General features: G+C 46.5%; 5 protein-coding genes across 7 annotated transcripts in view; 3 read left to right on the top strand and 2 right to left on the bottom strand.

Moving 5' to 3' along the window:
• Positions 1-21972: 21972 nt before the first annotated feature.
• LOC134393622 (gap junction gamma-1 protein-like) lies at positions 21973-33500 on the top strand. Its single transcript, XM_063118681.1, has 3 exons — positions 21973-22038; positions 30386-31546; positions 32657-33500. Exons 2-3 carry the CDS (start codon positions 30403-30405, stop codon positions 32662-32664), a joined length of 1152 nt encoding a protein of 383 aa, XP_062974751.1. The 5' UTR covers positions 21973-22038; positions 30386-30402; the 3' UTR covers positions 32665-33500.
• A 3597-nt stretch (positions 33501-37097) lies between these two features.
• INHA (inhibin subunit alpha) lies at positions 37098-41741 on the bottom strand. The gene is made up of 2 exons (XM_063118680.1): positions 41355-41741; positions 37098-38016 (listed from the first exon to the last, which is right to left on the bottom strand). The coding sequence occupies exons 1-2, from the start codon at positions 41650-41652 to the stop codon at positions 37256-37258; spliced, it is 1059 nt and encodes a 352-aa protein (XP_062974750.1). The 5' UTR covers positions 41653-41741; the 3' UTR covers positions 37098-37255.
• An 8592-nt stretch (positions 41742-50333) lies between these two features.
• On the top strand, positions 50334-111829 carry OBSL1 (obscurin like cytoskeletal adaptor 1). 2 transcript variants are annotated; one of them, XM_063116828.1, is made up of 28 exons: positions 50334-51389; positions 56992-57261; positions 57379-57639; positions 60294-60599; positions 61355-61642; positions 62452-62730; positions 63360-63632; positions 68025-68297; positions 69994-70266; positions 71188-71460; positions 75799-76077; positions 77589-77861; positions 80441-80716; positions 90403-90678; positions 92604-92879; positions 94987-95259; positions 96753-97028; positions 99378-99644; positions 100168-100437; positions 101134-101400; positions 101845-102111; positions 103361-103473; positions 103754-103907; positions 106387-106548; positions 108074-108178; positions 109767-110033; positions 110649-110918; positions 111618-111829. In XM_063116828.1, the coding sequence occupies exons 1-28, from the start codon at positions 50366-50368 to the stop codon at positions 111623-111625; spliced, it is 7599 nt and encodes a 2532-aa protein (XP_062972898.1). In that variant the 5' UTR covers positions 50334-50365; the 3' UTR covers positions 111626-111829. The 2 variants fall into 2 exon arrangements, with proteins under 2 accessions (XP_062972898.1, XP_062972899.1); XM_063116829.1 differs by lacking the exon at positions 90403-90678.
• Positions 111830-113644: 1815 nt separating this feature from the next.
• TMEM198 (transmembrane protein 198) lies at positions 113645-128216 on the bottom strand. Of its 2 annotated transcripts, XM_063116806.1 has the most exons (5): positions 128169-128216; positions 119947-120197; positions 118386-118961; positions 116012-116202; positions 113645-114499 (listed from the first exon to the last, which is right to left on the bottom strand). In XM_063116806.1, the coding sequence occupies exons 2-5, from the start codon at positions 120107-120109 to the stop codon at positions 114353-114355; spliced, it is 1077 nt and encodes a 358-aa protein (XP_062972876.1). In that variant the 5' UTR covers positions 120110-120197; positions 128169-128216; the 3' UTR covers positions 113645-114352. The 2 variants fall into 2 exon arrangements, with proteins under 2 accessions (XP_062972876.1, XP_062972877.1); XM_063116807.1 differs by lacking the exon at positions 128169-128216 and having other exon boundaries at positions 119947-120219.
• A 9598-nt stretch (positions 128217-137814) lies between these two features.
• CHPF (chondroitin polymerizing factor) overlaps positions 137815-142750 on the top strand; it is a 17260-nt gene continuing 12324 nt past the window's right edge. The window contains exon 1 of the mRNA XM_063116805.1: positions 137815-138142. Coding sequence (XP_062972875.1) covers positions 137838-138142 — 305 coding nt within the window. The 5' untranslated portion in view covers positions 137815-137837. The remainder of the gene's footprint in view (positions 138143-142750) is intronic.

Below are 142750 nucleotides of genomic sequence, written 5' to 3'. Positions count from 1 at the left end.
TTAGCTTTTAAAGTGTCACAAGGCTCTTTGTTGTTTTGCTGCAGTAGACTAAGGCAGCTACCCCTCTGGGATTTTTAAAATAATAACGCTGGCCATGTGTAAACTGATGTCCTAAATCACACCGCTTTCTCAAACCTCACTTCTTCCCTTACTCCTACTGTTGTTTCAAAAATATTTTCAATTCTGTTGCCCCTTCCAAGCCTTGGTTAACTCTTAGGGCTCCCAACCAAGTGCCAGCGCTAATCATCTGTGCCAATAGGTGAATGTTCAGAGATCCTTCCACACAATCGTGTGCACACAATCTGTATATGAAGATCTGTGGACTGGGGGAGTTATCTCACATCGGCTTTAGAAGAGGAATAGAACAGGATTTCTCTTTGTCTCTCCAAAAGCCACAGATTGGGAAGGAGTATAGCAGCAGGTCTTTGTCAAATGATTTCTTCCCAAATCACATTGGGTGGATGGACCAGTCAGGGTGCAGCTCCCCCGCAAATCCAAGGCTCAGCTATTAGAGCATACTTAGGCTACCCATGACTTTCAAGGTGGGGGAGGAAGGGCACCATTTGCCTTGGAATTCTATCCTTCCCTGGGATTTAAAGTTTCCTCCCACACCAAGGGAGCCCCACGGTTTGTCTTACTCCCTAGAATTATTTGACTTTAGGCAGATTAGATTTCCCTGTGGGTAGTGGTCCTGTGGTAGCTATGGGCTGAAGCATCCCTCTCGACTAAATATTTTCAAAACGGCCTGTGCAGAACAATCACAATAAAGAATAGTAATCAGTCAGAGGGTACTCCGTTACAAATTGTACGTTAAACAATATCTTGGTTTCTTTTTCTTGACTCTTGGAGGGTTTGCTGCTGGGAAGGGGCAACGGGGCAGTAGAAAATACATCTGCCCCCTTTCCTTTAATCTTCCCCCATACTTGAGCTGTTGTGTGCATATGGGTTTCTGTGTAAGCCAAGCATGACTGTATTAGCAGCAACCAAGCCTGGCTGGCTCTTAGATACCATTTGGAGACAGTTCTAGGAAGAACTAGAAAACATGTTCTGTCCTAGGAAGAAATTAAAGAGGACTACACTGCCTGCCTGGCCTCCTAATGGATGGATTTGCCATGGGCAGAGGCCGATGACGAACATAAGGCTACCCCTCCTCCAGGTTTTAAGATCACGCCTGTGTGACCTTTGCTAGCCCATCTGCCTCTTCAGCTTTGAGAGTTCATTATGCTTCCTTAACCAGGACTTGTGCTGGGTGAAAACTAGTAACTTTCCATAGGCTGGATCAACCGAGACGGGGCTTTTCTAGATGATCTATGGATGCATGCAGCAACCCAAATCTTTGTGGGCCTTGTTCAGAGATATGAATGTATTAACCTATATGGTTTGGAGAGCAAGGGATTAGCCTTATTTACAAAGGGAATAAGAGTCTGGTAGATATATACTCTGGCGGTAAGATCCTAATGTTTGCAAAGCCTAAATGAAGTTTCTCTCACTGGAGTTATAATGGGATGTGCTTTGTTGAAATTGTAGGTGGGAATGTGTAAAGGCAGAAGCTCCAAAGCTAAGCCTCCAGGATTCTGGGAAATTGACATGCAGTTAAACAGACAAGGAGCCTGCAAATGTTGGTGAATGATTGTTATAAAACAGAATTCCATGTGTATAAATGGACAACTATCCTGGCAAAGATCCCCTGCTCTAGTCAACACATCAGAGCATGGTGTTTCTGAAAGCATGTGTCTTTCTGTACCTTCTGTGTATCCAACATCTAAACTTTATAGGCAGGAAAATTATCCTAGTTTCAGATAAAGCTCTAGTTTGCCTCTTCCAATCTAGTTTCACGGGGACAACATTCAAAGAGTTTTATGAGTAGCAGTTATGAGATAGGTTTTTATTTCAGCTTCCCAGTTTCCCACATACTACAACAAAAAGGTGGCAGTCTCCTCCCTGCCCCCCCCCACTCCCCAGCAACTGGTTTTCCACTGGTCAATGCTGTTGTAGTAGGCCTCACATGTGGTCTGGTATTGTGATGGTGTAAATGTCTCTACACCTGTTGAACGTCCATTGGGAGATGAGAAAAGGGTTCATAATGTATAATACATAGTAGCTGCAACTGATTGGCTCTGGAGAGCTGAGGCTCATTAGGAATTTGTGAGGAGTACCTGAGAGAGAGTGCTATTCTATTTCATGCTAGCTCCCCATAATAATCTGTGTTTAGTGAGTCACCTATTAGAGGACATGGTTTAGTAATTAGGGCCAAAACTCATGGTGGCAAACACTATATTCCAATGTAACTCAATAGTGCCCCCTAGAGTGGCTGGTAAGTTGGCAACCTGTTGGGAGGCCCAAATAAACATTTATCCTGTGTTTTGTCTCTGAATATGCACCAAAGACGTACACTCTTTTGCATAATGCTTTGTCCAGCTGGAACTGGCTAGTTCTTTTTTAGTGAAGTTTGAGGTTGTTAAGAAGGGGATGCAGCAGTTAGGCGATTTTCTGTTTTGCTGGTTAGATTGTTGATATCAGAAACTGCAGTGGTACCACACTATTGGACAAAACACTTACTGATCTCAGATTCTCATAGGTGTGTGAAGCTTCATTCTCAGTTTGTCTTCCTAACTACATCTAGTCAGGAGGCTGAATAAGCTCTCTCTCAGACCATCCTCTCTTCAAGCAATTCTGTGTATGCTCAGAAACCCAAGATTCTATGCAAGTAAGTAACATGTAACAAGATAAGTTAGTTTGCATCTTCCTGCCATGTGCCCCAGTTCTCACCCAGAAAGGAAAAAGTCATGAATGTTTGGCCAGCAGCAGAGAGGAGCGTTTGGCATTCACCAACAAAAGTGGCTGTACTCGTGCATGGAGTTCATCTGGGTTTACACAGCGCATACTGATCCTGTGTCATCTTGTGAAAGAAGCTGCTACAACTTGTTGAATAATGAAGAGCTCTGAAGCTAGTTTGGATGGGAGTAATGAGGTTTTTTAGTGCTGGTAATGGAACTGGGAAGAGATGAAGACAATCCCCCATGCTGTGGGAACAACCTCCCTAGAGAAGCTTGCCTGGCGCTCCTTTACAAACTTTTCTATCCCAGGCAAAAATGTTTTGACCTTTTACGAGTTTAATTTGTACTGCTTTTACTCATTGTTTTGGGGTATCTGCATTATGATTTATTTGTTGTTCAGTGCCCTGAAATCCAGAGGAGAGTACCATAGCTGATGGCATTTGCCTGGATATGTCAGCTGGTGCTGTGTTGGTGATTGCTACGGAGTTAGTCCAGCCTCCTTTAACCTGGGGCCCTCCAGATATTTTGGACTTGGGGAAGGCTGGACTGTCTCTCAGGATTCCTGCTCATTGGCCATGCTGGCTGGGGCTTTTGGGAGTTGAAATTGAAAACATCTGCACAGTGCCAGGTTGAGTTAATTTGTATCCCATCCTCCAGGGCTGGGGTGAGCAATAGTCGATCGTTTTCAGCCTCCTATGGCAATGTATTTCCTTGCACCAGCTATTTGGCTGTAGTAACTTTTTGCTGGCAGGGAACTGATGGGTGGGTCTTCTTCGTGTAGAGGGAGGATAGGATATTGACCATGCTGGTGTTCCATTGCTGCTTCCAAGCTCCTTCCTTCTTCCGCCAACATAGTACTTTTTTTGTACATAGTACAAACATGGAGTTATACCAATGTTAGGGGACAGTGACAATCTTAACCTAGTCCATTTGGCAAAACTATATTCATTTATTTATCCCGTCCTTCCTCTAAGGAGCTCCCGGTGGTATGTGTTTCCCCCTCCCAGCTTCCCCCATTTTATCACAACAGCCCTGTGAGGTGTGTTAGACAGAGAGGAAGTGACTGCCCAAGATCACCCAGTGAACTTTATGGCAGGATGGGGATTCTAACCTGGGGCTCCCCAGTCCTAGTCAAACATTTTAACCACTACACTGCCTCTGGAATAGGGTTGTACTGTTCAATGGCCTTTTTCTATCCCACTGCAATTCTATATAATATGCAGTTTAAAATTGAAGACTTTTGTATGTTGCATTTTTAAAGCTTTAGCTTTAACTTCCAGATATATCTTGTTGCATTCTATAAGTTTATGTTTCAAGTTTGGCATCCATCTCATAATTTTTATATCTTGTTTTGGGGGAAAGGGGAATGAGTCAAACTGAGAAATTCAAAAACAGATATATATTTTTTGTGAGTTCAAAGTTATTGTACTAGCCAAAGACCATGACAAATACATCAAAAGAAAATATTTATACATATATACAGTAATATAAATATTTCAAACAGTAGAAAATTATACAGATAACTTAGTATTTATCGTAACTAAAACTCAGCTTTCACTCAGCAGTCTGAATCTCCATGACAGTTTATGGCAATTTTGTTTAGTTCTCTCTTCCTAATCTTTTTTGCTGCCAGAGCAAACAAAGCCACTTTATGTGTCACGTAACTGTTGGTATCACTCAGAAGGAAAAGAACGGTTTCTGCAAGGGCATTCCTATATCCACGTGTTAACAAGGGTTTCAGGAATCTCCCTCTTGGGGTCCTGTACAGAGGGCAAATTAACATGTAGTGGACAATGTCTTCCACTTGATGTTGGCCACAGATGCATAGTCTGCATTCAAATGGCACCTTGTGATAGCGTCCATCCAGAACTGCAGTTGGCATAACTTGGAATCTCAGTTCGATAAAAGCATTTCTTAGGGAAAGTGGCCTCAGTTTGAACAAATAGCTAGCTCTGAAATATTGTTTTCAAAAGAGGGAACCACCGGGAGAATTTAGAGTTTTTAATTAGTTGCAAATCCCTCCTAGAATCTATCCAAAATAGCCAATCCCTTAGTTGCTTCTTATCCATATCAAGGATGGGCTTCAGCTCAGGAAAGTAATAGCTGTGCGGGAGCTTTTGGAGTATTGCCATCCAATAACAATTTTTGTTCATTTCCAGGTAACATATAGCTGGAAGACGTTCATTTGGCAAGGTGGCAATTCTTTTAAAATGTTTTCACTGAGGACTCTCTATTCTTGTCCTAATTGATGGCCATCCAGATTCTGTACGCAAAAAAGCTGCAGGGGTTCCGGTTGGGAGAGAGAAGAGTTTTCAAAGAAAATTGTTCTGCACAATTTCCAGGGCATTAATGATAGTGTTGTCAAGCCCCCAAATTTCAGAAAGGTGACAGAACTAATAGGAAATGGCTTCTATAGAAGTTTTTTAAAAAACTTTTCATACTGAGTGTTCATAAAAAATGAAAATAAAACCGATTGTGTGTTAAAACTTTGGTGTTCCTTTTTTTCCATAGGAAAATGGAAAATGCATAATTCAGTGTACAAAGGTAACAGAATTGTTTGGGAGGGAAGGGAAAACGTCCTCTTCCAGCTGTTTAATGGTTTTGCCTCTGTTCTCCTGTGACTGGAGTTGCTTCCTGGTATTGTACTTCTTGTACCGGTGGGAGAAGCTGCTTTAGCTTGTTATAAATAAGGTGGCCACTTTCACGTTGCCAGAAAAGAGGATAGAGATTTGAATACAATTTACATGTTACTTTATATTGAGAAATAATTACATAAAATTTACATCTCATTGTGTAGGAGACTGTCAGCATTTGACCTGTGTGACAGTTCATTCTGCTCTCCAGGTGCACACTGTTGAAGGACAACTTCAAGGCATCTCTACTCCCTTCTTCAAATACTTTGGCTGCGTTCGGACAACACAATAGTCAATGGTGGGGTAATAATCAACTCAACAATTATTTATCTAGGGGGTAGTCCCCACACAATATGATAACAATCAACCGTAGTGTGGATTAGGATCAGCATTGAATTGACTATTAGTCCATGCTGAATTGACTCACTCATCCCCTGCCCTCTTTCCCCCCTCAGTCCTCCCACTAGTATCCCATCAGCCATAGACAACATGGAGACAAGATCTCCAAGTGTGTTGAACTTTAACTCCCAGGAGCTTTAATAACACCCACCTGTTCAGCTCCTCTTTATAACTAGCATGAATGACATACATAGGGTTGAATTGGGAACCTCTGACCTTCCAGATGTTGTTGGACTACAGTTCTTATCATCCCTAACCATGCTGGCTGAAGCTGATGGGAGCTGGAGTTCAATATCTGGAAGGCCACAGGTTCCCCACCCCTTTGTCAAAAATGTTTTACTTGGGTGATTTTACATGAGATACAGATAGCACAAACTAGCATATTCTTGATCATTTTGTGCAGCCTTCCCCAGTCTGGAGCCCTCCAGATGTATTGCCAGGCTGGCTTGGGGGCGCTGGGAGTTGTAGTCCCACACATCTGGAGGGTACCAGGTTGGAGAAGACTGTCTCAGTAGATGTCGCTGCTGGGTAAGAAAGACAGTAAAATGGGGAACATATTTGATATAAAGTCTTTGTGTTACAAAGTGCTGGCACTTGGTAGCAGCCATTCCATCAGGCTGCAGTGAGGGAGGAAGAAGTGGGAATAGGGCCAACATCAGCTCTGCTGAGAGACCGGAAATGTTTGGCTCGTCTTCTCTTTGAACTGCTTTCCATTCCAAATGGAAAATAATTCCATGATTCTTGCAGTGGTTCCCTGTATGTTTCCAAATCCAATTCAAGTTGTTGGTTTTGACCTATAAAGCCTTCTAGGGCTCAGGACCTCAATACCTGATGGAGCGCCTCTCCTGACATGAGCCAACCCATACACTGTGTTCATCATCTAAGGTCCTCCTCCAGATGCCTCCCTTGGCAACAAGGGAGAGGGCCTTCTCAGTGGTAGCCTCACAATTGTGAAATGATCTCCCTAACAATACCTGTCTAGCATGAACATTGTTATCTTTTCAGTGACAGGTAAAACTGTCCTTTTTTCTCAGGCATTTGGCATCACATAATGAGTTTTAATCAGGTCCTGGATTGTCTTTGGTTGTTGGTTTCAAATTGTTTTTAGATATATGTTGTGTGTCTGTCTGTGCTGTCTGTTTATATGTTTTTATGTAAATGGTTTTACTCTTTGTATAACATATATTTAATGGTTTTTAATCTTGGTGAACCACCGAGAAAGAACTTAGTGTTACAAGTTTGATTTTTCTCTTCCTCCCTCCCATTAGATTAAATTCTTTTAGGCCCAACTGTAGTCTGTTTTGTTCATATGCAAGCTGCTCTGGGAGTCTTTTCTGGCTTAAGAGAAGCATGAAATAAATAAATAAATGTGATCCCTTGACCTGACTGCTCTAAGCCAGAAGCCTGCTTATTCAAAGAATGATGCAATCTTTTTCTCTTTCTTTCTTTTTTTGTCAGTCTATTTAATCAAAATCTATTGTTTAATCAAGGCTAGAGGTTGCATCACACAAACAAGATTTTACTGTCTGTTGAAGAGCAATTGTTGGAGGTGTTCTACATTTCTTTTGGTTGATCAGGGGCTGCATGAATTGAGGTTTCTATTTTGTTTTAACTTTGGAACTGGGATTGAATTTTAAAATAGATTGGTCAACACTTTAAGTACTTTTTAAAGGAAAAATATACACAAGGAAAATGCAAATGAACTATAAAAAACTCATTTCCTCTCAAACGTTCTATTAAACCAGGGGGAAGGAAAATAACGAAGTCCGTAGTTCAGTAAAATGAAATGACTTGTAACATCTGAAGAGTTTGTCACTTGGCCCAGAGACTTTGATCTAGGGTGGCCACATATCCTCGTTTACCTAAGACAGTTCTCTACTTGAAGGCGTCCTTTATTTATTTATTTCATTTATATCCCGCCTTTTCTCCTCCAAGGAACCCAAGGCAGCGTACAGAATCTTCCTTCTCTCCATTTTATCCTCACAACAGCAACCCTGTGAGGTAGGTTGGGCTGAGAGTCTTTGACTGGCCCAAAGTCACCCAGTGGGTTTCCATGCCTGAGTGGGGACTAGAACCCGGATCTTCTGACTTCCAGTCCAACACCTTAGCCACTACACCACCCTGGCTCCTTTATTTGAAGGACTGTCCTGTTCATAAGGACTACTGCCCATTAACAGGAAACACCTTGCCAGTAGGCACAGCAGCCACAGTCTTATGCTGAGATGTACTAGATTTCTAATAAAATCACATTAACGATTTCTAAATGTGTATCTATACATATAAATTAGCAGATGCACATTTTATGCAAATCAGTGCCATCTTTTGTCCTCTTCTGGGTCGATTTATAAGCGGCCACCCTACCATGATTGGCTCACATGACACTCCTTTAGACTAACTCCCTACAACCGCTTGCCTGTACTTTTGCTTCCTTAACTATCTTAATAAAACTAAACCTGTATTTGTTCTCCTTCAGGAACTGTTACGTTGCAGAGCTCCGGCTCCGAGCAGCATATCCTCTTACCCTGGATCTAGATGTTAAAGAGAAACTCCATTTGTTTCCCATTAGCTTATTGACCCCGGGTATAATTTCCTTTTTATCTTAGATTAACAGTTGGGGCTCTCAACGAACTGGGAATGAAGGAAGGCTTTTTTGGGCAGGAAACAGAATTCTGTCTAGGAAAGCATGTCACACAAAACAGGGCTATTGCTCTTGTTCCATAACCAAAGAAAATGCAAACTTATTTTACACTTGTTTAATGGGACTATTGTGGGTGAGGGTCTTCTCTCTTTTTCACTGTTTTTATTTTTTCAAGAACAAACAAATCAATTTACTTGTATAATAATAAAATGAGGGGAATGGCAGTAGTTTAGCTCATTTCAAGATAATATGGATTCATCATATATCTGGTGAATAACAAGTTCATTTTGATGGTGCCTTTCTATAACAATCCATTTGTATCAAGAAGCTTCAAAGCATATCTCTGCCAACATATTGATGATACACTGCTGTATATTCCCTGTATTAATAATACAGGGAAAAGGTACTGTCTGTGAATAATGTTTAGTGTATTTTCTCTCATCCTAAATGACCAAACCAAGCCTGTAGGGTGAGTTATATTCCACGTAGCTTCCCATTGCTTCACTTCTATACTACCCCCATGTCTTTTTCCTAACAGCTTTGAGATCATGTAATTTTCCATTAGATTTTTTCCAGTAATACTTTGAAATTTATAACACTATTCTTTTTGTTTTATTTTTTGAAAGTGGGCTTAGGCTCTGAAATTTTTTAAGTGATAGGACTGCCTGGATCTTTAACTTTAGGATTCATACTGAAATGCCTCAGCTGGTGTATTTGCAGCTAGGTTGCCTTCATATCGCCTCATTGTGTTTTTAGTTGATCTCATGTTTTGTGATTTACCCCCATATGTAGATATTTTACTCCTTTTGTTCCCATGATTTATATTGTTTAAATTTATCTTGATTATAGAAGCATGGTGGGATAAAAAGGGAATAAGAGGGGAGGTTGGAGAATATATTTTTAATACCATTTCCTCCCATAAGGAAAGTGTGAGAGGCGCATCCCATTTTTTCAGCTATAAAATTATGTACCCCAAGCAACCAAAGAGCAGCTTCAAATGTAGGGTCTGAGGTGAAATGGGAACCTGCATAACTGGAAAGATGTGGGTATATGGCTAGACTAAAGAATAATTAGCTTTGTGCTGTTTTTCCAAAAGCTTTGCGTATGTGTTCTTGCCCTGTTAGTGTTAACCACAGGATTTTCTGGGAAATAGTAATCCGTTATCAGTGCTTAGTCACATAGCTGAACACTGGAGACTTCCTCCAGATGAGGACTTTTTTTTAATGTATACTATTTTAAGCTTCAAGTTGTTTGTTTGGGGTTAGTTATCCTGCGTATGAGGAAATGGCACTCAAAATTAATGAACTGCAATTAAAAAAAGGGAGCTTAACAAAGATAAACCGCCCAGAAAGCTTCGGCTATGGGGCAGTATATAAATGTAATAAATAAATAAATAAATGGAGAACAATTACTCACTTTACTTGCTCAAAGAAGATCTTGCAGCTGCACTCCCGCCCTCCTAGCAAGTCTGATGTTTTGTCATAAAAGCTTCCTGTATCCATACACTATTGCTTAAGAGAATATAGTGGGGATCCTGAATGATGACACACTGAATCAGCACCATGTCGTCACAAGGGTGGAAATGTCTCAGCAGCATTAACTATATTAGGGGCCTTTCCACACGTCGTACCGAGGCCGCTTCTAAGCGACCCCAGTGCGATCCCAAACCGATCGTCTAGCTTACCTTTGGAAGAGACGAAGAAGAGGCGTCCTTGCCGCTGGCGGCAAGGATGCCTCTTCTTCGTCTCTTCCAAAGGTAAGCTAGACGATCGGTTTGGGGTCGCACTGGGGTCGCTTAGAAGCGGCCTCGGTACGACGTGTGGAAAGGCCCTAGGTTCTTTTCCCCCCTTTTTCTTTATTTACAAAAATACTAGTGGAACCATGAACTAGATTGTACACCTGGTAAACTTGCATCCATTTTGGAGAGGAAATGCCAGCAAATTAGATTTGCCCCAAATGAAAATTCAATTAAGACAAATGGACAAGAGACATTAATGCACAAGTGTGGGACAGACACACTAATGTGCATGCCCATGGGACAAAGATTTACTGCAATCTGGGACCATCTGGGGATCTAGCTCTGAGACACCTAACGTTAAAGTTATAGTTATTTAACTATAGTTCAGAACTTCTTAAATCACCCCAAATTTTAATCCCTACCTTCTAGTAGAATGAACAACATGCCCACCCCATTAATGGAACACTTTAAAGCAAATCAATCACTATTTAGCAATATAAATTGGAGGTGCGGGCCCTCAAGTCAAGATCAGGATCATAGTACAGGCCTCGGGAGTATTCCCCACACTAGGCTCCTAGCCTGGATTGGGACCCTTGTGCTTACTTTAAAGGAAAAACAAACAACGGGATCAGCACTCCTTGATTCGATTCTGACCAATACAAAAGGATGAGTTGATTAGGTGAAAATAGCAGGAACTTTGAGGGAAAGTGAACATGTAATGCTCAAGTTCTTGATTTTAAGGAAAACTAAAGCTGTGTAGTTACAGCTTGGGCTTCAGGAAAGCTGATAAACAGAGCAATGATAAGTAGGATTCCATGGCAAGAAAACGTAACAGCGAGAGGAGTTCAAGAGAGATGGGAATTCCTTAAACTGTGGTTAGGAATGGCTCATACAACGTGCTAAGCCATAATGTTTAGCTCAATATGTTTAACCACCATTACTTAGTGTTTCATCTGAACAGGGTCACTGAAGATGGAAGGAGGGACAAATCACTAAGGACGTGTATAGGCGGATAGCCTGGAATTGCAGAGATGGTGTCAGGAAAGCTAAAGCTCAGAATGAGCTGTTGCTGGCAAGGGATGCTAAGAATAACAAGGAGGCTTCTTCAGAAAATAAAAGTAAAAGATTCAAAGTAAAAGGAAGACAATAGTAATAATACAGCAGCTGCTGAGGGAAGATGGTAAAGTGTTGACAGGTGACAAAGAAAGGGCAGAACTGCTCAACTCGTATTTTGGCTCAGTCTTCTCCCAAAAGATGATCTGTGTTCGATCAGGCATATGTACAAACAGGCTGAAGAGATAGGACTGCAGCTTGAGGTTGACAGAGAAATTATCCCTGAATATCTATGCACCTCTAATAAATTCAAGTCCCCAGATCCAGACAAGTTGCATCTGAGGGTGCTGAAGGAGCTAGCACATGGACTCTCGGAACCTCTGTCTTTGAGAAATCCTGGAAAGAGGTAAATTACAAGAAGCCTGGAGGAGGGTAAATGTCCCTATCTTCAAAAAGGGCAAAGAGGAAGATCTGGAGAATTATAGTTTAGTCAGTCTGAAATCAATACCAGAAAAACTCTAGAGCAGTTTATAATACACTTGATCTGTAGGCACCTTGACACTAATACAGTGATGACTGGAAGCCAGCAAGAATTTGTCAACTACCAGTTGTTATACTCAAGCAACAATAAGGCTGCTAACACCAAGAAAACAGGAGTGGATCTGTGTGTGAGAGAATTATGAATTCAGTTATGGTACTGTAAACAAAAATGAGTTTGGGGGGCATCTTATAGACTAACAAATTTATCCTGCATAAGCTTTTGTTCACTTAGAACATAATTTATGTCACACAGTTGTAAAGCAGGAATGGCATGAGGTGATTTTTAAAGTCAAGGTGAAGCAGACAGGAGAATAGATGCTGAATCCTTTGCTGGCCTGCTGCTTTTGTCCCTGAAACACAGCCTCAAATCTATCCTACTTCTCCCCACAGGATGTATTTCCAGTTTCACCTCAAGGAGGTTTGTGGCTGGGAGTGCAAAGCTATGAGTGTGTGGGGGCAAATGTGGCAGGCAGAGAAATGATTTGGCATTCCTTTCGCCACTGCTGCTCCTCCTCAGCTTTAAATTCTTCCTTGCTTCACACCTCTGTGGTAGACCTGCCTTCTAACACATGGGTCTGCCACCATTATATTTAGGCAGGGTGTGAGTATTACGTTTAGGCAGGGGGATACTTGGCTCAGCAATACTACAAACGAGAAGGATCTTGGAATTGTTGTAGATCGCAAGCTGAATATGAGTCAACAGTGTGATATGGCTGCAAGAAAGGCAAATGCTATTTTGGGCTGCGTTAATAGAAGTATAGCTTCCAAATCACGTGAGGTACTGGTTCCTCTCTATTCCGCCCTTGTTAGGCCTCATCTAGAGTACTGCGTCCAGTTCTGGGCTCCACAATTCAAGAAGGATGCAGACAAGCTGGAGCATTTTCAGAGGAGGGCAACCAGGATGATCAGGGATCTGGAAACAAAGCCCTATGAAGAGAGACTGAAAGAACTGGGCATGTTTAGCTTGGAGAAGAGAAGATTGAGGGGAGACATGATAGCACTCTTCAAATACTTAAAAGGTTGTCACACAGAGGAGGGCCAGAATCTCTTCTTGATCCTCCCAGAGTGCAGGACACAGAATAACGGGCTCAAGTTAAAGGAAGCCAGATTCCCACTGGACATCAGGAAAAACTTCCTGACTGTTAGAGCAGTACGACAATGGAATCAGTTACTTAGGGAGGTTGTGGGCTCTCCCACACTAGAGGCCTTCAAGAGGCAGCTGGACAACCATCTGTCAGGGATGCTTTAGGGTGGATTCCTGCATTGAGCAGGGGGTTGGACTCGATGGCCTTGTAGGCCCCTTCCAACTCTGCTATTCTATGATTCTATGATTCTATGTGGTCTGTATCCAATGTTAGTCCTACTTAAATAGATCCATTCAAATGAATGGGACACAGATTACACTAACATTGGATACTACCCTATGTGTACATGAAAGCAAGGTACTGCAACTGACCAACCATAGACAGTGACAAAGTAATTTCCTCTTTCTGCTTGTGACATGTTTCACCGCCCCCACCCCCTGCTCCTGCCCTACTCCCTTTATTGCACAGCTCTCTCCTCTGTCAGGACAGGCCCATCATTCTTTCCATTCCTGTTTCTCCTTCCCCAAACCCCAAGAGGGGAGCCAAAAAGCCAGCCCTGCTTCCTCTGCTCTAGCCCCATAGAAGAGGTTGGGTGGAGAGGTTTCCTTCCTCAACACTTTGCCTATTCAGCAACAGCACAAATTTTACTGGTGTTGAATCACGGGTCTCGCATTGGCATTTGTAACTGACCATAGTGGTTGCCAAATTTTACCAGGAAGCAAACGTTCTGAACTTGTGCTTTGCCAAAAAGCAGTCCCATGATTTTCTAGATAATATCAACTCTTCCTCCTTCCCAGGTTGCACTATGTACAGCAACTGGAAAACAAACACTCCCTTGCTTCCTCAGAAAGTGCTACGTTTCAGCACACCATGCCGGAAGAAGATTTCCGTGTGGTCTTTCTTTGTACAGTGGTTGCTGTTGAAGCCCAATGGGCCTCTTTTGCTTTCTAAAGTGAAAGATGACGTGAGGCCCCTGGTTGGCCAGAGACCTTGTGAGAACGCGACAATCCTTGTGAATCTCCAAGTGCTAATCTCTCTCCATAGTTGCTGAGAGCTCCAGGTGGGAGTCCTGATTTGGGCTTCATGCCATAGCTCTTAAACTGGGGAATCCAAGTCCTTTCTAAAGGGGGGTGGGGAGGCGGCGGCAAAGTTGGCTATAGATAAAATTGTGCCTATGGCAGGTCACTGCAGGGCCTCAGCTTCCAATGTTGAACAGCTGACGACAGCTGTTGAACAGCTGACGGAAACTAAGGTTTTGTTGCGAACAACAGTGAGGGGCGCCACAATGCAAGCACAGGAAACGAGGGATGGACACACAGCATCACTTGCTCTCTCCTGAGGTTACAATCCTGATGTTTTTATACGGACAATGCTTGCCAGAATGACTGGGCAACAGGCCTATGGCTGAAACGTTGACAGGAGGTGGGTGGGGATTGGGTTTGTTTTCAGGATTTCGAAAGCTACTTGTGCCTTTACAGAAATAAGTATTTTTGTTGTGTTCAGGAAATGCTCTATAGTTGTAACATTGTAGAAATGTGAATCCCACCCCCAGCTTGTACAGCTTGTGCAGGGGAGTATGAACGCCATCCAACACCTCTTTCCTGCATGTCTATCCAATGAGGTAAAACATCATTTTCCTATATCTGTCAGAAAATTGCACTTTTGTGTCATCTGGAATGTTGATAGCATGAGTGTCAACACTGTGGAGTGGTGTCTTAGAGATATCACTGTTGGCAATTCCTCGTAGCCTAACTCAGAGAACCTCTCCCACCCTGGTGCTCTCCAGAAGTGTCAGATTACAACTCCCGTAATCTCCAGACAGCCTGTTGGATGGGAATGAGGGGAGCTGCAGTCTATCACATCTGGAGAACACCAGTTTGGGAAAGGCTGAAGAGGATTACGGTGAATAGTTCCCATTGAACTCAAGGAGATTTACTTCTGAGTACATATGTATACAGGGCCAGCCCTACCATTAATCAAATTGAGGTGTTTGCCTCAGGCTGCAGATCCTGAGAGGTGGCAGCAAGGTGCTGGAGGAGAGAATTGTGTGCCATGTGGCCTTCCCTACACCCCCTAAACTACTCTGCTGCCCTCAGGTGTGGTGTCCCATTGACAATGTTAAGTTAAAGAAAGATGTTCAGTCTTGGAGAAAGACTTATTTACATGGAATGGGAGGGGGGCATTTTGTTCTTAGCCTCAGGCAGCAAAATGTCTTGGGACCAGCCCTGCATGAGTAGGAGTTAAACCTTCTTTTCTTTTCAAAGAAAGAATAAATAACGTTGCAATCTCTCCCCTCCAACCCTGCAGAAACTTTTCCTTCTGCAATACAAAATACAGAGAATGCTAATTTAGCTCATAAGTAAGAGTTCTCCATAATCACCCTCCGTTTGGAGAACCATTTTATGTTTTATCTATTTGTACTGGTTGTGTTCCCCCTTTTCAGTTCTGAGGTGGTTAATTTAATAAAAGTGATGTTAATTTAGTAGAGATTAATTCAGTGGTGTTAATTTCATAGAAGTGCATGCAAGTTGCCTGTCACTGCCCCACCATACCTTCCAGAGCTACGGAGGCTTCTCCCCATTTCCTTCATTGAGCTCTTGTTCCTTTCAGCCATCTTGTAAATACCCACTGTGAAGCTCTGAAGGTCTCAATCCCATGCATGTTTAGACAGGGAAAAAAGTCCTACAACTCCCAGCATTCCCCAGCCAGCATGCATAGCATTGTGCCCCAAGATGCTTCCTTTTAAGGAATTGTTTTTAAAATTCTTTATTTTGTTACAGTGGCAGGATCTGTACTACTGCTTTAAAAAGGTTTATAACAGTATTGACAACTGTTGGGGCCCAGGGGCTGATCTACACCAAGCAGGATATAACACTTTAAAAATGGTATGAAAACGGTATATGTAATGTGTCCTGGGCCTGAACAGTTGTCATAATCATTATAAACCATTATAAGCAGTAGTGTAGATCCTGCCCAGGACACACTTTTCAAACAGTTAAATCTTGCTTGATGTAGATCTGGCCTTAGTTTAAAATAAAATAAAATACAACAGATCTTAATGGGATTAGATAAATGATCTGTACAGCCTAATCTCCAGTTTCTGATAGTAATCAGTTCCAGTGTTATTCTACTTCTGTAAAGTGTTTATATATCCTTTTCAGGGGGGGAGTGTGACGGTGAGAACTGTACTCAGCATTCAAAATATTATTCATTTTTATTCATCCCCCTTCTATTCTGCCGTTTCTCCAAGGAACATAGGGCAATGTAGAGCAAGGTCTTTCTTGCCACCCCCATTTTATCTTGACAATAACCCTGCAAACTAATTTGGGCTTACAGTGAATGACCAGCACAAGGTCACCCAGTGGAGAAGGACCTGGAGGCTCAGTAACAGAACATCTGCTCTGCATGCAAAAGGTACCCAAGCTGAACACACACCCCTACCATTTCCCAATAGTCCTGGAATAGATCCCTGTCTGAATCCTTGCAGCGCTGCTGCCAGCCAGTGTGCAGACAATACTGAGTTAGACCAATAGTCTGTCAATGTTACGGCAGCTTCCTCTCCTTCATTCACTGGATTTCTCAGTCTGTCTCTAGCCCTTTGGTGTGATGGGGCTTATAGGGATGCAACACCGGCACTTTTTGATTAACACCACCCCCACCCTCCTCTAAATTCTCTGTATCCTCTGAGCTGAGTTGAAGGGAAATTACTTTCCCCCCTCAACAATATATTGTGCCTTGTTGTAATACAAAGGATTTTGGGATGGCATGTGTCATGCCCCCACTGGAGAAATCCTCCTCCTCCTCAGAAGAGCCAGAGCTCCCAGAAACAGAGGGCATGCAGAGTAGTCACTGTCACCAAAGCAGGAGGAGCTGGGGCCCTTAAGGGCGATGGCTGCAAGTTCATCCTTGTCAAGGAGAGGGGACTCCACCTCTAAGGCAATGGCTGAGCAACCCCCTGGTCCCCAAGAGCATTGTTGCCTCAAGCAACAGGTTGGCAGGGCTCCTGTGAGGAGTGTTTTCTTGGAAGGAAGAATTCCTCAGGTGAAAGTGACTAAGTGACTCTTCCTGAGTAGGGCTCAGACCAGAGAACTGTAATGTACTGCAGCTGAGCCTTGGGTGGGGCAGCAGGCTTTGGTGTTAAAAGCCTTCAGTGTCTGCTTAGTGTTGGAAATAGCAGTGTCTTTCCAGTGCGTTTTGCCTTTCCTCCTGGACCTTGCCCAGTGATTGATGCTCTGTGTACTGTTTCCTTGGACTCCTTCTTGACTGTGTAATGTATCTGACTGCCTTACTGAGTATTGATCTCTGCCTGCTATCTTGACCTCTCCTGCCTAGACTTAACCCCACTGGACTGAAGCCTGTGTGTTTGAACATTTGCTGTCTTTATTGCTTTTCTTTTTCGTTAGCCCTACGCTTAAGGGTCTGCTGTAGTCAAGGCAGGACAGCTTGGTCTTGAATGGACAACTTTACCAAACATCATTATGGTTCTAATATGCTCCTAGTAACCATTTCGGAAGTGATTCTGACATCTATCTTGAATAGGAATAGCTAATTTCCATTCTCACATATAGGAGAGATTGGGAACTGTGGCCCTCCGGATAATGCTGGATTCTTATCAGCCCAGCCAGTATGACTAGAAATCAGGGATGATGGGAGTTGTAATCCAATATCTGGAGGGCCATAGGTTTCACACTCCTGGCATATAGACTTCAAATAAAGTTATGATTCTAAATTCCAATAAGCTGACTTTACCCATTAATAGATGTTGAGATGATCTATTATTACAAGTATTTTAAGTTGAGATGATCTATTATTACAAGTATTTTAAGCAATCAGAAATGGAACTTGACTCAAATGAATGAAAATATTCCAACTATGAGACTGAAGCTAGAGGAAAATGTAACAATCCTGCTTCTAGGAAACTTAAGAATACATGAACTGTAATGTCACAAAAATAATTAAGAATTGGGCTAGAGTGTGTGGTTCCACAACTTTGTTCTCTTTTTTTAAGGATGTCTTAGCTGTGTTCTTGTTAAGAGTACTTTAGGGAGCAATCCTATGCATGTTTAGACACAAAAAAGACCAACTCCCAGCATGTCTGGCTGGAGGGATACTGGGAGTTGTAAAAAAAAAAATTCTGACTAAACAACATGCGTAGGATTGCATACTTAACTACTCCTGTAGAATTTATGAGCACAGATTTAGCAAATGAGATTATGAGTGCATACTGTGAGAGTGATGGTACATTGGCCTCTGGAAAGATTGTGATCAGATTTGCTTGTACTAGTTGTTACGAAACAGAAGGAAGTTGTTTTAAAACTGAGTGGACCTAGCCAATGTGGGGTGGAGGGTTCATTTGCATTATAGTTGCAGGAAATGCAAAAAGCTCAGGACACAAAATGTTGCTGTATGCATTAGAAAGGAGATGAGATTCTACAAATCCTTTACAGACAATAGGCTTATTTGATTTTCACTGCTTATGAATGAATGATTCAGAATCCTACGCATATTTACTCAGAAGTGGGTGGATGGGATTGCTGCCTCCAGTTTTAGAAAATCTCAAGAGTGCAAATAACTACAAATTGGTTTAGAACTCCAAATTGGGATGGGCAACATCAAGTTCACAAGAAAGTCTTCTGCAATAAAATATGCCTGTATCAGTGCAAGCATTCAAACATCACTGTCAGGGAAAATGAGCTGTGGCCATTTTATTGTTGTTTGCTGAGTGTCTACAAGAACAGGAGACCTTACAATGATAATATAAAAACCGGTCCCTACCCCTGGCATTGCAATCTAAATAGTGTGAAACACAAATAGATGGAAAAGGAAGAAGAGTCTAGCCATTATCAAAGGAGAAATCAAACTGCCTCAAAAGTGCTAAAAAAACACCCTGTTGAATGAATTTATTTGGGTGTTTGCATACTTGGGTGTTTGTATTTGTGTTGTACCCTGCCTCGATCCAGAGGGAGAGGGGGTTAACAAATAAATTATTGTTATTATTATTATTATATCAATAAGCACCAACAAAACCCAAATCAACAGAACAAAAATTTGTAGTGCATTCAAAATGCTGTTAAAAGTTTTCAAGTACACATTTCCATGTCTTGATTTTTGATACTTAAACTTGCTTCTCCTCAATGGGAAACTAATTCTGCCCTGTGTTGCCTTAAAAAACAACCACTATAATCCCATGCATGGTTTATATGGATGTCTTACCACAGAGTAAGTCTATTGCACTATATTATTTCAGACGCCAGGAGAAGATCTTTTTATTCTCTCAGTATTTTAACAGCTTATAAATTTAATTTTAACTTTGCTGTTTTAAATTTGTATCTTAAATTTGTATTTCTGCCCTGCTGATTTTATCCTGGTTGTGTTTTTATATTGTATTTTATATCATGTTTTTATACTGTTTGTTTTATATTTTGAATTGTTTTTAATTTGTGTGAACCGCCCAGAGAGCTTCAGCTATTGGGTGGCATAAAAATGAAATAAATAAATAGATAATTGCACTCAAGTGTGTTTAGGATTATGCAGTTTATAGGGCTGTCTCTGCAACTCAACAGAGGCATACTAGTTTTCTTGAATCATAGAATAGTGGAGTTGGAAGGGGCCTAAAAGGCCATCAAATTTTTTGCTTATAGTGCCTTTAAATAATCAAGTATAATCAAGTGTGTTTGCTGCTGTGATTCAAATAACAGCGCTCTAAGCCAGTGCTGTGTTCAAATTTGAATTAAGGAGACTTTCATATGCTGAGCTATACGTTTGCAGCTTCTTCTTTTTTTAAAGGTCTGTATTTTTCCAGGCCTTGTGAGGCAACTGCTTGCATATCTTACACATTTATGTGGAAATGTTCAAACTGTAAGGTAGAGGTTTGAATTGTAAATATGTCTGCTTGCATGGGAAATGTGGGGAGGAAGGGGAGAAGGCAGTCCTTGAACATGAAAGGGGTAACATAATGAAAAATGTAGATACGTTAGTTTTAATTCAACTTTCTATGCCTCAAAGTCAAAGTGCACTTTCTCAGGGTCTAATGGAGGAAGGGGAGGAGGAAAGCCAACGTTACTATAACTGCAATAAGCCTAAACCATGATCCAAATTTACTTGGGAGTCAGACACACTGAACTTGAGTTTGCTTCTGAATAAATATGTATAGGATTGCACTTGCATCTGGAAAAAAAAAGCCTTTTCAGCTGTCCCATGATGTGTGGGGCAGGGCTGGCAGGCTGATTGCCTAAACTGAAAAGACAGACTGCCTAAAGGCCCAAACAGACATTACTTTAAATCTGTGCCTAGCATCTACATCGTTTTTTAGTCCAATGCAAGACTAAAGCTTTTAATAGTCCCCCCACCTGGTCCCTAACAGCATGGGGGTGACCCTACTCTAGAGTAAAAACAAAAATATGTAGCTGCTAGATAGTTATTATTATTATTATTATTATTATTATTATTATTTATAGCACCATCAATGTACATGTCTGATTTAGCCCTATGTATATTGCAGAACAGAATTCTCACTAGCAGTTTCGTTATCCTTGCTTTGATCCTAGTCTGGACCATAGAAGTTGTGTGGGCCTTATATGGCAGAGAAGTAGCTGAAGGCTCCTGGATAGGACTGCTCCACGTGGCTGCTCTGTATGATCTGGCGATTTCCGAGTTTTGTGCAAGGCAGCCTGAGGGTCTCCCTCTTCACTGCGCACATGCTGTTTCTTTAGCACCCTGGTATTGCTGCCCTGCATACCAAGTTCCCGGATGCCTTCTGCCTGCTCAGTCCCTTGTACCCCTCTTTTTGTGAATACAGCCATGGCCCCTCCCAAGAGGGTGTTGGATGAATTTGAGGGAACATGGGTAAAGTACTTTGAAATTTCCAGACTTGTTTATGGGAGTAAATTAAAAAGAAAGGGAACCACTTGGGAGCTTAAGGCTGCAACCCTATACTCACATATCTAGGAATAAGCCCCATTGAATTCCGTGAGGCTTACTTCTGAGTAGACATGTAGGGGATGCTACTGTAAATGAGTTTGAAATCCTTGCCCTTAATCCCACCTGTAGGTGTTAAAACTGCTGCAATTATGCATGGCTGGAAGGAAATGCACTCTGTCCACATTCAGAGCTCCTTTTATTTTCACATCCGAACCGAACTTTGAATTTGAAATACAGAGGTTGAACTTGTCTCAAATTAACTCCTGCAACTAGTCCGCGGTTTGTTTTTTATCCAACTCGAATTCGGCAGGGAATCGGATGGGACAGGCAGAACACGCGACCGTTGTAATCCAAGCCAGCATTTTGAGACAACGTTCATCCTTCGCTGTGCGGCCAAGGAATGCGCCTGCCGTCCGAAAGGATCCCTTATACTTGGCTGGTCAGGGAAGAGATAGGCGCGCAATTCTCCACTGGTTCGCAACTGCCGGCGACTAATAAAAGCGCCGCGAGCGAGGCCGGGAAGCAAAATGTCCCGGGTCATACCGCCCTGCAGCGGAACTTTCTCTTGCACGTATTTGGTACAGAGAAAGCAATTCATGGGCCTGAAAAAAAGACATATGGAGAAACCACGCAATTTGGTGCTCTGATTAATGTGATGGGCTGACTTTCCCTTTTTTTTTATTATTGCAATGATGACTCTCCCTGTCATATGACTCCCGCCAGGGTATTCATCATTTATTCCGCTCCGGCAGACGGTTGGTGTGATTCACATCGAGGACTATCCCTAATCTGACTGTTGCAATCCCGTTCACAACTACTTGTAAGCATTTAGAGTCGCTGAAAAAAGTGGGACCTTCTCCCGAGAAAACACGTGTGCGTGGGATCAAGCCGTAGTTTCCCCCCTTTCTGTCCTTGCCTGCCTTCCGGCCGGCGATCACAACAAACTTTCTTCTGTAGGGGTGGAAAGTTTGTTTTCTTCCGCGGCGCGTGCGCGACCACAGCAGCCCAGGGTTGAGTCTGAGTGTCGACGTGTATTGCACACGCTGATGCCAGCCTCGATCGCTCATTAGTCAGCCCCGGATTCTCCCTGGTTGGGAGGGCGGAGGGAAAGAGGGCGGGGGTCCCTCCCGAGGCGGGGCCGAAGGGGCGGGGGGCGGCGACGACGGTCTAGGGCCCCTTTGTTCGAGCGGGCGGGAGAAGAGGGATTACAGCAAGGCGGGAGTCTTTGTGAGGTCCGTCCAGGAACGATCGCACTGTAAGTGGGATGTTGGGGTGGTCGTGGTGGGCTGTGATGGGGTGTGTGTTTCTGCTTTCTTTGGTTGTTCGCTCGCTCGCTCTTTTTTGGGGCGAGCCCCGATCCCAGCTCGCGCGGAGTCTTCGGTGATCCTCTGCCACTAATAGGGAGACTGGGCGAGTTTGGGGGGTTTCATAGGGGGAGGAGGACAAGCAGATCTCGCAGAATCGGTTCATGGCGTCGCGTCGCCCCCTTTTCCTCTCTTTATGGGTGGGAGCGCTTTCAATGCGCGCCCCCATATGGGGGCGGGGAAAGAGAATTTAGGGTGGTTTCTCACATTATGCTCTTCGAGGAATTTGGTTTCTTTGTGCTACCATCTCTTTAGCCCATGAGCTGCTCATTGTTTCGAGCACTGGAAGCAATGGGCTACCTGCCCAAGAGCGCACTCCTTTGATTCCGGATCTGATAATCACACCGTGATTGAACACTCACATTCCCCTAATGTTTCTTAGAATCATCGCACATACAAAGAAAGGCGCGGGGGACAATACATTTTTAACCAAGAATAGCTGATCCGTGTTAAGTGGTCTTGAGTATGTACTCCTTGTTTGTGTATGGGCAAGGTACAGGGATAAACAAGTACTTAACCTAAAGGGCGTTAATACACTTTGGACTCTAGCATTGGCCATGACAAATTGAAATGCCTTAAGTGTTCTTGTGCCAGTATTATACAGGTATGTTTGTTGGGGAGCTGAAATTTGCCCCAGGAAATATACATTAGTGGGCAAATGGTGATTGTAATGATGTGTAGAACGGGATCAAATCAAATGATGTGTCTGGCTTAGTAATATTGATTTGGGAGGTCATCCCTTTTCTTATGCTTTGGCAGAATTTGATCTGTGAATTCTTCTGTTGACCCTGAGTTCCAAGCATATGGTCAGGGTTGAAAGTTGAATTATCCTGAGCTGAGTGGTGGTGGGAAAAGCCTTCCCTCCGCCATTTAAAGAGTTCTCATAGCACTGGACCAGTGTTTCCCAATTTGGTGTCCTCCAGGTGTGTTGGAGTGCAATCCTCATCAACCCCCAGCCACTATGGCCACTGGGTATGATGGGAGTTGTAGGCCAACACATCTGGAGGCACTGGGTTGTGTAACACTACACTAGTATTTTTAGAGGTGTCAAACCTAGGCCTTAGCTAGACCTAAAGTTTATCCTGGGATCGTCCCTGCCTGCTCCCTGGATATCCTTTGTGTCATTTACATGAACAGGGATGACCCTGGGACAATCCCAGGATAAACCTTAGGTCTAGCTAAGCCCTAGTGTGTAACTGAGCTTAACGATGAACTCTTTTAACTATGGCTAACCAAGTATCTTATTGACTTTCGCTCAAATAGCAAAACTTTGTTCCTAGAGATATCGTGTTCAAGTGAAGACAGTCTGAGATCTTGCGTAACTGCTTTTTAAAGCCCCAAAGTGGAGTGGAGTTGAACCAACTTTGGTGCTTCCTGAAAGACCTGGACCCAACTGAGGTTTGGGGAGGGAAGAATCAAGGGGGGCATTTTCCCCAGACTCTTGACAGATGTTCCGTCTGCTCTGATCTCACTCCCTGTTAATATGGACTTGGGAGAGGAAGCTTTTGTAAATTGGAAGAAAATGCCCTCCCTGTTTTTCAGGCTGTTATTGTGCCACCTATTCTTATATAAGCTATTTAAAGTATTTATTGGCCACCTTTCAGGGCAGAAGCCCTGAAAATATAAATAAGAGGGGGGAGGGGGTTAGTAGAGAATGATATGGGTTAATAACATTTATGGATTTCTTTACAGGGCTGCTTTTAAACGGATAGGTCCTGGGTGGCTACTGATACCATGATTACATCTTTCATCCCAGGTTGCCCCAAGAGACTAGTGGCTATCTGAAGGTTACTCGCACCTGTAGACAATGAGCAAAGGGGTAGTTTGGGGGTAGTGGTGTGTGTATAGGCTATCTTCACCTGTGTGCTAGTTTTACAGAAAACCAGTTAGCTGCCCTTCAGATCCTGCATAGTATTCATTCCTCCAACCACAAGCAGCTGGACCGATTACAAAACTTCCTGTGCCTAGGTCTCCTTGAAGGGCAAGAGGCTCTTTGGAGTGTGTGTGCTTGCGTGTTTAAGAATAAGTAAGGCAGTGTTCACACAAAGTTCATTTGTTAAACTAAGGAAGCATTGAAGGCTCTTAAACTGCTGTGCTATTCATACTAAAGGCTGCTTCTCATATTACTTTTGGTATATAGCTGAGTACAAAATAGTCCATAAGGTCTAAGTGTGTGGAAATCGCTGTGTTTCCTTTTAGAATAGGGGCGGGCAGACTTGAGACTTGCATGATCTATTTTGTTTTTGTTTTTTTACTAAAACTCTTGAGGTTTAGCTGGAGCTTATTATAAAAGTCATTCATTCTCAGCTCTGTTGTGAGTACCAGAGCTGAATGGAACTCACAGTACTCCTTCCACACACAAATCCATTCCTGGTTTCCACAAGCTGTCTTAATTTCGGGTGTATAATTTGTGTGTGTGTGTGTGTGTGTGAGTTATTTTGTTGATGCAATCATTAAACAGTTGGAATCAGAAATTCTTGCCAATCTACACCAGATCAGCCAGAGATCTGTCAGTAGATCCAGACTCACCATTTGCCCACCCTTGCTTTAAAAGTATATGTGAACAGCAAACAGAGCAGAATTGGGTTCTTGCTTGCATGTGTGTTTTGGGGATTTGTGATTTAATTCTGCACGCACATGCTTTGATAACTCATATGTTATGAATATGTTTGTAATTTCCTGCATATTCATGAATACAAAATGTAATGTAAAAGAGCTGAAGTGAAGAAGGAGCTCCTGTAAAGAGGTGTAAAATACCTAATATGTTAGACGTTGTACTGACTGTTGCAGATCTTAGACTGATGACTGGATAGAAAATGCTAGATCAGACCAAGGGTCTATCTAGTCCAGAACTCTGTTCACACAGTGACCAACCAGCTGTTGACCAGGGACCCACAAGCAGGACATGGTGCAACACATGTTCCCCAGCAACTATGAACTAATGTCGCCATGAAGAACATCGACAGAGGGCCTTCTCTGTAGTGGCACCCACCTTATGGAAAACCCTCCCTCATGCGGTTTGGGGGGCGGAAATTGTAATAACTGTAAATGCCTCCTAAAAACATATCTTTTTAAACAAGCCTTCCCTGGACTGTAATTTATTCTGGTTTTATGTGATTTTAAAGTTTTAATCTGGATTTTATGGTTTTAGTTGTAAACTGGCCAGAGAGCTTAGGCTGTTGGGCAGTATAAATATGTAATAAATAATAATAATAACAACAATAATAATAATAACTAGTGTATACAGGCTTACTGCCTCTGGTAATGGAGGTTGCACTTAGCCTTCAGGATTAGTAGCCATTGATAGCCTTCTCCAGGAATTTATCCAACTGTCTTTTAAAGCCATCCAAATTGGTGGCTATTATCACGTCTTGTAGTGAATTCCATAGTTTAACTATGCGCTGTGTGAAGACATACTTCCTTTTTTTCTGGCTTGAATCTCCCATCAATCAGCTTCATGGGATGACCCCAGGTTCTAGTATTATGGGAGAGGGAGAAAAATGTCTCCCTATTCACATTTTCCACACCATGCATAATTTTGTACACTTCTAATATGTCTCCCGTTAGCCTCCCTTTTTTCCCAACTGAACAATGCTAGTCCTGTGTAGAGGGAACACTCTAGATCTGGTCCCTGAGTCAGATTCACCCCATCTTAAATGTACAGCCTGTCCCAGTTTAACCCCAATATACTGGCCTTTTTAGTGAGCCTCATTATCCCAGAAGAATTCAGGTTCTCAGTCCTCAAGTTATGTTATATTGTGATCAAGCAAGCCACAGAGGGCAGAGAGCCAAAGAGAATATATACTTAGGTTGATACTACTACTTCTATTATTATTTACTTTTCTATACCGCCCCATAGTTGAAGCACTCTGGGCGGTTTACATAAGATTAAAACAATTAAAAACAATATACAAAATTTAAAACCGTAAAAACATACAACATACACAGAAACATATCTAAAAACATCTATAAACAACTATAAAACAGATCCAGGATTGATGAAACTCATCACATATTGCTAAATGCTTGGGAAAAGAGAAAAGCTTTAACCTGGTGCCGAAAAGATAGTAACATTGGCGCCAGGCGGGCCTCATTGGGGAGATCATTCCATAATTGGGGGGCCACCACTGAGAATGCCCTCTACCTTGTTGCCATCCTCCGAGCTTCCCTCGGAGTACTCACCCAGAGAAGGACCTTAGATGTTCTGCCCACTGGCCTGCAGGTCTGGTCACCTGTATTTATACTCTTCAATAAACATCTCTGGTAAATTTATGCTCTGGCAAACAAGTTCTCTGATAAACATCTGAATTGCTGGTTATCTTGCCATTTAGTGCTGGTTGTCTTCTTGATGGCTACTGATAAACAAATTACTGATAAATTTTTTTATTACTTCATCCGTATTTGGTTAATCAGCTGGATTTGGTAACCTATGAAAGCCGTTAAGCTGGCCAGTTTAGAATATTGAAGGCAATATTGAAGGCAATATTGAAGGCAATACTCAATTGAAGGCAAATTGTGGCACAAGAAAAGCTGTGGTTGACCACATGCTTGCTTCATGTGGCATTACTTTATTAATAAAACATTTCCATCTTGGGGGGTGGGAATCTAAGTCTTGTGGGAAGCCTGCCTTTGGACTCTGATTATGTTCAGAAACATCTTTTGGATAACTGATAGGAGTATTTGTCCCCACAAGGCTGATTTGCATGTTTTAGGTTTGATCTTTTCATTTTAAAAAGGAGTGGTAGCCCTGTGCCAGAACGTTAGTTACTAAGCAATGCTTCAGTGGCTCAAAACCTCCATTTTAAAGACATTACCAGCATAATTCTATAGATGTAGGACTTTTTTCTGTCTAAATATCTCCCAGCATGCCCCAGCTAACCATTGCTGGCTGGGGCATGCTGGGAGTCGTAGGCTAGCTGGGGAATGCTGGGAATTGTATGGCTTTTTTCTGTCTAAACATGCGTAGGATTGTGTCTTAACAGCACATATAAACTCCTACACTGTTAGTTTATATCAGGGATGGGCAACTTCTGAGGGTCAGGGGCTGCACTGGAACCCATTGTGCACAGTACTCCACCGGTCCCACATTTGCCAGCAAAGCTGCTGAATTTGCAGCAGTGATAAAAACTGCCATGACTTTTGCTGCTGCCACTGTGGCAAATTCAGCAGCAGCCGAGAAACACAGCCCCCCTCCCCCTGCAAAGAAGCCATGGGGGTGGGCTGCCTATAGGCCACGGGCCTCATATTGTCCACCCCTGATTTTTAGACTCGTTACAGGTGTGGTTCCTCCTCTTTCTGCAGCTGTCCCTCTCTAAGGAATCAGGCAAAGCAGATGTATAAGAAGCAGAGCAAAGAAAAAAAAACCTCTTATAACTGAACGTGATCTTCTGTGGTGGTGGAAACTAGATCACATACTTCTGTTATTAAAATGTGTGTGAATAGTGCAGAAGTCATGCTTCTCTTTGTATGAACTCTGCCTCAGTACTTTGGGATGTTTGTGTGTATGATGCTCATATAGACCGATGGGGGAAGACCTATGCCCTCACATTTGCCTGGGACAAGTTGAGCATGAACTCAGTGCACACCTGTGCTGCTGCCTCTGCCATGTGTCACTCACTCTGTGGGTGACTCCTTGACTGAAGGATTTTTATTGTTTGTGAGCACTGGAGTGTTACACCCGTCCCAGTGCACCAGGATGTGGCACTGCTCCAAAGATTAAGCCAAGCTTCTGAGTTGACTCCCAGAGGCAGCTGCTCTGTTAACCTCTTGCACTGATTTCAGGGTGAAGTTGCTGGTGAAAGAGCATTCTGAGGAGACAGGGGTGAAGGCCCACGGATAAGTGGCACTTTCATCTCCTGTCAGCTCTGTCATTGTGTGTCATTGTGTGTGTGTGAGGTGTGTGTGAGGTGATATGTGTGTGAGGTGAGTCAAGCTGAGCTGTGGCCTTTCAGGGAGAGGGCCTTCTCCTTGGGCCAAATGAGACTTTAGCAATGTGTAAGTTAGAGTAGGCAACTTATGGCCTATAACTCCCAAAAGCCCTAACTAGCATAGTCAGTGACGAGGGATTAAATTGTAGGCTAAAACATCTGGAGCGCCACAAGTTCTGTAAGATATCATGGAGGGAGGGAACTAAACGCACATGGGGAGGAATTTGGATTGGGTCCTGCCCCCCTTTCTGAGCTAACATACAGGCACTGGTATTGTGTCTGTCTTTTTCCCCTCAGCAGCTAATTGTTCAGGGGGTGGAGGTGGGGATTTGAAACAGGTCATGGCGTAGGAGTGGGAATGAAGCCCTTCCTTCCCCCAGTGCCACAACCCTAATCCAAATGGGGCCCCTGAAGCTACATTTAGCCTTTAAAAAGTGCTAGGAGATGGCGCATGCGCATCCTGGTTGACTTTCAAGCTGGGCCTATGAGCTGTGAGGAAAGAGCTGGAAGGGGAGCAGCAATTGCCCTCCAAAATTGTGTTCTGAGGCTGCATTTAGGATGGGTGAAAACTGGGCTGTGAGGCATTGCTACCTTTTTAGCAGTATGTGGTAGCAAAGTGGCAGGAATCCATGGCCAATCTTGAGTTTTTCGTCCATTTACTTGTATGGTCCTGGTGTTCAAAAACATGTATTTCTTGCCCACATGTTATGGAATTGTGGGTCTGGACATAAAATGGTTGGTATAATACATGAGATTTAAAAGAGATTTGCAAAGAAATCCTCAGTTGTCACTCTATGGCAGGGGTGGGCAACTTGTGGCTTTCTCGATGTTTTGGCCTACAACTTCCATCAGTCCTAGCCAGTATAACTAGTGGTGATGTATGATGGAACTTGTGGCCCCCTGAATGCTTCACCTACAAGTTGCCCATCCCTGTAGTATCTGGTGCTTTGTTGGAAGGCACCACGGAGATTGCTGCATCCAAAGCTCTGTTTGGGGTGGGGTGGGGTGGATTGGTGTGGAATTAAGCTATGATTCACTACCGCCTGTGGATTTTGTGAAGCTTATTTTCATGGTTAGATATGTGAATGCTTGGGGGAAACTGGAAAAGTTGGGGAAACCCTCAATTTCCCTCCCTAAGAACTTTGCCCATTTTTCATGTGGAAAAATTTGGAGTGGCAGGAGAACCCTAACCTCTTGTGGAATATTTTCTCTCTTCATTATAAGGCCGAAGTGCTTCAAGGCAGGGTTTTAAAAACCACGTGCTTTCTCAATATGGTTTCTAATAACTATGTAAGACAATGTATGGTATTCGGTACTTACAGTTTCTATACACCGTAGATATTGATAACTTTCTGATCTTCTCATCTTCTGTAGCATGTGAAAGAAGCTAATTTATCGCTGGAAATACAAGCACCAAATCAAGAATACAAGCTAACAAGCGAAAGCTTATTTCAATCCATTCAAACCTTTTAAAGTCCATGGGGATAAAAATGAATGCTCAGAATTGGAAGCTATTGATCTTTCTGAAACTGATTCTTACTAGAGAAAAGAAAATTGAGATAACTATTTTCAAGGATATATTATTTCTTGTTTGGATGACAGGATGTGGCTTTCATGTGGATAAATCTCATAAATATAAGAAACTTAGCTTAATGTACTAAATTACACATAGAGAGCAATGCTATGCTCCCCAGGAGGGCAGCTGTAGGGCCCCTGGATGGGATGGAAGTGCTGTCCTGGCGGGACGGCACGTCTGCTGCCAGAGGTGTGGCGTCCTCTTCTTCTGTTGTGCCCTGCTCCCAGTGCAGCAGCAGAAAGCTCAGTCATTGTTCTTCCAGTGGTGGGGACTGAAAGGGATGTTCCAGAGGCATGTCAAGGAGGGGGGCATGGATCCGCAGGCTTTTAAGTCCCCTTTTTCTTCCAGCATGCCCCAAAGTGCCCCCTCCCATTAATTCCCTTTCATTGACCACAAAAAGAAGCTGGTGGGGGAGCCATCCCTCACCCCATCCCAGCTGCAGGGAACAGCAGGGCTTTGGATATGGCGGGTGATCAGCTGTGCAGTCTCCCAACCATCCTCACCATAGGATTGCTCTGCCCACATGTTTTATGTTCTTAAAGAAATAAAGTACGTTGAGACCTGATAAGAAAATAAGTACTTCAATTTCTCCCCCTAAATTTCCAAGTTTTTCTTATCAGGGGTGGGGACATAAAAAATACCAGTTGGGTTTTTCCATGACTTCAAGGCGTGTGGAAATGATATGATGTACTTATTTGGATTTAACCTTCTGCCTACTGTGTGTCTTGGCTGCAGGCCTGCGCTGAGCCAGGATGAGTTGGAGTTTCTTGACGCGCCTCCTGGAGGAGATCAACCAGCACTCGACCTTTGTGGGAAAGGTGTGGCTGACGGTGCTGATTGTCTTCCGCATTGTGTTGACTGCTGTGGGTGGCGAGTCCATCTACTATGACGAGCAGAGCAAGTTTGTGTGCAACACGCAGCAGCCCGGCTGTGAGAATGTCTGCTACGATGCCTTTGCGCCACTCTCGCACGTCCGTTTCTGGATCTTCCAGATCATCATGATTGCCACCCCCTCGGTGATGTACCTGGGCTTTGCGCTGCACCGGCTCTCGCGCCAGCCCCCTCGGAAACGCCGAGCGCCCGTGGTGCACCGCGGCGCCGTCCGCGACTATGAGGAGGCAGAGGACAATGGCGAGGAGGACCCCATGATCTTTGAGGAGGTGGAGCCCGAGAGGGAAGTGAAGGAGCCCGAGAGCCAGAAACACGACGGGCGGCGGCGAATCAAGAACGACGGGCTGATGACGGCGTACGTGCTGCAGTTGCTGTGCCGCTCGGTGTTTGAGGTGGGCTTTCTGTTTGGGCAGTATGTGCTGTATCGCTTCGAGGTGATCCCCTCGTACGTGTGCACCCGCAGCCCCTGCCCCCACACCGTGGATTGCTTCGTCTCCCGCCCCACCGAGAAAACCATCTTCCTCCTCATCATGTACGCTGTGAGCTGCCTTTGCCTGCTGCTCAATGTCTGTGAGCTCTTCCACCTGGGCTTTGGCGGGATCCGGGACGCGTTCCGTAGCTTCAACCAGGATGCTGGAGTGCCCCCCAAGCCCCAGTATGGCCGCAGGGATCCCACGGCACCCCCCACCTACCATTCCCTCAAGAAGGAGCCCTCCAAGAGCCAGCTCGGCAAGGACAAATTGGCCTATGGAGGGGAGAGCTTGGCTGGTGTGGCAGCAGAGCGCTACGGTGCCTCCTCGGGCCTCCGGAACCATGAGGTGGAGCGACTGCGCAAGCACCTCCGGTTGGCACAGGAGCATTTGGAAATGGCTTTCCAGCTGCAGCCGGAGGACACAGCCAGCCCGTCGCGCAGTAGCAGCCCCGGTTCTAATGGGCTGGCTGCAGAACAGAACCGGCTCAACTTGGCACACGAGAAAGAAGGTGCAGCCTGCGAGCGAACTACTGGTAAGCTGGGTCAGGAAAAGGCTTTCCTGAGGAACCTCTTTCAGCCCAAGGGCCAAATTCCATTTCGGAGAAGCTCTGGGGGCCACATTCCAGCGGTGGGTGGGACCAAAGACAAAGGGGCTGGGCCAATGGGGCAGCCCCCAGAATACTAGCATATTGTCTCTTAAAGCTCTTGCTATGAGTACCCAACTCTCAGGTGAGGCATTTCAACCTTCTAGAGAGGGGAAATACTGCTCAAAAGCTGGGAAACTGCCAAATGATTGGCGGTTGGGGCTAAGGGGATGGAGCCAGGGGAAGGGGTGTGTCCATCTAGGGAAACCCTAGAGGGTTGGATTTGGCCCCTGGGCCTGAGGTTCCCCACCCCAGCTTTGGAGTCTTGTACCAGTGTCCTAGCAAAGGTCATCCATTCCCACCTGCATGGGCAAGACTTTGCCACTTTGCCAGGTCTTCATTATGCTGGTGCTGAACCCGGCTAAGATTAAAAGAGCTGTCAGGAAAGTTTTTGTTTGGGCTCTTTTTCCTTTGGGCTCAGAGATGCTGGTTCCATTGGTGTGCCACATTAAGAAGAAGGGCTACCTTGTGGCTTCCGGTGTGTGAGACACCCAGAAAACAAGTTGTGTTAAAGCCAGCCAAGTGGTAATGCTAAAGTGGGTGGCTAGCAGCCAGGTATGGTGAGCACTGAGGAAGGCAGAATTTGACACTCTGGAAGCGCTAAGGTGTGTGTGTGGGGTGTATGTTTGTGTATTTCCCGAAATGTATAAGTAATATGCACACTTCATTATCTCTCCACATGGCGTGAATTGCTAGAACTGCTTCTGAGTCTTCATAGCTGCCCAGCACCCGGGTGTTCTCCTGGTTTGCCATGACAGATACATGTAAAGCCTGGCATGAAGGAAAGATGCATAGGAATGTGGTGGACCCCAGCTTGCCATATAATGTGTGAAACAGCAGTATTGGAGAGAGAGAGAGAGAGAGAGAGAAAGGGAGAGAGAGAGAGATCTCCCAGAGGGTGGCTAGAAAACCCCAGGAAGAAATGCTTGTGTGAAGGGATGAGGGGTTGGAGTAAGGTGTTGGACTGAGAAATTAACCTGTTTTTCTTCCTCCTTCCAGGTATCTGAAACACTGGGCAGCCGCACAGATGACAACAGGACGTGTCTGTGGAGAATTGGCAGCATGTGAATGTGTGCTCCTAGCCTGAAGTTTGGAAACGCCCCAACAGAGGGGGTGGGGTGGGATGTTGATGTCCTCTTGTTCTTGTTGGGTTGTGGGTGAGAGGAGGGGACGGATATGAGCCTCTGTGTCCGCGCCTCCTGAGGTTGGGAGGCCATAATGGGCTACCTTCAGAAGTCTAACTCTATGTATGTATGTATGTGAGTGCGTGTCTTTTTTTTTTTAAAGGGGTCTAAAAGGGAAACTTATTTTTTTACTTTTATACGTGTTGTAGAGGTACTATTTTGTCTCATCTATGGGGTGTTCTGTCTTGTTTTTCTCTAGCAGGACTGGATAGGTAGCAATATGACAGCTGCCTCCCCGCCCTCCCCTTTTCCAGTTGCGGTTTACTGTATATTTGTGGGGTGGAGTCAGGGGAGAGAAGAATAACGTTCACAACTTCCCAGGTTTGTCTTCACAGCCATACACAACCTGGCCTCGGCCTCTTTCTCTTTCCCTCTCCCCTGACACCAGATTACAGAGACAATTGGTGGTTGGGCCAAAGATCATTCTCCTACATTCCGAGATGCTGGCTTTTGGACAGCATCTGCCTTCCTGCCCTCTGTGGGGTGCTGGGCTGGGTTCCCTCCTGAATTGCGGTGGAACTACAGTCACATTTGGATCATCTCAGATATCGACATGAAATGTGTTTGTATTTTTTGTATTTTTTTAAGAAAATAATTTACTGGAATAGTTATGAAACTGTTTTGCTCTTTTGTATAAATATATAAATATATATATTTGGTAAAAATCAGGGGATTGTTTTATAGGAATCCTGAGAGCGTGATTCTTCTTTTTTGTGGCGGAGGGGAGAAAAGATTGCATAGTTCTATGCCAATAGGCTAATTTTGTTGGCTCCTAAAACGCTCACTAACTGAGAGGTCTGGAGAAGAGGTGGAGTGTCTTGTCCCACCACACTAAAACTGTAAGGAGCTGCCTTAAGATGAATCAGAAGACGAGACAATTTACCACAGGACCGATGACCTCACGGGCAGCAGTCTTGTGCCAGACAACAGAGAAGTGTTCCTAGTCAGTAGTCACAACAGATGCCTTCCTTCCTGGGAAGGAAGTGGGCTTTGGTCGAAAGGCAGTGTTTGGCCAGACCAACGGGAGTTCCCTTGAAGCTGTGCCTGTGAAGGAGGGGAACGAAAGCTGGATGCAGTTCAACCCTCACTTTGATGTCTTGAGCAGGAGGCTCAAGCCAAGAACCCTGGGCCTCCCTGCCACAGTCCTTCTGTGATCCCTCACAGGGAGCAACTCTTCAGCGCCTTGAGCGCCATTTTCTTGGTAGAAAGGTGGGCTACAAACCAAATAAATAAATTCCACCTCTCTCCCCAATCAGACCATTTCATTGTACCATCTCAGACTTCAGAACATAAAATATTTTCAGAATATTGGAAACGTTGCTTGTTTGAGAAAATAGTGACTTAGAACCTTCTCCTTGATCCTGCTTGGGGTGTGTGTGGGTGTGAGAGAGAGAGAGCAGTTACACATTTGTCTCCTTGACCAGTAGTCTGAAACCCCTTACATGGGGTTCATGACTCCTCAGTTTTAGCTTTAAGGACCTGTACTGGAGATATTAAGAACTGAACCAGGGACCTTTCTACAGCCAAAGCATGCGATCCTGGCCTTTACAGTATGCAGCATTGCCACTAGACTGTCCCCCGACGTTCTGCAACACACCTTGTTGAACATAGGTAATTTGGAAGCTCAGCCCAGCCCTAGGGTTGAGTGTTGATTCCCCCATTGTATTGTGTTTCTTGCTTTCCCTGGAAGGAGTTATTTGAACAGCTCACCTTCACCTCCACAAAGATGTGATGAATTGGTGAGCTTGGACTATGTCCAAGCAAAGCAAGGAAAAGGGAGGCGAAACGGGACATACAGGCTTGCTCCAATTAGTCATAGTTTGTAAAGCCACCCCACGGAAGCTTCTGTGAATCCTGGGGCATCAACTACGTCAGTATTAATACATCTGAATTGGAACGGGCACTGTGCAGGAAACAGTGCTCTCCGCCTCAGCTTTATCCAAGAGGGCAATTCAGGTGCTGTTTAGTGCCCGTGCTGAGGGAGAGAGTAGCTCTTTCTCCACATGAATAGCAGAGAAGTCACTGTCAGCATGGCCTGGTGGGATGGGTGTGGGTCTTGACCTATTTTACAGCTGAGCTTCTCAAGCCCGCATGTCATGGGAAGCTGCCTTATACTGAGTCAGACCTGTGTTCCATCTAGCCCAGTATTGTTGACACTGACTGGAGCATTTCTCCAGGGTTCCAGGCAGGTGTCTTAAACCTGGGACCTTCTGCCTGGAAAGCAGGTGCTCTTGTCACTGAGCCAAGGCCCCTCCCTGTTCAGCCAAGCCCCCTCCCAGATTCCCTATCTTGGGATTCTGAACATGATCAGAATAGGAAAACTCGCTTCCCCCCCACCCCTTTGAGGGAATTCTCTGGGCCATCTTCAAATCTATGTAATGATTTTCTGCCTTGCCTATGAAAGTCCAAAGGTGGGTTTAATCAACACCTTTCTCCTGCCTCGCCCAACATAGAACTGAGCTGTGTAAAAATCAACTGTATTGCCTTTCTCCCCTTAGCTGATGTCCTTCAGAAAGAGAGATTAAATGGCTTAAACATTTAAATAGCTGGAAATAAGCGATCTGACCAAATTCTTTGTTCTGCTGGCTGTCTTGGGTCCTTTGGTGCCCTCTGCTGACCAAGGCCTTGTATTACAGCCAGGGAACAATGTTACTTGCTCATTTAAAACGTTCTTTAAATAAATCAAAACCAAGGCACTAATTATTATATGGAGTGTGGCAAGATGCCAGCTGCTAGCGTTCACCCTCCCTGTGTCTCCTCCCCAGTGCTAGCCTAGAGTCCAAGGTACCTTGCTAACTGCTGCTCAGCAAGTACTTGTGCAATGTATGTATGCAGAAACGTACATGCAAACTTGCACACATGAAGGCACACTTTATTCTTTGTCCAGTCTGTTCAGCGAAGTTGATCAGTACAGGGTGTCCCAGGATAGGCAACTTTTTTTTTTTTTTAAGTTTATTTTCTAAATACTTAACAATGTTTTGGAAACACCTTCTAAATAGTCTCTTACAGCTAAACTGCTGATTATGACACAAAGTTTAACAAAGCAAGGGGACTCCCCCACTCTGGTTGTCACACCATGTTCTGATTACAGGCATCCCACGGCTACAGGCACCAGCCCTGGGAGACTTCTGATGTGCCTCTTGCTTTCGTCCCATCCTGAATGCTCTGACCAGCGAGTGGAATTGAGTCACTGTCCCCTGTTTCAGCTCTTCTAATGGTGGAGCAGAATTTGGGAGGGCTAACAAAAATGGGATGGGGGGGGGGGAGTTTGGATTGTCCAGCCGAGGTTAAAGATCTGGCTCTGCTTTTGTTGGTGGAGCGAGAGGGACGGGGGCGGGGGCGGGGAGTCTTTGCAGAGGGACACTGGAGGCCAGCGAACTTGCTGAGTGAGTTTGCCACATGGGCCAAATTGAGCTGCGTGTTGTGTATAGGGGGAAAGCAGGCTTGGCAAGCCGAACAGGCCCGTCCTTAGATTTTCGTAGGGGATCCTGTCGCAGATTCCAGGAGCTGGTCCCAGCTTGGCATTCCTCAGATAGTTGTACTCCCAGTGCTATCCAAAAGGGCCAGCTCTGTCCATAAGAAAATGGCAATTCATAGGAAGTTTCTCATAAGCTCAGAGCTGGCCCAACTGTCAGCATCTTGGGAATGTTGGGAGTTGTAATCCATATCTGAAGGGCACCCGGGTCGGGGAAGGCTGCCCTAAAAAGAGATTACACTAGGAAGGAAGTCTCCGTCTCTGGTTCTGGTGAGATAAATGGATCCAGAATCTGAGGGCCAAATTATCCGTGCAACTGTGTGTTTTCCATGGCAGTCTGGTTTGTTTTGTTACTGGGGGAGGGGGGAAGCCTTGGAGGCTGTAATCAATGAAAGAGGAATGGCAGGGGAGGATTTACTTAATAATTCCCCTTCCTGTTGCCTGTCCCTCTCAAAATTGCCCCCCCCAACCTGAAAATACATGGAAATCCTACACCTTTTCTGTTATGGAGGGGGAAAGCATTTTGGGACACAAGCCACAACCAGAAAGGATTAAGTAAGCAACCTTCCCTAACCAGTCCTGCTCATCCAGTCTCAATTGCAGCCTCAAAGGCTGTTCTTCAGTTAAAAACAACAACAGCAACCCACAGGAATGAAATGCGCAACTTAATGTGACATGCCCAAAAACTGGCTGGGAAGACCACACATTTTTAGTGAATGGCTCATACATCTTTGCTGAGTTCACTTAGAATTGAACTGGCCTGGGCTTGCACACTTGCAGCCATGACTAAGCCCAGTGTGCACACCTTCAACAGATGGGATAGGTCATGGGACCAACCAGAGAGGATGTGTGTTTGCTGAGGTGCTCAGGGTGATCTGAACTGGGCAAAAGAGGCCAGCCTCCCTTCAGGAGAGGTGTTCCTCCGGTACCAAGTCCTTGCTATATGCAGGCGCAATCCTGAATGAGTATTTTGGGCACTGTTTCATACTTGAAGGAGTAGCCACCATCCGAGGTGGTGCGGATGCGCAGAGAGTTCATGGTGCCCGGCAAGGCGGCACAGCACAATTTGAAGTGGCCTCTGAACACATGGTCGTCCGAGCAGCTCCCGTGGCAATAGTGGAACACAAAGCTGGTGGGGTGTACGATCCAATTGTTCCATCCGAGTTCTTCAAAGGAGATGTTGATGGAGGCCCGGTAACAGTTGATGTGGAGGGCAGGATCGCCTGAAGGGCGCTGGAGTGAGCTGGAAAATGTGGGTGACCAGGGCACTGAGGACCGCCGGGACCGGTCGTGGCCCTTGGGTTTGGTGACTGCCATGAGGAAGGGTATCTTTGCAGCGTCAGCCACGCAAGGGCAGCTTGGGCAACGAACTAACAGCACAAATATCCTCTGGGTGATGTACGGCAAGAAGGAGGTTCCAAAGTGGAAGACGGTCCAGCCCTCGGGAGCTGGTACTGCCACGGTAGCCACAGGGACCTGGCCTTGTGGGGAGAGCTGGAGTACCTCTGCCTCTGGCACAGAGCTGTTGGATGCTGCTTCTGAGGCGCTGCTGCTCTGCACAGTCACAGGGCCTGTGTAGAACCACAGCTGGGCCGAGGTCACCACCCGACTCAGGGTGTGTGTGGATGGCTGGAAGATGTATGTGAATAGTCCCGCCTCCTCCGGAAGCTCATCAGGTTGAGGTGGCACACACGGCACATCTGCAAAGGATGGAGGGGGGTTTGTTAGTGGTGACTTTGCTAATCACACATGGGCAGCTGCTTTTACAAAGCTGGGACTTTAGATGCAGAAAGGACAAGCACTGGTTCCCAAGTCTGTCTGTCTCTGTCTCTCTTTCAATCCTTAATTTATAATCGCTCCCAGCATTGGTCTTGTTCAGACTGTTTACCTACGTTATCTACCATTTTGCATTCTCAATAGCTAGACTTGCCAAGAAGTGGGAAAGCCTAGTCCCTGAACCCAACAATGCCATGCCTCCCCTGATGTTTTACTCTTCAACTTGCAGCCATAACCTAAGTCAGCCTTCCTCATCCTGCTCCCTCCAGATGTTTGGAACTACAGCTCCTAGACTTCCTGACAATTGTCCAGGTTCCCTGGGACTGATGGGAGTTGAAGTCCAAAACATCTGAAGAACACTAAGTTGGGGAAGTTTGGTCTAAGATTTTAAACTGAAGCCTGCTGTTCAAGTGGCTGAAGTCCTGAAATCAGTATGCCTTTTTAAGCAATTGGCTGGTATGTGCCTTATTGCTTCCTAGTTCGAGCTTAACGCTTGTGGCTGGTGTATTAAAGAAAGAATCTACACTGAGCACATGTCACTATTCTAAGGTCAGCTGCATATCTACCATGACTTGGTGCTGGGTGAATCTCATCTCTACCACTGTCATTGTTGGTGATTAACAACAGCTGAGTCAAACTGATATCCACTCCCCACAATCAAATGTTCTAATATTTGTATCTAAAATACACAATCTCTAAAGCAGCCTCCACCAACCTTACAACTTCCAGATGTGTTGGACTGCAACTCCCATAATTCCAAGGCAGCATGGCCATTGGGATGATGGGACTTGTAGTCCAACACACTTGGAGGGTACCGGATTGCGGAAAGCTACTATAAAACCTCATTTGCTGGGTGAATCTGAAGAAGCCCTGCTAGTGGCTGGCTAGGATTCTGTCTTACTGAAAGTCTCCAAAGCATTTTGCTCTGGCTATTGCCATTTCATGACTAATTGGCTGCCTCCAGCCTGCCCAAGATATGCCCAGTCTGCCCTGTCTTCTGTATGCCTAGCTGAATCCTGGCAAATGTCATAGGTGCATGTATTTATACAAATATACTTGGGTGGGCGATACAAAATTTGGTCAGGCGTTCTCTTTTATTAGCCCCATTACCTTTGGTTGGTGCAAGAGTCAACAAATGCTCGAGGACCGTGTCACATGAGAGTCTGTATGTTCTTGCGTCGGCGGAAGCTGGGTCCAATAAAAGATACTGCCTGACTTATTTTTGTTTCTCTCAACATGCCAGTATCTGTATTCTAATACTAAATAGCTGTGGAAGATCTAGCCAAGGCATTTCAAAAAAGGGAGAGAGAAATTACTCCCCATACCCCCAATGAGTCATTTCCTCCCTTTTATGGAATGTTAATTCTACACACACACACACACACTTACTTTTTCTACTTAACCTCATTAGACCGCATTTCCCATACAAGTAGAAACCCTTCAACTAAGTAGTCCTGATTAGGGAAAGCCCAGATCGGTCTAAGAAATGCTTGCTCAGGCTGCAATCCTATGCACAATTACCTGGGAGTAGGGTGACCATATGAAAAGGAGGACAGGGCTCCTGTATCTTTAACAGTTGCATAAAAAAGGGAATTTCAGCCGGTGTCATTTGGATGCAGGCAGCACCTGGTGAAATTCCATCTTCATCACAACAGTTAAAGCTGCAGGAGCTATACTAGAGTGACCAGATTTAAAAGAGGGCAGGGCACCTGCAGCTTTAACTGTTGTGATGAAGAGGGAATTTCACCAGGTTCCCCATATATAGAAATGACACCTGCTGAAATTTCCTTTTCTATACAACTGTTAAAGATACAGGAACCCTGTCCTCCTTTTCATATGGTCACCCTACCTGGGAGTAAACCATACTTGGGGAGGGGGGAAGTGGGGCTTCTTTCTGAGTAAGTGCACACAAGTTTGGGCTGCAATGCTATAATCCCATTAGAAAGTCCCAATGCAGTGTTATACATGCCCACTTGGAACTATGTCCATGTCTTCAGCCTTCCCCAACCTGGTGCAGTCCAGATGTTTTGGGATTTCAACTCCCATCAGACCCACCCAGCATAGGAATGCTGAGAATTGTAATCCAATCCATCTAGACTATGGCACCAGGCTGGGGAAGGCGCCCTATTGACTTCTATTAGGTAAGTGTATAATAGCACTGCAGCCAAGGAGTAAGTCCCCATTGAACTCAATGGGGCTGACATCTGAGTAAACATGTATAGGATTACATGGCTAATATTAAAATATTTGGGAGATCTGAATAAGCAAAGATTGAACTGGGCTGCACAACTACAAGAAGGGATGACCAGGGAGATCCCAGTTTGGCCAAGAAGGGCAGAGATGAACACCTAAGATTCAAAGGCAGCAGCAGAGTGTGAATTGCTGGAGCTGGGGGAGAGAGGGGTCTGCAATGCTGGGCATATCAAGGTATGTGAGTGCCTGTCAGGTTATTATTATTATTATTATTATTATTATTTATTTATATAGCACCATCAATGTACATGGTGCTGAGGTGTGGAGTGAACAAAAGAAGAGCCCTGCTGGATCAGATCAAGGGTCCATTTAGTCCAGCACTCTGTTCACACATTGGCCAACCAGCTGTCGACCAGGGACCCATAAGCAAGACATGGTGAAAAAGCACCTTCCCACCCATGTTCCCCAGCAACTGGTGTACATAGGCTTACTGCCTCTGATACTGGAGGTTGCACTTAGCCATCAGGACTAGTAGCCATTTATAGCTTCCTCTTCCAGGAATTTATCCTATCTCCCACCAATCAGTTTCATGGGATGACCCCAGGTTCTAGTATTATGGGAGAGGGAGAAAAATGTCTCCCTATCCACATTCTCCACACCATGCATGATTTTGTACACCTCTAGTGCATTGGTGTAAAGTAGTTCCTGATCCATCTGTTTCTTATACCTTACATCTAACTGACTGATTGATTGTATTTCTATCCCATCTTTTTTTTCTTTCAAGGGAACCCAATGTGGCTTACATGAGCCTGTGAGGTAGGTTAGACTGAGAGTCAGTGACTGGCTCATAGTCACCCGGTGAGGTCCATGCTTAACTAGGGACTAGAACTCCCAGCCCAACACTCTAACCACTACACACACTGGCTCTCAATCTGATGGGGTGAGTTCTAGTTAATTTTTAAGATGCCAGAGTACTCTTGGTGGGGGAAGTGGTGGGGAAGGGTGTGTGTGCCACAGTGCTCTCTCTTAAAAACTCCCCTAGTAGTCCTTAAGTAATGGGTTCACTTACCTTTCAAGGGGAAGACGATGACCTGAGATGTGTCCTCTTCCTCCCACCTCTGAGCAAACGATGTGCTTGAGGCATGTCGCCTGTGGAGCCCTCTTCTTCGTCCCACCTGGACCTTATCACCTTGGGGAACAGGGCCCAGGAATTCCAGGAAATGGGCCTTGACTTTGGCCAGGATGAGGTGCCTGTCAACCTCGCACCTGCTGCAGCCAGTGACAGCGGCTGGAGCCAGCAGGGCCAGCAGCAGGATCAGCATGGAGCTGAGGAGGGGCAGGGTATGCAAAGAGCCCTGAGCCAGCATGTGCAGAGAAATGGTGTGCGGAGCGTGCAGGATTCCTGCACTTGTGTGTGTATAAGACTGCAGATGGAGTCTCTGCCGGAGAGCTGGTTCGTGGCTGTGTGTGCGAGCGTGTGTGAAAGTCCTGCGTCTTGTCTGAAGTGCTCCAGCTCTTGGGTTTCCTCCTGCGAGTCTATCCCAGCCAGCTCCTCCTGCCTCCCTTGCTGAGCCAGGCTGGGGCACGATGGCATTGAGACTGTATCTGACACTGACGCAAATGTCTGCCAGCCATGAATATTATCTCCTGGGCAGCAAAACACAGGAGACGTCTGGAATGCAAGGACAGCGCTGCCCAGGGGACAGGGCCGAAAGCAGGGTGCTCTGAGGGAGAGAGGCAGTGAAGGGCTGGGGTGGCAGTGCCAGCGCAGAGATACGGGGTGCCTACGCTTCCTGCCTTTCCTGCCTGGGTATCGGTGGAGTTGAGCTGCTAAGGTCTAGAGCCAGATCAGTCTAACTAACTCCAGGCAACCCAGGACTGATCATCTAGGATCACTAGGAAGAAGGCAGGACCTTTCGCAGTACAGCATAGAATTCTGTGTGTCAAAAGGCCCTCGTGCTTGTCAAGCACCACACACGTCACGTGCAAGAGCCAACCTGTGGTGTCCCACAAGCCAACCCTCCCTGGTTCAGTATTCATAATCACTAAAATGGATTCTAGTCTCCAAAAGCATGTGTCAGAATCACTAAAGTGGATTATTTATTTACAATATTTATATATTGCTCCCCATTCAGAGTTTTGGAGGGGTGGACAAATAAAATAAGAATAAAGACACATTAATAGCCCATTTTTAAAAGAAATAAAGTGCAAAATAAACTGCAGCTGATCATTAAGGGAAGGATTCCTGGTAGGAAACGGTAGGAATGCTCCATCTGTGTATCACTCTGAGAGTGAATACAATATATGGGTTGTATGAAGAGATAAATAACTGCATTTTGGTTAGCTTTGAGTACAATAGGCTGATTAGGGGGTATCAAGGGGTAACTGAGTAACACACACCCTGATGTTTCTCCTCCCATTCAACGCTCCTTGGTCCTGGATCACTTTTCAGAGCTGGCTGTGCTAGATCCTAGCCAGATAAGAAAAGATTTCCATGGCGGTTGCCATCTCTGATCCAGAACAAATGCTAACCTAAACCAAGTGGAACCCATGGAGCTACCTTTGCACTGAATTTGGACCATTAGTCTATCTAGCTCAGATGACTGGAGAGCCAAATGCCTGTGCTTCTTCGTTGATGGCAAAAGTGCTGTGCCCACCTCTCAGCTCAGAACCCTTCAAAAATATTAGGCACCATTCCACCAACTCAGATAAGTGCTTTCTCCTTGTCCCTTTAGTACCAGAAGTTGTTCCTATCAAAGGCTGACTTCCTTTGAATCCAGGGGACAAGCAGAAAAAGCATCTTTGATGCAGCACTGGCCATATAGATCCTTCAGATTTGATCCAGTTTTAAACTGGATCATGGCATTCCCCCAAAGGATTCTTGGGCACTGTAATTTAAAGTGATGTCTCTGTTAGAGGAGCCTAACCATTTTACAGAACTCCCGTTCCCAGCATTCGCTGATAAAGCCTTCCCCATCCTGATGTCGCCTAGATGTTTTGGACTACAACTCCCAGTGTTCCTCGTCAGTTCCGGTTTTGATTTATAGGCACTGCACACATATCCACAGACTCTGGATTGCTTCACACATTATATAGTTCCTACATGGAAAACACTGTCCTGTAGTAAAAGCTCTCAAACTCATGCAGAGATGATCACGTGTGATGATCATTCACATGTACAAGTTCATGCATATGCAAATAATAACCGTGCTTGGGGTTCATGTGGCAGACTTCAAGCAGCTAAAACACTTCACAAAAATATTTCAGTAACTCTTATAACAACTGGGCCAATATTAGGAACCCTATTTGTTTTTGTTTTTGTTTTTTTGTTTGTTTATTTATTGGCTGCCTTTCAGGACAGAAGCCCTCCCAAGGCGGCATACAACAATAAAGTACATAAAACTGATGCATTATTAAAAGCGATAAAAGCACAATAAACAGTCGGATCACAATAAAGCCAGCAATAAAAACCAACAATAAAAACAGCAATAAAAACAGCTGCAGACATTGGGGTTGTGGGTTAGTTAGTGGTTTGCCCGTGGCTATCTAATGAGTGCACGTTACTGAGCTGTACTCTGAAGCGGGGACTTTCTAGCTCACAAACCTAACCAGTACATGAGGATGTGTGCTGGGTAGCTACAGCCAGGGCTGGCTCTGGGTTTTTGTGGGTCCTTGGGCAACAGAGTATTAGTGGGGGCTCTTTGCCCCTCCCTCAAACCACAGTCATGTATTTTGGGGCTCTGCCCATGCTCTTTGTGAAGAGAAAAAAAATGCTACCTCTATCCTGCTGTGTAGCTTACTGGTGTAACCGCTGCTGCTTTTCCTCAGTGGGTGTAGGTTGAGAAACATTTGGCTCTCTGTAGAGCCTTGGGCGGTGCTGTACCCAGAAATTAGGGTGACCATATTTTGGAAACCAAAAAGGAGGACAACATGGTCACTCCAAGGGGGCGTGTCCAGTACCAAAGGGTCCACCCGAACATAGCCTTGGTCACATGTCTGATTTTACAGCACACATTTAAGACAAACCTGTTCTACATAACATCTTAATGTTAAAATCACTGAAATAAAGAACAAGTGAGAGATTTAATGTATCTGAAATTAACTTCACTCACTCCTACTTTTGTAGGTTTTGCTGTACTTTGAAGCTTTTGCTATGCTTTGTGTGATACAGTCTCCCCTTCCCTCAAATATCTTTTCTGACTATCTTCACTCATTGCAAGCTGCTGTTGCTGTTAACAGGGTTTGCTACTGGCCCCAGATCTGTTTCAAATTTGGTATGGCTAAAGCTCTACCTAAAAGCTATCATGGTGCCAACTTTCAGCTCTTTATCTTTAAAAATGACGATTTAAAAAAATAATAATTTTAAAACCTCATTTTTAAAAAAATTCCTAAAAAATCAATGGATGAATGGATCTGTTTCAAATTTGGTGTGGCTAAAGCTCTACCTAAATCCTATCATGGTACAAAGTTTCATATCTTTATCTTTAAAAATGACGATCTAAAAAAATAATAATTTTAAAACCTCAATTTTTAAAAAATTCCTAAAAAATCAATGGATTAACAGATCTGTTTCAAATTTAGTGTGGCTAAAGCTCTACCTAAATTCTATCATGGTACAAAGTTTCATCTCTTTAACTTTAAAAATGATGATTTAAAAAATAATAATTTTAAAACCTCAATTTTTAAAAAAATCCTAAAAAATCAATGAATGAACGGATCTGTTTCAAATTTGGTATGACTAAAGCCCTTCCTAAGAGCTACCATTGTGCCAAGTTTCATGTCTTTATCTTAAAAAATGACGGAGTTATAAGCATTTTTGTTAATTCCCATTAGAGCTGCTGTTTGGGGGGAAATCCGGATTCCCCCTCCCCCTCCCGGATTTACCATAAAAAAACCCGGACAAATTGGCAAATCCGGGCATATGGTCACCCTACCAGAAGTGAGCATATTCTTAATCATTCACTTCTAGCACAGCCAGAGCCCACCAAGGTCCCAAGGTCTATGGCCAGCTGAGCAGGCTTGGCAGTGGAATCGGCAGTGGGCCCTTCTGAGCCCCAGACAAGTACCACATTATGCCGACTCTGACGCCAGCCCCGTCTGCTGCAACTGTTTGCTCAGCCAGTAAACATACATGTAATATAACGCACTTGTGTGTGATTGCCACATGATAATCTGCATGCGCATTTCGTTCTTTTCCCTACCATCATCATGTGTGAAGTGGTGACTGGAAACCCAATTGTGCACAAACATGGTTTTCTGAACCCTTAGCAATCAGTAGTACTGCTTGCCTTTCAACCAGAGGCTCTCGAATGGCTGTCCAAGAATTGAGGGAGAGACTCCAAAGAGTGTAATTTTTCAAGCATGTATCAAAGAATTCAGAACGTACTGCTACTCGGCATCTGTCGGCTGAGGTTAGATTTCAGTGTACTCTAAAACTATGCCGTGATCCAAGCAAGTCCTGTCATATGCTTTACAGAGGCAGGGGTGCATATTGTGGGCTAGATTGGGGATCTGATGTGGAATGTGGCTGAGAACCCCCAACCCATGCTCGTTTCCTTATCTTTAGGGTCCACAGAACAACCATGTCCAGTGGAGGCTGGTGGCTCCAATGTCAGTGGGGCAGTGAATCCACTTCAGGCTTCATTCAGAACCATTCAGAACTCTAAAGGAGCTATCCAAGATACTTCACACCTTGGATAGTTTCTTTAGAGTTCTGACTGGTTTGGACTGGAACCTCCTTAGATAGCGCTTTTAGAGTTCTGACTGGTTCTGATGAAAACCTGGAGCGGATTCACCACCCCACTGATATCAGAGCCACCAGCCTCTACTGGATGTGGATGGTCTCTGGACCCTAAAGATAAGGAAACATGTTCTCAGGGGTGGGATAGAGCTATTCCCAAATCCCAATCAACTTTGTTTCAGATTGGGTACCTACCTAGCTCCATGAGTTAGAAGGGTGATGGGGTCACCACACTACAACTTCAGCCAATTCCCTTAGCATTGCCTAATAACACTCATGTTCATGGGTTATTCCAGATTTGTATCACATAACCCTTCCACCTTATCTAGAAATTCATGGAAGGGCCTCAGTGCCTGGTGCTCAACACAATGACCACAGTCAGAGTTTATGCATTCAGCAGATAAAGGGGAACACTTTTCCTGGAGAGTACCACTTCAAAGTACAGGTAATAGGATCACAGAACCATAAAGTTGGAAGGGTCCTCAAAGGTCATCTAGTCTAACCCTCTGCCACTGCAGGAAATATGCCGCTACAGCATCCCTGCTGGGTGACCACCCAGCCTATGCCTAAAATCTTTTAATGAAGGACAGACCATCAAAGTAGTTTGCACCAACTTTAAATTCACTCCCAGCTCCTTGCACGTAAAAAATAGTACATCAGAGAAAGAAGGATTCAGCTTAGCAATATATACCTGTGCATTGTTGTTTTATTCAAATATGTAAGCCCACAACTCACTGTAGCCTAAAATAGTATAGTTCAGAGTGGGGATGGGGAGAACCATTTAATTTTGTTGAGTGTAGGCAAGACTTCCCCAACCTGGGGTCCTCCAGATGTTTTTGACTACAACTTCCAGCATTCCTGACCATTGGCCACGCTAGAGCTGCAGGGAGTTGAAGTCCAAAACATCTGGAGGGCCCAGGTTGGGGAAGGTTGTCGGTTTAGGCACTGCCTCCTATTTGTTCTTCATTGCAAGATCCATCCACTTCCCCATTCCACTCTTCGCCTCTTGTTTGTGTGTTACCAGAGAGCTGCCTGGCAGTAGATTCCTCCGGGGAAACAATGGAAGACAATCTCTTGAGGAATTGTCAAAGGAAAGCTGCAAAAAATCCTGAAAATGATTTGTTTGTTTTTTGTTTTAAAGAGGGTTTTTGTTGTTGATGATACTGTTTGTAACACAGAAAACAAATGAAGAATGCAAGTTACTGAGTTGTAACTACTCTTAACGGTCCAGTATTTGCTAAAGAATATTGTGTTTTCTTGTGACCTTCCAGTTCTCTTTTGGCTGACACAGCCATCTTCTCTGTCACATCCCCATTCCAGCCCGCAGTGATAAAATACTTTCTAGCATTAGGTCTGCCATCTGGTTTCTGTTTGATTCCGCTTCTAGCAGCAGGGTTTCAGGGCCACCAGAACAGCCGCCTGACTATCTGGCATTAGCACTTCAATAGTGGCTGGTAGCTGCCAGTTTAATTTCCCACAATTTTCTTGAATACCCAACCTAGTGTCACTGCAGGGTATTGGGGAAATGAAAATGGAGGCCTGGAGACCAGCTGCCTGATACAAAGGGCCCGGGGCAAATGCCGACAGTGGTGGGCTCTGCTGGGGACCTGGCAGCTGCCCTGGGATGCCAGACGCTGGCCCTGGACTATCCAGCCATGTAAACCAATCACTGTTATGATGTGACAGGGACCAGAATTTCAGGCAGCCTGGGGTGTTCTGAGGGGATGCTCCAACCTGCTCTGAGGCCCCGTGAACCTTTTCTTCTCCCCCCTCCCTTGAGGTGGGCTATGCCTGAGGCAGCTCCAGGGCTTGAGGGATGCCTTTGTGCTCCTCCCTGCTGGGCTCTAAACTTAGCCAGGCCCCAGCCCCCGCTTATCAGCCCAGCCATGTCATCAGAGGGTATTTTTGGGGACAGCAGCTGCAGGCATTTGTAACTCTTAGTCCCTTGCTCACAGACGCCTGGCGAGCAGGGCAGAGGGAGGCCAGGGACCCACTGCATGTGAGGGGCAGGGAGTATGTGTGTGGGGCTGTGCAGGATTGACAAGTCAGGCAGCAGGGATGCCCAGTTTGGGGCACAGCATAGCAAAAGATAGAAGGTGAACGACTGGCGTCTGGGTAGATAGGTGGATGGATGGATGGATGGATGGACAGATGGAAATTGTCAGGAAGGGAAGAAGCAGGAGCCGACTGACAGAGAGGCACGTCTGTAAAGTGGATGCATAAGGTGGCTTGAGGTTAGTGAATGCTGAGAGGAAGGCAGGCCGGTCCCCTCACAGCCTGCTTCTCACGTCCCTGACGAGGTAAGTGTAACTGGGAATAAAGGGAGGAGATGGAGGGAGACAAAGATGTTATCAGCAATGGTACTTATGAGAGTGATGATGGCTCTAGGATTAACAACTAATCCTCATCACTGAGGGACGGATCAAATGAAAAACATTGCGATTTGCTTTGGGGTACCCAAAGAAACAGCAGGGCTAAGAATTGGCTGACCTGAAGCTTTGCAGGCTGAGAAGGGTGAAGAAACACCCATAACCCTGTTCAGTATCAGAGCTTTTCTTTCTGGAAGCAAATCCTTTCTCTAGGATGTTTCTGCCTTTGAATGAAGTACACTGCAGGGCTCTCTCCACCCCACCCCACCCCACCCCACTCCTCATGGGGAAGGACTTTCATGCAGAAAACTGAGCTGTTTGAATGAGAACTAGGGGAAAAAAGAAGGATCTCTGTGTGGGCCCATCCTGGAATGTCCTCCTCCCTCTCTTTCTCCCCATGGGGTCTGCAGGGAGTGACAGCCTGTTATCAGGGTAGCACTACACACGGCGAGATAGGTCTGGAATGCATGATAGCACAGCCATGCCCCGGCCAGCGGTACTCTCAGTAGGGGACTGGGATCCTCTGAGAACTGGTGCAGCATCTGAGCAAGGAACGCAACCTGGAAAGTACCCAGTGCAAGCTTCACCTCAGCCCCTCACACATTACTATTCTCTCTGCCTGAACTTACCCCCTGCTATCCTCCCAGATCATTATACTAACCCACCTTACAGTGAATTTGTTGGCAACAATTGAAATGTGATAAATAAAGTAATAATCAGCACCCGTCATTATTACCATCTTTCTGGACTGGACCTTCTGATAGTCGGGGCACATGATAGCCATCCTGGCCCAGAGTGAGGAATCCTGTGTCTTTCCGCCCCCACCCCCCAATACAAACACACTTGAGTCTTAAGGGGAGTACAGTTGTTTGCGTACATGCTACTTCTCCCCAGTCCTCCATGGTTATCCTAGAAATACAGGAAATATAGGAATCCAGTCCTATCTCTGCATTGCTCCTTTCCCCTTTGATTTGAGGCCTGGTGTGGACTGTCCTGAGATGTTCAAAGAGGACTAAAGGTGTTAGCGAGCCACGCCCCTTGGTGGGTGTGATTGCCTCCTCCCCAAAGCCAGGGTCAGAAGGCATAGAACTGCACATCAAGCCCATGTTTCTACCTATGACCTTGGCTGTAAGCCACCATGGAGAAGCTGCTGAGATACAGGCAGGGAGTGAGTTGGATGGGATTTGCCTGCCTGGAGAGCATTTATTTGCACCATCGGTCCTGTCCACAATCGTTGAGTTCCCTGTCCTACCGCAGCATCTTCTGCTCATTAATTCCCCACAGACTAGCCCATGCCATCTGGATCTAGCACTGTGCACAAAAGAACCAGCATTGCTAAAACAGGATTCTGCGAAATGGGAATCTCTGGCCATAGCTAGACCTAAGGTTTATCCCTGGATCTTCCAGGGGTCAAACCTGTTCATCTAGGTGACACACAGGGGATCCAGTGCTCAGGCAGCGGCAAACCCTGGATGACCCCAGTATAAACCTTAGGTCTAGCTGTGGCCTCTGGCAAGGTTGTCTCAGAGATGCAGATTTGTTGCAAGTTGCCCTGTTTGCATAACCGAATGTGGAAGGGTGGCAAGAGTGATGTGGCTTGAATGGCTCTTGACTCCATTTTGCCATGTGATGTCATAGCCATGTGCCCAGCCTTCAACTCAGCCTAGGGTCTACAGCACCACTGCGACGCTGCTGAAAGAGGGCTGAACCAGAGTGTGATTAAAAAAAAAAAATGGTTATGAGATGGGGTCACGGGGAAATGACCATACAGCCATTCCCTGCGGGCCAAATTGAACACCAGTACGTTTACTCCACATTTTTCTTCCCATTCCAGTTTGATTGATTAAAGTGAATCATAGTGAAGGGCTGTTTCCTCCTCTTCTAACCTGGCATTTTCCAGCTTCTATCACTCTCTCTTGATCTGATTTTCTGTAGGTCCCTGGCCTCAGCTGTACCCTGACTGAGCCAGTAATGGATGCCTTTGGGGGAGCTCCCCGATTTCTCGCCTACCCCCGCACTTCCACAGTACAGAGTGGTACCAATGCGGTACTGAAATGGCAAGTCGCTGGTGAGCCGCGCCCTAACATCGTCTGGGAGAAGGATGGCTCGGAGCTGGAGCTGCCATCGGGCCGGATGTTTGTGGAGGCTGATGGGGATGCCTACAGCCTGCTGGTGTCTCAGACTGGACCGGCGGACAGCGGGCGTTATGTGTGCAAAGCTAAGAACAGTGTGGGTGAAACCTACGCTGCTGCCACTCTCAAAGTGGAGACAGCAGAGCTGAAAACCCAGGGAGATCTGGATGCCCTGCCTCCAGTCTTCCTGAATAGGCCGGTCTCGGCACGGGTGGCCCGAGGAGAGGACGTGACTTTTGCCTGCAGGGTCTCGGGGCAGCTTGAGTGGGAGAAGGACGGGCACAAACTGTCAGACATCTTTGAGAGCAGCCATTACAAAGTGGGCGTAGAGCCTGGCGACTGGCATGCTCTGCATATCTACAACGCCCGTCTGCCCGATGCAGGCGTCTATGTGTGCCGGTCACAGAACAGTTTTGGAGAGGCCACGGCTGCCGCCGTGCTCCTGGTGGATTCCGTGGCCTGCATTCCTCATGACGAGCCCCCAAACTGCCACTTCAAGAAGCAGCGAGAGGAGCAAGACCATAAGAGAGGGCGGCATCATCCTGGGCAACAGGTGTTGCCAGAAGCCAGGCAAAATGGAGAGGTGCTTCCCAGCCTACCCACTGCAAAGGCCTTTACTGTGAATGAAGGGAAACACGCCAAGTTCCGCTGCTACGTCACTGGCAAGCCCAAGCCGGAGATCATCTGGCAGAAGGATGGGAAGGTGCTGTCCCCTGGAAGGAGGCACCTGCTCTACGAGGACAGGGAGGGCTACTTTATTCTCAAGGTGCTTTACTGCACAGCACGGGATTGTGGGCTCTATGTGTGCACGGCCTGCAACACAGCTGGCCAGACACTCAGCGCTGTGAGCCTCCATGTCAAAGGTACCTATACCAGGGATGGAGGAGTGGATGGGGATGGGGCAGGGGCAGTAGCACGGCTTATGGGTATCAGATTGAAAACATCAGGAGTTGGATCCAGGATCTGGTTCCAGCAAGAGGAAGGGACCTTATGTGAGAAGGAGGACTCCTTTTGTGGGAGGCCCCGCCACCCGATTTTTGAGGATCTCCCCACCACCACAGCTCACAGCATTCAGCAGGGTCTTCTGCATTTTCGTGGGGCTGGAGGGCCTGCCATGGGAAGGGGGGGGGCAGTGCAGTTGGTCTTGTTTAAATCTGGATCCAACCCATGGGGTGTTGGGAAGTCAAAGCCTGAAGAAGTGTGGGTGCCCCCCAAGGAACAGCTTGAAGAGTTGATCTATTGGTGGTCACAACTGAGTGGTAGTGGTGGTGGTGGAGCCTGTACTCCACAGAGATTAAAATAAGAGAAGCAGGTCAACCATGTGGGTACATGAAGGCAGAGTGGCAAGGTGGGTGTTAGTTGCAGGCCATAATGCCGCATAAATCCTGAGGTGAATCTAAAGAAGGGGTGCAGAACCTCTTCCAGCCTGAGGGCCAAATTCCATTTCGGAGAAGCTCTTGGGGTCCTCATTCCAGTGATGGGCGGGGCCGAAGGCAAACATGACGGGGTCATAGGCAAAAGGGGTGGAGTCAAAACACCCCAAATACCAGCATATCCTACATTCAAGTTCTTACCACCAGTAAATAAGCCTTAGGAAATGCATTTTGACCTTTGGGAATGGGCAAAAAAGTGCATAAAAGTTGGGAAACCACCCAGCAATTGGCATTTTGGGGACAAGAGAGGGGGCAGAGAAGCCCAGGTGGGCCAGATTAGGACGTGAGTCTGAGATTATGCACCCCTTATTGAAAGCCTTTCTCTTGGTTTATACCCACCTGACCTTTGAACCACCATTGCCCTAACTGTGAACCAAGAAGCCAGCCAGTTGCTCCAGGGGGAGAATGTGTACACATCTCTTGCTATTTAAATGAGAGCCATGATGCAATAATTAAGCACAAGTGCCAGAGTGGGCAGCTCACTTGTGAAAACAGGATCAGGCCTGGAGCCAAGGAGCTCTCTCCTGGAACTAGCAAGCAGGCAGGCAGGCACTCTCGGGATCTGAGAGCCAGCAGGCAGCCTCAGGGCCCCTGTCGGAGAGTTAGGGCTAGCAAATAGAGGCCTGCTTGGTGAGGTGCCCGGGTGACCCTTCTGGCCCATTCCAGAGGGCCTTGCCAGGAATGGGAAGTGCGTGCCACTCACCAGGGACAGTGCCTATGAAGCGCAGAGTGGGTTTGGCTGCTCAGTCAGAGGCCTGGTCAGGTGCCAAGTTCAGGGCTGGGCAGGAAATGTTTCCTTTCTCAAGCAATAGGGGTGCTTGAAATTACTTAGGCAGGCCACTCTTCCGTCCTGGATCAGGAAGAGCCTGAGCCCTTTTCACACAACCAATGTATGGAAAACGAAGTCAACCACGTGTGAGTTACGCCTGCTGCTCCTGACAGCTACAGGCCGATCAGGCCTTCTGAACAGAGCCTTTGAACATGTAGGCTCTGTGCAGAAGTGCTAATCAACACATGGCAGTTGGGGCAGGCAGGGCCTGTGGCCTCGATCCCCCCTCTTCCTGCTTCACCATCACACATTTATTCTACTCTGTCTGTTGTGTGAAAAGGACTCAGGGTGTTGTTTGCTGGCTGGCAGGTCAGTAAGGCCTACTTCACATAAATAGCAGGTGAGGAGGTAAATATTGCTGGATTGTATGTACAGACTAAGTGGAGATCACATGAGTGAGAGCTTCTCTGTGTTAAATACTCCTTACACATACAACACTTGATATCAGTGAGAAACATCTTTGTCTAGCCCCCCCCCCCCCAATTTTAGGCAAGTTATGTGCAAGGAGTGTTTCTTTTCTTTTCTTTGTCCCCCCCCCCAAAATGGAGGACCATTTGGTCATGTGATCTCTCACCTGCAGTCAAAAGCGGTAGAGTCTACAAACCTTTCTACTACTTCATCTGTTTATGAGAATGTGCTGTTGAGGAAGGGTCCGTATCAGGGTCAACGACAGCCACTTCTTTGTCAGCACTCTGCAGACTGGACTAGACTATGCAACTGCTGACTTACTCTTGAGGTTGTCCATTGCTTTAGTAGAAGCAGGGATTTCTTCTTTTGTTGCTGCAACCCTAGGCCTTCTTGAACAGGCATGGGACCACTAACGTATGTCACATATCGAGGTAGCTGTGGAGCAACAGAGGTGGGGCTATTGGTTAAAATGGGGGGCAAAGGGGAGGGGTTATGAAATGGGTTTCCGAAGTCAATGTGACATAATTTATGGATGGGCCCAATACCCTTTCCTTGTGGGTGGGGGTGGCTGCTTGGCTGAGACTGTCATGGATTTTGAAGAGGGTTCAGAGGAGAGTGAGGGAGCTGATAAAAGGGTCTGGAATGCTGCTGTGCTGAGCATGAGCAGAGGAAGGCTTGTTTAGCCTGGAGAGGAGAATCTGGGGGATGGGGAGGTGGATACATGATAACAGGTTTCAGTTATATGTCAAAGGCTGCTGTGCGTAAGAAGGGAAGCAACTGTTATCTGAACCTACTGAGGGTCAGGCAAGAGGAGAAATAGGCTTTAGCTGAAAAGGGGAGATTAAATACCAGGAAGATTTTTCTGCCCATAAGAATAGCCATGCAATGGAACATGTTACCCAGAGAGTCTGGAGTGCCTACATTCATTGGGACTTTTTAAAAATAGGCAAAACATCTGTCATGACAGGAGCCTGAGTGGATAAAGGATGGAAAGAAACATTCCACTAGGAAGAAGCAGAGAAGGAGGTGGCTGATTGCTTGATGTCGCCTGATCGAGCTGAGATAAACTAGCTAAGGGTGGCCAGGTGTCCTACTTTATGGAGGACGATCCTCTATTTGAAGGGGTGTCACATTTGAAGGTTAAGAACCATCAGATGGGAAAGCAGATTAGGGGCCTGGAAGTTGCCCACTCACAGTGAGCACCTGGACAGTAGGCTGAGCAGACACACAGGCCACCTGGTCACAGTCTTCTTCATTATGGCAATATGCATTACATTGCTACCGTATTTCTTCGATTCTAAGACGCCATCGATTGTAAGACGCACACTAATTTCAGTACCACCAACCGAAAAAAAGCTTTGATTCTAAGAAATAATAAACGCACCTGCGATTCTAAGACGCACCCCGTTTTTAGAGATGTTTATATGGGGGGGAAGTGTGTCTTAGAATTGAAGAAATTCATTACTATACTTGAAGAAATTCAAGTATAGTAATGATTTCTAAATTTACATCTACACATATTAATCAACTTATGCAAATGTCTGTGTCATCTTAAGCCCGCTTTTTTGGTAAGTGGCCACTTTATGATGGGACTACTTAGGCATAAAAAACCACTGGGCCCAAAGTGGTTCATTAAACTATTAAATAGGGCACTAGCCAACAGAATAGGGATTGTTTAAATCCTGGACTATGTGAAAAGCAGACTGTCCCACTTCAGATTTGATTGAATGTTCTCCCGTATAAACTCTCACTGGGCGTAGAAAATGGAATGTCAGAGAAATGCTAGTTTTCTGTTAGGGTGGGGATGGTGGTATTCCAGCATTTGACACTCCTACCCCACCAACTGAAGAAGTACAGTCAGGAATTGTTTTACCATTTCATGTAGTATATGTGTGGGCCGGGGCCCAAATCTTATTCCTAAGCTAATGCTGCCCCTTTAAAACATGATGGGCATCTTGAAGAATTCTTGTGGTCATCCCTCTTAAAGAGATGAAAAGAGGCTCATCCGAGGCTTAAGCTGTGCCTGACATCTGCTCTCTGTGCCAGCATTCTCAACCCTCGCACATAGAGAGGAAAAAAAGATGGAGGTTCTGCTGACCGTTTGGGTACAAATTTTAGTACTCTAACCACTGAGTAACTTCAGAGAGACCCTGTGCACTGTGGATTTCATTTTCCAGAATGGCTTGAGCCTGGCGTCTCTTTTTCTGGAAATTTAAGCACTAGGCTCAGCTGTGCCATCTAAGCAACCGCCCCACCTGTTCTTACCAGAGTCATTTGCCATGGCTGTTTCCCACAATTCCATCTCCCCTCTGTGTTCCCTTGGGTTGTCGTTGTGTGGGTGGCAGGTGTCCCTTGCACTGGGCCCTGAAGAGCTGACAACATGGGGGCTGAGTGCTATAGATACCACATGCCACCCACTTAGCGCTCTGCCACCTCTCAGAATAACCCCTGGGAGGAGAATCGGGCTGCCCTCTTTCCACTTCTGCCTCCCCTAAAACAGAAAAAAAGGGAGGGCAGGCACCCACTGAATGTTCCTTGATAAATTTTCAGAGGGCTGGATTTCGGAGGGCTGGAAAGCAATGTTGAAAACAATTGAGTTAAACCCTTATGTTCATATTCCTCTTTGTCAGTTTGATGACAAAACATTCAAGAAAGAATGTGGGAGGGAGAGATTGCTAAAGTGTTTGTTAAAACAACGGTGCTAAACACTTACGTTCATATTCCCTTTCACTGTTTGATGACAAAATATTGCAGGAAGAATGTGGGCAGGGGAGATTGCTACAGCAGTTGTTAAAAATTGCCTCATGTGTTCATAAACGCTGAGGTTCAATAGTCGTTTAAGCCTATGCCTGAGTTATTGATAGCTCCTTGTAGCAAAGCCCCACAGAGTTTGATTGAGGGTGCACCCCGATGGACGGCTCTGATTGCTCACAATCAAAGGCTCTGTGCAGTGATTCCATCTTTTCTTCCTTAACAATTTTCTGGTAAGCAAAATAAATAAACAAATAAATAAATAAATAAATAAAGGAAGGTGAGGAAACATGGGAATCAAAACCACTGGCATGTGGACCCCCTTCCCCACATACAATTCCACGAATGAGCCAGGTCGGTTGCACAATAAACACTTTATCTGGAAGCATCCTGGGTTCTTGACGTTTTGTCATAATGCATGAGGGTGTGGGTAAATGCATACCAGGAAAACTGGCGCTCAGCTCATGGTCTTCCCAAGCCACAGCAAGAAGGACTGTGTGGGATCTTCTGGCCTGCAGGTGTGCTTCATGAGCTTCAGCTACTGGGTGGTATAAACATGCAATAAATAAGTGAAGACAGCCTGCCTAAATGGATGGGAGAAAACTACCATGGGTCATGAAACAAATCATGAGGAAGCCTGAGGGATGAGGCAGGAGGTTTGTGGTAACAAGAAAGGAATGGAAGCTTGTGCAGGAGAACACTGACATTTTGCTGTGTCCCAGCAAGTTGCTCCGCTTCCACAGACCCAAGAGACTGAAGATTTATAGGCTGATTCTGGGTGCTTCCAGGCAGAGGGGTCCTAAGCTTCTGCAGCAATTGCATCTTTTCCCTGTTAATGGATTTTCTGCAGTAAGGAAAAAATGAAAATTGTTGAGAAAATACGGGAGGTTTGCAAGTGAGAGACATCAATGCTTGGACCCCTTGTAAAATTCCGTGGCAGGGCAGTTTTCATGATAAAAGCCTCATCTTGAAACACCCTCTGTGAAAATGGGCTTCGCTCAGGTTTCCACACAGAGTCAAGTCCTTCTCTGTTTTTGCTTGCAGAACCCCGGCTCCGGTTCCAAGCGCCTTTGGTGGACGTGGAAGTCATGGAACGCCAGGATGCAGTGTTAGAGTGCCGAGTGCCTCTAGAGGCCATCCCTACGGTGTGGTATCTTGAAGATAAGCGCTTGCAGCCCAGTCCCAAGTACCTGATGGAAGAGCAGGGCCTGCTGCGGCGGCTGACAGTGCGGGACGCCCGGGCCGATGATGATGGCATCTACCTGTGCGAGATGGAGGGCAAAGGCCGTAGCGTTGGGGAGCTCTCAGTGCAAGGTGAGGAGAATTCAGAGACATAGTAGGTGTGGTGGCCACGGCACCGTTGTTTTAGTGGCAACTGTGTTGTATTGGGGTTCTTCTTTCCATGATAACTGTCCAAACCCTTTCCCTCAGGCCTGATAGTGAAGCGGTTGCCACGAAAACTGGATGTGATGGAAGGGGAGAACGCTGCCTTCTATGTGGAGACCCGGGAACCTGTGGAGGCGACGAGTTGGGACCGTAACGGGCAGGAACTGGTGGAGGCGCCGCACACCCTCATTCGGAGCTTTGGCAAAACCCACCTTCTGGTCCTGGTGCACGTGTCACGGCATGACGCTGGCGTCATCACTTTCATGGCGGGCGAGTCACAAACCTCAGCACAGCTCCGTGTCAAATGTGAGTGGAGAGGGGAGATGGGGCTGGGTGGGTGGAGGTGAAATCCAGCTAGCCACAGAAAGCATTACATCTGGCCTTTGGTAGAAACTTCAGTCACAAAGCCAGCCTCTCACTGGGGGGGTAAAACTTGCTTTTCTTTTCCCTCACCCTGGACTGAATTAGAATTGCCACATCCCATTCTAGAACCCCAGAGTCAGGCCAGTTTCATGTGATGCAGTTAGTAGACCAGGCCTGGATCTGGCCTGACCAATGCTGATATAAACGCCTTGGAATCAGGCAAGGCTTGTGTAGAACTGGTGCTGAATTGTGCTGAATGATTAAACCAATATTCTAATTTTAACTGACCTATTTTCATCCTTCTTTGGCACCAGTTTTATTATTTATTCAATTTATGCTCTGCCTTTCCACTAAGAAAAGGGTGTTGAAGGTGGCCAACAATAATAACAACATAAAAATGTAGTTAAAAACAATAATAAAATAAATACATTAAAAACACAGATAAAAATACACACCAAAATTACAAAATAGAAACAGCACCCAACCCAACCCATCATTTTACAACTGAAGGCCTGATTGAACTGAAATGTATTTGCTTGTTGGCGGAAGACCAGCAGAGAGGGAGCCAACCTAGACTTCCTTAGCAGGGAATTCCACAGCCTGGGAGCAGCCATCGAGAAGGCCCTGTCTCATGTTGCCACCAAATGCCCTTCTGAAGAGACTCTCCTGAAGACCTTAAAACCTGAACAGGCTCATATGGGAGAAGGAGGTCTTTCAGGTAGCTCAGTCCCAAGCCATATAAGGCTTTAAAGGTCATAACCAGCCCTGTGCATTGTACCTGGGAACAGATTGGTGCCAGTGAAGCTGCTGTTACATGCAAATCACATGTTCCCTGTAACCCACTCTGGTCAACCGTCTGGCTGCAGCATTTGGGACCAGCTGATGTTTCTGAACAGTTATCAAAGGCAGTTCCACATAGAATGCATTCCAGTAGTCCAAACAGGATGTAACTAAGGCATGTGTGAACATGGCCAGATCAGAAATCTCTAAGAATGGGCCCACCTATGATTGTTGCTGGTCCCACTGCTCCCTAAACTGACACTGGCAAGGGCAGATTATGTCTGCCAACACATCACATCCCTGTTCCTAGCTGTTTTACACATTAGATAGCCTCCTCTAGAGAACCATTAGCCTTGACAGTGGCCCTGTTCAGAAGACACCTTAAACCTCGGTGGTTAAGGCTTTTTTGTTAACAAAAAAGCCTTAACCACCATGGTTAAAGCCTTAACCATGGTGGTTTAAGGTGTCTTCTGAACAGGGCCATTGTGTGGCTTGGTCAGGTAGCTGGGTGGTTGTTCTAATTCAGCTTTCCCCAACCTAGTGCCTCCAGATATTTTGGCCCCAGCGGGTATGGCCAATGGTCATTCAAAACATCTGGAAAGCACGAGGCTGGGGAAGGCTAATATAATTTGTGCCTGGAGAAGAAGCCACTTCAAGGCCCAGTGAAGCAGTTTTCAGCTTTTGGAAGGAATTGTGGGTTATCAATCATTCAGTCAATTAATGTACATGGTAATGCTGAGTCCTAAAGTTACTACGGCAGTTGAGGGTTCAGCTTCCATGAATCATCATCCACTGGACTTACATTTTTCTCTAGAACTGGATTTCTTTTAGCGAGATAACATTCTCAAGCAAATCCTCCCAATGTACCCTTGCTTGTATATTCTCTTTGCATGGAGTAGAATTTATATTTAATGATTGCCTTTAAAATCCATCAGCCAGAATTGAACTCTTATGTTTTTCTTGAAAGTGCACCTCAAATTGAAGTTTCAGTTATATATTTTGGAAAGTTATGGGATTCAAAAAGTGAAACTGGCATTCTGCCAAATTTCACTTAAGCACTATTTCTTCTGTTCTGGTTTTGTGGCCTCCTTTATCCATTCTACTATGAGAGTCCTTTAGTGGCTAGACTTGAGTATCCCTGAGTTTCTCTAACCAAAACGAGGGTCAAATACGTAGCTGTAGAATGTAACAGCACAAAGAAAAGGTGGAGGGCAGGGGACACAGCGAAACTGCAAGCTAGCTACTTTGTGAATACAACTGGAATCTATGAATAATCCTTGATAAAGAATTCTTGAACTCAGATTGTCTCTGGAACAAAATTAGTCATATGTAGAAGCTTTGCTGACAGCACTGTCTTTGTTTTCTGTTTTTGCTGTTGTCCAACAATGTTTAAACTTCCTGCTCCCTGAGATACATCCAGTTGTGTGTTTCTCTCCCTTCATGGTTTGTTTTGTTACTGAAAAGAAGTCTTAGGGCTTCCTCACATAAGTGAAATAAGGCACGCTCGTGACTGGCCACTCACATTTTGACAACCTCCTGCATGTCTCCCACACCTTCCCGTAGTAATTAGGCCCAAGTATCCCCTCTGGCAAGGGGTGTACCAGAAGTGGCCTGCTCTGGACAGAGATAGCCTGGCCACAGTTATTGATGGCCTTCTAATCTATAGGATTGATTACTGTAATGCATTGTACATGGGGCTGCCTTTGAGGACTGTTTGGAAATGTCAGTTCATTCAAAATACAGTTGCCAGGCTCATGACCAGGACCAGCTAGCGAATGGTCCAAAAAAGATGACAGAAGTGATTTTTTTTTCTCCAGGTGCCAAGAGGATCCCACCAAGTGCACCGGTGGCAGCGAGGATGTGCACGACCCGCAGCAATGCCGCCCTCCTGACTTGGTGTCCACCACCCGATGTGCACCGCAGCCCGCCAAGCGGCTACATCCTTGAGAGACAGGCTGTGGGAGAGGCTGAGTGGGTGCCTTGCCTTACCACGGATGTCGCCAGCATGGTCGAAGTTCCGGGGGATGGTGTGCCCCAGGAGGCTGACTACCGCTTCCGTGTGTGTTCTGCCAATCAGTACGGGTGCAGCGAGCATGTGGAGTTCCCAGGCTCTGTGCACCTTGGTAAGCCTCTCTGCTGCTCCCTGGTGGTGGGTGGACACTGTCATTCCTCAAGCATCCCCATTCGCTCATCTCTTGTCGACTGCTGGGCACCCCTCTTTCTAACAGCCCTTGGGCATTGCAGTGAATAACACTGCAGTGGAACCCGCTTCAGCACCAGACCAGAAATGTCTACCAAGTAAGAGAATGCCATATGGTTAACCAGTAAGGGAAAGCAGATGCCAAGTGGTACTACTTTCCCTTTCCCTAACTGAGAGCTCCATCCAACGAGCGTTTTATTGTACGCTCGTTACTGGACACTCACGGATTCCTCAGAGGTAACTCACATGATGTTGTTTGCCTCTTGCGCCCCTTCCGCCCCTTCTGGCCTTCCTTGCGCCACAAGAAAAACAAGAAAAACTCTGTAATATTTTTTTAACTGGTTGCTGCTCTCTCCTGCTGTGTGTAGGAGGAGCAGCGTGTTCACAACGAGGGACTGAATGGCCCTCGTGCACCTTGCTTACTTCCTGTTTGAAAACGGGAAGTAACTGAGTGTCCACGGAGAATGGTTGCCAGCGTTTCTTCCAAGGTGTGATGGAGCTTTGAGTGTCTGTTCTCCATTTGTACTTATCACACACATTCAGACACTTGAATGTCTTTGATTTCTTTCCCCCCGCAATCTGAACTCCATCCGTACGGTTTGTCTCTGTGTAGGTGTGTGCGCATATGTGCATCATCCCTTTTAGGCTGACTTCCTCGGCCTTGCTTTGTTCTTATAGTGCCCAGGGTCCGTGTACAAAGGGGACTACAAGATGTTAATGTTCACGTCGGAGAGGATGCCACTTTCTCAGTGCAGCTTTCAGCCACCACAAGTGGTTGCTGGTTCTTGAATGGGAAAAGGTTGGAGGAAGAGGAGGAGGAGGAGGAGGAAGGCCAGCAGTACGAGATCACACACAGTGGAGCTGACCATGCCTTGCTGATCAGAGGTGTGCAGCTCACAGCCAGTGGGTCCGAGGTGCAATTTGAGGCCAACGGTGTGAAGGACAGTGCAGTATTGCATGTAAAAGGTAAGTCCTTGGTCGGGTCTTTGCAGGAGGCCAGGAATTGCCCCACCTGAAACAATGACATGCCAACCATCTTTCCATGAAAAGGACAGTGTATTGTAGAGAAGGGTGGTCCTTGTATTTTTTCTGCTGTGGGGCTAATAGCACCTGTGGGGTGGCTGGGGGTTTAGATCCTGAAAGTGGTGTGGGGTTAAAGGCTTAAACATCTCCCCCTCCCCGCCTGGCCAGTGCTGCTACTCCAGTCAAAATTGGAGCCTGTCATAGCAGCACTGACGTTCAACCCCAAAATGTCAGGAGATTGATCATTCCTTTGCCATGGCATGTGTGGTCTGGCCCTCCACGCTACCAGCTGTGGTTCCCAGTGGGTTGCCTGCAGCTGGTATCCTTTTAGATGAAAATGACCTCTGGAAATCTTGATCCTTCCAGACACTGACGTTTAAAACATCATTCCCTCTATTGTAATAGTTTAACTGGAGTAGCCTTTGTTTATTTTGAGTATCTGTGATTTGCCTTCATCTTGCAAAGACCAAAGCAAAACCGGCACGACTCAATTTTGCCAAACCCCGGTCAATCTTTATCTAGTAGGTAAAGTGTCCCCTCGCCTGTGATGAAATGACAGCCAACCCGAAATTTCAGCTGCTTTCACACACGTTATCACCACAAGATAGTTGCCTATATGCTCTTTACACATGACCTTGGAGATATTCCGTGCATTGTTTTTCTGGTGTTTTCAGCCTGTGTTAACATTGCTCTGCCCACAGGAGTAGCACACGGGCATGCAGTTAATGTTTTGCCACCCTATGGTTGCCTAGCCCCACAGGTACACATCACCCCAGTGCCTGAGGCCAGGCGACTCCGAGCACTTCTGGCTGGGATGCCTCTGCTCCTGGAATGTGAGGTCTCTGTACCCGACGCCCCCGTCTTCTGGTTCAAAGAAGGGAATCCTGTGGGCTTGGATGACGGTGCCCTCACGGTCCAGTCTGAAGGCTGCATCCGCAGGCTCTTGATTCCCTTGGTCTGCTCTTCGGACTCTGGGACGTATACGTGCGATGCGGGAAGTGATGCCATCAGCTTCATGGTGACTGTGGATGGTGAGCAAAGGGGAAAGGTGCTGATGAGCGCAAAGGGAAGGCTATGATACCAGTTGGGGGTGGAGGGCTTGAGAGGCCAAGCGTCAGGGAGATACTATGGGAAGCGCCACCAGCCTTAGAATGAAGCCCGATCCTTTCAAGCAGGAGGGTTGAACCTCTGTTAGCCTGAAAGGCCCAAAAGCAAGGGGGTGGGTCCAACGGCAAAAGGGCGTGGCCACATGCCAAAAATATTCTCGCTTAAAGTCCCGATTTCCAATAACTATGCCTTAAGGGAGGCATTTCAGCCTTTTAGAATGGGGAAAGAACAATTAGTGGACTGCGAAAGGGTGTGGGTCAGGGGAAGGCTGTGTGGCCATCTTGGGGAACCCTGGATTTGGCTCCCCGGGCCTGAGCTTCTGCACTCCTGCTTTAAAATGAATGCGTCTCTTGAAAATAGGAGCATCTGGCAGCTTTCACTTGATGCCTTGGAGTTTATGTCACCCAGTGACAGCAGTAGTTTGGCCCGTAAGCCGACCCTTTCCTTACCCCAACCTGGAGAATCAGGAATGTTGGCCTCATTTCTCCCTGTCCTTTGAAGGTTGGCCTCATTTTCTGCTCTCAGTCATTGTAGTATGCCCTTGCCATTGCAGAACCTCCTCTGAAGGTCATTCACTCCAATGCTGAGGAGGCCCACGCCTACCAGGTCTCAGAGCGCGTGGTGCTGTCCTGTGAACTGTCCTGGCCTGATGCTCCTGTGCGCTGGTACAAGGACGGGGAGGCCATGGAAGAAAGCCAGAGCCTCCTGCTCGAGAGTGAGGGGCCTCACCACCGCTTAGTCATTCCCTCAGCACGGGTGCAGGACGCAGGGGAGTTTGTGTGTGACATAGGTAGAGATTCTGTCTTCTTCAACATCACTATTGCAGGTTAGTAACTTCTCCAGATAAAAGGGCCACCATCAAAATGTGCTCTAACCCCTCAGGCCTCCATCGCACGGGGCGTTGAACCTCTTTCAGGCCGAGGACCGAATTCCCTTTCGGAGAATCTCTCAGGACACTATTCCAATGCTGGCTGGGGCTGAAAGCCAACGGGGTGGGGCCAAAATAGCAGAAATATCAGCATGTTGTAGCTTAAAGGTCTTCCTGTCAGTAACTAAACCTTAGGAGAAACATTTTAGAATGGGTGGGGAAACTGCACAAAAGCTGGGGGGACCACCAAACAGTGGTGTGGGGGGAGGGAGTTGGGCCATCTGGGGAACCCAGGGGGGAGCTGGATTGGGATCCCAGACAGGCTGGATTTGGCCCCCGAGCCTGAGGTTCAATGCCCCTCATTAGAGCTTGGAGCAAAAGGATTGTGTTAGCCAGTACTTGCTCTGCACAGATGCTGTTGTTTTCAGACGCTTGTTCTGATTCTGGTATGCTTTAGGGTGGATTCCTGTATTGAGCCGGGGGTGGTGGTGTTGGACTCGATGGCTTTATAGGCCCCTTCCAACTCTACTATTCTATGATTCTATGGCCATAGCTAGACCTAAGGTTTATCCCCGGATCATCCAGGGGTCAAACCTGTTCATCTAGGTGACACACAGGGGATCCAGTGCTCAGGCAGAGGCAAACCCTGGATGATCCCAGGATAAACCTTAGGTCTAGCTGTGGCCTATGATTCAGCTGATGAAAAAGGACAAGGAAACTTGTAGTACTTTAAAAACTGAATTTGTGTTGGCATAAGAATTTGTAGGGCAGATCCAAGTTCAGCAGGGGGATATACAAGGAAGATGGTGGATATATCCCTTTCTGGTGCGTTTTTCTGATGAAATAGACCCTGGTCTGCAAAGCCTCGTGGCAAAATTAATTTTCCAGCTTCTAAGGTGGTTTAGGTGAGGAGCACAACCTTAGGGGTAGGGAGCATTTGTGCCACCCCATCTCAACCATCTGGATTGGGCTCTGAGATGGCTGGGTTCATGCATCACGCTAACCCATGATGGGTGGCAAGCTATGCTTGGTAGGTAGTTATGCAAACAACTTACTGTGTTGCTGTCAGACGATCAGGCAAACAAGCTATACAGAGGAGTTTATTTCATACACCTTCGTTCCTCCTCCTCCTCCTCCTCCTCTTGTAGTCCTCCTGCCCAGACGGGCAGGTATCCCAGCTTCCTTTGCAGTGGGAATAGAGATAACTTGAGAGGAGCAGAGCAGCAGCATCATTTTGGGGTGTTCTTGCCGAGCAGCTCTGTAGTCTATCTCCATAACCCAAGCTGCATGACAGACCACACACTAACCTACCATAGGTAAAATAACCCTTATTGCAAACCATGGGTCTTCAGGGTGGTTCATTTGGGGGAAATAACTCACTGTGGGATGGGCGGGAGACATCCCACAGACAACATGCTAATCCGTCATAGGTTCTTCCAGAAAATAAGCCATCATGGCTTAGCATGCTGTGTGAATGTAGTCTTAGAAAATCTTACAAACTTGGGGAGATTATTTATTTATTGCATTTTTATACCGCCCAATAGCTGAAGCTACAGACAGAGGGATCTCAGTGCTAACAATCTAAAGACATTGTGCAGCTCTTCTGTCTTTTTCTTCTTGACATATGGTGGGCAATTCGTGGCCCTCCGGATGTTTTGGCCTGTAACCCCCATCAGCCTAGCCAACATAGCCAGTGGTGGGAATTATAAGGCCCAAACAGCTAGAGGGCTACAAATTGCCCACACCTGTCTTAATGGATATTCTGCGGTAGGAAAAAAGAAGTAGTGGGAAAACATGGAGGGGTTTTATGAGTGGAAGGTGTTGCCATTTGGGGGGGAAATCCTCCCCAGTAAAATTCCAGAAATGAGGCAGGGCATTGGCACCACCTTTGAAATGTTGAGCTTTGTTTAAAATTACCTACTGCGGTTTAATTTTTCTAAATATACAACTAGGGCTTCATCTTGACGAGCATGGAAGGACAGGACAGGATCTGAAGGGAGGACCCGTGCATTTGTGGAGGGAGCTTTTATCCTTTACTTTGCTGATGCACAGCTGTGCATCTCCAGTTCATAAAAATATAGGTCTGCTGTGTTCCCTGACAGTTTGCTGGAATGGGGTGAAATTGGGGCTGGGTTGCTCTCACCCCTGTCCCAATCTCGCCCCATTAGAGCAAACTGTCAGGGAATGGAGCAGATCTCTATTTTTATAAACTGGAGATGCACAGCTGTGCATCAGTAAAGTAAAGGATAAAAGCTCCCTCCACAAATGCGCAGTTTCAGATATAAATTGAGGTGAATTAACGCAACATCAAGAGAAGGTGATTAACACAACTGTGCCCAGCTTCTGATAACCATTCAGAGGTTGCCATCTACCCCCAGCTTGGACCCAGAGCAAGGTCACATGGCGGAAGGGGCCTGGTGACCTCGCTTTGAAGAAAAAAGTTGGGGTAAAATCCCCACTTTTTTTACCACATAGCTTCAAGGAAAAGCCCCGTGGTGGCTGCGAGTTGGTGGCTGCGAGTTGGTGGCTGCATCGTATAACTGACCCAGCGTCATTGCGCAGCCACTGCAGAGCTTAGAAGACCTATAGACAGCCCCCAGAGGTTCCCTCCATAATCAATTACACACACACCAACATTATGCCTCACCATTTCAGAAAAAGAAAAGAAACCTGTTCAACCACATTGTTGGCTGGAAGGCTTAAGAATGATACTTGAGTGAAGTGTCTGCTGCAAATGCCTTAAAGGCATCGTTCAAAGGGGTCTTGTTTTTGTTCTCTTTAGGTGGAAGCAGGTACAACCTCTTAATCAAAGAGACAGAAAATACTTGAGGCTAAACAAATGTAAAAAAGCAGGCAAGGCAGTGTAGAGCAGAGTGCTGCTGAACTGGCATTTAAATCAATTTACACTATCAACCTTCGTCAAGGGGGCAGCAAGGCTTTCCAGTACTTTGTTGATTGAAGTGCGATAGGAGATCCATGGTGATAGGGTACTTGACTTGGAGGACCAGGTTGAAATCTTTCTTCAGCCACAAACTTAATTGCCTATCATTTGTTGTAGGGTTAACTCTGTTTCACCCTATAACCTCTCAGTCATAGAATCATAGAATCATAGAACAGTAGAGTTGGAAGGGGCCTATAAGGCCATTGAGTCCAACCCCCTGCTCAATGCAGGAATCCACCTTAAATCATCCCAGACAGATGGCTGTCCAGCTGCCTCTTGAATGCCTCTAGTGTGGGAGAGCCCACAACCTCCCTAGGTAACTGGTTCCATTGTCGTACAGTCATGGAAGTCGTGCTGGCCTGAGGCTCAACTCTAGAGAGCAGGCCTCTAGTTTATTGTTTCCTCAAAGCTCCACAGGCACTGTGGCAGCAAGAAAACCTTCACAGCGCATGTCTTTGCACCACAGAACCTCTTGTAAGGATTGTACACTCCAATGCTGAAGAGGCCCATGCCTACCACGTCTCACAGCATGTGGTGCTGGCCTGTGAGCTGTCCCACACTGATGCTCCTGTGCGCTGGTACAAGGATGGGGAAGAGGTGGAAGAAAGCGAGGGCTTCCTGCTGGAGAGTGAGGGTGCCTACCGCCGACTGATCATTGCCTCCGCACAGGCCCATGATACAGGAGAGTTCGTGTGCGATGCAGGTGGTGACTCCACCTTCTTCAACATCACTGTCACAGGTCAGAGATAACCCACTCTTAAACCTCTTCCTCATGTCTTATTCATGTATTGATTACCTTTACATCCCACATGTCTTTCACGGAACTCGAGGCAGAGTTTGTAGGTGTTTTAAAGTCTTTCATCCATGCACCGACCAGACACAAACCTACTTAGCGTTGCTGCATCTTGTGCCTTCAGACCATGCCCAGAAACCTTTCCAACACAGTTCACCACCACTCTGCCCGAGAGAGTGAAAAATACCCTTCCTTTATCTTACCTTTTTCACCACCACCCCTTCACCCTCACATTTATTTTACACAGTGCACACTAGCACAAATGTGCAACAAAGACACACATATGTTTCGTGACGCACACATGTGACCACTGTTTGGGAACAAGTGCCCTGTGACGGTAACTTGGTCCAGCCTGCAAGGCCTCTTCTGATTACTAATCCTCATGTTAGAAACATAGAAGGCTGCCTTATCCTGAATCAGTCCATTGGTCCACCTAGGGCAGTATTGTTTGCACTGACTGGTTGCATTTGTCTAGGCCCTAGAGCTTTAGGGTTTCTTTCCCAACTCTGCCTTGAAATGCCGGAGATCGAACCTGAGACTTTCTGCATGCAAAGCAGGTTCTCTTCCATCGAGTTATGCCCCTTCCCTAACATTTGATGCATCTTTACTGTCGCAGAGCTGCCTGTGCAGGTTGTTTGCTCCAATGCGGATGAAGCCCATGCCTATCAGGCCTCGGAACGTGTGGTGTTGTCCTGCGAACTGTCCCGCCCTGATGCTCCTGTGTGCTGGTACAAAGATGGGGATGAGGTGGAGGAGAGTGCGGGCCTTCTGCTAGAGAGTGAAGGTTCCCACCACCGGCTGGTCATTGCCTCCGCTCAGGTGCAAGACACAGGAGAGTTTGTGTGTGACGCAGGTGGCGACTCCGTCTTCTTCAATATTACTGTCACAGGTCAGTGTGATCTCCTGTTTTTCCCTCCCAGACATAGAGCCTTTCTACGTAAGGCTTTTATTGTGCACTCGTGATTGCTACCTCATGGTAGTTTGCAGGTCCTTTACATAATGTTGTCATCCTCCAGGGCCTCTCTTACTCTTTGCAGCTGTTTCCGGCTTTTTTAGATCAACGAAAGTGTGGTATTGTTTAGAAATAGTGGAATGAGACTCTTATGTAATTGCTAAATTCCGTTATACCACAGCACCACCTACTGGTTGTGTACTGAAACATATAGAGAGGCAGAGAAATAAAACCTTGGGAAAAATGTGTAAAGGCGCCGATTCTATTCCCATAAAGAATCCAGAAGCAGAAGCCTTAGTAAAGATGTGGGTTAAAACTATGTAGAAAAGCCCATCGATTTGAGGTTAAAAAAGTCACAGATACGTGTCAAATTAGGCTAGAGAGTACTTCATGCTTGTGGAATTTGGGACAAGGTAGGCCTTTTGTAACTCTTCACACCCATGTTTGACTTGGCTTGATTAACTCAAGTAAACTGACACTTTATGAAACTTCAGCCCCTTCAGTGCCTGCCCCCTTTTCCAGGCTGTTAGAGAACATGTCTGAGCAGGGTCCAGTAGGGATCATCTTATTTACTTCTCTCTTTCGTAAGTATTGGTTCTTTCTTTCTAACCTCATTTCACCTATGGCTCATCCATGATAGAGATTTTCCTGCTCTCTTCTGCTTACTTAGATTTATTGAAAACATTTGCTGAATTGCTCTATCACGAAGGTTGAGGTAATTCTGCAATTTCAGATTCAAAAACTTTTGAGCTAAATATCTCTTGCCTCAAGGAGACCACTTTGTGAGTCATCCATGTTCTGTAATGCCTCATTTAGTGACACAACAGGTGCCCCAAGAATCTGTTGATTTTGCTACGATAGACTAGCAGGGCCACCCCCTCAGAGACAGCTTGTTGGCCATTCCTCACATTTGAAGAACATCTAGATTATGCATCCAGTATAGGGTGACCATGTGGAAAGGAGGACAGGGCTCCTGTATCTTTAACAGTTTTATAGAAAAGCACATTTCAGCAGGTGCCATTTGTATGCATGCAGCACCTGGTGAAATTCCCTCTTCATCAGAACAGTTAAAGTTGCTGGAGCCCAGCCCTCTTTCGTATTTGGTCAAGAGGGCAAGGTTCCTGCAGCTTTAACTGTTGTGATGAAGAGGGAATTTCACCAGGTGCTGCATACATACAAATGACACCTGCTGAAATTCCTTTTTCTATTCAACTGTTAAAGATACAGGAGCCCTGTCCTCCTTTTCATATGGTCACCCTAGTCCAGTATAAAGCACAGAGTTGTACACCTCACCTACAGTGAAATAATCTGCTAAGGAATCAATTTAAGTATGGGAAAAACTGGTGGCGGAAGGAATCCACATGGCCCATTCAGTGGGCGTTTTTATCTCGCTGTTTCTCCTGCACACAGCAGGAAATGGTGGCACATTTTTTTATAGTAAAAAAAAAAAAGGATTTTCCGGGTCTTATTTTTTTGATGGAAAAAAGAGCAGAAGGAGTGGGAGAACGGATGGTGTCGTGAAAAGGACCCGCGAAAAGCCATGAGTTGATCCTAGTAACAAGCGTGCAATAAAAGGCTTGTGTGATGACGCTTTTACTGAATCCCATTCATTAAATGCCTTCTTTGGCCACAGAACCTCCTGTACGGGTCGTGCACTCCAATGCAGAGGAGGACCATGCCTACCAGGCCGCAGAGCGTGTGGTGCTGTCCTGTGAGCTCTCTCGCCCTGGTGTTCCTGTGCGCTGGTACAAAGATGGAGAAGAGGTGGAAGAAAGCGAGGGCCTCTTGCTGGAGAGCGAGGGCCCCCAGCACCGGCTGGTCATTCCTTCAGCACAGGTGCAGGATTCAGGGGAATTTGTGTGCGATGCAGGTGGCGATTCTGTTTTCTTCAACATCACTGTCACAGGTCAGAGAACGCATTAATTCTTGGTAGAGGGACATCCACCACCACCCCGCGACTCCCAAACTATGAACCCTGTTTTTTCTATGGTTTCAACTGCCCTGTGGTGTATTTTGGTCAGAGTCTTTGGGGAGAGGAACATAATTGCCAAGCTGGGTCAGGTTACCAGCCAATCTCATTCTGGGCTAAGTAAGTTCAGATAGATGCTTGAAGGAGGTTCATGATCAGGGCAATGAGACGATTGTGATGACCACCTCCTGTTGCTAGCACTGGGTGGTCAAACATTCACTGACTCTGAACAAGAGAGTTGAACTTCAAGCTGCTCTGGCTAGTCAGCCACTCTAACCTCCATTTTATTTATCTAATCTGCTTGCAAAGTTGTTTATGTCCATTGCAGTCACAACATCCCATGTCGATGAGTACCATATACCTGATTATGCATTGTGCAAAGGAGTTCTCGCTTTTGTTTTTCTTAAACCTCCTACCACTTATCAGTTTCAGTGGATGATCCTGAGTTTTTATGTTTTCAGGGGGAGTGAATAATATTTTCCCTTTAATATTTCTTTTCTCTCTCTCTCCCACACACTCCCACACAGCCCCACTTACGTATTCTTCCTGCCCCCTTCAGTTTGCTATCAGTTTCTGGTCTGCTGCTTTTTGCTGCAGCTACAAAGCTTTATAACCTGTAGAGCAGAGGGTTGCAGAAGATAGATCTTCAGTTTTTTTGGACTTCAACTCCCAGATGCCTCTACTAGTATAGATAATGGTAAAGAATGTTGGGATTTGAAGTCAAAATATCTGGAGGTCTTCTCTTTGCTCACCCCTCCAGGAAAGAGTGCACATAGGCTCACACATTGCTTTATACTCTATTCTGGAGATCTGCTGCTAATTCTTGTTCTCTCTCTCTCTCTCTCTCTCTCATTGCAGAGCCACCTGTGCAGATTATGCACTCCAATGCAGATGTGGCCCATACTTACCAGGTCTCAGACCGTGTGGTGCTGTCCTGCGTGCTGTCCTGCCCCAATGCTGCTGTCCGCTGGTACAAGGATGGGGAGGAACTGGAAGAGGGCAAAGGCTTGCTATTAGAGAGTGAAGGGCCCCACCGAAGGCTCATCCTTTCGTCAGCGCAGGTGCAAGACACAGGCGAATTTGTGTGTGATGCGGGCAGTGACTCTGCCTTCTTCGTTGTTACTATTGCAGGTCAGTAATGCACAATAGTGTTTTCCTTAGGGTCATTTTCCTAGCCATTGTAATAAATTTGATCTGTTTCCTTGCATTCCCACTTCAAGCTTAGTACTGAGGTTCTGTCAATCTGAGTAGAGTAGCCAGTACTGGGCTAGGTGGACAGATAATCTTAAGGCAGCTTCCTTTGTTCTACCTTTTGCCAAAGACAAAGCTACCTGAACTCCAGCTTTAGGAATCAGATTTGTATTCACCTCCATTGTGGTCCACTATGCTGGACCGTCTCATATTTTCTCAACTGATGTATGTGATTGTGGTAGCAGAGTGGTGGGCTCAGCTTGCATTGTGGCAGGGACAATGTCAGCACATCCTTTCCTTTGCCAGACCTTGTTAAAGAACTCTTCTCCTTTCTCGCACAGGAAGCTGCCTTATCCCAAGTCAGACCATTGGTCCCTCTAGCTCAGTATTGTCTTCGCCAGCCTTCCTCAACCTAGTGCCCTCCAGACGCATTGGGCTATAATTCCCATTAGGCCCAGCCAGCATGGCCCAGACTGCAGAGGATGGGAATTATAGTCTCACACATCTGGAGGGCACCAGGTCTGCACAGAGGCTGGGGCTTTCCCAGATTTCAGACAGAAGTCTTTCCCAGCTGTACCTGAAGATGCTGGGGATTGAACCTGAGTCCACTGGTATGTCAAGCATGAGCTATGTTGCTGAGCGACATTTTATTTATTCATTTATTTAAAGTATTTTTATCCCACTCCTCAGGCAAAAAAAACTGGCTTACAGTCAATTAGCAAAAAGGGCAGTCCCTGCCTGCAGGCTTACAATCTAAAAAGGAAAAATAGATGGGGAGGGAAGAGGAAAAAAAAACCTAAGCAGACCTTCAGCAGGGCTGGTGGAATGGCCCTGCTTTCCCTCTCATCTCCTGGGGTGGGGGTGGGCAGTCCAACTGGAGCAGGCCCTAATGTTCTCTTTGCCTGCTCCTATTCTCCCTCACTCTTTCCAGTAATTAGTGCTTCTAGTGGTTGGTGCTGAAACCAGCGGGTAAGAAGTGCTGCAGCAACCATATTTTGGAAGGAGCAAGTTGATAGGGCTACATTCAGATCTCTGTTAATTGACTTACATCTTAGAAATGGGTTGGGGGGAAGGACAGACGTTAATTCTGGTTCCGCTCCCCTCCCATGAGTCATCCAAGAGTCTGAGAGACAACTGGAGATATTTAAATGATATTTACTGAGAAGTTTAAATGAATGTACAATGTGTAATTGAATATATATTGAAAGACAAAGAGATGCTCATGAGCAAATTAAATTAGGAAACATTGAAAATAGCTAAAAGCAATACAGTTTGTATATATTGTATTTCCTACACTATCTGCGTGGGCTCAGAGAGTGGGTTACAAGATACCCAGAGAACTTTGTGACTGAGCAGGAACATGACTTTCCCATACCCCAGCCTGACCTTTGCTTTAGCGCACAACGGGGCTCCTGTGCCGTACTGCATATTTATAAGGGCCTGGCTGTCTTGTGCGTGTCAGGGACGTTGGGGGTGGGGGGAGCCACAGCAGCCATGACTCTCCCCAGAGCCAACCCCTGGGAGCCGAGTCCTGCAGCCTCCCTGCTGCTGCTCACGCATGGTGCTTCCCAGCTCGAGAATGGGGACTACAGGTGGCGCTGGTGGCCGGCGCTTCGCTTTGCAGCAGGCTAGCTGCCCAGTTGAAAATGAAATGAAATGAAATGGAAGATTTTGAAAAGGCATGAAAGGCCAGAGGGGCAGGGAGCCTGGCGAGGTGTCCATGGGCATCACGTTGGAGACCCCAGGCGTAGGGGTTTAAAGCAGCAAGCTGTGCTCATTTGCGGACTCTTAAGGTGCTCAAGTACAGGCACCAAATGGGGTGGAGTGTGCTCTCGCTCCATTTCAGCTCCCAGAATCATTACAGAGGTGCACATCCTCCACTTTCATAGCCCCCAGTTCCTTCAAACTGGGGGAAGGGTCTGTGGCTCAGTGGGTAGAGCATCTGCTTGGCATGCAGAAGGCCCCAGGTTTGATCCCCGGCTTCTCAGGTGCGGCTGGAAAAGCCTCCTCTCTGTAACCCTGGGAGCGCATGCAGCCTCTGGCACTGCAGGGAAACAGGTGGCAGGCAGCCCTTTACCTTTCCTTCACCTGAAGTCCCAGCTTGCACCTGTGCGCTGCTCTGTTTCCAGGATCAGCTAGTAGCAGGAGAGCTGCCTGAGCCTCAACCCCAGTGATTCCCAGTGCTTTGGGGAGGGACACTTTGCTTTCCTGTAGGGTGACCACATGAAAAGGAGGACAGGGCTCCTGTATCTTTAACAGTTGCATAGAAAAGGGAAATTTAGCAGGTGTCATTTGTATGCAGGCAGCCCAGTTAAAGCTGCAGGAGCCCTGCCTAGCATGACCAGATACAAAAGAGGGCAAGGCTCCTGCAGCTTTAACTGTTGTGATGAAGAGGGAATTTCATCACATGCTGCCGGCATACAAATGACCGCTGCTGAAATTTCCTTTTCAATGCAACTGTTAAAGATGCAGTCCTCCTTTTCATATGGTCACCCTACTTTCCCTCAGATGTTGCTGCTGCATACCTCATGGGTCATTGGCAATCCACATGCCTGCCCTCTTCCTGTGCACGTTTTGCTGCCCTGCATCTTTGCGCTCTAGCTGCTCACTAGAGTGATAGATTAGTGAACCTGCCTGGGGTTGAGGCCCTTACTGGGGTGACAGCAAGACTTGGCTCAGATCTAAATGAAACTGCTCACACTACAGATGTATATAAAAATAAGGGCTGGGGCTGCAGAAGTTCCTTGCTGAAGACAAACAACCTTTTTTAAAGGTTCCTATATTTTCAAAGGGGGCAAAATGTCCAGTTGATGTCATTGTCCCATTGTCCCTTAATCAATGGGAATCATTGTCCCATTCGTCCCTTAAATAAGTTTGGAAGGGCAAGGAGAGGCAATCTGAAATTCTGGATAAATTCAGGACACCACGTTTACTGAGCAACTTCATGGATCTCTATGAGAACTCATCCTCCTTGAAAGTTACTGGACAGGGCTAGAAAAATTAACAGGGCTACAGTGGACCACCTACAGATGACGTCCTCCTGCTCTCTCAGCCCTCCCCAGTACTCTCTGCAATTTTCCATGGTTTTCAACATTATTTACAAACATACACCCGTATATATAATATCTGTAATAAATATATGTGGTAAACAACCAATAGCTATAATCAACAATAAAAGCAAAATCTAAAATAATGATAAAGTGAATTGATCCCCAACGGGCGATCGAGTCAGAGAAGAGAATTACAACTTCCCTAAAAGTTTCTGTGGCCGGGTCTAAATTGAATTACCTCCTGCATACCCCTCTGAATATCAATTCTTCATTCAATACCTATTCAATTACATATTGTGCTTTCATTTTAACTTCTCAGTAAAGTTAATTTAAACTTCTTCAGTTGTCTGTTGGATTCATGGGTTCTCCAATAACCTCCTCGGGAGGGAACTGAGTTCAGCTTTGGATCCTTTCCAAGAACACAATTCACAGAACAGTCTTGGTCCAACATAACAAATTGCTATAACTTGAGACACATCCCACTCAACTGCACCTCTGGCATAAGCTCATCCCCTGGAGACGGAGAAAAGCGGAAAAAAGAAGACGAGTCACACGCAAACCTCACTTCCTGCTCCTGGTTGAAAGCTACCATTTGGGAAGGAGCCATCCTGTAGATGAGGTGGTGTGCGGTCGGGGTGGGGAGGTGCTCTATCTCCACATCACTGGAGAAGTAACCTCTTTGCCTACCATCAGTCACCACCCAGTTGGAAACAGGAAGTTCCAATGAAACTACACTAGGACCGGGACCTCTTGGAGGGCTCATCATTTCATCTGTGTTTACTGCCAGGGCTCTGTTTTGAAATCTAGGAAAAGGTACTAGAGTGTGTTTCCCTCAGAACTGAGTAATCACAGCTAGGCTCACACATTTGGATTTGAGGGTTGCAGATGAGGTAGGCTGGAGCCCAGCACCTTTCATTTCAAAAACAGAGCCCTTTCTATATTTCTGTCTAGCAAGGGTGGGGAATCTGTGGTCCCTCCATTTGTGGTTGGACTCCAATTTCCATCTGCCTCACCCATCATGGTTAATGTTTTGGGATGATGGGAGGTGTAGTCCCACGACATCTGGAAAGCTATGGAGTCCCCATCCCGGTTATATGGTGTAAGAGTAGCTGTTGACAAGGGAGGGAAGAAGCTTAGTCCCATAGCACAGGTTCCCTATAAGCCGACTTGCTTCACGTGGCCACAGGAGGTCCAAGGCACTTCTCCCATTCACAAGGCCTCTCTTCAGCTCCCAAGGTGTACATCACTCCAGTGCCAGAGGCCCAGCGCCTCCAGACGATCCTGGCTGGGACGCCTCTCCTCCTGGAGTGTGAAGTCTCTGCCTTGGATGCCCCTGTTCAGTGGCTCAAGGATGGGGAACCTGTGCCTTTAGAGGGTGGCCACCTCACTGTCCAATCTGAGCGCTGCATTCGGAGGCTGCGGATCCATTCAGCCTGCCCCTTGGACTCTGGGACGTACGCATGCGAGACGGCGGATGACTCTGTGGACTTCATTGTGACCGTGGATGGTGAGTGGAGGCAAACAGGTGGAAGGATGTGCAGGAGCAAAGCCCAGGGGGGGGAGGGGGATCTACACTATTGCTTTTAAAGCGCTTTAAAGCACTTTGAAAATGTTTTGAAACCTGTATATGCAGTGTGTCCTGGGCCCCAACAGTTGTCAAAACTGTTATAAAGCGCTTTAAAGCAGTAGTGTAGATCCACCCCTAGACTAATCTTCCCCAACCTGGTGCCCTCTAGATGGGTTGGACTACAACCCTCACCATTCTTCAGCCTTCATGGCCAGTGATGAGAGTTGCAGCCCTACCCGTCTGGAAGGCACCATGTTGGGAATAGGCTGCAGCCACCCCAGTGGGCTGCTCCTGGCTGGAGGGGCAACTTCTCAGAACAGCAGCCCAGTCTTTTCTCTCCATCAGCATCTTAGGGCCTGGACCAAGTTTGTCTGCTTGAGACCAGCCTTGCCTCTGCCTATCCATTTCCCCTCATTCTCACCTCCCCATTTTCTTGTAATGGATTCCTAATGACCCCACTTGTCTAGTAGGGTGGCTTCACCAAAAAAGAGGACACCAGTTTGCATAACATTTGCAAATGCTGATGTATATGTATAGATGCAAATTAAGAAATAATTAAGTAGAAATGCCATGCACATCATCATAATGGGGAAGAGGGTGACCCCGTGACCTACGGTGCCTGCTCAGCCTGCTGTCCAGGTGCTCACTGTGGATGGGATCCGCTCTCCCTTCTGATGGTTCTTGATCTTTAAACCTGACAGCCCTTCATACAGAGGCCACCTTCAAAGAGAGGACTGTCCTCTGTAAAGTAGGCCACCCGGCCACCCTGCGGCCCATTATTAATAGCCTTGGTAGCACTCTAACATGGCAAGCAGGTAAGCACCAAAATCTCTTGATGGTTATATTGGCCACTGGTATGCCAATACCGGAAGCAGGGAGGTTAACTATTCACCCTCTCCTCCTTCGAGGGGGCTTTCTTCACTGCACCAGGTTGGCGCCATCTCCCTCTTCAACCCCACGCTTTCCCTCTTCTGGGGTGGCATCGGAACTATCCAACATCACCCCAGGAGGGTGCGTGGGGTTTCTAGATGGCCATCTGGGTCCCTGCCCCCACCCTCTTCCTGCTGGAAGGCGACCAATCGCTGGTCACTTTCCACCAGGCTCCTTCCCTGTGTTGGCCCCGGAGCGATATCACAGCGCAAGCACGTGTAGACGTTACTCCCTTTGAAAAGGTTGGGGTAAATCCCCGACTTTTTCAAAATGCAGCATTATGGGGAAGCCCCACCATGGCTGTGAAGCTGCGCCTGCGTCGTCTAACCGACACGGCGCAGATCCATAGCCACTGTGGGGCTTTCTCCACCTGTAGGCAGCCAGAGATAGTGAATTGCACAGCACTGAGCTTCCTTCTCTCTCTCCCCCACCCAGCTGCCTAGTTCACGTTGGAAGTGATGTCCTGTGTGTGTGTGTGTGTTTGTGTGTGTTCCCTTCTCTGATGGCCTTTCCCCCTGCAGAGCTGCCTGTTCGAGTTGTGCAGTCCAATGCAGATGCAGCCCATGTCTACCAGGTGTCAGAGCGTGTGGTGCTGGCCTGTGAGGTGTCCCGCTCTGATGCTCCTGTGCACTGGTACAAGGATGGAGAGGAGGTGGAAGAAAATGGTGGCCTCCTGCTGGAGAGCGAAGGGGCCCATCGCCGTCTGGTCATTGTCGAGGCCCAGGTTGAGGACACAGGAGAGTTTGCTTGTGACATGGGTGGCGACTCCGTCTTTTTCAACGTCAACGTCACAGGTGAGCAATTCTCCAAAGTATGGACTCCTTGGATGCATTTTGTGCCCCAATTCATGCTATTGCTCATCCTTGATGCAGTAGATATGGGCTGCTGCTACTGCTGCTACCGCCAGCTCTTGGTACTTCTCAAGGTGTTCATGCCATGGTTGGAGAAAGCCAGATTTGGGTATTTGGTTCCAGTCCTTTTCACCATCCTGCTGCCTCTGAGCATTCCAGAAGCAATGCTTCTGAGTCCTCACATGTAGGAAAGGGACGAGGGCAGCCCAGTGTTTGGGGCTGCTCATGTGCCAACTGGGCTCAGAGTTACTTACTTACTTAATCAATTAATTACATTTTTATACTACCCAATAGCTGAAGCTCTCTGGGTGGTTCATAACAATTAAAAACATGAAATTACTTACCCCCAAAAACCCTACTTCAAAAATGAAGGGATCTCTAATGGCATGGTTTGAAGGGCCTTTTTTCTTTCTTTTTTTTTTTGAAAGGCCAAACTCATTATACACAAATGCATGCATTTAAAGCCAGACAGCAATGGCTGTTTCTTTTAGAGAGAAATGGCCTTGGGAGAGGACCATTTTTAGTGGAGAAACAGTGGTGTGAGGATGCTTAACTTTCCCACTTCTCTGCTGCAGCTCCCCTCTTTACCCCACGCCAGCGCCTGAGGTTTCAGAGGCATGTTTATCCTTGCAACCATCCATCTGAAATCCTGCAGGCTGTTGAGGGTCTGAGGGGAAACTGAAGCAGAGAAGTGGCAAGCAGGGACTCCCTACCGCTTCTCTGTGAAAATTGTCCTCTCCGAAAGCTGCTTTTCCCTAGAAGCAGCAGCGGTCCAAGCTTCAGCTGTTTGGAGATACACAAATGTAGCAAATAGATCAATGAAAACACAAATATAAAAGTAACACGTTTGATCCTTCCAAAGAGAGCCTTCTGATGTCTGTCCAAGTCCTGTCAGAGGCCCCCACACCTTTGTTTAGAGCGTCTCCAAGGCCATCCCTTGGAGCTTCGGCGATTGGGCGGTATAAAAATGCAAATCATCATCATCGTCATCATCATCATCATCATCATCATCATCATCATCATCATCATCCCCACTGAAAATCACTCCCTCTTGATGCTGCTTTCCTTAACAATAGAGGTGGGCAACTTGTGGCCCTCCAGATATTTCAGCCTATGAGGTCCTATGATTTTTCATGCAATCATCATGGTTTAGTCACCATTTTCCCTTCACATTTTACACGACACTGTTGCCATGCAGTAGTTGTCCCACCTCTTCCTCCCCTTTTTGCATGTTATTTTGGTACGAGGAAAATGCAGTACTTTCTGGCGGCTGTGCAATGACACCGCCATCATCTCCCCATGTAATCCTCCCATTGCGCTATGTCCTGCTTGAGTGGGCGGGTGTCGGGCGGTGCAGTGTTGACGTCAGTACTGGGGATCAGTTGGGAGTGTCTCCTCCTGCCCTGCCTCTCCTGCTCTTCCCCATATTTCAGGAATGCCGAAGACGTGAGCACATGCAACCCTTTTTATATTTTGAGCCTCATCACTCAGGAGAAAATTACGTTTCCTTACCGTGGCTTTTCCGCACTTCCTCATTCTTCCCGGGGGGTGGGTGGGTGGGTGGAAAAGAGGAAGTAAACAAAGACCATGTGGCCCATTCAGAGGCTGTTTTTACCACACACTTTTCCTGCACACAGCAGGAGATCTCGGCACATTCTGGTTTTTTTTTTAAAAAAAGTCGGATTAATAAAATCCGACTTTTATTAAATGCTATGGAAAAACGAGTGGGAGGTGAGCGGAAGGCACACTGGAGGCGGATGTTGTCACCGTCTAAAGGACGCGTGCATATCCATAAGTGGGCAGTAACTAACGAGCATCGTCCGATGAACCTCTTTATCCCCTCTCCCAGTGTACACTCAAACGAGAAAAGTTACTGATTGCTCGTACAGGGACAATACTGACTTGCATGTTGGGGGAGGGTAGGTGGGTTTCTAAAGATACAGACTTCTGAACTTGGGAAGAATCAGCACTTAACAATGGGAAGGGGGTTGCTCTGCTTTGCACATGCTGCCTGGAAAACTGTTAGCCCTTTCTATTCACTCTCCCTAGGAGAGAAAGCGGGTTGCATTTCATGCTGAGAGAGGGGAGGGGCTATGCCAGAGGGGTGGATGTCTGATAACATCCTGCCAGGCTCCATCCACCTGTGAAAATGGCATAGAGCGTTATATGCATAAAAAGAAAAACAGGCTGTATAAAGACCCCATTTAAATCCCGAAAAGAATCCAGAACAGGAAGAAACGGTAAACTGCGGGAGACAAGCTCTGTCTGACGCTGCCCTACAACTCCCAACAGCCCTAGTGAACTTAGCCATTGGTGGGGGATGAAGGGATTTGTAGGCCAGAACATTTGGAGGGCCACAAGTCCCCCCCCCCCCGCTTTAGAAGCAGCTGCTGTCAGGCTTTAATTGCCTATCTTTGTATCTGATGGGTAGTTTAGACCCAGGCAGGGCACAGGGTCTAAACTCTCCATCGTGGGACTGGATGGGGTGCCTCATATACTCCTGTGTTGTGTCTGTCTGGCAGAGCCCCCAGTGCGGATTGTGCACCCGACCGAGCGTTCTCTGGAGAAGCAGGTGTGGGCTTTTGAGCGCCTGGAGCTGAGCTGCCAGGTGTCCCTTGCTGCTGCCGCTGTGCGCTGGTTCAAGGATGGCCTGGAGGTAGATGAGACTCACAACCTGTCGCTTCAGGTGGAGGGTGCTGAGCGTCGCCTGGTTGTCCTGCAGGCAAGTGCTGAAGATGCTGGCGAGTACATCTGCGAGACCAAGGATGAGTCTGTCTCCTTTGATGTCAGGGTTTCAGGTGAGCATTCCTGTCCTGAATCTAAAGTCTCAAAGCCTAACCAGGCCCAGAACCTTACATTCTAAAAATACTAGTATAATTGAGCCCAGCCGCGTTCTGATTTACTAACCTGCAAATACAGCCTTTCTTGGCCCCATAGCCCTCTCAGCCCTAAATTGCAGTTTATATATTAATTTGTAGGGCTTTTCATTAGGCATAGGATGTGGTTCTACAAGCCATTCTGATTAAAGCACTCATTTGATGTGTACGGTACCCATAAAATCTCTGGAAATACAAAGGTAACTTGGATATCTAACCACCACATATATTTGTGCCTTCTTAAATTTTAGCTGGAACACATATCCCTCAATGCAGCCTGGACATATTATCTGGGAGCATCAACAGTTGTTCCCAGATGTTTTAAGGTAGATGCTGCAGGTATGATGCTGGCTGCATCTGCATCTGCTGAGAACTAATCTGTGGTAAGAACATAAGATCAGACTAAAGGCCTCTCTAGTCCGGCATCCTATTTCCTACAGTGTCCAATCAATCAGATGCCCCCTGGGAAGCCCTCAAGCAGGACATGAGTACGAGAGCCTTTCCAATGACTCATATTCAGAGGCATATTCTGCCTCTAATCTTGACGGGAGTACATAAGCATCGTGATTAAATTCCTCCATGTATTTCTCTAATCCCCACTTAAAGCCTTCTAAATTCATGGCCATCATTATATCTTGCGGTAGCAAATTCCACAGTTTAACTTCGTGCTGTGTGAAGAAGTACTTCCTGGAAACCCAACCATTCAGCTTCATGGGATGACCCTGGGTTCTAGTATTTTGAGAGGGGGAGAAATATGTCTCCCTATCCATTTTCCGCAAACCATGCATAATTTTGCACACCTCTATCATGTCTCCCCTCACTCACCCTTTTTCTGAGCTAAACAATCCCAGGCATTGTAATCTTTCCTACATAGGTAAATAGGTAAAACTATTATGTGGACAAACTTTGGAAGAGCTCATAGAGTAAATGCAAAGAAGGGATTGTCATCTAATGTGTGCATATATATGTTTGCAGGGAGGTCCCGTTGCTTTAGGATTGGCTGCTATTCTGCTCGCAGTGGTTTGGGAATCCCCACAGTCCAAAATTCACAGAGTCCTTATTAGGACCAATCAATATTCAAAATGCAATATATGAGTTTTTCCTGACTGAAGCCTTATCTTAGTATAGTGTTGGAAATGCCAGAGCTTCACTAAATGTGTGCCTAAGGAAACAGTAAATAGTGAATCTCCAAGGTTGTTTGGGAAACCAGCAGTATTTTTTACATGAGTGCCTCCTCATGATGGCTGCACTGGGAACAGCTCAAGCTTTTATCCTCACCAGTATATACGTAGATTTGATTAGATCTATAGAATGAATATGGTTTTGCGCATGACTCAAGAACAAAAGTGTGTTCATAAGCTGCTAGTGTGATGCTGCACCATAAAAGGCTAATACCATCCTTGGGTATATTAATGGAGCTATGTGGAAAAGATATCAACCTTGAACATAGCATAAGGGAGAGACACACCAATATTGCTTTGAGTTCTAGTGGTCCTGTAAACAGGGCTTTAAATAACTACTGGAGAGGGCAGAGAGAGAGCTGTCAGGATGACTTATATTTCAGGAAATCAGGTCAAACTACATGCGATACATGTAATTTTTCTTTAGACTCCACTGCACCGCCTCAAATGCTGCCTGTAATTACCTTTAGAACAGCAGTGTGCAGAGACAGGAGGGGCGTCTTAACCCTTTCCCTGGCCCAATCTACACCAAGCAGGATATAATACTTTAAAAATGGTATGAAAACGGTATATGTAATGTGTCCTAGGCCTGAACAGTTGTCATAACCATTATAAACTGTTATAAGCAGTAGTGTAGATCCTGCCCCTGTCAGCATCTTTTCTGCTAAAGCTCACACCACACCCTCTCAGCTGCTTTCCCTACTGTGGGGTAAAAGATGCAGAGAAGGAGTTCTTGAAGTACCAAGTCCATTTCCTGTTTAAGGTTTGGAAAGAGAACACAGAAGAGAGAGAAAAGGCGTCAATGGCTAGGGTGGCTGCTTACACATTGCCAAAAAGAGGACAAAAGAAGACACAGATTTGCATAATATTTGCATGTGCTGATTTATATGTAGAGATGCAAATTTAGAAATAAATACTACGATTTAAATAGAAATACAATACATATCGCCATAACAGGGAAGACTCTGACCTGGTGACCTGTGTGCCTGCTCAGCCTGCTGTCTTCTTGCTCACTGTTGATAGGCTCCTCCCAGGCCCCTCCCTGCTCTCCTCTCTGGTAGTTCTTTAAACCTGACAGCCCTTCAAATAGAGGATGCTTTCATATAGAGGGTTGTCCTCTGACAGCCTTCAAATAGAGAACTGTGTCTGTAAAGTAGGACCCCTGGCCACCCTAAGTGGCTGAAACTGGGCAATGCTTATGAAAACTTCGGGCTGGGAAGGGGATTTGCTACCATGGAGAAGAGGGGTTCAATGTGTCTCTGAGGTCTGCCTTACCCTGCAGGTCCAAGGGCTCCATTTGCAAAGAGAGTCTTTCCTCCAGTGAAAGATTGTAGGTTTGGCCCAGCAACAGCCGTGTTGCCTGTGGCTGCTTCAAACTCGGGCTGCCTACACTCTCCTTCCAGAGCCCCCTGTGAAGATCGTGCAGCCCCGCAGGACTCCCTCTGTCCTGAAGGCCTCAACGGGGGAGACAGTGACTCTGGCCTGTGTGCTCTCTCATGGGAATGCGCCTGTCCGCTGGGTTAAGGACGGTGTCACGCTAGAGGCCAACAGCGGCCTTGTCCTGGAGGAAGAGGGTGTCCGGCGGTGTCTAGTCATCCCTGCTGCTGGCCCAGAGCATTCTGGGAAATACATCTGCAACGCTGTTGATGATACCATGACCTTTACCATCCAGGTGTCTGGTGAGTGCAGTATTCAGGGACCCTGGCACCACCAGGGAAGGGAGCTGAGATCAGAGTATTGGTGGTGGGTGGGACTTGGGTGGGAGTCCTAGCCAGTGTTGGTGAGATGGATTCAATATACGGATCCATCCCAGATCCTCTCCCCTGTGAGCCAAGCTCCTTGCACTGCCTGCTGTACAGAGCTTGAGCAAAGTTGCCCCGAGCTCCTGAATCTCTACTGGCTATCTGGTTGTCAAAGCCAGCACTCTGGGCATCAGAATGATGTTATCTCCTAAACTGAGGCATGTTATCATTTGGAAATGCAAGCAGAGGCAGGAAAGGCCTATATCCCAAAGAACTGGGCCTGAGATCTGGTCTTATATAACCTTGGGGACATTCTATGCCTGAAGAAGAGTGCAAACAGCCCTGGCCAGTAAGAGCAAGGTCTCGGGAAATGCTTGAGTTTGCTTTGAACATTGGCCTGTTGCTGGATGCTGGCTCCTCTGCTTGCACTGGGTTTTCATTGCGTTTTCTGCATCCATGTACTGCTAAGGTCTTTGTGTTCCCACTAATAGTTCTGTGAGCACATCATTCATTACCCACAGATAGTTTGCCCATGTTGCTATAGCCTCAGGTTACATTTGCAGTTTCATAGGCACTTGGGGTTTTCTCATAGCTGGCCCTATCTGTGGCCTGTCTTAGGCTGTGGATTTTGGGAGATGAGTAAAGAGCCAACATGATCAGCTGCTATCATCATCATCATCATCATCATCATCATCATCATCATCACCATCATCTTCATCATCATCATCATCTAATATGCAAGAGCATCATTTGGATTTCCTGCCTGAGGGACAAAAGTGCAAGTTACATCTACCATGCAACTTATGTCTGCCTTTCCCCCCTTTATTTAATTGCAATCTCAGAGGTGGCTGATTGTCATCTGGACCACAGCACCCGGGGAGGGGAAGTTTCACCCTTCCCTCCCCATCTGAAAATCTTTCCACCACCACCACCCCTGCCATGGCTGAGGCTTAGAAAAATATCTCCCAGAGCCATGCAGGGGAGCCAATTCACATTGGGAATGTAGCTGGGGAGGGAAGGGCTAAACCTCCCAGTCCAATGACAATTCCACAGCCTCTTTCACCTATAAAGAAAAGCATACAATCCCTTTGCAATTAAAGCAGTTGTGTTGAACCTCTTTCAGCCCAATTCCATCTTGGAGAAGCTTTCAAGGGCCACATTCCAGTGGTTGCTGGGGCCAAAGGCAAAAAGGGCAGAACCAAAATTGCCCCCTGTACCATCTTATTTTAGCTTAAAGCTCTTCCTGTTGGTAATTAAACCCCAGGAGAGGCATTTCAAACTTTTAGAAGGGGGAAAAACTGCACCAATCTGGGAAAACCACCAAACATTTGGTGGCTGGGGGAAATGCGTTGGGCATGACCTGGGGAACTCCAGAGGACTGGATTTGGCCCCTAGGTTTGAGGTTCTGCACCCTTGAATTAAAGTAGCTTCTAGTTTGCCCCTCAGGCAACAAGGTAGCTAGTTTTGTCCATTTTCTCCTGTTTCAAAGATGGCCACAGCTAGAGACGTGGGGATTTGTTCAAGGACGACTCAGTGATGTAGTTGGCATCATATTCAGGGTCAAAGACCACAAATATGAACTCTAACACTCTGAGGAATGACACTATGTGAGTTCTGTCTCATAGATGTGCAAACCCAGTTTCTCTCTCTTCCTGTCATCTGAAAACACCCCCACCCCCACTCTCTGTCTCTCCATCATCAGCATTAGCTTGTTTGGAACATGTACAGAGCAATGGCAGGGTAGAAAAAGCCTTGATGCATGGAAGGAAGGGGCCGTTCTTTTTCTTCCTCCCCCTTGCTATGTTCATTTGCAGAAAGTGTCCTTTGCAGAAACAGATTTTTAATACCCCATAGAGCTGTGGCTGGGCCAGATATAAAGCTCTCTACCAAGTCCCTAGAGATTTACAGATGGAAGGAGTCTAACATGGCCTATATGCCTGTTGTAGTGTTAGCCTCCAAAGGATCACTATATTTGGGGATGGGATGGGATTTAAACACCCCTGGGTCCATCTCCAGCTCAGATCTGTTGGCGTTTCTGCATGGCACATTTCACTTGCTTGAGTAGTTTCATTTTAAGATTGCCATAGGGGTCTTTTATGGCATGGGCAGAGCCTCTCTGTGCTCATAACAACTGGATGACAGGCAAAACCAATGGGTGAAGCTTTTCTTGTCATGTAGATGCAGTGATAAGGAATGCTCTTGTCCATTGCAAAGGTAGCCATCTTGCCTAGGTTGCTTTATTGAGCTATTCCTTAAATCACCAGTTAACTGTTATTGTGAGGCATGAGGCAGGGGGAGAGGTTGGTGTGTTCTTTGGATTCAGCCTCAGGGCTGAGGCTAACATAGGAGACCTGTTCAGCCCCTATGGTTCTGTGGCTCTGAAATATTATTGGATAGGCAGCAGCTGGGTAGTTATATGATATTCTCCCAGGAAAAGTATTTTTTCTGATTTCAGTGAACCATTAAAGATGCAGAGGCCTTATTCACATAGGATATGAAGGGGATAAAGGTATTCATGACATTATAAGAAAAAAAGACCTACTTTGCTTGTCAGTCTTGGGTGTTGTAGTGTTAGGCTACTTTACCTGAGGATCATAGTTGCGTTACACTGGTTTTTTCTACCTTAGTATTGTTCACACTGATTGGCAGCAGCTCTACGGGGTTTCAGACAGGAGACGTCTCCAGCCCTGCCTGGAAGAACCTGGGATTTTCTGTATGTCAAAGACATGCTTATTTTTATTTATTTCTTTATTATTACATATATATCCAGCCTTTCTCCCAAGGAGTTCAAGACAGTACACAATCCCCCGCACCATTTCCATCTCACAACAACCTTGTGAGGTAGGTTAGGATGAGAAGATGGTGACTGGCCCAAGGTCACCCAGTGAACTGCATGGCTGAGGGGGGATTTGAAATGGCATATTCCTAGTCCTAGGCCAGTACTCTAACCACTACCCAGCACTGTCCCTGAGCTAGTGTGTCCTACTGGTGAACTCTGGCTGTTCCCAGGTCTCCGAATGGCTGTTTTACTTTCCCCTGGAGCAGGTGGACTAGCTGCGGCTGCATTGCTAAAGGATTTGATTTGCAGTCATTTGAGGTCCAATTTCAACTTTTGGTTAAAATATACTTATATGCTTTATAGTTGCATACCATTGATTATGGTGCTGCAGAGGTGATGTTCAGTTTGACATCAGCTTGGTCCATTTCTGTATGATGCCATACATGCAGTTTTGGGGTACAGACCTCTTCCCATCCCACATATTCTCTTTCCCATCTGGCTGCCTATTATTTATTTATGTATTTATTTGGCTCCTGGGGTATCTTTTGTTCAAAGCTCAACTGAGCCTTCTTTCCAAGGCAGCAGCTGGGATGCCCAAGGAGACCACTGTGTACAATTAATTCATTTATAGGGGATTTCATTTACCTGCACTTTGACTGTACTTCCTTGAGGTGGAAGAATGGATTTCCCCCCTCCCCACACCAATCCACCTATGTTGAGGAGCTTTATTAATAGAGCTGTTGCTCTGCTTTTGCTTTTTTTTTTTTTTTAAAAAAAAGAAACCTTTTATAAGTGCATCTGGCACTCTTACGGTAGAGTATGCAAAGCGGTCATGAATAGGGTTGATTCAGGGATTATTTCTCCTCAGACAGAACCCCCTTGTGATGTCAACAATCTTTCTGCGGTGTTTCCACACATCATGATGATAAGCAACAGTAGCTAGCAAACAGGAAGTGCAACAGGAAGTACCTCATTAAAATGATGGTCCTTGTTGCGAGGGACTGTTGCCATTTTGGCACAATGGGAACTCTGTCATGCCACCTGTATACAAGAGAGCCTTTCCTTCATCACTGATTAATTTCACAGCCAGCTCTGAAATGGGCTTTACAATTAAGGGCTACTAGGGCAGGAAATGTCCATTTTAGGGAAGAAATTAATATTTGTGAATATAGCTACAGCATATTTGTTTTGGGCAGAAGCCCAGGGGAAATAGGAATACTTAATTCCCTGTGGAATGGAGTGACCAGCTACTACAGAAGCTGAAGGAATTAACACCAATGTTACTGTACAGTCAGAACTAAAAGGGAGCTAGCTGGTGCTGTTGTAAGGAGAAAAGGAGTTTCACAGAAAAATCTCAACCGTGCTGTGTTGTTTTGGCCTCTAGATGGAGCTGCCTTTGTAGCAGTAACCTGAAGTCTTGGCAGTGGTTTTGTTTTCAGTTTATTCAGTGTATAAATGATTATCGTACAATTTCTCAGAATTCATATCCAGATGAGACGGAGGCCAGGAGACAGGATGTTCTTTGATTTTTGTTTTTTGGAGAGTAGGTAGGAAATAAAAAAGCACAGCAGTCTCAAAGGACCGCTCCTTAAATGAACAAAGCTGAAATGGAAGAAGCTTGCATAGCCAGCATGGAGTGCGTTGGTCACAACAGAGGAAAATCTGTGCTCTTATGAACATTCGATGTGAGAATTTGTTTCACAACCCAAAAAGAATTTAGCTTGGGGGTCTCTTGTGTATGCAGTACCTGTAGTGGAAACATGGAGGCAACATTTATTTATTTATTTATTTATTACATTTATATACCGCCCCATAGCCGAAGCTCTCTGGGCGGTTTACAAAAGTTAAAAACAGTAAACATTTTTTTAAAAGTATACAGAATTTAAAAGTATACAAAATGTATAGGTCAGGGCGCAATCCCAAGACAGTTGTGTTACAAAAATTGTGGATTACAACCCAATTAAATCAAATAAAAAGGCATCCAGATGCAGTTTCAAAAAGAAGGTTTTATTTCCACCATTAGGTACCAAAAATCCCTTGCGCAACTGAGTTCCCTCCCACATTTCAAAATAAGCGAGAGAGATGACAAACAAAGGTTGACCTTTAGTTTTATACAGAAGGCAAAACATCTTACATCTATGATTGGCTATTAGCCCAAATCGTCATCCTTAGTGTCATCGGGCATGCTCAGATAGGGAGAGACCCCATTGACCTTGCAAAACTCCATTATCACATGATTCCCTTAACAATGAATTCTGGGACATTCCTGCCACATAGTCCATTGTCTTTAACTGTGGGGAAAGGAAATAAGAGGTGTGTGTGTGTGTGTATGCCAGCTGCGCAAGCAAGCACCTGGCGACTTAACCAGTGGCTAGGGCTCGTCCTTTACACCTTTATTATCCAAATAGGTAAATGGGACTTTTCTCTTCTACCTGGGAGTAGAGGGTCTATTCTACTCGTCTAAATCACTTAGAAATCACCCAAGGATATCATTTTGGGAAAGGGAAATGAGGGATCTTGGAAGAAGGAGGGGAGAGAAGAGATGGGCGAAGGGAGTAGTGGGAAATCAGTTATTTTTCCATAACAGTTGGGAATCCTTAAAAGTTTTTTCACATAGAGACAATAAATTATATGGTGCACCTTGGGAGACCATTGGGAGCTCCGTGTAAAACAGTCTTTTCCAACATGGTGCACTCCAGATGTGTTGGACTACAACTCCCATAATTCTCAGCCGGCATGGCCATGCTGACTGGGAATTATTGGAGTTGCGGCCCAAACATCTGGAGGGCACTGGGTTGGGGAAGGTTGGTGTAAAAGGAGGGTATGTTTAAAGGCGCTCTTGCTTCAGTTGGGTTTGAAATGCAAATGTAAAACCTACATTGGCCAAGATGCTCATTCCTATTACAAATGCCTCTGCTCTACTGTCTTTTCTGCATGAACGATGATCAGATGTCACAGAAACTGTGAAGAGAAGCCCAATGATTATTTAATTTTCACTTGTGAAAATGGCAATACCCTTCATCTCACATACAGTTAAGCTTCTATTCTGCATGCCCTCTGGCTCAAAACACCCAAACTGATGACAGTACAAAGCAGTATCTTGACAGCATTTTGTTATTCTAAAAAAATGGAATAATCATTATTTTCAAGGCTGGCATCAAGTTCAAGAACCCACACCTCATCAGGGGCCCCACTGATAAGAGCCCCCTGGACTTGCTTCTTGAATTCACTGCAACCTGCTTGTTCACTCACCTCTTGCTCTGGCCCCAAGAGATTGAACAAACAAACAAGCAAACCGTGGGGGGTGAGGAAAAAATAGCAGTAGCTGCCCGTTGTCTCTCTGCCGGGCAAGTGAGCAGGTGGTAGAAATGATGAGGAAGAGGAGCAGCAGCAACCGGTCACAATATTGGTGAGGTATGAGGACTATTGAGGGTGTCTTGCCCAAGGGCTCCCAGAACCTGGATCTGGCACTGGTTATTTCATTTCTAGCTGAGGCCAGGATCCTGAATGGTTCCTTTGCTTCTTGATGCCCCTTTAGTGCTTCCTTACAGGCAGCAGAACTGACACTAGACTTTCCAAGCAGCATGTTTTCCCCAGGTCACGTGTCAAATAAACCCTGAGCCCCTTAGGAGGTCTCAGAATTATATGGGATTGGTTAACTCCTTGGAGTCTAAGTCCCTGGAGCAAGCTAATTCACTTCATTCCATTTCCCCTTAAACTACACAGCACTTAGCATATGTTTTATGTAAAATAAGGAAAACTTGTCTCTTGGGGTAGGGAGGTTGTTGTAAAGATGAACGTGTTAAGGATTGCAATGTGCTTCGCACATTAAGAGTACCATGAAAATGTTTGCTAGATAGAAGAGGATCAGCAGAAAGTTAACTGAACCTTTCTGTGTGCTGGCAGACCCCCCAGTGCAGATTGTGGGGCGCGATGAGCTGCAGACGCACCACCGCTGCCTGGCTTCGGAGGACCTGGCATTATCAGTGACGCTGTCTTGTGCTAAAGGAGAGGTGAAGTGGTACAAGGATGGGGAGAAGCTGCAGGACACGGACCGGGTGCGACTAGAGCAGGACGGGACGCACCATTCGTTGGTGATTCTGGGAGCGGAACACTGTGATGCAGGGGAATATCTGTGTGACAGTGGTGATGACAGCCTCATCTTCTATGTCACAGTGGAGGGTAAGGCCTGGGCCTGGTGGGAGAGGGAGGGGGAAAGGACACCCATGATATATATAATACATTTTTACAACACAAGAATGCAGGCTATAATATGGAAAGAGCATCATGTTCCAGCTTACAGATTGGTTTGGTACTATTTCAGTAATCTAAATTCAGCAGGGAGGAAAAAAAAGGATTTGATAGGAGTTTGTCCTCCCACATACATTTGTAAAAGGTCATCTTATTCACAGTCATTACCTTTGTTTCCCGTTTCCGGAAATTACCATTCCGGCTGCTATTATCATGTTGCCCTGCCCACTGATTTTGGATATGTCTGTTCAGTAGAATCTTGGAGGGATCTTTATAACATCACAAAAGGAAAGGAGGAAAAATATATCCTATAATTTTTTGTCTTGACTACTTATTGCAGTAGGATTTAGTGTGTTCTCACTGCCAACATGCACGTCATTAGCCTTCACAGAGTTTCATCTCCACTGAAATGCCACTGATAGAACACAGTGTTTATCCTTCAAACAGAACTTGTTGGAACTTTGAAGCAAGTAATCTTCCATCATCCCTAGTGATACTTTGAGTTCCCGTTGGTTTTTATAGTAATAATCAGGGCTGTGGATAGTTAGTGCTTTAAAAACAACCCAAGAATGATCAAAACTCGGTTCCAAGAAAGACGGAATTCTACAGCTTGTATTAATTATGACTATTAACTATGTTTTAATTACTAGTCATGATGGCTATATAATACCTCCAGCATCGGTACACCAGCTGCTAGGTAACATGAGTGGGATGGTGCTATGGCTATTCAAGCCATGCTTGTGGGATTCCCATTGGGGCATCTGGTTGGCCACTGTGAGAACAGAATGCTGAACTAGATAGGCCTTTGTTCTGATCCAATATGGCTCTTCGTAAGAGCTGGGTGCTGACTGTTGATATGGAAACATAGGCAGCACCTGAGTAGACAATAGCTGTGGCAGAAAAGTACAAGGCCCCTGGACTGTTGTGGGGTCTGGAATAGTTGCCCCCTCAGAAAAGAGACCCAAATCACTCCGTGGGAAGCATGTCGGATTGCACTGAATAGCGGGTTGCTGCAAATGACAGGCAGTGATATAATGAAGTACACTAGCCTATGTCTAAGCAATCTGGTGCGCAGTGCTCCAAAGCAAACTGCCTACCTGGCCTTTGTAGAGCAGTTCACCTTTCCAGCTCACCTTATGGATGTGCTGTCATGGAGCTTTCTAGGCCTTGCCTGTCTGCCTGCCTCATGTTGGCTGGGAGCATTGAGAGTGTGATGGGCCGGACTTTTGCTGCGGCTTCCTTTGCTGGATCAGAAAACCACAAAGCTGCCTTCCTCCCCCCCTCCTTTTGTGTGGTATCCCTTTGTTCTACTGCTCCTTATGACTGTTTGCCTCATCTGTGTTTATGACACAGCTGTGTTTCACCTGTGTTCACACAGGGTGAAATCGTATTTCCTTGCTATTGCTTCTTTGCCCCTGCTTCAGTCCCTCATTACTTCCTCTTTCTGCCCAGAGGGGAAAGAGGAAGTAAACAAAGACCATGTGGCCCATTCAGGGACCATTTGTATCACACCGCTTTTTCTACACACAGCAAGAGATAGTGGCACATCCAGTTTTTTTTTTTAAAAAAAGTCAGATTAAAAGGGATCTATTTTGCGATGGAAAAACAAGCAGAAGGAGCGGCAGGCATGCGGGAGGTGGACATCATCATCTAAAGGATGCACACGCATCTGTAAGTGGGCAGTAGTGAGCATGCGCTAAAACGCTTGTCTAATGAACCTCTATAACTGCATTCATCTGTTGGTTTCCCCGCCCCCCCCCCCCCCGACAGGTGGTGGTGTGTGCCTTCCTCTAGACCAGCAAGCCCTGCCTCTGCTTTGTACGGTGATACTTTTTTTTCTCTCTCTGTTTCCCAAGAGCCTCCCATCTCCATCCTGGGAAACACAAGGGTGCCGGAACACCACTCCTTGGCAGCAGGAGAAGCGCTAGTCTTGGCTTGCAAGGTGTCTTCACCTAGTGCTGCTGTGCGCTGGCTGAGAAATGGAGAAGAGCTAGTAGCCAGCAAGCGTATTCACACTGAAGCCCATGGAAGCCACCGGCAACTCACCATCCTTGGGGCCAAACCGGGAGATTCAGGCACTTATGTGTGTGATGCAGGCACTGACTGGATGGAGACCACAGTAGAAGTGGCAGGTGAGTCTTCCTCAGAGAGAAAACTGGCTAGCTAGGACTAGGTTTGGAAGTGGGAAGCACAGAAGGGCAGGAAGTGCAAAAACTTTGCTCATTTCCCCTTTGGTGGAGGGAAAGCTCAAGAGCTGGTGTTGTGTAATGGTTAAGAACATGAGATGTGAGACAGGAAGTCCCTGGTTCAACCATCTCCTCAGCCATGAACTCTTGAGGTAATCTCAAGGAAGCCATTATCTCTCATCCACAACCCTGTGAGTTGAATGTGGCAATAATAAGCCATTTTACAGGGTTGTTTATAAGGATTACTGAGATAAATTCTGTGAAGCACCTTGACACTTTGAAGCCTTATATAACTGCTAAGTACCATTAATTTATTATTAATAATAAAATATCTCAGGAGGAGGTAGCTGGAAGCTGTAGGTGAAGGAAATGGGTTCTACCTCTGTAATTGCTGGTGGTGGCTCCAAGGCTTCTGAGCAGCATTTAGGTTTAGTATAAGAAGCTGGAGCTCTGTTCCCATCTCCAGGCCTCAGAGGAACCTGGTCATGAAATGGAGAGATGACAAATGAAGGGAGCAGGCTGCTTCTCTGTCCCCACTCTGCTGCTGAGGGGGTTAAATTTAACTTCGGCAGACTCCCAGGCGCCACTGCCTCTGCACCTTCTGCCAACAATTGCCGGGGAGGTCTTATTGACCGGAGATCTTTTTTTAAAGAAGTGTGAGGGAGGGAGTTGGCAGGACCTGCCCCTACCAGGACAGGTGCCTTGAGGAGAGGCCAGGAAATCCCACAACCAGCTCTGCCAAGGAGGTGAGGTGGTAGCTTGCAGTGGCAGCAGCGCTATCCTTTCCAGCATCTGGGACTGGGCACTGTGCCCTTGTGAGAGGAGGGATCTATAGGGACAATGCAAGTCATTGGTGGGGACAGCTGGAAACATTTCCACAGTGGTTGTGAATTCCCTCCTAGGCAAACACTCAGCTCCACTACTTATAGCACCCTCTGCCGGAGGACTTGATGCTTTCCCCCCAGTCAAGTGTACATTTGTGCAACATCATCATTGTAGTCCAAATTCTCGCCAAATACAGAGGGATTTTTCAACCCATGTTAGTTGTGTACGTTAAGTAAATTTGCTTAGATGTGCTTATTTTACTTCTTTCTTTCTGGAAATAATGAGGAGCAACAATGAAGTCCTGCCAATGAGGCTCGAATCCTACTCTGTCCCACTCTGGCTTATATTTTACCTACACCACCTTTCCCCAACTTGGTGTCTTCCAGCTGTGTTGGATTACAGCTCCCATTGTCACCAGCCTGCATGACCAATGATGGGAATTGTGGTCCAACACATCTGGAGGGCACCAGGTAGGGAAGACTGGCCTATACATTTACAAGACTATCTTTGCTGACATCAGAAGCAAGAAATAAGAACATAAGAAGAGCCATATTGGATCAGACCAAGGGTCCACCTAGTCCAGTATTCTGTTCACACATTGGGCAACCAGCTGTCAACCAGGGACCCACAAGCAGGACATGGTGCAACAGCACCCTCCCACCTATGTTCCCCACCAATTGGTGTATGCAGGCTCTGATACCAGAGAAACTTGGTTTTCATCATTTTATTTTGTAAAATGTTAGCTGTGATTCCGTTATCACAAAATAGAAACCTGTGGTTATATGTAGAGACAGCTGAAGAAAATTTGTTTCCTGAGGCAGAAAATCCAAATTGAACTCTACAATGTTGTTAATAATAATAATTCACAGTAATAATTTGAGAGGCTTGACTCTTTGTCTGGGATCTCCTCCACATACAAAATGTAAATAATGAACAGAGGGAAGTCACACATATTCCTGTCTGAAAGAATTTGTGCCAGGCAATTTTAATTCTGTTTCAAAATGATATTACAAAATAAGTGTCGAAGGCGAAAATACGTTGGTTGTAGTTGTTGTTTACATAAAGCTCTTTTTGCAGCTTTAAAAAACAACAACCTGATGATTTCCTGCCTTCACAGTAGCCCTAAATCTGCTGCTTCCCACACCCTGCTTCATGCAGTCTGGCTGTGCTTTCATAGGATAGCAAAACATACCCAGCCTTGCTTACCAAGAGATCTCCTTCTTTTCAGCACCCCCTGTGCGCATTGTGAATAAGAATGATGCCCAGGTGCCCGTGGAAGTCCAGGAAGGAGAGAACATGACGTTGGTTGCCCGACTTTCCCAAGAGAAGGCTGTCCAGTGGCTGAAAAACATGCGGCCACTTTACTCTGGGCCACGCATGGTGATGAGCAGCGATGGGCTGGTGCGCAGCCTAACCATCCGGCAAGCTGAGCCAGGGGACAGCGGTATCTTTACCTGTGATGCAGGAGATGATGAAGTACATTTCACAACGTATGTGCAAGGTAAGATGGGCCCACCATGTGTCTCCGTTCCAAGCCAGCTTCAGAACCAGATGGAGAGATGGAAGTGAAGAGAAACTTCTGTCACCAAGCTTCTTCTCCTCTTTTCCATTCCTGGACAGTTGTGTATCAAATTTTGAAGAGCAGGTGCTCCTTATGACAGTCTGCATAGCCACATCCCCAAGGAGAGTACAAAAATGCAGGCAGCTGTACTGATCCATATCCACAAACCATTTCCAGCACTTTTCATCTACTAGGAGCAGGTTTTTTGTAAATCTAATGGATCTTAATTGCCCATTCAAAACCAAGCCACCCAAAAAACATTGCATCACAACAATATAGGCCTGGTTAACATGTAACACTATTTAAACCGTGGTTTGTTGCCCTGCCTAGGGTTTGTCTGGCAGATGATCAAACAAACAATGGTTCATTTTCTCAGTCCCTAGGTTATTTGCTTTCTTCCTTCTTTGCCCTCTCCCTCCCTGTATCCCAACTGTATTGCCTACAGTACTGACATGTAAAAGGGTTGGGTTTTTTAACTGCTTTTGTCTATTACTGCTGTAGCCTGGCGAAACAAGCCATGAAGAATCTGATCTTAGATTCGTACATAACAACCCATGATTTAAACAACCCACAGTTTACAATTCAACAACAAACCATGGGTTCTCTTTGTAAGTTGTTCGTAGTTAACAACATAATTAATCCATAGTTCCAGATTTGCAAGTAACGACAAGTTAATTAAGTTCCAGGTTTGCAAGTAACGACAAGTACATTATTTATGTAATGTAATAAATAAATAAACCACGGGTTAACATTACATGCAGAGCAGGTCATTTTGTTGCTGGGAAAATCCATCCTGCCTCCACTCCTAGCTACTGCGAGGAGTGCAGCTAAGCTTGGGAACACGAAAGCCTGAGGTGAATGGCAGAGACATCATCATCCCTGCTAATAGAAAAGTCCTGATGCTTTGCCCCATGAGCCCTGGCTCCGCTACACCACTGTTCCTGGAAGACAACAGCCCCTGTGTGGCAACACTGTTCTGTGTCATATGCAGCTGCAGGTGGCTGTGAAGCTCACGGAAGGGAGTGAGGGCAGAGGGAGAGGGGTGTCAGAGAAGGGGGAGTGGCACAGGAGGCCCTGTGACAGGAGCAGGATATGTCTGACAGTGCTAAGGGTGGCCCTTTTTTGTGCAGCCTGTGAACCGCAATGTTGTCCTTGGAGGTTTCTCCTCCCTAGAGCTGTGGAGCAAGGCAGAAACTCCCAGACTAAACAGGGGCTGTCACATGTTCCACCTACAAGGGAGAGTTTTGGGAAGTCTGGAACGGATGGGAGGGGCCAGGAGGAGTGTTAGCAGCTCCAAATGGCAGGTGGAAATTAGAGACCAGCTTGAGCATCCCCTGTATTCCTTCCTTCCTTCCTTCCTTCCCTCCTTCCCTCCATCCCTCCATCCATCCATGGCCTTCTCCCTACTATCCTTGCTCCTCTCCTCCTTCCAGAGGCCCCAGTATTGTTTGTACCAAAGCCAGAGCATCCAGAGAAGGTGCTGGTGCTGGAGGGTGGCAGTGCAGTGCTCTCGGCCATCGTCTCCAAGGAGCCAGCAGTGGTGAGCTGGGAAGGACCCCGAGGCGCCCTGGTGGCGGGCGAGCACTGCCAGCTGCGCAGAGAGGGCCGGGTGCACAGCCTCCTGCTGGGCAACGTCGTCAAGGCTGATGCTGGCGAGTACATCTGCCACTCCCCTCATGACCAACTGCGTTTTGAGCTTAGCGTCAAAGGTAAGAGGTCTCTGCAATGGGGAATACATGGGAGGTGATCCAGCATGAGATTGGCTGCACTTCAGGGGATAATGGGGTGGATTGAACAAAAGGAACACAGCCTAGTCAGGATGGATTTCTAGACTCAAAATGGAATAAGGGTATTCTGTCTTTAACGGTTATGTTCAAGGGAGAATTTTGGCATGTGTTGATTCTTCCGGCAGCGCTGGTGGAATTCTCTCACCTATGCAATGGCTAAAGGATCCTGCTCACTAAGGAGTTTCTGTCTGTCTGTCTGTCTGTCTGTCTGTCTGTCTGTCTCTCTCTCTCTCTGCTTCATTATTATTATTATTATTATTATTATTATTATTATTATTATTATTTATTTATTTATATAGCACCATCAATGTACATGGTGCTGTACAGAGTAAAACAGTAAATAGCAAGACCCTGCCGCATAGGCTTACAATCTAATAAAATCATAGTAAAACAATAACGAGGGGAAGAGAATGCAAACAGGTACAGGGTAGGGTAAGGAGGCACAACGAGTGTTTTAATGCACACTCATTATTGGGCACTCACGAAATACTTACACGATGTCCGCCTCTTGCGCGTCTTGTGCCCCTTCTGGCAGAAAACGTGCAGCAAAAAGAACCAGTAAAAGTCCGGTTGCAGCTCTCCCCTACCTGATTCTATGGTGCTAATTACTTCCTGTTTTCAGGAAGCGATGTTGCAGCAGCGACAGAAGAAATGACGGGAGTTGTTCATTGACGCTTGTCAGATGAAGCTTTATGTATCTATCTCATCTTTACTGGTTAGAGGGACTGCTAGTCTTAATCCCAACCTCACTGCCTTTCTTTACAAGAGAGTTTGACACAAACATGCAGCAAGCAAACAATGACCCTTGGCCTACAACAAGATACCCCCCCGAGGGTAATTTCCCTCAGCTAGGCTGTGCTCGGCACGGCATGCTGCACTGTTGAAGAAACATTGGTGAAGAGGGCAGTAGGAGAGAATTGCATGCTTAATGGGAGCTTTGCTAGCTGTTATCTCTTCAGCAGCTCTTGGTACAGAAGACACAAACCTCTGGCCAGTTGAAGAAGTAGCCTGCCTTTCCCCCACAGCAGTGGGAATCACACACACACGTGATACTACACTTGATCTTAGTCAAAAGGCCAAAAGTGGGAATCATCATCAGCTGTTAGTCAGAATAGCTAAATGATCCTCTGTGTATAGAGCTAATATATCCCAATTACCAGATGCTTGGGGGGAAACTATGGGATGACTTTCTTTGTCATACCATGCTTGGGAGTTTCCTGGGGCATTGGTCTCACCAATGTTGGGAACATAATGCAGAGTGAGAAGGACCTCCCATATCTTCAGCTCTTGGGCATGATAAAAATGTAATAAATAAAATAAACAAGGCAGTCCCTGTTTGTATGACAATAACAGCGGTGAAGGTACCAGCTCTGCACAGAATTTTGTTCTGAATGCATGTCTCCCTTCTTTGCTTGATCTCTAGCTCTGGATTTGTACCGTAAAGATAGTTGCGTTGACTTTGCTTTGGAGGAGCCACAGCTCAGGAGCAAAGCATATACTTTGCATGCAGAAGGTCTCAGGCTCAAACTCTGGCATCTCCAGTTAAAGGGATCCCTTTAGGAAAAACACTTGCATGAGACCTTGGTCTGCTAGGCGGAGTTGACAATACTGGGCTCAATGAACCAATGATCTGACTCTGTATAAGGCAAGTTTACATATTCAGGCTTTCTCTGCATATATTTTTTCATCTGCTTTTGAAAGCAGTCAGTACTCTCTGCTTTAAAACTAAAATTGCTTCTTGGCCTTATTATAGTCAGACAAGATTCTCTGTCCCTTGACTCAACAACTGGCGTTTTTGGCTTGATGTATTTCTTGGAATGGTTCAGCCCTCCTGTTGCCAAAATTGTAAAGCAGTGAGTCAAGTTCCCTGTGCTCAAATTCTACAACTGGCATAAGTCGTGCACATTTGCATGTGTTCGTTTAATTTCCTCCTGTATTTGTGTGACTGAGGATGCTAGACTTTGGGGTTAATTCATATGTAAGGACAGGAGACCTTGAGGAGGGACAGGGCGGACTGCTAGTGCAGAGACCTTCCCTTCTGGTCCCAGTGGAAGCCTTTCCTAGATCTTTCTGGTCCCTGAGCCTTCAGCAAATCCTGTCTACCTGTCCTCAAACATTTATCTGTTGACAAGAGGGGTGGAAAGTTAAAAAGAAAGTAAACTGTGGGTCTTGAGATTCTTACTAGGTTTCCAGGCTAGCCCAATCAGTAGGGTGGGATGTGTTTTGCCAAAGCTTGGTGGCTGCAGCTGCACTGCTCTTTGCCCTCCTCAGAGCTGCCGGTGAAATTTGTTCGAGGTCTGTCAGATGTGTCAGCACTGCAGGGGGAGACGGTGCTGTTTTGGTGTGAGTTGTGCAAAACCAAGGGTGACGTAGCCTGGCTGAAGGATGGGCAGGAGCTAGAACCCAACGAACATCTGGAGATCCGAGCAGAGGGACGGGAGCGCTCCTTGACCTTGAGCCACGTGGGGCCTGAGGATGCTGGCGAGTACTCATGTGAAAGCAAGGATGACCGCACCCTGGCTATCCTCACTGTCCAGAGTGAGTCCTTGGGGAAGTGGCTGTAGCTCAGTTGGTGGGGCACGTGCTTTGCATGCAGAAGGTCCCAAGTTCAATCCCTGTCATCTCCAGGTAGGGCTAGGAAAAACTCCTGCCTGAAACCCTGGAGAGCCACTGCCAGTCAGTGTAGACAAAGCGAGATGGACCTGTCACCTGACTCTGTATAAGGCAGCTTCCTACATTCCTTTCTATGGAATCATTGCACTCTGATCCCAAGAGCCCAGGTCCATAATCCTCCATGCATCACTATAGAATGGGGCCTGGTGATCCTGCACAGGGTAGCTGCCGGCTGTCTCCATGAAGCTGAGCAATGCTGGGTAAGGAGAGGCAGGCATGGCGGGGTCCTGCCTAGGACAACCTTAAATATAACCCCTAGTGATGCCATGAGGGCTGGGAGACCCCAAGTGGGCTGCACCCAGGCTAGCAAGATACTGTGCAAAGAGGTTCCCCAAACAGGCTCAGCCATCCCTGACTCACAGCACTTTCCTTCCCCACCCCCACCCAGTCCCTAGGTTGGTGGAGGTAGTTTCGGAGCTGCACAACTTAACAGTGCTGGAGGGGGATGATGCCACCTTCAAGGTCGTGGTGTCTCCAGATGATGTTGCTTTGAAGTGGCAGTTGAATGGCCAAGACGTGGCACCCAGCGAGCGCTTGGCCATGACCCGGAGCGGGCTGTGCCACACCCTCACCATACGACAGTGCCGGCTGAGTGACACCGGCATAGTCACTGTCCATGCAGAAGGCCGGGTGAGCTCGGCCAGGCTCAGTGTGCAAGGTAAGAAGCGGGGGCAAACCCCTCAGGGTGGATCAAGGGAGCGGCTAGGAAGCTGAGCACGATTGGAAAGAGGAAAGGGATGGAACAAGGCTAGAAGTTGAGGTGCTTCTGGTAGTAAGTGGGAGTCAGGAATCCTGAGCTTAGCCCAAGATTCAAGAGGGAACTCAGCCAATAACGTGGTTGTGTGTCTGCTCTGTGTCGTCCCCGTCCCCAATTCTAAATTCTGCATCAGGAGAACCAAATACTGTGAACTGAATAAAGTGTGCAAATTCAAAACAATTGCCCATATTTATGTATTTGACATAGTCCAGGCGGCTTGTTAGCCATGCAGGGCAGATAATAGAAGCCACGTTGGCAGTTCTCTTTAGTCTCCCCCCCCCTTTTTTTTTTGAGGATTCAGCCAGGCACTGCAGGAATGGCCAATTTCCAGAACTCTATCTCCCCAGCCCTGCAGGTTCTGAGCTTGAACTCTTGAAAAACGACAGCCAAGGTGCTAGATTCTGGAGCCAGTACCAAACACAGCACTTGCAAACGTGCCAGGACCACATCCGGTCCTGAGCAAAGTGGCTGGAGTGTTGGAGCTGATGAAGCCAGGCTTCTTTCCCAGCTCAGAGCTATGGCTAGCCATGGCGATGCACTGGGGTAGGAGGTGTACCTGCAGGGGTGAACATTTGGGTGTGTTTTTCCTTCCTGCAGAGGCTCAGGTGCTGTTTGTGCAGACGCTGCGTGACTTGGCTGCTGAGGAGGGTCAGGACGTGCGCTTGGAAGTGGAGCTGAGCTTGGAGAGTGCTGAGGTGCAGTGGATGAAGCAGGGCATCCTGCTCCAGCAGAACACCAAGTACGCGATGGAGGCACACGGGCCCCGGCGGGCCCTCACCGTTTACAACGTGGAGCTTGCAGATCGAGGCACCTACCGCTGTGAGAGCCTTCATGACCGCACCCAAGCCAGGCTGAGTGTGGAACGTAGGTGCCTCCCTTGGGCTTCTTCCCTGCCCTGTTTAACTTTGGTAAACTACCCAGAGAGCTTTGGCTGTTGGGAGGTAGAACAATGTACTAAATAAATGGATAAAATAAATAAAAATGTTGCACACTTTGCACACTGTTGATGTTGGATGTTACATATGAGAAGTAACAGTGCCCCCAAAGGTTGTGTAGCCAATGCAGGCCAAGCTTCCATGCTAGTGGGGACCATTTTAGGATACCATTGAGAACCTCTGCCTTGGGAAGGTGCTGTATATCTTCTGTTCTTCCTGCTGTTAGTCTCTTTCTTGGCAAGAGTGGATCTTCCTTTTTTTGCTATTATTATTTACAACGCTTACAGAAGTATACAAATAGATAATTGGAACTTTATCAAGGCAAGAGGGGATCTTTCATTGCTCTCTTCCTCTTCTTTCCCCAATGCTCCAGCCCGAAAGGTGATGGTGAAGAAACCACTCTCAGATGTGGAGACTTTTGAAAAGGAGACGGTGACCTTTGAGCTCGAACTGTCCCATGCCAATATATCCGGGGTCTGGACGCGCGATGGCCTCCGTGTGAAGCCCAGCTCCACCTGCCGAGTCAGTGCTATGGGCTGTGCTCACAGCCTGACGCTGCTGGGGCTCACGCTAGATGACTCGGGGACAGTGGCCTTCACTGCTGACAGTGTGCGGAGCAGCGCCCGCCTAATGGTCCGAGGTACTGAGGCAGGGTGGGGTGGGTGGTCCATGCATAAAGGAGAAGCAGCCTACCTGATACATTCAGCAAGGATGGAGGCTGTGAGGCAAGGAGATGTGATGGGGGCTGATGACTGGTATGGCCCAGAGACAGGGGAAGGCCTGTGTGTGCCTCTTCCTGCCCCAATGCAGCTGTCTGGGGTGAGAGCCCATTGTGACACAGGTGCAGAACTCCTGGCCTAGCACCCAAATCCTGCTCTCCTGGAATCCCAATGTAGCCCTCTGGGGTCCCCCAAATGGCTCCACCTCTTTCCTTTCCCCTCAACCACTGATCATTTGGTGCTTTCCTGGCTTTTGTGCATTTTTTCTTCTTAATTCTAAAAGGCTGACATTCCTCCCCCAAAGCTTATTTACTGGCAGGAAGAGCTTTAAGATGAAATATGGTGGCATTTTAGCCCCGCCCCATTAGCTTTGGCCCCACCCACACTGGAATCCCACCCCCCACCCCCAGTTTTTTCTGAAATGGAGTTTGGCCCTTGGGCTGAAAGAGGTTCAATGCCCTTGATTTAGGAGATGCTGAGAACAGAAAACACTAGTCCTACAACACCCCCCAATGTGCTACTGCGGTGAGCTCCTTTACACTTTGCACAGCACTGCAAGTACATTAATGTTCTTCATGCAGCACATTGTTAAACGGAGGAATTTGCTAGCGCAAGATGTAGTGGTGGCTGCCAACTTGGAAAGCTTTAAAAGGCGGTGAGACAAATGCATGGAGGACAAGGCTATCAGGGTCTACTAGACATGATGGCTATTTGTGCTACCTCCATTATCAGAGGCACTGTGCCTCAATACCAGTTGCTGGGGAATGTGAGCGGGGCGGTGTTACTGCACTTGTGTCCTAGTTGAGGACTTCCAGTTGACATCTGGTTCGCCATTGCAGGACACGGGATGCCAGGTTACATAGTCCTTTGGTCTGATGCAGCAGAGCTCTTGTATTCTTACAGACTAGTGTCCAAAGCCCAATGTACCTGCAGTGCTGTGTACTGATAGCAGTGGCAGGTTGCAAGTGCTGGAGGTGGAGGAGGAGATAGGAAAGTAGGTAAAGCGAATGTCCTCCAAACTAAACTTGGGTAGGGGCTGTAAACTGGTGGGCTGTGCCAAGCACACGGAGTGTCCCAGCCGGGCTAAGCGTAGGGTTTTGATGTGTTATCTTTTTCCATCTCCAAGTTGCTGCATCTTTATGCCACCTGCCTTTGCTTCTGTCCTTACAGAACCACCAGTTGCCATGCTGCGCTTTCCCCAGGATATGGGCATCCCTGAGACAGGCTCAGCCACCTTTGAGTGTGAACTGTCTCGGCCCCTGGCTGAAGTGAAGTGGTTCAAGGTGAGGCTGGTACCTCTAGCGTTGCCCCCTCCTTTGACTTCCCTTGATCTCTCCCACACTTCCAAGAGCATGACTCTTTCAAGAGAGGGCCCGCATTCCTGATCTGCCCTCGTCTGCCCACTGTGGCCTCCACCAACCCATGAGCATCACTCAGTCCAGAGCCTTCTTCTGTCGCTCTGCCTTTCTGAGCCCTTTTATTTATTTATTTACTACATTTTTATACCGCCCAATAGCCGAAGCTTTGCCAGAATATGCTCTCTGTGTTCCTTGGCTGCTCTAGGACGGGGAGGAGATCCAGACAGGGCCCAATTGCCGCGTGTATTCGGTAGGACGCCGGCGCCTCCTGCAGCTCAATCACTGTGGCCTTGAAGATGCGGGCGAGTACACTTGTGACGCTGGTGACTGCCGTGGCTCTGCCAAACTCCGTGTCTTTGGTACGGATGGGCTGGGCTCAAGATGGGAGGAGGGTTGTGCTGGACTGGGTCATACAAAGCCCCTTCAAGCCTCATATTCCTGGGGTGGGATGGGGGTGGGGGAGTGTCTGCTGTCCTTTTCCATATGCTGTAGCCTCCCCCTGCTGCTTCCTTGACAGCTGTCTCTTCTGTCCTCCTGGAGGTAGGCTGGTGATCATTGACGGTACACCGTGGTGATTCAGAGTCTTGTTCTTGAAGTTTGTACAGCTTGTACAGGAAGCTAGGCTTAGAATAAACATTCGGTGTTGCGTTTTTTTCGGGGAAAAAAGAACCATCCTAGCTATAAGAGCATTTCAGCAACGGAAAAGCTTGCCCAGGAGGGAAATCTTAAAAGCTTTCCAGAAAACATTTGACAGTCTTCTGTCAAAGTTGTTTTTAAAGTACAGGATATCCCTTCTTAGGACAGGCAAGTGGACTAGAAGCTAAATGACTCACTGGGTGATGCGCCCTTCCAGGTCTGGGGGTTAAAGCAAACAGTGCAGGAAAGGCAGAAAGAGGAAAAATTCCATTCAGCTTCTCAAGGTTTAAGCTGAATTAAGGCTTAACTGCAGAAGTTGCTTTTAAATCCAGGATGTGTCTTCAGATATAAGAAGCCGTGATAATGATGGGAATATCTCTAGGCAAGTGTAGACATGTTACTCCCTCACCAATGAGGAAAAGAAAAAAAGCCCCAGGATCCACTTTTCAGCTGCTATAATTTCTAGGCACGGTTTCCAGACACATCTGATTTTAGAAGTTAAGTACTGCAGCTCCACTCAGAAAAGTAGCATCTAGGGGCACAATTAGATATCACAGACTTAGGGCTTCTTTAGAATAAAGGGAAATCACGTTTGCTTACTGACACTTTGCTTCCTGCTTCTCTTCCACAATTGTAATAAGCTGAATTACATGAGAGGAGAGGGGTGACCATGTAGTCTGTAATTGAAAAGTTCCCTGCTCATATACTTGAATGGGACAGTGCCCTCTAGTGGGTGTTTTGTAGTACAACTTCAGCTGCATACAGCAGGTAATCCCGAGATATTTCAGAAGAATTGGGATATCCAAGTTTTTTTTTAAAAAATGGAATAACCAGAGGAAGGAACGAGAGACGTGCAGGAGGCTCATGACAGCATCAAAATTACCCGCAAACTTCCATGAGTGGCCAATCACAAGCATGCTATTAATCACTTGTTTAAAGAAGCGCTTGAACTGGTTTAAAATCCCCAATTCCCTCAATGGAACCTCTGAAATAGTATTCAGAGGGGGTGTAGTTCTGAATAACAGATCCTGGGTACAAATAAAAGTGTGTGTGTCTGTGGAGGGGGCTTACTCGTGCATTTCTAGGAGGCATCTGGCTTGCCATGGTAGGAAACAGGATCTACTGATTTTATTGATTTCATTTCATTTCTTTAGCTGAAGCTCTTTGGGTGGTTCACAACAATTAAAACCACAAAATCTTCATAAAATATAATACAAAATTTAAACGCTTGAAACTATAATATAAAAGTACAAACCACAATAAAACCTAACAGCAATACAGAGATTTTAAATACAAAAACAGATTTAAAACAACAGAGCTAAAAGACTAAAATGCCTGGGGAAATAAAAAGGTCTTTACCTGGTGAAGCAAAATGTAGGTGCCAGGCACGCCTCTCTGGGAAGCTCATTCCATAAGTGCTGCAGCAGGAAAGGCCTTCTTCCTGGTAGCCACCCGCCTCACTTCCTTTGGCAGGGGCTTTTGGAGAAGGACTGTTGAAGATGATCTTAGAGTCCAGGCAGGTACACATGAGAGGAGACAATCCTTCAGATAACCTGGCCCCAAGTCGTTTAGGGCTTTGAATGTTAATACTAGCACTGAATCTGGCCATAGTATTAACCATGATAATTAAATGGAATATCCCCATTCAGAGGCAGCACAGATTGGCCACTGAATACTAATTGCCAGAAAGCATCAGCAAGAGAGGACTCCTGCACTCACATACTGCTTGTGGCCTTCCCAAAGGCATCTGGTTGGCTACTATTCAAAACAGGATGCTGGACTCAATAGGCCTTTAGAGCACAGTCCTATGCAATGTTTAGACAGAAAAAAGTCCTACAACTCCCAGCATTCCCCAGCCAGCCATGCTGGGAATTGTAGGACTCTTTCCTGTCTAAACATGCATAGGATTGTACCCTTAGTCGGATCCAGCAGGGCTTTTCTTATGGACTTATAATAACCATATCTATTCCAGCTGGTCTTACAGTCTTAGTATTTACTGTTTCTCATCAACTTGTGAATGGAAAGGTCATTTTCCTCATCTGATCTCAGTCTGCTTGCCCCAGTAACCACTGGCTGGAGTGCTGTGGTCAGGGCTAGAAAATATAGTTCAGGTTCAGTGTTCTCAGTGGACCTGCATGAACCCATGTGTCACCAGGTAGGAACGCCTCCATCCCAATCCCATGGCTCTCTCCCCATCTCCAGAACGCCAGGTTCAGATTGTGCGGGAGCTAGAAGATGTGCGCGTGCGGGAGAATGAGAATGCTGTCTTCGTGTGTGAGGTGTCGCTTGAGGAGGTGAAGGGAGAATGGTTCCGGGATGGAGAGAGGATCAAAGTCACCAGCATTGTGAAAATACGGCAGGAAGGTAAGTGAACCTCTTCACTCTAGAGGTGGTGGTGATTGTGGGTACGTGATTCCCCAACTTTAATTAGATTAACTCCCAGTTTTTCTTCCACCACCCCCTGCCATTGGTCCCATGGGAGAGAAAATAAGTACACCAGCCCCAGGTAGGGTGGCCACTTCTGCATCACCAAAAAAAGAAGGGGACACTGTGAAAAAAGTGGACAAAAGGAGACATAGATTTGCATTTGCCTATGCTGATTTATATGTATAGATGCAAATAGAATGAATTACTATGATTTAAACACAAATACAACACCTATCACCACAGTGGGGAAGACTGTGACCCGGTGCCCTGCATCCGACCCTGGAAAAATGCTCAGTATGGTGTCCTAACTACTCACTGTTGATGGGCAGCTTCTAGGCTCCTCCCTGCTTCCTCTTCTGATGGTTATCCTTAAACGTGACAGCCCTTCAATAAAGAATGCCTTCAAATAGAGGGCTGTCCTTTGTAAAGTAGGACACCTGCCCACCCTAGTTCCAGGGCCGGATCTACACTATTGCTTTAAAGCGCTTTATAACAGTTTTATAGCGCTTTAAAGCAGTAGTGTAGATCCGGCCCAGGGCTGGTGTACTTCTCTCTATCCCCAGTGTTCCAGGAGAACAGGAGGGCTATGTGTCTGACAGATCCAAAACCTCCCCCAATCCACTGTGACACCTTCTTTTTGCCATTATTGCCAGGCAGCCTCATGGAGGGTTTTTTGCATCTCAATAAGGAGGGCTTGCAATGCTGGGTATCCTTCTCCTCCTGCAGAGAAGGGGGGTGTCCACTGTATCCTGTGGCCCCTGGGACACTCTCCGAGGGAGTATAGGATTGTGACCTTAAGAAGTTTCTTAAATGGAAAAGAAAGTTCATCAAATTATGGTGAAGTGGCTTGTGGAGGGAAGAAGTATCTTTGTTTGTGTTCATCACTGGTTTGGGACATAATTCTGCCAAGGTAAAGCATTTTCTATTCCACTATTTTCAAATGGCAGATTTAAGTACAAATCTAACTCTCCCTTTGGACTAAATGGAACATTTAGCTGTTCCCACTGTTTGTTCAAAAGGGCTGCCTGAGCGATCCCTGCTTTGGTTTCCAAAGGTTGCACAATGCCTGGGGTGGGGTGGGGAGGCCTGTGCCCCTTGTCTCAGGCATTGGCCAGTCACCTGTGCAGTTGCAGTCCTCAAAGTAATTGTTACTGGTAATAGATGCAGGGATGGGGGAAGCTTTTCCCCAGCATCTGAACATTGTGGTTTAACTGCTGGGAAATTGCAACAGAAACTCTGCTTTGCCAAAAGCTGCTTGTATTCCATGCAACAACCGTTTATTTCTTATACAAATATCTATATCATCTGGAAAGGCCTGTCGTTACCTTAACAAGCAGCACAGCAGGGATGCACAATGCTTCCAGCCACCACCATCCCAACACAACTCCTTTATTTCTTGGAACTGGAAACCAGACCCCGCATGTCCCTTGAAAAATGCAGACATTCCTCCTTTCTTCATCAGGAACCCGGCACTTCCTGCTTCTGTGCTGTGTTCGTCCCGAGGATGCAGGCCTGGTCCGCTTTGTAGCCAAGGCAGCCACTTCTGAAGCCCGCTTGGAAGTGGAGGGTAAGGGAGCGTCTTCACAGTTCATTCTAGTCATCAGCTATAAGTGTGTGACTGGGCTGGGATTAGCAGGTGGAGAGAAGTGATTGTGTGTGTCATCAAACTCTACGTGAGCAGGCCTGTATTCGGGAAGATATGGATGTATGTATGAGTAGGTAACAATAAGTGAACATGTTCTAGATCAGGGTTCCCCAACCAGGTGCCCTTCAGATGTTTTGGACATCAACTCTTCATTCGTTCATTGAGCAGGGGGTTGGACTTGATGGCCTTATAGGCCCCTTCGGACTCTACTATTCTATGATTCTTGTAATACCTGACCATTGGCATACTGGCTGGGGCCAATAGGAGTTACAGTTCCAAACATCTGGAGGGCACCGGATTGGGGAAGGCTGTTCTGAAGTCTAGAATCTAGACAAAGCACATGCTTGTGTGAGTGAAGATGAATGACTATGGGGGATTCTACACGCTGTACTGAGGGCGCTTCCATGTGCCCCCAGTGCGGCCCCAAAGCGATCGTGTAACTTGCCTGAAGACACGAGGAAGAGGCGTCCTTGCCGCAGCCGCCACCCACCTACTTCCTCGATGGCCGGGACGGAGAGCTCGGCGGAAGAAGGCGGGATGGAGAACTTCCGCTCTCCACCCTGCCTTCTTCCGCCGAGCTCTCCGACCCAGCCGGGTCGGAGGTAGGTGGGTGGGTGGCGGCGGCGGCAAGGATGCCTCTTCCTCGTGTCTTCTCCTGGCAAGTTACACGATCGCTTTGGGGCCGCACTGGGGGCGCATGGAAGCACCCTCAGTACGGCGTGTAGAATCCCCCAGGGTTGCATGATCAACAGGCAGCTAGCTAGACCAGGGCTCTATGTATGTATGCATCTATCTATCTATCTATCTATCTATCTATCTATCTATCATCTATCCATCCATCTATCTGAAGATAAAGATTGGTGTGGCAGACATAATGGGGACTAAATGTTTGTATGCAGAAGTGAAAGAAAAGTGTAAGGCAGGTTTAGGCAACCTTTTTGGGCCTGTGGGTACATTTGGAAATTTGATAAACTGTCCTGGCCACTAGCACAAAATGGCTGACATGGGAGCCGTGGTTAGTGACAAAGGACAACTAACGTGCCCAAAAGACTATGTACGAGGCAGAGGTGGAGTGTGAGCTGAACACTCTAAACAACTCCTTTGAATCCAGAGTTTTCAGTACCAACAGAAACCTATTTCACAGAAGGATTTTTTTCTCTCTTCCCCTTGCTCAGCAAGCCAACTCATCCCCCACTATCTTTCCCCCCACCTCATTCTGTATTTCTACCCATTCACATGCTCCCTCTCAACATTTATTTTTAAATAAAAGTGGGAGGAGTAGGGCACTACAGTGGGCACATTCCCTGCCCCTAGTGTAAGGTGTACCTATGGGAGTCTCATTAGTCACCCCCTGCTCTGGAAAGGCCAGAAATGTGTGTATCTGCATGCTGTTCAGGATCTGTTGCCAAGAGCTAGCTCTCGTTTATCAAATAGGCAGAGGCGGGAGGGCGAGGGATCAGGAGTTGGGGAGCCATCCCCCTCCGAATCTCAGGGTCTGCTCCTTCCACAGCATTGCCCATTCGCATTGTGAAGCCACTGCGGGACAAGACTGTTCTAGCACGGCACAAAGCCACCCTGGAATGCACGGTGTCTCAGTCTCGTGGGCGTGTGCGCTGGTTTCGTGGTGACAGGGAGATCTTCGCTGGCCCGAAGTATGAGATCTGCAACTTGGACTGTTACCGAACCCTCGTGATCCACTCAGTTGAGCCTGCAGATGAGGGTCTGTATACTTGTGATGCACTGGATGACTGCTCCACGGCCCGCCTGCTAGTGGAGGGTAAGGGGGAACATGTGAGTGCAATGAAGGAAAACAGTGAGGGGGGGGGGATTGGTTGGTCATAAGGGAGTTGGCAGACAACGTTGCAGAGAAACGATGAAGCATGGAATTGTGTGCCAGCAGTGGGCGGAGGGGAAAACAAAGAAGATACAGAATACTGCAGGGCAGACTTCAGGCTTGCAGGATCTACACTGGTGATTTTTTAACCCCGATGTCCACCAACCAACTGGATGCAAAGGCAAAATAGCAGCTTGGTGGATCTGACCTACACTTACAATTGAGCAATGGGGTGACTCTGAGCACATGTACAGTCCGGGAGTTTGTTTTCAGTTCCAAGACTGAGATCACAGTCCACCCCCCTCTCACACACATACACCATTCCCGGTTTCTCCCCTCAGGCTTCCTTCATTTTATCAGCCTAATTCTAGGGTAGCGAGGGGAGCCTTCTAGTTCTTGCTGTTGTTAGACATTTGGGAGTTGGAAACACTTGCCGATCTGCTGCAAATTACCCAGAGGTTTAATAGTGGAGCCCGATCTACCTTTTGCCCACCCCGCTGTAGTGGGCTGGCTGCTGTGTATCCTGCAGGAAACTAATGCTGTCCTCTGCCCCTGCAGCTGAAGGGATCCAGGTGGTGCGGGCCCTGCGGAATGTGGAGGTGGTGGCCCCCTCTGAGGCTCGGTTCGAGTGTGAGATATCTGCTCCTGCCTCTTTCACCCCCCAGTGGAGCCTCAATGGAGAGGAATTACAGTCGGGCTCCCGGGTGCAAATGGAGAGTGTGGGACACATCCATAGGCTGAGGCTCTGCCAAACAGAACCTGGCATGTGTGGGATGGTGAAGGTTACCGTTGGCAATGCCCGCTCCAAAGCCCACCTCACAGTCCGAGGTACGTGTGTGTCTGGCAGCTGAGTTGGCTGGTGGTAGGGAAGAGAAAGAAGGGGGTTTGTGAACGTGAAAAGGCAAGCGTGCTCCTATCCTAAGAGGCCTGGTTGCAGGGAGAATAGAAGCAGCCCTTTTTCTTGAGGAATCATGTGAGAAATGGACCACAGTGCCTATGTGGCCATGGACACTGCTGTAGACTTTGCTTGGGGTAGGGAAAGCTGGGCTGTGTCCTTGTTCCAACAAGAGATTGTGGGTTTAGAACAGGGGTGCAGAAACTCGATCCTGGGGGCCAAATCCAGCCCTCTTGGGGTGCCAATCAGGGCCACGCCCTCTTCCCCTGGACCCACCCCCTTTCTCCTGACAACAGATTGTTTGGTTTCCTGGATTTTCTGCAGTTTTTTTTTACCCCCATTCTAAAAAGGTTGAAATGCCTCTCCTAAGGCTGAGTTACTGGCAGCAAGAGATTCCGATCAAAATATGCTGGTATTTCAGCTCCTCCCCTTTTGTATTTGGCCCCACCCACCACTGGAATATGGCCCCCGAGAGAGAGCTTCTCCAAAATGGAATTGGGCTTTCAGACTGAAAGTGGTTCAACACCCCTGGTTTGGAACACATCATTGAAGGAAGGGGAGGTGAGTGAACTGTGCCTTTGCCCTGCGATAGTATTTCTCCTTAACTACTTCTTCTCTTCTCCTCCACACAGAGCGCTAGCGTCAGGAAGGTCCTGAGTGCAGGGGAGCCATGGATAAGGTGGAAGGTCCGGGGCCATCAAAGGAGGGCGGAGATGGCGAGGTGGTGACAGATGCATGGACAGCCAGAAGAATGGACACACAGACAGACAATTCCTCTTCCTGTCTCCCTCTTCTGCATGACAAGGGAAGCAGGTTCTGCTTTATTAAACGCTCTTGATTCCTGCTTTTGTTTTGTAATCCTGCATCCCTGCTCTTCAGTGCACCCGAATTGAAGCCCTCTAACTGCATGGCCGGCGCTACTCTGCAGAATCCCAAAAGAAGATGGAATAGGAGATGTTCCTGTCCTCTCCCAGTTTCTCCATCTGAGGCAGCATCAGGCTTCATGGTGAGGCAGATTGGGGGGGGGGGGCACAGCACATGCCAGGACATCTACATTGTGCAGAATAGATACAGGTGTGTGTATATATAAGCATCTCTAAGCCTCACCTTTTTGGGAGAACCTGAAGTCAGGAAAGAGGGTGGAATAGCTGAAGGCTCTGGGGAGAAGGCAGGGATGAGTAACATTACGTGATTATCTGGGGGTGCCACAAAAACTATGCCTTGGCACTTTGACTCCCTGCCTTAGAGCCTCATTCCCTAACAGAGGGTTGGGATCTTACTGCAATTCTCCCTCCATGCAATTTGTCATAAACTGTGCAAAGCCTAGCTGAGAGAGGAGCTCTGTTACAGTGTCTGCCAACTCACACACAGTGCCACAGCATTCTACCTTTTCTCCAAAATAAGACACTTATCCATAGGCACCTAAGGCTTAAATCCAACGTGGCGTGAGCAGGCCTCTCCTTTCTCCTCCCCTGCACAGCAGATTTGGGGGGATGGCAGGGGAAGGGGGAAACCATTCCGCCAGTATTTTTCCATTCCACTGGTGGACAGTCATGGCTGCCTAGAACTCCCAGAGTGCCCATGCCCATCCTGTGCGCCAGGGGCACCGTGGTATGGCCTTGCCTGCTGTTACACAGGGAGAAGTGACAATGCAAGATTTTGTTTTCTGTTGAGCCTGCTGCTGTATGGGATGTCTCCCCCTTCCCCAATCTGCTTCCTTCCCTTGCGACAATCCGGGCTTATGCCATCTCCACTTCCGATATCCCCGCACATGTATGCAGTAGTGCCCCTGCCCTGGCTGTAGGATTGTGCACATTCATTCATGGAGGCGCTACTCCTGAAAGGCTTTTTTTTTGTTTGTTTACTTGCGCAGCCGCAGCCCGGCAGCGTTTGGCACATATACAAAAGAAGAAAGAGAGAGGGGGGGGGAGAGAGAAAGACAAAACAAAGAAAAACAGGAGTGCAAGGGTTCCTGTGGTGACAAACAATGGCGATTGGTGACAGAAACATGCAGTTTCTCCATGGAGGAGAGTCCTTGCCGAACTGCGCTGGATCCTCCCTTGCTCCCATCCTCAAATAGATGGTTGGCGAATCCTCTCCCACCCCCCAACCCCCCCCCATCAGTCCCTTCACAGATGTAGACACCAAGAGACTCGCAGCCCCCACAGAGATCCCCAGTGGACAAAAAGCAAATATGAGGGCTGCTAAATACCCCCTCACCCCCCCACCCCAGATCTAAATGACCAGGTAGAAAAACGGGATGAGCCCAGCTTTGGGGCTGAGGGGGGGAAGAGAAGAGGACTGCAGGAACCCCTATTCCCCTTTCTGTAGCCATCGTCCTGACGGTCTCTCAGGGTCCAGCAGAGCTCTTCGGGCCCAGCTCTTTGTCAATAATAAATTAATACAAATAACGGCAACAAGACTATGTACATGGGTATCCCACCCACCCAGCACTGTCCCTCACTACCCTAACCCTCACTCCAGAATGAGGAGCAGGGGGAGGGGGCAGGAAGAGGGGGAGGGGGGGTCAAAAAGGCTCATTGCCTGGATTCCAGCCAACTGCCCACACTTGCTTCAGCTCCACCACACGCACACTCACACTCGCACACTTCAACCATTACACAGCTCAGCCCAGGTGCCAGCCCCCCACCCCCACCCTCCTTGAGTCACCCATTGAAACAGAATGCCAGGCACTGGAATGGGCGAGGGGCCCAGGGCCAGAGGACCCCATTTCCCTGAGCTGGCTAGTTCCAGCCAGACTGGAGTGAATCAAGTCGAATCCTACCACCGTCAGTATATAAGGGGCACTTGGGCCCCCGAAAGAGTCCTTGGGGTCAGTTCATGCAAAGACAGAATTCCAGGACAAAGACGGAGTCCATGATGTGGCAAGAGCACACAGGAACACCCCAACGGTCCCTCTACATCTGGGCCTCTCCAGTAATGGAGGGTTGGGAAGGCTGGCCGTTTCTTGTCCTTTTCATGGGGGCGTGGGAGTTGCAAGTGATCAGCTCTTCACTTTCTGGCTTCACGAGTCCATGTTCACTCTTCTTTCCCCGAGTCCTGCATTCCCGGCCTGGGTGGGTTGCAGCCAGTTCTCTCTTCAGCCCTTTGCCCCCAGCGCCTGCTCCTACTCTTTCCTAGCCCCTTGTTCCACGGTAGGTTAGTCAGAGCCAGTGTAGCGCTGGGGAGAATTCCGTATATTCTGAGAGATGCTGGATTACATCCACATGGCTAGGCCGATGAATGCTGGCAGAGAGGATCCGCAAGTCCTGATGGTAAAACACAGGCGCTAAGCTATATGCACGTGGCCTGACCCGAGTGCCCACGGGAGGCAGCGTCCTTGTGTCCTGGTGGGGAAGATGTTGGGCTATACCCGCATGGCAGGGCCGGAGCCCGTCGTCAGGGGCACAGTGGAGCCACAGTCATAGTCTATGTCGATGGCTGCATGAGCGTTGGCCAGAAGGCTGTTGAGAGAGGAGCCCGTCTGCCGCTCCCGGAAGCTCTGTATGTAGCTCTACAAGGAGGGGGAAAGCAGAATATGAGGGTGCTGCCTTCCCTCCTCCATCCCCCATTTCTGGCTGAAGTTTCATAGTATGGATGGATGGATGGACTGCCCTTGTCTTGATCTAGGGTGGGCAGCTCCAGGCTCTTCCTGTTTAGCTGCCTTGGAGAAGGAGTAGCTTCTGAGCCTTCCCCAATTGCTCCAGTACTGCCCCCCTCCTTCGTTCACGTAACTAAGAACAAGTTGTTCCTCCACACTCCACCCCAAAGCTTACAGCACCTCCTGTGTGTGTTTGTGTGCAGCTTCTTGCACACCTGAAAAAGGAATGCCAGAGAGGCTGTGACTTGACCTGTCTGCGGTGTAACAGGGACAGACCAGGAAAACCACATTCAGGTGGCAAGAATGTTTCCGGCTGCTACATTAATATTTGTTGAAGTCGACACGTGAAGTTTGAACAGCAGATGCATGTTCTTAAACATGATGTGGACATGTGTCGGGAAGCCATGACCAACTGAGGTTCCATGGTGCCTCTCCCTAAATGTTTAGGAGTGCATGCCTGCTGTTTCACATTTTACATATTTACCATAATGGGGACCGTGCCAGTGCCTTCTGTCATCCTACCATTTTAGATAGTGCTTTAGTTCTCTGTGCATTTTGGCTCAAGAGCATGGAGAGGGACAGTGCTGAGTGTTGTAACAAAGCACACTTGTCCCAGGCTATTCGTACCTATGATTAGCATGGAGACTTACTGGGTGTAAGTGGCCATTGGCTGGCATAGTTAAGATGTTCACCATCATTTGAGAGCAGCCAGTTCTACTGTCATGCCAGGAGAAGGCCATTGTATTTCTCCTACCCCAATTAACCATGTTCCACCAGGGCCCCCATGGCAGCACTATTAGTAGTAGGCAGAGATTCTTCCATGGCTGAAGAGAGCTTTCATAGAGATAAGGAAAACGGCTAAGACATGCACGTCTGCTTTTGGCTCCCAACTGAAACTGCCAAATGTAGGGAAAGAACACAATTTCAGCTAAATTTCTCTACCCATCTTCTCTCCATATATGTGATGCTGTGCCTTGGTGGATACCTTGCACATGGAGACTTCAGTCGGTGGCTAGCCTGCAGCGTTGGGGCACCACTGCTCTGTCCCCTTGTTCTATCTCTTTGGGAATTCTGTACAGTCTCTAGTGGGTGTGGAAAGCAATGGGCTTAGAGGTGAGAGATGCTTCCATTGTAAACACACGGGTTATTGAAGGAAGGAAGCGTTAGGTACAGGGCTAGCTCTCAGGATGGAGGTGCCTTGTGGATTATCCAAAAGCAAAGGAGGGTGACTGGAATAGTGGAAATAAACAGGACAGCCAAGAGAAAAGAACAGGCGACAAGTGGACTCCCTCCAGCACAGCAGTCTGTCCCGCCCCTGCTGCTAGACAGCTGAATTATTTGCCATGAAGCTGAGGTTCCCATGTCCCCAACACATACAGTCCCACCGCCCTACCCCTGGGCAGGAGGGCACTGGTGTTCACTCACTGGAGAGAGCACATCCCCATCAAATCGGCGCACAGGGTTAGGCTTGCGACGGTAGGCAGGCTCTGGTGGGTGGGCCTTGTGCTGCAGGTGGGGGTGAGGATGCGGCCGCCTCTTCTTCTTCTTCTCCTTGCGCTCTTCCCGTTGCTTGATCCGCATCAGCTGGACTCGGCGCTGCTGCCGACTGATAATCACTGTGGAGGGAAGGGAGGGTGAGAAACCCAGCATGGCAAAGAGGCAAGCAGATGTTGCCTCTGGCAAACTTTATTATGAGAGAAAGTGGAGACCAGAATTAAAGCTGAGGACCCCCCCCCCGAAAAAAAAATCAGGTCTGTTCATGGTTGGCAGAGCCATTGTGAAGTATTAGGTGGGCTGACTAAGGAATGTACTCCCACTCTCAAGGTGCGTGGTTCCCAGCCATTTTTAATCCAGGGAGCAGACTGTCAGTTAAAGGAGGGAGGGAGGGGGAGAGATTTCTTCAGAAGTTGGGGTGCAGTGAGTTTACAATCCACTAAGACAGCATAAAAAGAGTATTAGCTATGGCTGGCAGGTAAGCAAGAACAGTGCAATGCCCCCCTCCCTCTCCCTGCATCTGAGACTAGCCAGCACTCATGCACATACATTCAGAAACATTCACTACAGCAAGAGGCTCAGCATGGCTAGGCATGCTCCATTCTCACCATATAAGGCATCCCAGCTAACCAGCCTTCTGCTGCTGCTGGGGAAAATGTCTGAAGCCTTGAAAAAGACATTTGCTGTAATCATACATTGGAACCCCTCAGGGAGAAAAGGTGATGGGATGAAGATTTGCGGCGAGGAAGAACAGTACCCACCCACCCCCACGCCACTTTTCTGTGATCAAATGCAACCTCCCAAAGTGGATTTTAAAACACACACAAAACGGATGGCAGGTTGCAATTATACCTGTAATGTGTAGTTTAGCTCTTGGAGACAAGAAACTGAATGGGGTGGACCCTCCATGTGTTTGAATAAGGACTCAAAGCATTAATTGTTTAATTACTGCAATTAAAAAGCCAAAATCTCACTGCAATTAAAAAGCCAAAACCTCACTCTCAGAATAAAATTTGTTCTGAATTAATTGGTGGGGACTCATGTGCCTGCTCCTTCTGCTGAATTTGAGCAAAAAGGAACTGAAAGATGGCCCTTTTCCCAGTTGGTAACAACAGCTAGCACATAGCTTGCCTTTCAGGATGAAATCAGTATAGTTTTCCTTTTAACAATAAAAACGCAGGTAAATGAACCTGATGCTGTTCAGTTGAAATTAATGCCAATATATCTTTTAAATCTGGATTTTTAACCATACTGATGTTCTTGAACTTGTTTAGTTTTCAAAGTCATATTGGCTCAGGTGCGTTAATATAGCAGAGAGTATTTCATATTTCCAAAGTTGAGTCAGAAGAAAATATTAAAGATAGCATGCTAAAAAGAATGCTACCTTCTGCTTATTAAACTGCGAGTTAACACATATTTACAATGAAACAGCTTTCTCATTCAGGATCCTCCAAAAGGCACTTTCATTCCAATTTTGCAGTATATAAAATGATTAGTTTGTTAATTGTTTAATCATTTGACTTTTAAAGAAATAAATAGATCAAAAGATTATGAACTCTTATATTATTATGGACCTAGGGGAAAGCTCTGTAGATTTAGCAAGCAGTTCAAAAATGTATTATTTTAGTAGGAGGCAAAATGAAAAAAGGGCAATATCTGTAAAAGAAAGGAACCAGATGAGGGGTAAATTACCGTAGGTAACCTGTGCAGTGCCTTTGCATCAAGCTGCTGTTAAAGGAACTGCTATAGAGACTGGCAGAAAATCTGATAGGCAGCCCTAGTTTGGACATGACCATATGAATATGGCCCTGGTCATTATGAACCATATCCAACAGGGCGCTTAGGACCCCACTGATTCTCCTGCACCCTGCAGATTCCCTTCCGCAAGCAGTGCCCGCCGCTTACGCAAGAGAAATTTAGCACTTCTGGAGGCAACCCAAAATGAGCGGAAGCGCAGGTTGGTGGAGCCTGATAAGGGAACTCCACCGACCTACTTCCTCCCAGAAACAAGCAGAAATGCTTTGATTTGGGGCTTCCTCTAGGAAGTGCTAAATTTCCCTTGTGTAAGTGGTGGGTCCTGCTTGTGCAACGGAATTGGCAGGACCCATCACTTGCGGAAGGGAATCTGCGGGGCAGAAAGGAATCAGTGGGAGCACAAGTGCCCCATGGGATAGTGCCCCATCCCACTAATTGCAATGATAAACCCGTTTCCACAATACAGAAATGCCATAATGGTTGTTATCTCATCTGGCTGAACATTTGCTCACTTCCAGTCCCCTTGTCATCCCAGCAGTACCACACTCACCTTCAGTGTGGGAGTATCCCTCGGCCGTGACTTTCCACTGCACTAGAACACCCAATAAGGCCAGGATGGGCCAAGTACCCAGGATGACCCAGCTGTACCAGCAGATGGGCCGGGCAGGTGCCACCTTGACACGCTCATAAACGTACTGCAGCAGCAGGAAGAGCTCGACAAAGTAGTCGGCCGTGGCAGTCATGACGGCACTGCCAAAGACGGCGGTGGAGAGTGTGGTGAAGAGGCGCTGCCACTGCAGGGTCAGCACAGCGCACAGCATGCCCACGCCCAACAGCAAGCCGATGGGGATCCAGACGGTAGGCGGGTGGTAGAACTGCTCCATCACCACCAGGGCGGCCACAGCCAGCAGGAGCCCTAGCAGCAGGCCAACCATGAAGAGCCCAACACTGCGCACCAGCATGGTGACCAGCCCACACAGCACCCCGATGCCCAGCCCAATGCCCACAGAGGCCTCCACGCTCAGCTGAGTGTCCAGCACCCGCTCCTTGTAGCACAGCATGAAGATGATCACCGAGCCAAACATCAGCCCTGTCAGGAACATCACTGCCTTAAAGCACCGGTACCCTGAGGAAACAAAAGAACAGATGTTGCTATTACTCCGGAGTGTGGTGAGGGACACCACACAGGGCCACACGCACGGAGAAATTCTGCTCCTACGTTACAAAGTAACATCTAGGGGAGAACGGAGAGTCCTAATATCCGGGATTCCATTACTTGGGCATTTCCTGTGCTCTGTACTGCACTGGTGCCCTTCAGACATCAACTCCCATCAGGCCCAGCCATCATGGCAAATGTAGTGCATAACATCTGGAGGGTAACAAATTGGGGAAGATTGCAAATGTCTAACTGGAAAGCACAGAAGTGTCCTGGGGAAAGCCAGCTGATCTTTTCTCGTGGGATTTGGCCCTGTAACCCAGCCATGCAGCTTGCTATGCTTAGGAATGAAACCTCAGTGGGATATCATTGGGGCCGGATCTACACTATTGCTTTAAAGCGCTTTATAACAGTTTTATAGCGCTTTAAAGCAGTTAAAGCGCTTTATAACTGTTATAAAGCGCTTTAAAGCAGTAGTGTAGATCCGGCGTATGAGTATTTAATGAGCATGAGCTCCGCTCCATTGGTGCTGCAGATACGCTGGCCCAGTTCGCATAGAATGATAACCCAGAGATTTCTTTAAACCCTGCGTTGCTGTGAATGCAGTAGTGTTCTGATGTACACTGCCCAATCTCTCCCAGTGCAACCCAGCTACTCTCCATCCCTGGGTTGCTTAGTATGATGAGCAGCTGGAACCCAGGGCACCCTGGTTAGTATGTTATACTTAACAATCCAGGGAATGGAGTGTCTTTAGATGCAAAGCATGCTAGCTTGTCCGTTCTGTGTGAACCGGGCCACTGCAACCCATGGCTGGCTGTGTGTGGAATGGGCTCTGTGAACCTAATAAGGGCATTCAGGTCATTTATCCCTTCCAATTCCCACGCCACGCCCACATGGTGTACATCTTCTGTACACCTAGAATGGCCCACAGACCACCCTCCCCATCCCTGCTCACCAAAGAAGCAGTAGATGATCCCAAAGAGGCAGCACATGGCACACACCACGGAGGGCACCACTTGGTAGCGCCGCTCAATCTCCTGCTCACAACTATGGATTCGGTCCTGGCCTGGGGCGTGCGGCAGCAGCGGAAAACGCAAGGTCTGTACAGTTGACGTCATGGCTCTTCAGGGTCTCAGAGGCGATGTCAGGCTCCCCGCTGCCTCCCCGTCGCCTGCGGGGGATGCTGCCTCATGGTATTGCTTCCATCTGTTGAGAGGGGACAAGGCAAGAAAGGTCAGGCCCAGGGTTCTTGGAGGTCCGGCAGAAGACCAACTAGTAGAACAACCAGCAGTACAATTTCATAGGCATCCCTGGGCCAAAATGACACAAATGTCGATGGAAAGATTCAGCAGGACTTAAGGGATATCATCCCCACTCCACTCCTTGCAATGCTGTTCCACCGAGACGTTCAGAAATGACTCTCCTCTTTTGTGGAGACTGCAAGAGGCAACTAACAATGAGGATTAGAAGTGTGACAAGCTCAGAGGTGGGAACACCCACCAACTCCCTGGGTCAGAGCCAAGTCCAAGCAGACATTACTGGCAGGCAGAAGAAACTGTTTTGAGAATTAGCACTATATTAAAGGGGCAGAGCAAGCCAGCCAGCACCCAACTAGTATCTTTATCAACACCTATTTCTTTGAGGTTATTTAGGATCCAACTGATCTTTCTCCAACTCAGTCTTTTAGAAAGCATCTCACCAAGTACACCCAGCCTGACTGGGAGTTTTATGGCATATTCCATGATGAAGAGTGGGCTCAGAGCAATCCTGGGAGAGCTGAGTGGGGATGGGACAACAACTTTCCCCCAAAAAGTGGCTATAAAGAGGATCGCCACCGCACGGTTTCCATAGCAACCAAGGGAAGAACAGATGATACTTTTAACAACATACACGCAACCCCCCCCCTCCCGTCCACCCTCTAGTTTCTAGCTCAAAGAACCAGTGGGATAGAGGAGTGAGTCACTAAAGGGGGGTGTAGCAGTTTGGAAAAGCATCTGTCAGGCACCGAGTTCCATTAACCCTCTATGTGTACGTCTGGCTGCCTGAGCCCAGCCACCAGGACAAAGAAGGCCTAGCTAGTAGGCTAGGACTGCCTCCTCTCCTGTGTTTACCACTCGAAGGGCCGCCGTTAATAACAGCAGCAGAGGCAGGTCAGAGCACCTGGCTTCTCTTCGGCTTTCCCTTCCCCATTTTCTCTGCTCTGGTAGACCACAGGCTGGAAGGCACAGCAGTGTGTTGTTAACTCTTCCCTCTTCACACACGATCAGATCAACAAGCAAGATACAAATCTCTCTCTCTCTCTCTCAATTGACGCGAGCCGCTTTGGGAGAAAATTTGTCTGTAAAGCAGATAAAAATGCAGCAAATAAACAAACAATACAAGCTCAAGCAGTAGGCAGGCTCTTCCCCCACCTCGTGTAGCTTTCAAAAGAAAGGACAGAACACTGGATCCATCCATCTACAGCTGCAGGGGCGTCTCTGAAACCATTTCCCAGACAGACAAGGGCTTTGACGTACTGCAGTTAATACCTTTTTCACATCCACCCCTTAGCACAGAAAAATCCTTCCTGCAGGGAGGGGCTCAGCCCCTGCCACGGGGAAGTGGGTTGAGGGATGGTAAGGGCCGTGAAGAAGCAGCCAGAGAGAGACTGGACACCCCCCTCCCTCCTTACTGCCCAAGAACATGTCTCTCTCATTTTCTTCCTTCCTCTCCCCCTCCCCACCAATGAGCACCAGTATTTAAAGCATGCCCTCTCCTGATTGGTCCACTCTCTGTTGCTAAGGGAGGCAAAGCATTTTCCGATTGGCTGCTGAGAAATGACCAAACCGGCGGCCAGCCTTCTTTTCGGCTGCATCTTTTTCGCTTTGTTTCAGCAACTGGGCTTCTAACGTTGGGAGCCCTTCTCTCTCGCCCACCCTTGTTCTGTGGCTGAACAGAAACACTTCTCCCTCACACCTGGCTGGATTCTCCTCGATCTTGAGCTCAGCTTTAGCCTCACCTTAAATCGCCTGCCAGTGCTCTTTATTCCAAACCCGTGCCTTTCAAACACGCGAGCCCCTTCAAACATGCCCAGGAAACCTCACATTAGTAATGTCCAGAATGAAAAAGCCATCCATTCCTGTAATAAACGGAATGGCCTGTCACTCAGGATGTTTCCAGACAAGGCTTTTAGGGTGTCATTGCCCTGTCTCATTTACTGAAGTTTACTGTTGTCTTTCACTTGTGTTTCCTTATTTATTTATTGCATTTTTATACTGCCCGATAGCTGAAGTTCCCTGGGCGGTTCACAAAAATTAAAACCATTCAAAATACAAAACAAACAGTATAAAAAACATGATATAAAATACAATATTTTACCACTCCTTCTGCCTTTCCCCTTAACATTAAGGGTACTTCCAGGAGTGTGTGTGTGTGTGTGGGGGGGGGCACCTAGTGCTACTGATTAGAAGGCAATGTGCAACTATTCTGTCTTCCTGAACAGTTTTTCCCCCCTAGAAAGAGAAGACTGAAGAAGCAGTTGGAAAATATGGGACTGTTGTGAGTGGAAGATGACACCTAACATTTCATGAATAAGGCAGGGCAATGGCACAATACAAGCCACATCTGGGAACACCTGGAAAACCTGTTAAGGAGAGAAAAGCAGAAGAGCTGCACAATGCCTTGTGATTGATAGCACTAGGAGCCCTTTGTCTGGAAGGAGCCCCAATTTTGGGGTCTCAACTGCATTTACTAACAGATGTGGAGAAAGGCTCCAGATGAGAAAGACAACATCATGTTGATCCCCAAGTTTTTGCTGTTTTTTAAAAAAACAAAAGCAAACAAAACAAAAAAGACATTAGGATTAAAAATAAACCACTTGGAAGTTTGCAAGTAAATCTTCCAGGCATGCAGGTACATCTTCAACAACAACAGCAACAGATGGAGAGAATAACTTTGGACTCCTTCGTCTGCTATTCAACACACAGAAAAGTATCTTTTGTTTCCGATGTCAAGTTGTCAAAGCAGCCCACTCCACAGGAAAGAGTTTAATATAAGTGCTAGTCACATATATTATACAATGCCTGTCATACAAGCTGGTCATCTGCCAAACCGTGAATAGAATTTTATTCCACATCCGTTCCCAGTCAAAAATCTAGGGAAGCAACTCTCCTCAGTACACGGCATGAAACCACAGACAGGCTGGCTTACCAGATTATTAAATGGCTATCCTTATTCACCCTCTATAGAATCACTATTTGGGTTACATGCCCTCATGACCAGCAAATCAATGAATCATGCCAAACAATATTCACACAGCTGGATCAAAAGCCACAATAGCAGCATACTAGTATTCACAGGGAAGATAATATTAAAGCAAACAGAAAGTTGCTTTCCCACTTATCCCTGCAGAGAGCTATTTTATTAGAGGATTGCATGACATCAGTAACATGGGCAAAATTAAGGCAGATGCTTAACAAATACAGAGATAGTAGCCATACGTAGGAGGCTAAAACAGAGAAGCACATGGCTCGTTCTGAGCCCTAATGGAACATATGTGCACATAGTGTAACTGACTGGGAAATGCAAGCTTTTGTTCTGGTGTTCTAAATAAAGGTGACTGCAAAAAATACACCTTTAAGTTATCAGCAGCCATATATGATTTGCCATCAAGAGGTGCTAATGGGAAATGACCTGATACTGTTGGCGGTAATCAAGCTGGCATCCCCCTGTATACCTTTCATATGATTAGAAATGGCCCATGATAAACAATGGATCTGGACCAGGTGATCTAGACATTTTGATTGGGGTGATATGCATGTCACATCTGCATACCATGGCAGATGCATTGTGATTCAGTACATTCCATAACCCTCTGTGGATTATATCATGAAAAAAGTATCTCAGAATTCAGTTAAAAACGTAAGTTCTACTGAATCAGTCCAACTAGTTCAGTGCTCTGTCCTTACGATGGCCAGCCAGATGCCTATGGGAAGACCACTAGCAGGATATGCAGGCAATGGCCCTGTCCCGTTATTTGTCTGTAGGATTTCCTATTTAGAGGTATCCTGCCTCTGAACATGGAGGTTGGTTTGGGAACAGCAGGAGCAAAATGTTTCGCATCATGTGCACACAGTTTATTGTTTATGCTGGGATTCCTTGCTGAACCCTTTACCCCAGGATTGGGCTCATGGCTGAATCTTATGAATGTTTACTCAGAAATCCCACTGATTTCAATGAGGCCTATTCCCAAGTATGTGCATATATGATTGCAAGCTTCAAATCAATATATATACTGTCATCATACAGGTTCCAGAGGAAACGTGCTATAAAAATACAAAGCAATATTGAACAACTTTTTGTTGGTATAATACACAAGATGATGGGTTACACAAAATTCATTTCTTTAACTTGACAGTGTGCATGACAGGAGGTGGGTGAAACTCAAAAGCTTCTATATGTCCATATTAACAAGATATGGGTCTAATTAAAACAAATCACCTCACCTAATTTATATCTCTGAAAATAGATATATTTATATCGCTGACACAAACAGTCATACTCTTGCTCCATAACAACATAGTATCATGCCCACAATTATCTGCTAAAATCAGTCCAAGCCTAAATGTGGAAAATCCAGCTCCAAACTAGTCAATCTCCAGTTTGTTTTTCTGTGTAGCACAGCTTTTCTAGCTCTTCCCCCACCCTGCCAGCAGTCTAATCTCCCTCTTTGCACGTGGCCCTGTTGCCTAGAGAGGAGGAAAGGCTAACGCAGTTCACAGGAAGCTAATGCCTGCACTAGCTACATGGGCCCAGTGCTGGCTCTGGGACAACCTAGATGCCTGCTCTGTAGAGATGGGCTCTTGATCTGCACACGCCATATGTATGCATCACAGCAAATAAGATTCTATTTTATTTCTGGCAGAGACAAGGTACAGCAGCCCAAGTCCCTGACCTTCTTCTCTGGGAGCAAGGAAACTCACACCTTGATGCTTGTTAGCGTTTAACATCTTTGAGACCTCTCCAGAGGCAGCTGGAGGGAGATGCATGACTGACTGGCCCTGCTGTGGGTTCTAAGCCAGCCAGCTGGGCTCCATTCCAGGAATTGGCTCAGTCTCACAAATCTTCTTCCACAGTGATTGAGGGCTGGAGTTCCCACTTTCCCACAGGGTCTCTTTCTGTGCTATACCCACCCAGGCAAATTTTGCAGCCACCAATAGAGCAGTAAGATGGACCTTTCTATAGAAAAGTAGTAGATCATTCCACAAGGGAAGAGGGAGAGACTTTCCTTATATCACTTCCTGGTAGGCTGTGGGAGCATGATTAGGGTAGTTGTGGAAACCAGGCTGACTTACAAAGGAGTTGTGCCCAATCTTGTACTCTTAGCTTCTATCAGCAAAGGGGTTTATAGAGGAAAGGTTGTATTAATGCATTTTGGGTTCTGCAGGTAAAGTTGTAGGAAAGGCAGGCAGAACTATTCCGACAGAAGCCACCCTAAGGAGAGTGTAAGAGCATATTGTGGAATCTCGCTCCATAAGTGGGCTAAGAAAAGCTGAGGAAGCATCAGTTGGACTCAGCCTTTCCTGACAGAGGTGGCTGCTGCTGCTGGGGGCAAAACTGTGGCGCCAAACTATTCACACCTTAGGGAATAGTGGCAGGGCACGCTATGCTATCCCAGCAAACTTTTCCTGAGGGCTGGGGTTAGGCATACCTGCTGATAGGAACTGTTTATGTGGAAGGGAACCCTCAGCTCCTTATCCTCTTCTTGCCTCTGGGATTACTCTGACAGCTTGCAGAAAAGCTTCTCATGAAAGAATCCTATTAACCTGGGAGCAACTCAGGGGAGTGGTAATATGAGGAGCAGCTGCAATACAGGGGGCCCTGTCTGCCAGATGCTTTGCAAGCAAGGAGGAGGCCCTGGGGCCCCGACATCGTATTGTAAGGAAACACCATGCAGTCTTTCTGGGGAGACAGCAAGAAGACATATGCATTTCATTTTGTGGGGAGGGGATGGGGGTTGGAATTCTTTTAAAAAATTGCTTTTGTAACACTTGCAATGGAAGGCACTGGAACCAATCCGAACTGACACAAAATAATCAGTGACTGACTGTAGTCACACACACGTATATAAATATGTATGTTACACAGAGCCTGTGGCCCCAGCTTGCATCTGTCCCTGTCACTTAGATTTTTATCTCCAGAGAGTGACTAGCTCAGGCTTTTCCTGTCTATACTCCTGTCAGTGGCTGGTTGCAGGGCCTTGGCATGGACTGGCTGTTTTGTACTTGTAGCTAATGAGTCTGGAGGTTATCAGTCATGGAGAGCAGGTTCAAAGGAGGAAGAAACTTTACTGGGTTGTGGCTGGGTTACTGGAATAGAAGACCCTATCCAATCCTGCCCTGGTCTATGAAAACCTCACTCTGATACTCAGTGTTCCACAGCCCCTCCCCACACTACCTTGATTTATGTAGCACCCCGTCTGCTGCAATCTGGTTAATTATAACACATTCCATTTCAGAGCAAGGCATGCAGCCCTTTTTCATCTCAAGCATAAACCTTACATATCCAGTCCTAGGCTTGCAGGTGCTTTCAGAAAGACACATTTCCAATGGTTGAACAAGTCCACCTGAACACCCACAAACCAAACAGGGGGCTGTGCGAACCTTTATGCTGCAAAGATAGCACCAAATCATCCCACAACAGTACAAATTCCCCTCTCCTCTATTTGGAAAGTAGCACTTCTTTAAAACAACCAACTGCCTTGTGGCACCTTAAAGACTAACAAATGCTTTATGGCATAAGCTTTCATGAACTAGAGTCCACTTCATCAGATGTATCAAGTGTTATCTAAAGCACAGACAATGACAATTACTTCCTTGTCTTGGTGAGAAGATGGCTGGAGTCAATTAGTTTCTTTTCCCATGTCTACCTAGAGGGAAGCCTGAATTGCCAAGCTTGTGACATTTCCATTCTTTCTGCAACAGTTCAGTGCTGCTTTGTCCTCCCTCCATACACAGTGTCCCAACCAGGTCTCACCATATCACTCACTTCCCCACTACTACCATGTCCCAGCTTGTATTCCCTCTTTCTGACACATACCTGGCTTTCTCCACCTGCTCTGTCCATTTGCCATCAATTTGTTCCTCCTGTCATTGGTGCAAGCCGGACCATGTTGCATCCTTGTTTGGGACTGACAGCAGATCACATAAGGGAAGCTGCAGGGTTGCTAGGATACAGAACTGCAAAGACTTCTGGGGAACCCGCCAGGCTCCCTTTGTTTGGGATGAGGGGGTCTTTAGGGGATTCTGGGCTCATGGACCTATAAAGGCTAGAGAGTGCTAAACGGGCTAACAATGCAATATTGTGATTATTTTTCGTTCTGAAGGAGCAGAGATCGTCTCTGTCCATCCAATGAAAGATCCCCCCCTTTGTGTTCTTGCCAGGGAGAGCTCAGCCTTTGTTTACACATGTTTATGCTAATTAATATCTGGAAATAGATAGTGGGCAGGGCTTTTATTTTCCTCCCTGAGGGGGTATCATATGTCTAAGGAATACAAGCCAGGGAGAGCAGAGGCTTTAGGCAGACACCCTTTTTACTCCCAGAGGAAACAGTTGGGGAAAATATGGCTGGGAAGGCGAGAGAGACGAATAGACCCGGAGTCTGGCTAAAGGGCCCTGTGGCCCGCGGCAGCACCCAACCGTACGAGAAAAGAGCCGTGTGTGTGTCCGGAACCCCCCTTTCTCGTTCCATCCATCCCGGGCAAGGCCTTTCAGCCGTTTGTACAGCTCTATTGTGGCTGCGATTCCGTGCTGATGGACGCCCAAGCGAATTCAGCCTCACTGCCCCCCCCCCCCAGTTCCTCTCTCATCGCCTGAGACCCAAGGGCCAGCAGCCCCCGGGAAGGAGAACAGAGAGCACGGCATGGCCATCTATTGCTTCCCCGGGCCCCGCGTTTCCGATGCTTGCGGCGTGCAGATCCCGCTTTGTGCTTCCATGGGTCTCCTTTGCTCACCCTCCCCACCAACCCCGCTCATGCACTCCTCCGAGATCGAGCGCTACTCTGCTCAACCCGGCGGCGGCGGCGGCGGCGGCACGGCCGTCTCCCTCCCCTGCTCCAGCAAGGGGCGCTGCACGAGCAGACGCCCCGCAACCAGCAACCCTCTTCTTCTCCTCCCGCTTCCCCGCGCCGGTTCCTTTACCTGCTCGACCCGGTCTCGAAAGCGGATCAACAGAGCCCGCCTGCCCGGTGCTGAGGGACAGCTCCGCCTGACGTCACCGCGTCGGTTTTCTCCCCACCCCCACGCGCCTCCGCTCTTCCCCGCGCGCCCTCGCGAGACGCGGCCAAGAAAGGCGGGCTGGAACGGATTGAGGCGGACACGCGCCTCGGACGACAAATAGGCCGCGCTTGGTTCCCTTCGCCTCTCCGCTCCTCCCTCTTCCTCATGTCACCGTCCGCCCCCGCGCTCTGTTTTCGGCCTGGAGCGCGCAGCGGGGGAGGCAGGTGGGTTGAACACGGCCAAGCGTGTATCTCAGACGCACACTACGCGCCAGAGCAGGATTGCTGCCGCTGCTCTACACCGGTGTAATAGCGCTGCATTAGTTGCCATCCCATTCTTCCCCCTTGATTTGGTGGTGTTTTTCACTGGCACCCAGCGCGGCTAATATTATAAAGTTCCATCACACCTGGGGTTAACACGCTCACTACCTTCGCTTCTCAGCCGGTGTTTTCCTTCCTCAGTTACTTCCTCTTTGCAAAACAGGAAGTATACAACCAGCACCAGGCCCATTGAGTCCGCTTTTTTTTTTTTTTTTTGTAGCGCAAGGAAGGCCAGAAGGGGCGCGGGAGGCAGACAACGTCATGTGAGGGACCTGAGCAAACTCTGTCAGTGTCCAGTAACGAGCATGCAATAAAACGCTTGTTGGATGGAACTCTTATAAGGCATTGTGCAACTGCATTTGCCATGCACCGCATCCGCTATTCAGCCCTACTGCACACTGTAAATACACAACAATGAGGCTTCTGGCACCTTAAAGCCTAACACATGATGATGATGCTTTCGTGGATCACAGCCCACTTCATCAAACTGTATTATTAGAGACTGTCCATTCCCACTTGGTCCTTCAACTGCATTACACGAGCTGCATGCATGGTCGAACTCCATAGCGATTGTCTTGGGTTGCACTGCTAGGTTACAGTGTATTGCATTTCCCAGTGCCCCTGTAATGTTAAACTCTACTGCATTTAATCTTGCTCCCTTTCCAAGCAACAGTCACTCATCAATGTATTTAGAAAATTGTAGAGAATTTATCCAGACGATTTGGTCATGGGTTCATGTTTGTGCCAAGATCCTGGATTTATTTATTTATTTAATGGATGCACGTTACCTTTGGCTCCTCATGGCATCAGAGATCTAGTATATCCCACTTAATATATCTCAGAGCATATGAGCTACAAAGCAAACATTGCAAGGCAGTAGTTCTCACATGAGGTATTGCCCACAAGAGAGCCACTAAAATTTAGTGAGTAAATAGTGTGACTTCAGAACATCCCATTGTAAAATATGCACCCCACCTTAGTTAGGAAGAATACCTATATATTAAACATCACAGCAGTCATTCTACTGGGTTGTATTTGATGTTACATGTGGAGGATGGGAGAAGGCGATTCATTTACAGGGCATTTGGAAATAACAGCACTTTTAGAGCTACGGGAATCTGGACACAACACTAAAACCTTAGGGAGAGTGGTACAATCTAAAGCTAAAATATGGGTGATTCCAAACCAAAATCTCAGATCAATGGGCACATGGTGTAACAACTTTGCTGAAGCTAAGCATGTTTTGTCTGGTCAGTGTCTGCGTAGGAACTCTTATGTTGCATCATGGAAGAAAAGTGGGATAAATATAATACATTTAATGTTGGCATATGCCAGCATTCTCCAACCTGGTGCCCTCCAGATATTTTGGACTAACATCCATCAGCCCCAGCCAATAAGCCCAATAGCTAGGAATGCTGGTAGTTTTAGCCCAAAACATCTGGAGGATACCAGGATGGGGAAGGCTGGTATATGGTAATTGGATGGAGTTAATAAAGATAATAATCCTATGCCCAGTGACAAGGTCATGTTCAGTCAGTTCCCCTGAATAGCTTGAGATCAAAAGTCTTGTGTGCCATTGATTGTTTTTAAGTATGAACTTGCTTATGTACCAGCTTTTCCCAACATCCCATGAGTTTCATAGATAAACTACGTAGTGTGGAAAAGTACTGTCTCTTTCTGTCAATTCTGCTGTCAGCTTAATTGGATATAATGAGAGAAGGTAGAAAATAAAATAACAGCCACATTCACATTTTACTACTATGTGTGTGATTTCTTCACCTGGGGGCTGTCTATATGGTTAAAAAAGCCCTTGTGGGGGCTGCATGGTGGTACTGAGTCGGTTACACAATGCAGCAGCCACCACAGGACTTTCCCACAAAACTGCACGCTGGAAAAGTTGGGGACTTACTCCGACTTTTCCTGCCAGGGTGCTCCAGTCTTTGCTCCAGTGTCACACCAGGGGCTTTCCCAGGCAGAAGGTGACCTTCGATTGGTCACCGGAAGCCAGGTGAGGGGCAAGGGGCAGGCCTGGTGAGCCGGATGGCTGCCGGAAAGCCCGCACTGCCTCGTCCTGTGAGGATTACTTGCCGCTACCCTGCAGCAGCAATACCATGGGGTTTGGCGACAGAGTGGCACCAACGTGGTGCTGTGAAGGCAGGGTCCTGATCATTCTTCCCATCCTAAAAGATTTCTAGAAATGGAGAATGTGTCTGTTGAAATTGTCGCTGACGTGGTTGGCCTGACCATGAGCAGGGAAAACTCCAGTCCCCACTTCCATGAAGTACAGGAGATACTCTTATTTATAGCCATCAGACTTCATCCTTAGGTGCTGCTTTTCACATTTAGCATAGTGGCCAAGCATACATACCTAAACGCCACCATCACTGGCTTTCAGATTTTAGGAGAGATGGGAGTTTGGCAGAGAAACCAAATATCCCCCAGAGGTCAGCCACTCCTCCAGCTTAGGCACATCATCAAATCTGCTCAAGTTTGATTCCCACTTACCATCTGCTGAACTCGCTGTGTCATGAAGAGGAGGATGAGGAGGATGTGTGGGAACAATGATGAGGCACTGTTGCTCCCGCTGCCATCCTGTCCCCTCCCACTCTTGGTCTTTAGCAGCTCAGACAGTTAAGATTCTCCTCTGCTGTACCAGGTGGTTAACTCTGCCCCCTAGGTTAGAGAATCCTTTCTTTGTCTTAATAATATCATCAAGCAGAAATGCAGGTCCACTTCTTAAGGATATTATATGAATGTATAAAACGCTGTGATTCCTATGGTAGCAGTCACTGTAGACCTTTACTGTCTACATATCACAACTCTATTCCTTGCTGCTCCAGGCTCAAAGCAGTCTACTTAGCCTATCACCAGCCTTATAGTCATCTGGATGGGGATCGACAGCTGAGCATCCAATTCTTCTTACTGTATTCCTACAGTGGGCCTGTTTAGAAGATGGCGTTAACCATGGTGGTTAAGCCAGAAAGCTAGGCCGTGTTCAGAAGATACCTTAAATCATGGCTTTAACCACAGCGAATAAGGCTTTTTGCTTAATTCATCATGGTTAAAGCTGTGGTTTAAGGTGTCTTCTGAACACAGCCTGGTTTTCTGAACGGGGTCATTAAGATATCCTGGACCAAAAAGCATATTCAGCTTAAGCTCAAACTAGCATATACCATTGAAATATATGGCACAAATCCAAAAACAGTAAATATATGAAAGAAAGGTTTTGGGAACTAAGGGTAGGTGGCATAAGAGAAAACAAATTCATTACAAAGGAAGAAATACAGGATGTAGTCTGATTATCCTGCTATACCTGGAAAGTACATACAGCTACAAAGCCGAATATCTGGCTTTAGGCAAGACTGGGAACAACAATATAACTGAGTATGTGCCAGCCTCAAAATTTGTTTGGATTGCAATAAGACTTTTAAGTGTTTGAAGAAGGGTGTTAAAGAATGTTTTTTGAAATGTTTAGGTATATCAGGTATAGACAGCCTCCGTCTTTGTGTATTAATGATGCCTGAATCATTAAAGGCTTCTAATTTTCATTTTGAGAATGCTTTCAGTTTCCAGGCAGCTCTTCTGGGTGGATTTGGATATACAGGTGATTGAATGGGTTTTTACAAAGTATAGGGACAATATTGTAAGTAAATATTTGGCAATGTATCAGTTTCCCATACAAATGTAATGTCTACTCTTCATTGAGCTACATAAAAGAAATAACACTGACAGCGAGACAAACAAATTAAAAGAAACAGCTTTTCGTGGATTTTCATGAAATACTAGCAGCTTGGGGCTTCTGCCAGTTCTATGGATGCCACCACAAACATGATGCAGAAGAAAAACAAGGAAGTAACTTATGGTACTTTAAAGACTAAGGCACAATCTTTTGCACGTTTAGACAGAAAAAAAGGCCCTACAACTGGCAGAATACCCCAGCCAGCATGGGGATTTTATTTTTTCTTTGTAAAGATGCAGAGGATTGTACCCTAACAGATTTAGGCTGAAATCCTATACAAACATACTGGGACTTACCTCTGCATAGACATTCATAGGATTGCACATTATAGTTAGACTTTTACAGTGCAATCCTATATATGTTAACTTGAAAATAAGTCTCACTGAATGAGGTTTACTCCCAGGTAAATGGATATAGGATTGCACTGTTTCCTCTCTGGAAAACGATGTGGAAAGTATGTGGATCATTTGTTCCTATAATAGGATTCTCAATAAAAAATATAAAAGTAACGCTGGAAAGAGAGAGAGAGAATGCATGTTGCATAGTTTTTAACTAATCTGTGATGTTCTGTAATAAAGGCCAGTCACTTTAAAATAGATAAAATAATGGTATACATAGAGATCTAACAATAAATCAAGTTCAAAATCGGTGCTGAGAAGAATCTGCCCAAGATGTCACAACACTGAATATATTAAATATGACTGTGCAAAAGAATGAAAGGTATGTGCAGCTAATTTTCAGGTGATGTAATCTAGGAGAAATAGCAAATGTGGTAGAGGGACTGGCTTTAAATCAAAATGGTGGCATCATTTGAGCACAGAGACGAAAACATAACATGGAATTCTACAACAACAAATACAAAGCACTATGCACTGACAAGAAAACAGGGATTGGGAATGGAATGCTAGATAGCACTATGGACAGAGGCTATGTAAATCTGATAAAGGGTTTGATATTTAAAAAGTCTGAAGGAACTGGGGAAACTTTCCCCAAGAAGTACATAAGAAGAGGATACAAATATGTACAGTTGTTGAAGAAGATTAAAGAAGTTTGCAACAACATCAATATTCTTACACACATCAACAATAATTAAGTTCAGCCTGTGGTTGAAACAATGTACATAGATGGATTGTGGCACCTCTTCCAGGAGCAGTGCCAGCACCCCACTTAGGTTTCCACTCATTACACTGGCAACATCATATGTTTGAACTATGCAGTCCTTGATATCTATGCCACAACATGCTAAGATTTCCTTTATGTAGCTCAGTAGTGAAGGAGCATTCAGTGAATGGCACGGATGGAAACCAACAAAACGTTTATATATATTGCCATTATAGCAATAACAGAGAACTACTGACATTTGTTCCTGCGTATGTATGTCCTTAGTTTCATCATCAATTAATGCAAAGAAGCCAGCTTCCTTCACTTCATGAGAAATTGACTCCAGAACCATTATGCTCATAATGCTTAACAATTCATCTTGAATGGAATGATGTATGCACTTTGCATTGCGAGGAAGAGTATCTATTTTAGACTGGATTTTGGGATCGTGTTTTGCAACTAAATGCAAGAGTTCAAGAACATTTCCCCTGTTATCACTTGTCTCACTTTCCCAATGTCCACACTGAGCAATGTTTTGTACAGCAGTGAGCAAAAGAATTTGTCAAGAGTGGTTATATAATGCCTATTTTCTTTGATAAGTTCTTTATGAGCATCATAATTGCACCAAAACTGAGCCTCCTTTGGATTTCTGTGTTTGTTTGTAACTCTCCCATGCCACCATACAGGCTTTGTGGACTGCACTTCTGTTATGCGGCTTCAATCCTGAATCATTAGCAATAGCTTTTCCAGTTGTTGTAGCCTTTATGAGTAAATGGATTTTCAGCAGTACAGGGATCTTTTCCAAAGAAATGGCGACAAGCAAAACATAACACAGCATTTTGTATTACACTGTATTCTAACCAAGAATAGCATTTGTACCACGCTGGGTTGAAATGTCTCCACAATTGGCCATATTTGGTTGATGGATAACTTTTTAGTGCTGGCTGAATTGGACTTTCTTCTTGAGACTGTGCAATGTCACTTGGACCAGGTAACTTTCTTTTCTTTTCTTTTTTACAAAGGGAGGCATTAACTCAACTCCTAAACCAGCATCTGGCAACTCTGAAACACTCTCATTTTCAAAATTATCTATTTCAGAAATATCAGGCTCACTACTATTGCCAGATAATTCTTCCTCCCAGTCAAGTTCTGGTTCAGTTAGTCTTTCTGAGGAACCCTGTGCTTTTGTGGCATCAGACCTTTTCCTGAGTTTTTCTGGGCTTGTGAAGTAGTAGTCTAAAGATCCAAAAGACTATGTTTTTGAAGATGATGCTCCTGATGAAGCTAGGTGGGTTTTTTTTTATTACAATTCATTGCCTTTGTAATATGTAATAAAAGAAATAAGAGGCATTGAATATGGTGGGATTAATTGATGAGTAAACATTCATAGGCTTGCACTGTGAGTAGATTCTCCCCAACCCCCATTCCTGTTCTAATGCTCTGAGGAGAAAAAAAGGAAGATGTGGAGAAGGTACAGATTGATTCTTTCCTCCCCCTCTCATTTTTCCTGGCTTTTTTAATGAGAAAAAAAAGGAAGAGATCCATGGAATACGTAAATTAATTATTTCAAGGGTGTTCTTCTAGCTGGCTGGCTGCTGGTGCTGGAGTATAGTTTGGAGAACTGCCAAGAATAAGTTTAGGCATCAGGGGTTTTAGGTGTGATGCAGTTATGAGTGCCCCCACCCCAAACCTTAGTTACCTAACCCTAACTGGTGGGGCAGAAAGTGGGTTCACTGGAGGCAGAGCCAAGGGGGTCACCTACCTCCCAGAAACCTCTCCAGAATAACACAGAGAAAGCAGTTTGTAGCAGAGCCCACTTATTGAAGCAAGGGGAGGTGAGAAAGGAAAAAGTCCATTTCACCCACAGGCAAACTGAGGCAGCAGGCAAATAAGAGTCAATTACTGTGAGAGAGAGTGAGAGTGTTTGGGTTACATAACTGCAGCATAGTATGTTCCCAGAACCAATAGAGAACATGCTTTTTTAAGTGTCTTAGAAAAACACAATTTATCCAGGGTATGTCACAACACAGAGAAAGACATTTATAGACAAGCCCACTTCTCCAACATTTAAATTAAAGGGAGATGGGAGACCAGGAAACCCATTTCACACATGAATCTACTGGGCTCTGATGGGAGTGGGTTTTGTTAAAACTAAAGTATTTATGCTGAGGGAAATGCCGCAACACTGCAGGAAAATGATTCCCTATCTGCCCAGAAATGAACAAAGGAGATCAGCAACCACCACGCAACACTAAAAAAAATAGCAATAAGATTATACCAGGATGAAGAAGATGATAGTGATATTCTTGAAGCTGCCTGCCCCCACCCCACCCTGCTCCTATTCAGACTGAGCTGGCCAGATAGGCAAAGGTTAAACAGTAAAACTTTAGCAGAACTATTATACACTGGGCAAAACAGGCTGATACCAAAAAGCAACATGCAAAAACCCTATATATATAGGAAGACAGTGTGCTGAACATTAAAACCACTCAAAAGCTTTTTGCAACTAGCACAGAAATATTCTACCAACCAGATTCAATTCACAAAAAGGCAAAAGTGGGGTAAATAAAATGTTCCTCAGTGCAGAAGATTTGAATAGTGTGTTGAGCATTTTCCTGATAAACAATATTAGGAGGTGTTTTTATAAGGGAGAGCAATAATATAAATGGAATACTGGATTGTCAGCAGACTGTCTTAAGGGAATGAAATAAGATATCAGTAACTTAAAGAAAAGGAGAACCTTTCAAAACATACTTCATTTAAACAAGTTGGCAGCAGTGGGGAAAGCAGCCCTGGAACTGGATCAAACCCTCACCCCCACTGCTGCTGCCTTCTTGGTTGTCCCAGAATGCAAGCAATTATAACAGGAGTACAGAAACTGGGGTGGCAAGCTCCTTGTTTTCCCCCCCTCGAGCTGCCACTGCTAATATCCATGTGTAGGGGAAATAGTTGTCATTTTGAACCTAAAGGCTAATAAATTGCATGTTTTATTGGACCAACTTGGGTTGGGTAAAGAAGTATGCAAGCATTCTAGTTTCACAAAACTGATTTTACTTCATAAAAAGTTTCAAACATTCAAATGCTTGATCCTAAATTGGCCCAATACAATCATTTTACATATTCACATACTCTAGTCTCTTGCAAATGTATTCATTGTGGCCTTTCAAGTGAAGAATTAGTTACAAAAGAGTAAAATTCAGCAGACCAGATTTATGCTAATGAAAAAGGCTCCCCGATGCCTGGAAGCTGTGGTCTTTCTTCCCTTGGAAGTTTTCTTTTGCGCAAGTTTTTAATGACGTTGATTTATTGTGTCAAATAACTTTCCTAACACGTTTGACGTATAAGGTCGGATCATGCAGCAGAATGAGGCGGTAAAGTCCTGAGACGGTAGAATAGGAGAAAAAAAAACATTTTAGACTGCAAAAGGGCGCATATTTGAACCTTTCCCTATATTTAAAAAATCAAAACCTACCTGTAAGTGTAAAATCAGCACAGCAAAGAAAAAGATTCTGACCCAGACATCACCCTGCTTTGCTAGTTTTCTACCTGCAGGGTGCTTGGTTGTTTGTTTTTTGCTTTTAACGTGCTGTTTCTAGATCATTCTCTTCCGAAATAGCACGGTCGGTTCTACTACTCATTCTGCTCCATGTACAAATCCAGCGTTATCGTGTTGGTGACAGGTTAATTGACGTTTTGAACCACCTGGGCAATTTGCGCCCCTAAATCCTGCCAGCCATATAATTTCAATGGTTCCCAGAAATCTAAGGCGGGCTCTGACGAGCGCGCATCTCGGGCCAGGGATTGGCTAGGGGGCGTAGCGGGCCCAGTGACGGGTGTGGAGGGGGCGGGGCTAGACGGGGGTGACACGTCGGACGGCGCTGGCGGCGGCTCTCCTCGGACAAGCGGGAGTGACGTTTCCCCGCTCCCCCTCCCCCCCCGTCCTTCCGCGAGCACAGAAGCAGCACTGAGACCCCCCCCCCCACGCCTCCTCCCGGGTCAGGATGGAACGGCTAGACCAATAGGCTCTTCCGCTCGCGCAGGGGTTCCAGAATTGGGCCGGGCCCGCCCTCCTACGTTGCTTGGCAGCGGCAGCAGCAGCAGCTGCCCCTCCCCCTTTTCAGGAGCCGAAGCTGGTACCAGGTTTGCTGCCTTCTTCCCCCCCGCCTCGTCCAAGACATCCTCCGGCCCCCATGACCCTTGAAGAGACCCCTTGGTGACCGTCCTGGCCAGGGTACCTGATTCCTCTTTCCCCGCCCTAGCATCCCCCGCGGGTTTCCCCTTCTCCCCACGCCTTGAGAGGCACCCTATTGACCCCACTCCAGTGGTTCTTCTCCCCCCGCACTTACACACTGACCCCCCTTGGGTCCCTTTACCTCTGGGTCCCCCTTTGCGCCCCAGTTCACCCCTCCCTCACAAGCGCACCTTTGCACCATGCGCTTCTCTTTGGTTCTGTCGCTCTTGCGCCCTGTGGGGCCTGTGGTGGTTGGGGTATCCCTCGGTTTCACGCTCAGCTTGCTCAGTGTAACCTGGGTGGAGGAGCCCTGTGGGCTCAGCCAGGGCAGCTTAAGAGATGGGGACCGGGAGCAACAGCAGCACCAAGCAGGGCAAGGTAATGCCGCCCGGAAGCCCAATTCTGTACCTGGGGGGCTGGGCACAGAGCCGGAACAGAGCTGGGAACCCCGTGTCCTGCCCTACAAGCCTCCAAACCCAGGCAAGGCTGCCAAGAAAACAATCAGGTATCTATGGGGAAAGGAAACTGGACTGGGTGGGGAGGAAGGGTATGTATCGACAGAAGTATAGGATATATGAACTGTTTCCTAAAAGTAATGTCAATTGCTTCTTTGTGTCCTCACTGTTGTTCATGTTCCTTCATCTTGTGGGCTTTAGGTGCTCAGAGATATAGGAACAATCTTTACCTGCTTTCATTATGCTTCTGATGTTCAGTGACTGGATGTACCACATCATGCGGCTCATTTCTGAGTCCATATAGTTGTTGGTGTACAGATGTAAATATTTGAACATCAGTGTTCCCTTTATGTGAGTAAATATTTGAACATCAGTGTTCCCTTTATGTGAGAGCAGACTGCGGGACTACATCAGTGCCATGTACAATCTCTCACTATAGCCCTGTGAGGTAGGTGACTAGGGAACATAGGCTGAAAGATGGTGATTTGCTCAAGGCCACACAGTGAATCCCTCCCTAGTATAGGTGGAATGTGAATCTGTGCCTTCCAAGTTCCACATCTATCACCTGTCTGACTAGAGAAAATAAGCATATCCATAATATGCAAGAAGAGCTGTGCTGGATCAGACTATCCAGTCTGGCATTCTATTCACACAGTGGCCATCCTGTGGGAAGGCCACAAGCAGGACATAAGTCCAACAGTATCATCCTGCTCATGTTCCCCAGCAATTGGTATACAGAGACATACTGCCTCCTCTGAAACTAGAGATAAAATATCATCTTCATGACTAGTAGCCATTGCTAGCTCTGTCCTCCAAGAATATCTTTAATCCCCTTTTAAAACTGTCCAAGTTGGTGGCCATCACTACATTTTCTGATAGCGAATTCTTCCATTTAACTGCGCTATATGAAGAGGTGGCCTGTGATAAGTACAATGGCACACAGTTGTGTGTATCTCAGTCTCTGATTCCCTGGCTGGAGATTCATGGGCTATTTCCTGCGGTGCTTGCAGTTGAAGATAACAAAGAGAATCTTTGGGGCTCTGAGGGCCAGGGTCGGGTTTAGACCTTTCTTTTTGGCAGCACTCGCCTTGGGTGAAGAAGCTCTGGTGGGCCATGATACAGAAGGGTTGGGACACATGTTTTTGGTAGAGCTGTTCCCAGATAGTGGGCACAGAGCACTGTGAATCTTTGTGAGCCCCCTTCCTATTGCTTTATCTCTTTCATACTGAGACTGCTGCCCTCCTCTTATGATCTCCCACAGGAAAGCTTGGGGCTCTGTTCTTGCTATTCAGGAAGTCCTTCTGTGCAAATAGTTTCCTTTGAAAGGAGGAGGTGGGCTTAGAGTGGGGAGGAGTGGCGATGGCTATGGTGAACTGAGCAGGATGTTGGTGGCTCTTCCAGTGCAAGCTGGATGAGTGAGGGCTGAGTCACAGAACTATTTCAGATGCATTGTCTAGTTGTAATCCTTACAGCAACCCTGTAAGGTAAATTGGTGTTATTAATCTCCATATTGCAGAAGGGGTAAGGGGATTGAGGATGAGAGAGAGGCTTGCCTAATAAGGCCACCTGTTGAAGGGAGATTCAAACGAGGAACTTCCTGTTTCACAGTTTGGTCTCCTAACCATTACACAAGATACGTGTATAATTTATTGGGGTGAAACAGACATTTTCCTTCAGGGAAGCCCTTCTATTGCAGGGATCATGCATCTCTATGTCCGTTGCCCTGAATTACATGGAAGAAAGGTGGGCTATAATTTTTTTTCCAGTTCTCAAAAGACAATATTTCACAATGCATTTTCTCCCAGTAGCTGCCATTTCTGTTGCAGAAATTAATGTGTGGATTTTTTAAAAATGGGTAAATGGGGATTTACACTTCCCTACTGTAACAGTACAGAACAGGAGTGCTCATCATTCTGGGGCGGGATGGGGTGGGAATTATGTACACCAGCAAGACTACTCCACTTGGCCTTCTCCCAACAATGCCTTGCAATTTGTGGAAGTTTAAAAAAATAGTTTTTAAAGCTCTGCAGGTTCTCTTTTTCTAGCTTTCAACTCATGTCTCCTATTGGCTTAAAAAACAAACAAATATGACCCCGTTTCCTATAGCACTGCTAACTTCCATCCATTACGTCTGGACTACACATTGTTCCTAGGAATATCCCACAAAGGCTGAAATGCATTTGAGGCACGCTTCGGCTGGTTGTTTAGATAAGTTTCTAGTCTGTGACCTCTTTTGCCAACCCCAACCAGGATGCAGGCATGGCGGGGCCATCTTTGTACTCTGCCATACTTTCTGATCCCGATTTATTGTTCTGCTGTGCATAAATGATGGATTTGCACATGTTCTTGTCTAACGTCTATGACTTTTTGAGTGGGTTGTTCCCCCAGCTTGCATATACGGATCTATACCTTGGGATAATTTCAGTAACATACACAGGACTGTCCCAAGTCTGAAAAGCCCTGTGGCTCCCTTTGCCCATGCATCTGCATCTCTGTGTGTATGTGGGGGGCGGGTGGGGAGAACACACATGGCCAATACATATTCAGATTCTCCCACCTGATTGATGGTGGAGCACTCAGACATTTGCAGAATTATACTTCTGTTCACTCCAGAATGAAAAAAAGGGTGGTGTTTAAGTAAGCTCCAAAATGTAATTGTGTGAATTGAACGTTAGGGTTTGTTAATAGAAGATTTTTCAGTTGTTTGGTAGGCTTATTCACCAAAGACCTGCAAGCTACATGACAGTTCTGCTGGTCCCTGCGTTGATTTCCCTTTGTCCAGGGGGTGGGCAACCTGCAGCCCTCTGCCTGATTTCATGCTGCCGTTGGCTAAATTTAAAAGGCCCTTTGGAATTTAAGATTTCTGACAAGAGTGATCAATCCCTTTCCTGACAGCCTGCTGAGTAGTTGGGGGAAGACCGCTTCTGGTTTTGCACCCCTTCTCTAGCTACCACTCCAACCATCCCTGATCATTGGCTATGCTGGCTGGGGCTGATGGCAGTTGTAATCCAAAACATCTGGAGGGCACCGAGTTGCCTACCTGTGAAAGACTAGTTTAGCCTTAAAATGTGCAACTGCAGCATGCAGGCCGTTGGAATTTTCCCATCCCAACCTTAGTCTAAATTGCAGGGCTGGGAATAAGTGGCTCTGTGTATTGGTCAGCAATGAAATGGGGTATACAACTTGGTGCCTTCTAGAAGTTTTGGACTACACTTCCCATTATCTCTGACCATTGCCAATGCTGGCTGAGGCTGTTGGGAGCTGTAGTCCAAAATGTCTGGAGGTCACCAGGTTGCTGACTTCCTAGCATGGTGGTGGTCTGAGTCTCTATGCATCCTGGCTGCAGTTTTAAGCTGGCTCATTTCACTCTTGTAAGTAGCTGATGACCTGGGATGAGTAGCTATTGTCTCATGCAGAATATCTTGAGTGCCAGAATGCCATGGTGCTTACTGTCTCCCAGGAGGGAGAAGCCATGACAACATACAAGCTGGTCAAGTTGGTCAATCCTGAGCCGTAAGGGAGTGGGTGGGAGGGACGAGAGAGCATGCGCTGGAGTGCTGACACATCATGATAAATCAAAACAAAGAAAGGTGTAAGCCATGCGGCCACCATGTGAGGCTGCACAATCTTCTATGGAGCCCAGGTCCAAGGGAGACATTGCATGCATGCAACTCTTTTCTCGTCTTCCCAGCGCTTATTTCTCTGTTGTTCAGGGAGATGTGATGATGGTGGTAGACGGTGTGAAGGAACAGGGAGTGGAGTGATTCCCTCAGTCATGGTAACTATCTTTGAAATAAAGGAGGCAAACATTTTCAGAAAATCTGTTCAGGCCTTGGGTGGGGGTGTTTCTTTTAAGTTACAACAGTATTTTTTTCCTTTAGGTGGTATATTTGGACTTATCGCTCCTTATCTTATTTCTGGGTTCCACTGCTCTAGCTTACTTTTCCTATCAAAGAGTTTGTCCTCTTATCTTATCTGAGTTTGCTCTTTGGGAGATAGAGGTCATTCTTTTTGGTCAGCCATGTCCTGGAACATCCTCACCGCAGCTTTCCATGCTCATAGCTGGATGCCGTAGTGCAGAAAGTACTCCTAAAAAAGAGAGATGTATTTTCCGCCCATATACCTATTCTTTAAAAAGCCAGCTGTTTGGACAGCCTGCAGTAGTTTTGTAAGGATCCCTATGAACCAGCATATGGGCCCAGTCCTGTTAATCAGAGCTGTGTAGATATTTCTACATGGGCAGGAAAATCTCTTCTCTTTGGGAATAGTGTTGACCCCAAATGCTGGCATAAGGATAGTGAGCTTTTGACAGTGAAAGAGAGACACATCCTAGCATGAGTGTGCCCTCCTCAGGGGTGGGAATGAGATGTTTGTGTGAAAGTGCTCTAGAGAGAAGGAGCCAGGAGACTTAGTACTCCTATAATCATTCATTCCTTTTGGTAGTTGCCCAGTTCATTGCTTTTTAGTCCAAAGTGTCAGTTATTCTGACAGATGATAATTCCAACCCTGTGTGTGTTTGAGCGAGAGCTGGTTACTAGCAGTTGGCTACTGGGAGCCCAGAAGGCTTTGTGATTCCAGATGTTGACTGGGAACTTGACTTTATTTCTGGCTAGTCCCTCATTACGTTTCTTAAGCTTTTCCTCTTTTTTCTAGGGAAT

The sequence above is a fragment of the Elgaria multicarinata genome, chromosome 2 (assembly GCF_023053635.1).
Source record: "Elgaria multicarinata webbii isolate HBS135686 ecotype San Diego chromosome 2, rElgMul1.1.pri, whole genome shotgun sequence".
In the NCBI taxonomy this organism is placed as follows: Eukaryota; Metazoa; Chordata; class Lepidosauria; order Squamata; family Anguidae; genus Elgaria; species Elgaria multicarinata.
Note: the sequence above shows the minus strand (reverse complement) of the source record. Positions and strands in the feature narration are given on the sequence as shown.

What these genes read in the sequence shown, in the direction of transcription:
- LOC134393622 (XM_063118681.1), top strand. Translation starts at nt 30,403, where the DNA reads ATGAGTTGGAGTTTCTTGACGCGCCTCCTGGAGGAGATCAACCAGCAC.
- INHA (XM_063118680.1), bottom strand. Translation starts at nt 41,652, where the DNA reads ATGCTGGCTCAGGGCTCTTTGCATACCCTGCCCCTCCTCAGCTCCATG. An exon ending in CATCGTCTTCCCCTTGAAAG is followed by an intron (nt 38,017 to 41,354) that starts GTAAGTGAACCC and finishes CATCCTTTGCAG; the next exon opens with ATGTGCCGTGTGTGCCACCT.
- OBSL1 (XM_063116828.1), top strand. Translation starts at nt 50,366, where the DNA reads ATGGATGCCTTTGGGGGAGCTCCCCGATTTCTCGCCTACCCCCGCACT. An exon ending in TTTTGAGCTTAGCGTCAAAG is followed by an intron (nt 97,029 to 99,377) that starts GTAAGAGGTCTC and finishes TGCCCTCCTCAG; the next exon opens with AGCTGCCGGTGAAATTTGTT. An exon ending in TGCCAAACTCCGTGTCTTTG is followed by an intron (nt 103,908 to 106,386) that starts GTACGGATGGGC and finishes CCCCATCTCCAG; the next exon opens with AACGCCAGGTTCAGATTGTG.
- TMEM198 (XM_063116806.1), bottom strand. Translation starts at nt 120,109, where the DNA reads ATGACGTCAACTGTACAGACCTTGCGTTTTCCGCTGCTGCCGCACGCC. An exon ending in GATCATCTACTGCTTCTTTG is followed by an intron (nt 118,962 to 119,946) that starts GTGAGCAGGGAT and finishes TTGTTTCCTCAG; the next exon opens with GGTACCGGTGCTTTAAGGCA. An exon ending in ATGGGGATGTGCTCTCTCCA is followed by an intron (nt 114,500 to 116,011) that starts GTGAGTGAACAC and finishes CCCTCCTTGTAG; the next exon opens with AGCTACATACAGAGCTTCCG.